This window comes from Chenopodium album, chromosome 13, assembly GCF_948465745.1.
Source record: "Chenopodium album chromosome 13, dcCheAlbu1.1, whole genome shotgun sequence".
NCBI lineage: Eukaryota > Viridiplantae > Streptophyta > Magnoliopsida > Caryophyllales > Amaranthaceae > Chenopodium > Chenopodium album.
This window is the reverse complement of record NC_137846.1, coordinates 12,177,009-12,320,206: the sequence shown is the minus strand read 5'-3', so window position 1 is coordinate 12,320,206 and position 143,198 is coordinate 12,177,009. Positions and strand designations below refer to the sequence as shown.

General features: G+C 34.3%; 9 protein-coding genes and 2 pseudogenes across 11 annotated transcripts; 6 read left to right on the top strand and 5 right to left on the bottom strand.

Moving 5' to 3' along the window:
- Nucleotides 1–30,990: 30,990 nt before the first annotated feature.
- LOC145576325 (argininosuccinate lyase, chloroplastic-like) lies at nt 30,991–35,364 on the top strand. Its single transcript, XM_081634096.1, has 7 exons — nt 30,991–31,447; nt 31,868–32,131; nt 32,542–32,658; nt 32,984–33,132; nt 34,092–34,383; nt 34,511–34,675; nt 34,890–35,364. The coding sequence occupies exons 1-7, from the start codon at nt 31,082–31,084 to the stop codon at nt 35,157–35,159; spliced, it is 1,623 nt and encodes a 540-aa protein (XP_081490222.1). The 5' UTR covers nt 30,991–31,081; the 3' UTR covers nt 35,160–35,364.
- Nucleotides 35,365–37,354: 1,990 nt separating this feature from the next.
- LOC145574602 (peptide-N(4)-(N-acetyl-beta-glucosaminyl)asparagine amidase-like) lies at nt 37,355–52,057 on the bottom strand. The gene is made up of 17 exons (XM_081632431.1): nt 51,923–52,057; nt 51,764–51,817; nt 51,486–51,674; nt 51,115–51,213; nt 50,914–51,003; nt 50,122–50,204; nt 48,183–48,296; nt 46,043–46,097; nt 45,862–45,948; nt 43,723–43,778; nt 43,088–43,147; nt 42,284–42,371; nt 41,422–42,174; nt 41,257–41,317; nt 40,886–40,988; nt 37,936–38,070; nt 37,355–37,832 (listed from the first exon to the last, which is right to left on the bottom strand). The coding sequence occupies exons 1-17, from the start codon at nt 51,998–52,000 to the stop codon at nt 37,748–37,750; spliced, it is 2,190 nt and encodes a 729-aa protein (XP_081488557.1). The 5' UTR covers nt 52,001–52,057; the 3' UTR covers nt 37,355–37,747.
- A 13,560-nt stretch (nt 52,058–65,617) lies between these two features.
- Nucleotides 65,618–68,210, bottom strand: LOC145575229 (protein FAR1-RELATED SEQUENCE 11 pseudogene; annotated as a pseudogene).
- A 2,297-nt stretch (nt 68,211–70,507) lies between these two features.
- Nucleotides 70,508–74,489, top strand: LOC145574599 (protein ECERIFERUM 2-like). The gene is made up of 2 exons (XM_081632428.1): nt 70,508–70,923; nt 73,511–74,489. Exons 1-2 carry the CDS (start codon nt 70,510–70,512, stop codon nt 74,480–74,482), a joined length of 1,386 nt encoding a protein of 461 aa, XP_081488554.1. The 5' UTR covers nt 70,508–70,509; the 3' UTR covers nt 74,483–74,489.
- On the bottom strand, nt 74,361–77,400 carry LOC145574601 (putative aldo-keto reductase 1). The gene is made up of 7 exons (XM_081632430.1): nt 76,900–77,400; nt 76,249–76,416; nt 75,746–75,949; nt 75,485–75,657; nt 75,276–75,372; nt 75,031–75,184; nt 74,361–74,914 (listed from the first exon to the last, which is right to left on the bottom strand). Exons 1-7 carry the CDS (start codon nt 76,960–76,962, stop codon nt 74,724–74,726), a joined length of 1,050 nt encoding a protein of 349 aa, XP_081488556.1. The 5' UTR covers nt 76,963–77,400; the 3' UTR covers nt 74,361–74,723.
- Nucleotides 77,401–77,607: 207 nt separating this feature from the next.
- Nucleotides 77,608–82,408, bottom strand: LOC145574600 (putative aldo-keto reductase 1). The gene is made up of 7 exons (XM_081632429.1): nt 82,293–82,408; nt 80,577–80,744; nt 79,762–79,974; nt 79,424–79,596; nt 79,002–79,098; nt 78,724–78,877; nt 77,608–78,011 (listed from the first exon to the last, which is right to left on the bottom strand). The coding sequence occupies exons 1-7, from the start codon at nt 82,350–82,352 to the stop codon at nt 77,821–77,823; spliced, it is 1,056 nt and encodes a 351-aa protein (XP_081488555.1). The 5' UTR covers nt 82,353–82,408; the 3' UTR covers nt 77,608–77,820.
- Nucleotides 82,409–83,170: 762 nt separating this feature from the next.
- Nucleotides 83,171–91,392, top strand: LOC145576324 (peptide-N(4)-(N-acetyl-beta-glucosaminyl)asparagine amidase-like). Of its 3 annotated transcripts, XM_081634094.1 has the most exons (6): nt 83,171–83,454; nt 83,727–83,825; nt 83,937–84,026; nt 84,736–84,818; nt 88,334–88,482; nt 88,573–88,953. In XM_081634094.1, the coding sequence occupies exons 1-5, from the start codon at nt 83,269–83,271 to the stop codon at nt 88,341–88,343; spliced, it is 468 nt and encodes a 155-aa protein (XP_081490220.1). In that variant the 5' UTR covers nt 83,171–83,268; the 3' UTR covers nt 88,344–88,482; nt 88,573–88,953. The 3 variants fall into 3 exon arrangements, with proteins under 3 accessions (XP_081490220.1, XP_081490221.1, XP_081490219.1); XM_081634095.1 differs by lacking the exons at nt 88,334–88,482; nt 88,573–88,953 and adding an exon at nt 91,220–91,392; XM_081634093.1 differs by lacking the exons at nt 88,334–88,482; nt 88,573–88,953 and having other exon boundaries at nt 84,736–84,935.
- LOC145576323 (putative aldo-keto reductase 1) lies at nt 89,134–92,871 on the bottom strand (annotated as a pseudogene).
- LOC145576322 (protein MAINTENANCE OF MERISTEMS-like) lies at nt 92,745–95,596 on the top strand. Its single transcript, XM_081634091.1, has 4 exons — nt 92,745–92,954; nt 93,495–94,835; nt 94,927–95,322; nt 95,414–95,596. The coding sequence occupies exons 1-4, from the start codon at nt 92,877–92,879 to the stop codon at nt 95,540–95,542; spliced, it is 1,944 nt and encodes a 647-aa protein (XP_081490217.1). The 5' UTR covers nt 92,745–92,876; the 3' UTR covers nt 95,543–95,596.
- Nucleotides 95,597–100,097: 4,501 nt separating this feature from the next.
- On the top strand, nt 100,098–112,724 carry LOC145576321 (surfeit locus protein 1-like). Its single transcript, XM_081634090.1, has 6 exons — nt 100,098–100,360; nt 100,559–100,659; nt 102,617–102,852; nt 108,957–109,131; nt 109,219–109,502; nt 112,130–112,724. The coding sequence occupies exons 1-6, from the start codon at nt 100,195–100,197 to the stop codon at nt 112,197–112,199; spliced, it is 1,032 nt and encodes a 343-aa protein (XP_081490216.1). The 5' UTR covers nt 100,098–100,194; the 3' UTR covers nt 112,200–112,724.
- A 2,174-nt stretch (nt 112,725–114,898) lies between these two features.
- LOC145576319 (protein WHAT'S THIS FACTOR 9, mitochondrial-like) lies at nt 114,899–117,867 on the top strand. Its single transcript, XM_081634089.1, has 2 exons — nt 114,899–115,025; nt 116,369–117,867. Exon 2 carries the CDS (start codon nt 116,439–116,441, stop codon nt 117,696–117,698), a length of 1,260 nt encoding a protein of 419 aa, XP_081490215.1. The 5' UTR covers nt 114,899–115,025; nt 116,369–116,438; the 3' UTR covers nt 117,699–117,867.
- Nucleotides 117,868–143,198: the final 25,331 nt, after the last annotated feature.

Genomic DNA, 143,198 nt, shown 5'->3' with positions numbered 1-143,198 from the left:
CTAAGGCTAAATCCAATAACTGTCCAAACGTCCTTCGGCTCCGCCTTGCTGTCCGAGAGCTCGGCCTGCAAAAGAGAGAAGGTTAACTGCCTGGGGGTGTGACCTAGGAAAGCCCCTCCGATGCTTAAGTCAGCGAATGTACTAACTAGAGAGAGAAAGTAGAGAGAGAGAACACTTTAGAGAGAGAAAGTAGAGAGAGAAGGTTAGAGAATTAGGAAAAAGTTACCATCATTAATGATAGGAGAGCTATTTATAGATGTACTTTCAGGTGGCAGAAGTTGTATTTAATTGGACAAATTAGGGGTAAATCTATACTTTGCAATGACTAATGATGGGCTGGATCATGGAGGGGTATTTTCGTAATTCTAAGTCAATGGGCTTAGGACAATGGACTTGGCCCAAACATTTAGCCCTACGCGTGATGTGGGAAAGAGATCGCATGAAGTTCGGATATCATGCATAATGAATATGAGAGAAGTTATTACGTAAGTCGGAGTAGATTTTGAGGCGTACCCGAGGGCTAAAACAAGCCCCAGGTGTACCTGAGGCTAAAAAGAGCCCCAAGCGACTTGCAAGGGTGAAATCCAGACCCAAGCAATGTATTATAAGTACTTTAATTGAGATGACTGAGCGGTTTTGAGAGTTTATCCGAGAGCTAAGCAGAATGATGAACGACGGCTTGCAGATAATTGAGAGCTTTTCTCCTATCAGAATATTTTCTTCAGGTTGAGCCCCATGTATTTTGCTGAAGGCATGAATTGTCTTGATTTTAGGCTAAGCTTGGGATTAAGAGTAAACTGATGATAGTTCACTGCTAATTAAGCTTAACCCTTCATTCGAGATAGGGTTTTGAGGAGTTTCAATCTCCTTAGCTTTAAACATATGAACCCCACTTCACTTCATTTGCTTCTCACTCTTTCACTTGCCTTAGAGAAATTCATAAAATTCTCTCCAATTTTCTCCCAAATTTCTTGAGAGTTTGACTGTTCAAGTCACATCGCTTGGGTTCATCCAAGTTCATCAAGATCTTCAAGAGGTATGCAAAAATTTCTAACTTTTGATTCGTTTTCATAGATCCGAAAGCATGATTTTGTGTTTATGTACTTGCAAATTCGAATTTTGGACGTGAATTTTTGCTTTGAATTTCGGCTAGGTAGGTTTTTGAATTTCAGGTTTTCCTGCTTAAATTTTGAATTTCCGGAGGTATGCAAAGCTGAAATTTAAGATGATTTTGTTATGCCTGACCGAAATTTTTGATTATGTTTAGCTGAAAATAGGCGTAGCTGAGGGACGATTTTGTTATTTGTTTGTTTGATTTTCAGGTAGAGGTAAGCAAAGTTGAAATTTTGGGGTGATTATGTTTGTGAGTGAGATTTAATGAGGGAGTACCAGTCGTGGGCTAGCTATGAGGCCGAGGGAGTCGAGTATTAGCCGAGGGATAGTGTGGGTAACCGAGGGGGTCAAGGCCTGCCGAGGGCCTGATACGACGAGCTGAGTGCTCGGCCGCAGTGAGTTTGGGCGCTCAGCTTGGGTCTTGCTGAGGGGCTGAGCGCTAGGAGTGACCCATGATTGAGAGTGCCGAGACGTTTACGCCAAGCGGAGGGTGAGATAGATGAGTAGTGCAAGGAAGCTGCTGAGAGGGTAGCCGGGCCGACAGCTCGGCTATGCCGAGTGAGAGGGCAAGCTGAGGGGGAGCTTTTGACCCGGGTGAGGGTGAGATGCCGAGAGCTTGCTCTTGGCTGAGGGGATATACGCGAGAGGATAGCGCGAGAAGGGTGAGTATGCCGAAGGGGTTGCTCGGCTGTCCGAGGGGGTAGGAGCGCGGGCCGAGGGCTTTCCTTGAGGCAAGCCGAGCTGAGGGAGGACCTTTAAGTGTTATATTTTTTGGGTTTTTCTTTTGAGTTTGGAATTTTGTGAGGTAAGGCAAGACGGAGAGAGTGTGAGGATGAGTCGGGCGCTTGGCCTTTGTTGGAGTGAGATAGAGGGATGCCGAAGACGTAGGCAGGCAGGCCGAGGGGTTATGCTAGCAGGCCGAGGGGGTAGTCAGGTAGGCCGAGGGGGTAGCCAGGCAAGCCGATGGGGTATGCTGGCAGGCCGAGGGGGTAGCCAGGTAAGTCAAAGGGGTATGCTGGCAGGCCTAGGGGGTATCCAGGCAAGCTGAGGGGGTATGCTGGCAGGCTGAGGGGGTATGCTGGCAGGCCGAGGGGGTAGCCAGGCAAGCCGAGGGGGTATGCTGGCAGGCCGAGGGGGTAGCCAAGCAAGCCGAGGGGGTAGCCAGGCAGGTCGAGGGGGTATGCTGGCAGGCCGAGGGGGTAGCCAGGCAGGCCGAGGGGGTATGCTGGCAGGCCGAGGGGGTAGCCAGGCAGGCCGAGGGGGTAGCCAGGCAAGCCGAGGGGGTATGCTGGCAAGCCGAGGGCCTGGCAGGCCTAGATGCTGAGGACCTTGATGTTGGCTAGGGCATGCCGAGAGCCTAATATAGACTAGCTAGGGGCTCGGCTTGCCCATGATTCTTGAATTGTTCATTTCATTTGAGTGAGTTGTAACATGATGAGAGCTCAGCTTCCATAAGAGTTTTCCTCTAATATTTTCCTCCGCTCGGCTTGACCATTGAATATTTTTCTAACACTTGGAACTTTCTAGTCTATGTTGCAGGAGTATCCTTCCCCAAGGTGACCTTGTCTTGCTTCAAGAGAACTCTTTTGGCCTTTCTGACCACTTGGTAAGTACTCTATACTTGGTTTTTTATGCTTTACGTATCACATCTTCAGGTTTAGTAATTGTTTGCTATTTTTCCTTGTATGCTTGATTGTTCCCCGGCTGTGCTTTTGATGATGTTAGGCTTAGAGGTACGCTTTTTGTGTCCTTGTATGTACATTAAGCATTCTTTGGGATAATCTTGAGTTGTGCTATGCATGTGTTATGAACGAGCAAGCGTCTCAAGATTATCTGGATTCTCTCCCCGGCCCTTCATCTTATGACTTGTCTAAGGAAATCTGGTCGGGGGGAACACTTGTAGCAAATGTGATTGGTAGTAGTGTTGATGCATCTATTCCTTTGGGTGTGCCTTTTCCTTGCGTGCCATCCCCACCCCCTGAGCATGATTTAGGCTTTGATTATTATTTGCCTTCTTCCCCTTGGGAAGTTTCTCTTGCACGTAAACCGACTGCTAGGGGTTGTTTGAACAGATTGCTTGTTGACGGTGTGGTGACTATGCCGAGTGAGGATGATACATCTACTTCTCTTGGGGCGCCAGTGCCTTTTAAACAACCTGTTAGGAGGATTAGCCCCTTTATGTGCCACCCCTCCCCCGCTTGGCTTAGATCTTTATCGGGGGGGGGGGACTAGACATTTGCAAACACAATACCATTTCAAGGAGCCTTTTCTCATTTCTTCTCCTGGGGGTGATAGTACTGTAGATAACCCTCCACCCGGGTGTATAGCTGTATATAAGGACTGCTTGGAAAATGGGTTGAGGTTTCCATTGCACCCCTTCATTGAGGAGCTGCTGATAGAGTATAACTTGAGTATTTCCCAGCTTGTTCCTAACTCTTGGTTGACAATAAATGCCTACATAGCCACTTGTAGTTTACTTGGCACACCTTGTACCATAACCGCCTTTAGGAATACCCATAGGCTTCAGGAGGTCCCGCGTAATGTAAATAGCCATGGGTGGTATGCTTTTCATGATAGGGAGTTCTACCTTACCATACACACAAAGCCCTCAAGTCAAAAAGGCTTCCGCCATACCTTTATTTTCATTTTCCATGCCGGGGGTTAGAGGATTCTCCGAGATCATAGCGGCTTGCCTAGGATCGGCTTGAACTATAATGTCCCTGCCATGAGCGTTGATGAAGCCGTGGGGGCTGTTTGGTTGCAATCCTTTAAGGAAAGAGGATCCAAGGAAAAGCATCCGACCACGTGGATTCTGAAAGATAGGCACTTCAAGAAAGAGCGGTTTTTGAGTGTCGTAGGCCTGAGCCACGCCTATGATAGGGGTAGGATTTGTTTTTGCATATGCAAGTTTCAGACTTTCGTGTTTCTCCTCGGACTTTGTTATTAACAAGTTTGTATGAATGTTTGCTTGCAGGTGTTGCCTACAACCAGTTGAAAGGTAAACTTCAGCGAAAGATGTCACAGGTGAACTTCCGAATTGGGAAGATCAAAGCCTCTTTGAGTAGAAGAGATATGAGAATTCCACCTCCTCCCCCGGTATGTCCATTTTCCTAGAATTGGTTCCTTTAAGCTATTGCTTTCCTTGCTAACTTTATTTAACTTGTGCTTTGTCTTTTCAGAACCCGAAGTCAATGAGGAAGACATCTGAGAAGGGTGAAGGATCCTCTCGTGCGACGACAATGGAGGTGGATGATCAAGGGTCTCAACATGCCTCTCCAGCATTCTCTCAGCATATCAAGCTTTTGGAGGCTGAAGGCTACGGGCAACAGGGAAAATGTCCTCGCCTTGAAGAAGAGAGCTATGATGAGGATGAGGAAGGTCGTGAGATCAGGGCCCCTTTTTTCCCTGAGCCTTTCTTCAGCTTGACTAAGGACGGGCGCAGGAAAATGTTAAAGAATATCATGTCCCGCTTTCCTTCGGCGAAGGATTTGGAGGCGGTGAGGACAGAGCCATCCAAGATCCTCTCCTCAGCTTTTGATGGTATCTTGAAGGTATATTTTCTTACGTATTGCAATAATTTTCTCTATCTCTAGGATCGTGTTAATCATCCGTTTTTTCCTTTTTGATGTAGGCCGGCGTGACCATGAGTGTGCTGGCCGAGGAATACCAAAGGGGCGCCGCAAAGAACATGGAAGGTCTTTAGACAGAGTTGCCAAATGCTCGGATCCAGATTCATGACCACAAGCTGGAGCTTAGCTCGGCCCAGGATGCACTGTAGAAGCAGGACCTTGCTGATGCCCAGGAGGCTGGGAAGACTAGTCTCCAAGCCCTTGAGACTAAGCTCAAGGAGGCCAAGGAGGGGAAGAAAAAGATCAAATCTAAGCTTAAGGAGAAGAAGACCGAACTGACAAAGGTGAAGAAAGAGCTGGTTGAGGCTAAAGAGAAGGCGGAGCAGACTCAAGAGAAGGTGATTCCTAAGTGGAAGACAAAGTCTCCAGCCTTTGCCGAGCTACAATCTGAGCTTGGATATTAGGCCTTCGAGGCAGGGATTGCCGACGCCCAGACCCACATGGAGACGGCCTTCGCTTCCTTTGGACTACAGGATTATTATCCCAAGGTGTGGGATAAGGTTAGGGATCTTATCCGTGCGACTGAGGAGGAGGAGCGGAAGAAGCTCTTGGCTGAGCAGAACCAGCAGGGCGAGACTGATGGGTAGCTTCTCCGACCCGGCCTTTTGTATTGGATTCTGTTGATGTTTTCTGGGTTGTATTAGACTTATGATATTTTGTCTTTGGCTTGATGAACTTTTAACTTGGCTTGTGATGTACTAACACCGCATATTATCTCTTGACTCGACTTTCTTGATGTAATGGAATTCGCATGTTTTCTTTTCAACTTTCCTTTGTTGAACTCTTGCTCTTCATTTGATTTGTCATGAATCATTTACCCCTAGGGGCCAAAAATCCCCTAGCATTTGACGAGTAACCTTAACATACTATTCTTGCTAGGTTGGGCTATACGAGCCTTATGTTATTTTTTCATGAGGACGGGGGTTGCATGAACACCTAGGGGCTAAACGAGCCCTTAGTTATAAATATTAGATTGACAATGTAAACAAGCTAGGGGCTAAAACGAGCCCCAAGTTGAGAGTTGCATGAGAGCTGGGCTATTCCAACTCTTTATTGATAATGTAAATAAGCCAGGGGCTAAAACGAGCCCCAAGTTGCAAGTGGTATGAGAGCTGGGCTTTTCCAACTCTTTTAGAGTAGGCTGAGGGCTAAACGAGCCCTAAGTTATGAAAGATTTTCGGGCCAGGACTCTATCTAAATTTTTTGAGCATAGACTAGCATCTTGCCCCAAACATTGGAACAAACTCGTTATTGTTAACTCAGCGAACTGAAACGCCGTATACCGGGCATGCGGTGCCATTAAACGATTGTCGGCTATGCTAATAAGCGATATAAAAGTTCAAAAAATAAATTTCAAGTAAGAAAATGACAAAGGGCAAAATATAAAGGGCGAACATCCCAGCTGAGGGGTTTTTTATTATATTAACATTAAAGAAGAAAACATTACAATGATGCACTATATTATAAAATTGATTTACTCGCATCGGCTCTTATTGCCCCTAGGGCATCATTGTAAGGGAATGTTTAGACATAAAACCTTCGTAGGTTATCTACATTCCATGGCCGGGGGAGATCCTTGCCATTAGGAGCTTATAAGCGAAAGGTACCCGGGCGAATCACCTCTTTAATCTTATAAGGCCCCTCCCAATTTGGGCTTAGCTTTCCCAATGCCGGAGGCTTGCCAGCAGCCTCACACTTTCGGAGTACCCAATCACCCTCAACTAGGGGTTTTGCCTTGACTCTCTTGTTGTAGTAGCGAGTTATCCTTTGCTTGTATGCTATGGAGCGAAGCAAGACATCTCCTCTTATCTCTGGGAGTAAGTCTAAGGCCAAGGGCTTCAATTGATCATTCTGGGCGAAGTCATAGAAGGTGACCCTAGGAGATGGGATTCCGACTTCTACGGGGAGCACAACATCGCTCCCATACACTAACGCAAAAGGGGTTTGCTATAATATCTCGTATTTTTATACGTATTTTATTTAAAATAAGTATTTTGAGAAGTATTTAAATAAATTGAAATGTTTTATTTATAGTATTTTAATTATTTATTTTAATAAGTTTGGAAATATTTTATAAAAGAAAAGTTTATTTAATTAATTATTTTATTTAAGTTGGGATTTAATTTAAGAAAGTTTTATTTTAGTAAGGTTTTATTAGGGAATGGATTAGGAAAGATTAAAAAGGAAAGTTTAGGGAGAAGGGCTTCTAGAGAAGGGGTATAAATATTTTACACTTGAGGCAAATCAAACTTTGCCCAGAGTGGAGAAAACCCAAGGTAAACTTCTCTCCCTTTCTCTTTATTTTTCTTTTTCTTTTTCTTTCTTTTTCCCCTTCCCCTTTTCGGCTTCCCCCCTCACCGCCGGCCACCACCACCACCGGTGGGCCACCGACGCCTGCCACCAGCAGCACCAGCCGGAAGCTGGCGACAGCCGGCAATGGTGCCCAGCCAGCCACCTCTTTTCGAACAAAAAAAAAATAAAAAAAATTAATTAAGTCTTTGTATAAAAAAAATTAAAACTTTGTTTTAAAAACTAGTTTAATCCGAGATCTAATTATTAATTATGAGTTTTGTGATTTGATTTCTGATGTTTGATTACGAGTATTATGTTAATTAATTTTCAGATTTTATTTTTAATTGAAAAGCCCCAATTTTTGAAACCCTAGGTTCTTGGATTATGAATTATTAAAAGATTATGATATATAATGGTTTAAACCTTTGATTAAAGTGTTTTAAGGCTAAATTACAGCAAGTTTCCATTAAAATATAATGCTGGAATTTTTGGTAGTGCATTAAAAATCAAGTTTCTTTAAGGAATTTCAATTACCCATTAATTGGGATTAAAGTATGATGTTTTAAATATAATTTCAGCTTATTTTAATTAAATTATGAGGGGTTTTATAATAGTATATATTTATGGAAATTTGTGTAGAGAGGATTTTAATACTCTTCTATGATTTTAAACTGTAGGAGACTTTGAAGTGAGTGATTTCTATTAATTGTGGCGATATTAAGATCGTATTCAAGGTACGTTCGCGTACTTAGCATAATTTTATTGGTGTAGAAGCATGCTAAATGTGTTTAATTGATTACAAGTAGTATCATGCTAGATTTGGAATGGAAATTATGATTTGGATGTTATTGGTGATTGAATTATGAAGCATGATTTATTTGTGTTGGATTAATGGATGGAAAATTATAGTTTGGAATATTGTTTATGAACCACATATTTATTTATGGCATGATAGAGAGCATGTTTAATTAAACTAAATGTTTAATTTGGTTTAGAATATTAAAAGAGAATTTTATAATGGTTCATATATTTTTTATTGATGCTTTAAGTATGGGAAAGGAGCTATGTAAGTGTCTATGTATACGAGGAATAAGTTATATGTTGGTGCCTTAGTGCACTTAAGGTGTTTTTAACACCGAGGGATAGGATTTGTAGCGCTTTATGCGTTTAAGGTGTCATTGGCACCGAGGTAGAATTAAAAAGGGTTCAACATTAAATATTATGTGGTAACTAATTATTCAAGAATTGAATTGGTTTGTTTGATTGTTTGAATAATTATTGTTGATTAAATGATTATGGTTTGAGAGTCATCACCAAGTTTAATAATATGTAAATAACGTAAAGTGAAAGAGATTACGCACCAAAACTCTTGGAACGTATATACCTTGAGTATGAACATATGGGGGGGAGTTATGTGACTTTATATTTGATCATAACTTCTATTGGAGTACAGGACGCTGTACATTCCTTTTATTATTATTATGTGCAGGAATTCCGCCACTTACGAGTGGTTATTGATGCTGGCACGGTTAGCTCTCGTGTCAGTAACCTCAATTTATTTGGGGGAGGTTAGTGGGAAACCCGTTTGATGCGTAGTCAACGCTAATTAAATTATGTAGTTGTCTAGTGAGAAGTTTTGTTGAATGTTGTATGCTTAAAAAAACAGGTGCCACAAGGTAAGTTGTGTGTTGATAGGTAATTGCATGATAGTGTGTTAATTACGCTTATGTACTCAGCTTTGCGATTGTGTGTTTTGTGTGTTTGTTGGCCTTGTCTTTATCTTGGCCCTATGATGACCCATTTTTAATGGAGAGTAGTGGAAACAAGTAGAGAGAAGCTTTTCAGGTGATGAAGCATATTCATGAATGGGCATGAGTGAAGAGCGAATCATGCTAGTTTCTAAGTATATGATGTGGTTAATGCTTTAATTATTTATGATAATATTATTATGCATGACTAACGCAAAATTTTTAAAGTTGGTTTGGTTTTAATAAGGGCCTATGATGGTTCCAAGTTGTAGGTCAATTTTATTTTACTTCGTTTAACTTTGGTTTGACTTACTTTCGTTGATTGACTTTTCAAGTTGACTTGTTTTAAATGGTTTTGAAATTAGTCTTCTGCTGTGTGTCTTTGATAGTTGCCTTAGCCGTTTTCACGGTGGCGGTAATGTCTTAGATATTCCTATTTAAAGTTTTAAGCAGGGCAAAACAGGTATTTTAAAAAGGAAGGAATTTCTAGGTTGTTACATTTGCCCCGTAGCTTCTTTGGTGGTAGTACGAATCGACCACAAAATCCCAGGCAAGTCATCCACCCAAGATCCTTTCGTACCCTCCAGCATTGTCTTCAGCCCCTTCAGTATTGTTTTGTTCGCTGCCTCGGCTTGCCCGTTTGTTTGAGGTCGACATACAGCGGAAAACCTTGTCTGAATCCCAAAACGCCCACAGTATTCTCTGGTTAGCCCGCTATTGAATTGACGACCGTTGTCTGAAATCAGGATGCGGGGTACCCCGAAGCGGGTGATGATATTTCTCCAGATGAATTTCTGGACTTGTTTGTCGGTGATTGTTGCTACTAGCGCGGCCTCAACCCACTTAGTGAAATAATAAACCGCCACTATCAGAAATTTCCTTTGCCCCGAGGCCATGAGGAATGGCCCCAGGATATCCATGCCCCATCGATCAAAGGATAAGACCAATTGAATACTTGTGAGGGAAGTAGCTAGGATATGAGGAACATCTGCAAACATCTGACACACCTTTCACATTTCTTGACAATTTTCATGGCATCATGCCTCGGGGTTGGCCAATAGAATCCGGCCCTTAGCGGTTTTCCTACTATAGTCCTTCCGCCCTGATGGCTACCACAAGCCCCTTCATGGATTTCTCTAAGTACATGATTTCCCTCCTCCGGGGTGATGCACTTAAGCAACGGGTGAGTGAAAGATTTCTTGTAAAGGATCCCCTCATGCAGTGTGAACCACCCAGCCTGCTTCTTGATTGTCTGATAACCAGGGGTATCCTCTGGCAATTTTCCCTTTAAGCATAGAATGATTTGATCCATCCAAGTATCCCTTCTATCAATTTCCATGATGGCGGGTCTTTGGGTACTTGGTTTCTCTAGGAGTTCCCACATGATGTTTCGAGGGGTTATCCTCTCGGCTGAGCTTGCTAAGCGGGCAAGAGCATCAGCTTGCTAATTTTCTGAGCAGGGAATGTTCTTAATCTCAAAGTTGTCAAATGCTTTTGTCAAACTTTCAGCCTTCTCAAAATAAGCTTTCATGTTTTCTTTCTTTATTTCAAATTCTTTCGTCATTTGCCCTACAATGAGTTGTGAGTCTGAGCATACTTGAACTGACTTAATCTTCATGAATTGGCACAAGTTTAGCCCTAAGATGAGAGCTTCACACTCAGCCTCATTGTTTGAAGCATGGAAGGCAAACTTAACAGCGTACTCAAATTTCTCTCCCTTCGGGGAGGTGATAACTAGCCCAGCCCCACTTCCAGCCTTACTAGACGACCCATCCACATAAAGAGCCCAAGGGGCGGAGGTGTCTATTGGGGTAGGCCTGTGGGCGCACTCAGCTATGAAGTCAGCTAGGGCTTGGGCTTTGATTGCCTTGCGGGGTTCAAACTCAATTCCGAAATCAGCCAATTAATCTGACCAATCTGTCATCCGAGAAGAGTGATTTTTGCTCTCTAGCACCTTCGTGATTGGCTAGCTGGTGAGAACTTTGATTGGGTGTGCTTGAAAGTATGGCTTTAACTTCCTGCTAGCCATTACTAAAGCGCACACCACTTTTTCGATGAGAGTGTACCGTGTCTTAGCCCCCCTTGAGGCATGGCTTACAAAGTAGACAGGTACTTGGCCTTCTTCTCTTTCAGCAACAAGAACCGCACTTAGGGCATAATCTGATAATATGGCCAAGTATACAAACAATGTTTCCCCGGGGAGGGGGCTAACGACTTTTGGGGTGTTCATCAGATGTTCCTTTAGTTGTTGGAAGGCTTTCTCAGCCTCTTCATCCCACAAGAACTTGGGGCTCTTGAGGGTTTTGAAAAAGGATAAACTCTTATCAGCTGATCGGGATAGAAATCGCCCTAGCGCAGCTAGGCAAACTTGCAATTCTTTCACATTCCGGGGGGATTCCATGTCAAGAATGGCCTGAATTTTGTCCGGGTTGGCATTAATGCCGCGCTGATCAACCATAAAGCCGAGGCATTTTCCCCCTTGTACCCCGAAGACACATTTGCTAGGATTGAGCTTCATCTTATATTTTCTAAGGGTGGTGAATGTTTCCCTTACGTCTGCTATGTGGTCTGAGCTCTCTTTGCTTTTAACGATCATGTCATTAACATAGGCTTCAATATTTCGCTCTAGCTGCCCTTCAAAGATTTTATTCATCAGGCGCTGGTATGTAGCCCCTGCATTCTTCAAGCTGAATGGCATCACATTATAATAGTATACCCATTGGCTGGTGATGAAGGCTAAGTGGGCTTGATCTTTTTCTGACATGGGTATCTGATGATACCCTGCGTTGGCATCCATGAAGCTTAGAAGGGCGTGACCAACGGTCGAATCCACCAACCTATCAATCTTAGGCAAAGGATGATCATCCTTCGAGCAGGCCTTGTGCAAGTTTGTAAAGTCCACACACATACGCCAAGAGCCATTTGGCTTTCTAACAAGCACAACATTGGATAACCACTCTGTATATTGGCATTCTCGAATGAAACCTGCTTGGAGAAGCTTTTTGACTTCAGCAACTATTGCTTTGTTTCTCTCCGGCCCAGCATGTCGGAGTTTCTACTTGATGGGCTTGTAGCCCTCTTGGATATTCAGCTCGTGTGTAATAACCTCGGGGTCTATGCCCGACATTTCATCTGCTGTAAAAGCGAAGATGTCCTTGAATTCTCTAACTACTTGAATGGTTTTTTCCTTGAGCTTCTTTCCCGTCCTCACAGTCCAAGCGGGGTCCTCCCCCAAAGGTATGCTTTCGTCCTCCTCAATAGGCCTAGGCCTACCGTATTGCTTGGGATTCTCAGTCATGTAGATGTTCACTATGGGAAGCTGGGGTTCGTCAACATCCATTGTCTTTCGCTTGGCCCCCTTATCTTCCTGATTGACCGAGGCTTCGGGTTGTTTCAAGCTATCTACATAGAATTTTCTTCCCTCAAACTGATCTCCATATATCTTCCCTACGGAGCCATCATCAGTCTCGAATTAAAGGAGTAAGTGATAGGTTGAGATTGCGGATTTGACCCTGTTGAGCAACGGCCGACCAAGGATCATGTTGTATGGTAAAGGGGTGTCCATGGCTAAGAATGTGAATACCAAGCTCCTCCCCTTCTTCTTCTCCCCCAGGCGGATGGGTAGCTTGATCGTTCCCAAGGGGTAAACATGCAACCCTCCAAAGCCGACTAATGGCTTGTATAGGGGTATGAGGTCTCCTCTGCCAAAACGCATCTGTTCAAGGCACTTCCAAGTAATTATGTCAGCTAAACTCCCACTATCCACTAAGATCTTCTTGACATTGGCATTGGCCACCTTCATGTGGATCACTAGAGGATCACCATGGGGCTTTTGAATTTTCTTTGAATCATCATCACCGAATACCATGAGGGGGTCCTTCGGGGTGGATGAGGGAGTGCCAATATCATAGATAGGTTCTTCGAGCGACCGCAAATGACCTTTGTGTGCCCTGTTAGACAAACCCCCCGAGGCATATCCCCCGGCATGACATTGATGCTCATGTTGGTGTCAGCTGAGCTATGAGCTTCTTGCACCACTCTGGAAGCCTTACTTCTTTGTTTATCCTTCGAGGGGGACTTGAGGTATCGGTTAAGCTTGCCTTCATCTGCTAGCTTATCAAGGGCCCTTTTGAGTTCCCGGCAATTCCGGGTGGTGTGACCACACTCCCGATGGTATTCACACCAGAATTTCTTGTTCCTTTGTTTTATCGGCATGTTCATTGGATTCGGCTTGGGGAGGATAGCCTTGTTCTTTATGTCCAAATAGATCTCACGCCTATCAGCATTGTACTTGAGTTCTTCGTCATCACTCTTAGCCTTCCTCGGCCTTCTGTTCTTGTTCTCATGATAGTTGTCTTCGTGCTTTCTTTTCCCCTTGTTGTTAGCCACGGGTGCCTTGCACACCTCACTTTCTTCAATGATTCTTTCAGCTCTTTCCATGGCTTCGGAGAAGGTAGAGACCTTGTCATGCACAAGCTCAAACTTTAGCTTGTTAGACTTGAGCCTGAAGAGAAGGGCTGTGAAAGCAACGTTATCTTGGAGGTCGGGGATAAGCTGAGATTCAGTGTTGAACCTCTTGATATAGTCTTTAAGACTTTCATTCTCTCTTTGCTTCACTGTCATCAAGTGAACACTAGTGTTTGTTTGCCTACTCCTAGCGATGAAATGCTTTTTGAATTGGCTGGCTAGCATGTCAAATGTGCTGATGCTTCTTGGGGTGAGGTTGTTGAACCATGTCTGGGCTATGCCTTTGAGAGTGTTAGGGAAGAATCTACACCAAGAGGCTTCATACCCGGTTTGGACTCCCATCTGTGCTTTATAAGCGTTCAGGGATTTTGACCTTAGGAGGAATGGGTGTGTTCATTATCTCCTGGCTGAAGGGGGTGATGTTCCTGACAATCCCAAGCCTCCTCGGCCTGGGGGAGGAAGGACGCTTGGGACATTTGCTTGCTGAGAGAGCGGGCTGAGAGGTCCTTCCCCTTGGTCTTGAAGTAGCTGAGTTAACCAAGTTATCCCGGTATCTTGTTGATCCACGCCGAGAGAGAACTCTGGTTCGACCTCTCTGGGGGGGGAATAATTTTCTTCTTTTGAGGTCTCCTGCCTAGAGTTGATTATCTGACGAGCATCTAGAGTTCCTTCTCTTAGCCTTCAGTCATTGATTATCTCTCTAGCATCTCTTGGTCGGCTTGGCTACTCTGACTCCCGCTGGGGGTTGGGAGATTGATGTGGTTGAAAGCAAAGGGACTCCGAGCGCTGAGGTCGGGAAGAAGCTTGATGGGGCTGAGACAAGCGAAGTTGAAGATTAAGATGTGGAGCGTTCCCCAACCTACCTTGCCCTCCGCCTTGATTGACAAGTGCCCTTAGGCTTTCCTCAAGGTTCTTGTTGATTTGGGCTGCTAGCTGATCCAAATCCCGGCGCGTGACTACCTCAGGGCTATTCACCTTGCCTACGGGGTCACTTCTAGCCTGGGGGGTTATTTCTTCGACTTCATGGGGATGCCTAGCCGAGAGAATTAGAGCTTGCCTAACAGGATCTTGATATGTGCTGCGGGGACGCTTAGTGTTCACCATGACTTTTTGTTAGTTATCCCCACAGACGGCGCCACCTGTTTTTAGAAACAAAATACTCCTCGGGGTTAAGGTAATAATATCAAGATGTCCTAAGGCTAAGTCCAATAACTGTCCAAACGTCCTTCGGCTCCGCCTTGCTGTCCAAGAGCTCGGCCTGCAAAAGAGAGAAGGTTAACTGCCTCGGGAGTGTGACCCGGGAAAGCCCCTCCAATGCTTAAGTCAGCGAATGTACTTTCTAGAGAGAGAAAGTAGAGAGAGAGCACTTTAGAGAGAGAAGGTTAGAGAATTAGGAAAAAGTTACCATCATTAATGATTGGAGAGCTATTTATAGATGTACTTTCAAGTGGCAGAAGTTGTACTTAATTGGATAGATTAGGGGTAAATCTGTACTTTGCAATGACTAATGATGGGCTGGATCATGAAGGGGTATTTTTGTAATTCCAGGTCAATGGGCTTAGGACAATGGACTTGGCCCAAACAATCACTTTTCTCATATAAAACAATTCAATTTTAAATAACTCATTAATTCTTCATCTTTCAAATATTTGTAACAAGTATTTGTTTTGCAAAATTAATTGGGCCAATTGACCCTATTAATTAAACATAGATCCGTCCCTGCTTCGTAAAAAGAAAGGAGATTAAATATGGAGAGTGTTCTTGCTCGTAAATGGAAACTTATTTTCTATTTCGCCTTCACGTCTATTTAAGTTATTAAATTAAGTTATTTGCGAACTTATTTTTTATCTCAGTGCTCTATCCATTGCTACAAAGAAGCAGTTTCCAATATGTATTTCTTATTCAGAAAACCATCCTCAAAATATAGTGAAGGTAGTCATTTTGAAAATACTGAGAATTCATTTTTGTTCACTTCCACCAAGTGATATTTTGGTTCTTTTGCCCGGGGAGTAAGAGATTCAATAAATATGTTTTTGTCTTGCTAAGCTTAAATTGTCGTTACATGTTTTATTTGGTGCTCAAGATAAGATTGATTTTTTTTTTTATCTTTATGAAACTGCCGTTGGAAATCATTATTAAAATTGTGAGGGGTGAGAAAGAGATTCAAGGAGTATGCCTCTCTTTTACAAAGAATATTAAAGACTTGCTGAAACTCCCATTCTATGTATTTTTTGTTTCTCAAATCTAATATAATATATATAAATAAAGTAGGCATTTTTGGAGAGAATTCGGCTCGCCACATAAGAAAAGGTATTGGTTGTGTTTGGTAAACAGCTTATTTGAGCAAAATTAGCTTATTTGACCAATATTAGCTTATTGACTATTAAATAAGCTAATTCAAGATGTTTGGTGGGAAGGTTATTTGAAGAACTTATTCCACTAAGTAAGCTCTTTTTGAAAAAGCTCCTTTTAGGAGTTTTTTCAATTAGCTTATTCATTAATTATTGTGAAATGACACTTATACCCTCATTTAATTTAAAATCCTACCTAAACTACCTACCCCACAATTAGCTTATTGGTCATTTCACATACTCAATCACCTTTAATCTATCAGCTATTTACCAAACACTTTTATAAAATCAGTTAATAAAATAAGTTAGTCAAATCAATTAATACAATCAGCTAGTCAAAATCAGCTTCAGCTTTCAACTTTAAGCTATTCACCAAACACGACCATTATTTTGACCAATTAAAAATTAGATTTGTATTTTATTTTAGAATTAAAAAATTCACTCGCCACCTAAGAAAAAGTGACGAATGATAAGAAAAATTATATTGCCACGTAAGAAAAAGTAACGAATTATATTTGATATCTAAAATTTCAATTCCACGTAGATTAAAAACCACAAATAAAATTATTTAAAAAAAAAAATTAAATATAAGTGCACTAAATTATAAGATAAAATTTGATAATAGCGTTTATGATATGATTAAATTAGAATCAAAATTAAAATTTAATTAAATTAAAAAATAATACAATTAAAAATTATGATACCTATTATTATAAATAGACGCATTATACAAGACCAGCAAAATTTCGTATCAATACAAATCCACATCAAGTAAATTTTGTGTCAGTTATTTTGTGTCAGTTTAGATTATAAGTTCGAATATGGTCCTATTGAACGAGGAGGTATATTTTTATAAATTGTATACATAAATTAATTTTTTCCATAAACATGTTTAGTTTTATTTTTTTTATTAAATTTGTTATGAACAAAAACAAAATTGGTGATTTTTTTTTTTTGAGAACCGGTTAGTGCATTTTATTAGATTATAGAAAGAGTGTCAAGAAGTACATACGAAGAAACCTTGCTAGGTGCGTGGTTCTTCCAACATTGTTCACACTCGAACGACACTAACCTAGCTAAGTGGTGAGCTACAAAATTGGTGATTTAGGTGGCTTAATCTAGTTATTAAATTAACTTAATTTCTTACTTTTAATTACGGGGCAAATTAAAGCCAAATGTGTTCAACACTTTCGTGCAAAATTAATTGAAGGAAAAATTTACTCCGTTAGTTACTTTTCAATCGTTCCAAATAAGAAGTAATATCACGATTCACGATGTTAATGACAACAAAATAATGATTCAGTTTTCTAGAACACTGTTGTTCTAGCGATTAGGATAAAGTTGGTGATTCTGCTGAAATAAAAGATAAAAGGTATGTATGTTTTTTTAAAAAAATTATAATACTTCTTATATATATTTATGTGTATCTAATAATTTTTGTTAAATGTGTTTGTGTATTTTTTTTTAATAATGTTCTTATTAAAATATTTATCAGAAAAAACATAGTCCCTTCAGATTGGAACAATTTTGTGACTGATGAGATACCAATCATACCATGTTTATGATTTATGTATTAATTATAAATGCAATTTTCACATAAGTAAAACTAATGAACAATAAAAACTATCCTTTTCTAGCAAGCAAATTAATCAAAATATTATATGGTTTAATATTTAAGTACTAGGATGTAAATTATTTTTAAAAAATATAAAAACTTATCTTTTTAAAAACTGAAAATTATCTTTAGATATTAGCATCTAATTTATTTTTTAAAAAAAATTATCTTTTGATATTAATGGTTTTATCTAAATATATCAATGAATGACATGATATTTTCATAAAAAAAAATTAAAATTTATAATGCAAGAAAAACTTTACCCTATTAAACATTTATGTGAAATTTATGTCAACAAATTTAAATAAAAAAAAAATTGTTAAAGATTAAGAACTCACGAGAAATATTCAAAACAAAATATAAAAAAACCTTGCATCGCACAAGTCTTAGGGTGATTTAAGAGTGAGAAGATTCAGTTTTACCAGCAGTGAGGGTTCAGCTGATGTTAAGTACGTTATTGATAATGGATTGGTTGAATTAATAGTGCACAAACCTGCTTTACATTTGGATACCATCCAAGTGTATCCCGTGAGCCAACTTATTGCAAATCAACGCGCACAATGTGCTAGCAGAATTGGTGTGGGTACTTGTCATAGATTGTACACTACGTTATTTTTTTAAACCTTTTTTTTTAATATTTTTGGAAAAAAATATTACCAAAGCCAATTTGATCAATTCAGAGGGTCGACTTTATGATGATTGAATAGGGTTAATGGACTTAGGCCCGGTTTAGTTCACCTTACAAAAGTAATATTCAGTAAAATTAATAAAATTAATTTCAGTTCAGTAAAAATAAGTTAAGTTCAGTAAAAATAATTGCAGTTAAGTAAAAATCAGTAAAGTTAAAGAAGAAATATAAATAAAAAAATAATAAAAATTGAAAGGAATGATGTCCTTCGAACAAGTGTATTATTCTGATAGCGGGTTCAGAATTATTAGAAAGCTAATATATTCAGTAAGGTCAAGTGATCGGAATGCCTGGGTGGAGGCCGCTTCCGATCAGTAATATTAATATAATTAATATTACAGCTTAATCTTGACTGAACCCTTCGGGTCACACCCAAGCAAATATATGCGAACCAACTCGACGAATTAATTCGGAAGAAATTAATTCGTCGCCTGAGTGTTAAATATTTAGACGTCGGTAATTCGAGCTTAGAGCGTCGAACACGATCGTCGGAAGTCGAGTCTAAAATGATAAAAGACGAGACGCGCAAAATAATAATAAATCGACCATATTCCCGAAAATACCCCTAGCATCGGTATGCCCCGAGCATCCGAATGCTTGGGGGCAAGACGAGCTAGCACACCGTGCTAGCAGCCCCGGCCAGCCGCGGCTAGGCACAGCAGCAGCCGCGCCGTGCCACGGCAGCAGCCGCAGCCGCACCAAACCGCAGCAGCAGCTGGTGCGGGCTGGGCTCGGGCCAGGTGCGGGCTGGTGCGGTCCGGGCTCGGGCTTGGCTCGGGCCATGAATAAAGGGGAAGCTTGGAATATGGGAGTAAGTGGGAGAGGACATGTGGCACAAGGAGAGTATCGAGTGGGGAGCAAGTATGGTCCCCTACTCTCCATGTGGTCCTCACCAACCCATCTCACATGGTAATGCCACTTATAGATTTATTATTAGTTTGCAATTTTAATTTAATTTAGCTTTAAATTAATTTGTGTAATTTCATGATCCCACATTGATGGGATAGAAATTCTCACTCATACTTTCCTCTATAAATACCAACTTTGGGTTTTGGAGTAAAGTGCTTGAGTGGGAGTTAAAAAGAGCATTCCATAATTTTTGGGAAAACTCTTAAACTCACATAACACTCGGGTTTAGGTCGGACCTTGCTAACCCCAAGGTAGTAGACCTTAAAGTTGTGTTCGCCTATTTGTGGGTGGATACCGTCGGAGGCACGATGCTTGACGTGCTAGTAGCTTTCAAGTAAGAGCCCCGGGTTTTGGGCGAAGCTCGCTTCGAGGGTAAGATTCGTTATCTTTTCTTTGTGAATATTTATTTATGCTTTGTGATTTTAATTATTGCGAGTGGTTCCTTGGGAAGGGTTGTTTCCGCGGTGAGTCGGACTCACCAAACCCCAACAGCGGTATCGGAGCCCCGCTCGTTTATTTTTATAATCATGTTTTTCAAGGTTTATTTTTGGCTTAATTTTCTGGTTTATGTTGCTAATTAGATTAGTAGCTCGGTTTTATTTATTTAATCCCGTTTTTAATGTCGAATTTGGCCCAGAACCCAGATTTTCGCCCAAGACTAGTGAATTTTGGGTGGAAAACGTGTTCTGGAAATGGTTTTACCCCATTGGGACTGTGATTTTAGCCAAATTCTGACCAGAAATGCCTTTTTCGAGGGGTTTTTCGTTTTTGACGAAAATTTTTAAGTCTTTTCTAACCTTGAAATCAATGGCATAAATTGTTGATTATATGGTTGATTATTTGCATAATTTTCTGCACTTTTATGTCCCCTTAAAGCACACTTACTTGGTAGTATTTGATGCTTAAAGGTTGATTTATTTTCACATAATTGCAAACTAATTGCTTTTTAGTGTGAAAATTTTATTTTTGAGGCTTCCTAAGTGTTAAAGATTCAATCTTTATTTATGATAAGTGATTGAAACTTTAAAAACCACTAAATTCCATGTTATTTTGAGTTGAACTTTGTTGTTTTAATCATTTTGAGTTGATTAGAAACATAAAGTTTTGATTTTTGTGATAGAAATTTGGTTATCTTCATGTTGGAAGATATAATTTTCAAGGATTCACAAATTTTAGATGTTGGAATTTTCATTTGAACATTAAAGTTCATATTTTTCCAACTTCCCTTTACTTTGTCAAATTCTCAAGTTTAATTTAAATTGATTAAATTGAAAGTGAGAAATTGCCTCAATTTTATTTTGCACCAAGCTAAACCAATTTAATTAAAGATGGTTCTTGGAATTATTTTGGTTATTGCACTTTGAAAATTTTATTAAGTTAGACTTGTTTAAAATTTTATTTTGCTCACCAAATTAGTTCTAAAATTAATTTAGAATTCATTATTTTTGTCTCGCGGAAAAAGGGATCAAATCCCAAGGTAGTGGCACGCAAAACGAGGCAATGCACCACCATGGCGAGCCGGGCTGCACAGCAGCCCGCATGTGGCTGCCACGGTGGTTGCGCCGCCTTGATGGTGGGCCACACGCGCGGCAGCAGCCACGCACAGCAGCAGCTCACGCGCGGCAGCAGCAGCCACGCGCGGCTGTGCTGTGGCAGCGGCTCGCGGCCGTGTGCCGTGGGTCGTGTGTTTGTGGTCTTGGCATGTGCGTATGCTTGGTGCGGTGAGGTGACTAGCCGTAGTAGGCTTGAAGTTAATTATTTTGCCGTTTATTTATTTTAATTAATTTTGTTAATCTTAATTAAAATTTTGGGAGGCTAGGCCTTGGGTTTATTGAGCGGCATTGGCAAAATTTCATTTTGACAAATTTGGGTGCTACCGACTTAATTAATTGGATTAATTAAGGAAATGCGGAATATAGTGGGAGCTTCAATTATTAATGACGTAATTTATATAATCGGTTAAACAACTATGACTAGTTTTAATTAGGCGTGTTAATCGGATTAACCACCTAGATTAGTTACTAGTGCGCGCGTTGTTTGAATGCATTTTACTTGTTAATTTTGTAAATTGCATGGGCCATTCACAAATAGTGAATGGATGAATGGAATATATATATATATATATTCTCTCTCTCTCACAGGTTTTATGAAATGGCAACTAGTGGGACCCGACTAGGATAGAAAATACGGACTACGTGCCGTTATGTATTTTTGTAAATCTAAATACGGTCTACGCACCGTTAAGTATTTTTGTACTTTAATATTTAGATTATTCCTAGTTATAGACACTAGTTTTTTGCATAGTTTGGTTAAGTCTTGAAAACGGCGTATCTTGGAAGACAAAGCCTTGAAATGCAAATGAAGACCTTTTGAAGATATGAAGATTTCAAGGGGTCATGCTAGTTGCCAATATGCATCTATTATTTCGCTTTATATTTTATGGTTATATATATGTGTGTGAAATATTCGTTAGATGCATGTTTAGGTTTTCTTGATGTTGCGATGATTAGTTAAGTTCACTTAAATCAACCAACATAGAAATCCTAGGTCCCTAATAATATTGAGTCAAACTTGCCTTTCCAAAACAACACTTACTAACCGGACGATGGTGATGGTAGGCTACGCCAAAGCGAGGTGCCATCACTCCTCTAAGGGGCATAAGGCACACCGGGTGTGCACGTTGGTTTTGGTTTAACTCATCGGTATGAGTGAGGAGTCCTCACATACCGTGGCAAAAGAGATACATCGTCAAAGATGCATTAGATGCGACGATTGTCTAACCAAGAGTGGCTTAGAGCCATTAGCAAGGCAATGCTTACCTAGAAGATTGAGTGTTTAAGACAAGCCAAAGCATGCTTAACCACTCTTTGTTTCTTTGGATCTTGGAATCGCCTTATTTTCGCCAAATAGGGACAATTTTTATGCGTAAATAAGACGTTTAATAAGATTGAAGTTTGCATGAATGCTATTAAATTTCAAACTTATTATGTTCTTGATAAATGGTTATACTTTGCACTTATATTCATAGTACTCTAAATCAAATAATATTGTTTCCATGATTGGTAAAGGAAATCCTTGAGAATAGTTCTCAAAGACAGGAAAAGCATTTCTAAAATACAATTCTCATAAATGACTTTTATAACTAAGTCCGAAAGGACGGTTGGACATCATGTATTCAAAATACTAGGTAGTTTTGATAAAACATGAGGTATTGAGTTGAAAACTCAAGATTGTCAATGTTTGACAACCAACGTATCTTTTCGCATCACAATTGAGTAGGACTCATTGTTGTAGTAATTCGAGTAAGAATTAATGGAAAAGATGGAACTTTGTTTTACGGCGCACTAGGTACTTGATTATGCCTAACAAAGTATAAGAAGTCAAAGAAATGATTCTTAAAGTAAGATTATGAGATATTGTATGATAAGAAATATAGGAAAGAAGGAACGAAGAAAAGGAATTAGGTTTCATTTCAACTCATGAGTTCATGTTATTGTAGTTTACTTAGCAATTCGTTATCTTCACAAGTATCGGATACTGCTTGAGTGTTCCACTATGATAGTGACCTCAAACTATTGAAGTTAAGCTAAGTTATCGACTTACAAGCTTAGAATGAAGCAAGAAGAGCTACATCAGTTGTAAGGTCGTATGTTTTGTTTAAAGACCTTTTAAGCCAAAGGGTGGAACAAGTAATGGTTATTATGTTCCATAATCAGCAATTGATCCGTTTACACACGGAAAGACTCACATTCAAAGTAATGAGCAATAGTTGCGAGATTTATTTGAATGGGATGGTTATCCAAGCGTTGAGTTAAGAATGCTTGATTATAAACAAACATTTCCCTAACATGATAAACTCACTAAGTTCAAGTCATGGGTTTGATTTGCGTTCCAAACATCTTTAGAAATGTCACATCGACAAGAACGTACTCAAGACTCTATTAGATAGGCTCTTGATAGTTGCTCGAATTAGAATCGTTCTAAGACAAAAAGGTCTTACTTGTTGAAACCGACAAAACAGAGAGCTATTGTTCTTGGTATAGACAATTGACTCCGAAGGCTAAAGAGGATTCAATTACTTCAACGTTTCACAAAGAATTTGAAAGGATATGGCTATATTCATCAAATGTGAACAAACTTGACTTGAGTAGCTCAAGAGTTCAGTGAAGTACAGAATCGACTTGGCAAGATATCAAAACGTCTAGATTAGATCGAGCGATGTTTGCTTGAGCCAAGCGTGACTATCTCAAAGTTATGAATGGAAATTTTCATAAATAACTCCACAAAGAACATGGTGTGTCTTCACGGAGACCTCGGCGTCATTTGAAAATGACTCGAACGATGATGGTTCACAACCCTTCCTATAAAGTTCTTAAAGATTTGAAAAAATGACTAATGTTACACTAAACAAAATGTCGAAGCTAAGAAAGGACGCCATATTTAGTTATGGATAGAAATAACTTCTAAAAGTCTTTTCAAGTATATGTCTAAGGCTCTTAGTCTCAGTGGGAGTTCACTAGCTCAGTGGGAGCAAAGTGGCTCAGTGGGAGCTAGGTGACTCAGTGGGAGCTGAATGGCTCAATAAAGACTAAGATAGCTCAAGTAGGAGCTAACTGTTTGTTTCACAACGAACTTTTACCCAAAGACAATATACATGTCTCTTTGTAAGCATTCAAGTGAGACTACGGGTATTACCTCCACATCCTAATTGAGAACAAAAATTGTTTGTTGCTCTAAGTAGTGTCTTTGTGGAAAGTAACACGTTTCCAAAACGACAAGTGGGAGGAAAATGAACTCGATGACCATCGAGCTTAGCAACAAACTAGAACTGAGAATCTCGGAAGACCTTAAAGGACTTCGTGATAATGCTTGATCAAGAATACTCAAAAGGACTTTACAAGTGCCTTAAAAGAGAATTCATTACTCACAAAACATTAAAGATGTTGGAGTAAGATCAACATAATAAAAGGGCTTTGAAAGCGCCTTAAAACTCAGTGTTTGATGCAATTGCCCCGTATAGGTATAGAATTCACCAAAGGCTTGGATTGAATCCTATAAATTTTCTATTAAGTTAGAAACAAACCTAAGACTTACAAGCATACTATTTACTATTAGATAGTAAAGGAATAGTGTCTTGTAAGATAGCTACGACAAATCCAATTTCCGAATAATGGTTAAAAGCCATGAAAATCCGAAATAGACTCCATGTTTGAAAATCATGTTTGAAACTTGATTAATCTGCATGAAAGATGAAAGACCCATCGATTGCAAATAAGTTTTCAAGGAGAAAACTAACAGATGTGGAAATGTATATGCATACATAGCTAGATTGGTTGTAAAGGATATAATTAATTTCAAGGAGTTGATTTTAATAAAATCCCATTCACCAATCGGAATGCTCAAGTCTTTTCGTGATTGATCTAGCAAAATTGCGCATATGAAATATGGCAAAATAGATACCAAAACCGCCTTCCCAAAATGGAATTTTGGAAGTGACTACGGAATAGTCTAAGGGTTTTGAAAATCTAAATAATGCTAAGATTTGAAAGCAAGCACATGGAATCCGTCATGGGATTAAAGAAAGCATTGCATGAAGAAATTGGAACGTGTTTTCTCATAAAGTTAATAAGAGGATTGACTTATGGAGAAACATAGAAATTCAGATGAACAAGAAGTTTAGTGGGAGCAAAAGTAATGGTCCAACAAGATGTTTACGAACTCTATTGTGAAACAACTATCAAATGCTAAATGCTTAGACTTGAAAGTATTTTCGACAATGGACCGAGCTAAAGACAATACTTAGCACATGTTGGGAATTAAGTTCTATGGTATAGACTTAATTAAATGAGTAAAGGAAATTACCATGTTAAACATGAAGGACTTTGAAAGGCTTTCGACCCATATGTATGAAGCTAAGTAAATGTTTGAACTAAGTATAAGCTAGGCTAAGTACTAAATCGAACAAGAAAGACTCTAGTAAGAGACTTTCAATCATATCATATAGCGAACAATTTGGCAAGACTCAGTGTAACTGTATGAGCTAAATGTCACATGGATGGAATAAAATTGAGAATAATTCTAGAATTAAATCCATCATGTAAAGCTATGATATGGAATCGTCAAATGACTTACATGCTTAGAGCATGTGAAGTACGTATATAATACCAATCGACATTAATCTAAGTATTAGATCATTAGATTATAGTCAAGAACATCCAAAGAACTTAGATAAGTAGTTGGATGAGTTCTTGACGCATGGAAACAAATATAATTTGAGTTTTGATGTTGCAAGCACAAACCTTAACAAGGATTAGATCCTTAGCAAGGAAGCCATTTATAAGCACGAGGCAAGAAGCGTTGTGGCTTGAGAATGGTAACATGGATGTGCATCCATATATGATGTGCGGGAATCTAAGGAAAATTTCCATGATCACAAGTGATTGGGGTATCCCAAATCGTTGTGAGTCGCTTGGAGTAAAACCCAAGAAAGGCATCATCAGGGAGTCTACTAAAATATATGTTGAGAATATTGTTGCCTTAAAGGCAATAATAAGATAGATGTTAAATAGAAAGGTTCGTTGTTGAACATTAATGATTGTAGGTTGTCAAGTAGAAGGTCTCAAATCATGAAAATGAGTGGGAGCCATTGCTTGGACAATAAATCCTGAATCACATGTAATCCATTAACACTCTCAAAATTTTATCATCTTATTATGGAAATGGTGGATAATGAAGATGCTAAGGTTTGCAAAGTAATTATAACTAAACCTATGCAATAAGTGAACGACAACATTCATAATTGCATGAAAGAAATCAAGCATATCAAATATGAGTGTGATTTCTATGAATGTTTTATGAAGAGTACTACTCTTAAAACATTTGGGAAAAACCATTTATCATAAGATGAAACATTGTGAAGTTTCATAGTGGAATAAAACATTTCTAAATATTCCACAAAACTATTTAGTTGTGGTTTAGAATTAAATAATGAGTCCATTCGATTTTCATAAATATTCAAAATAGGGTATCAAGTCAATGGCTTGGATAAAGAAACACCTATTAAGTGAACGTTAAATATTTTAATCAAAAATTATCCCTAATCAAGGTCGTATTTTGTGGACGAATAATGACCATCAGAGATTAGTGTGTAGTATGATTTGTAGCACCGTTTCTTGTGCTATGAGGATACAAATCATTTGCATAGGTATTGGTTTAGAACCATACTGGACAGACCTATGAGGATACTTTAAGAGATTAAAAATCGTCATAAGTATTTTCTCATTATTACTGTCGGAACTCTTTTCCTTTGACCATGAGTAGTGGGAGATCTCTTGTTTGAGTACTGGTCCGCTTTGGTATCCGCCAAACGTCTGCCGTAATTGGGGATTATAAAGACGGATATCGGGCGGGTGAGTCCTCTTAGTAAGAGAAGCTACATTACAAGACTGGAAATGTTCCCCTACTAACAATAGGGAACATGTCTTGTTGCTAACAAGGCCTCTCGAAGAGCGAGACTGTGAAAAATGCATGGCCGTGCTCAGATGGATTTTAGAAATCATCTGCTTATTGACAGTCAAACTCGGATTTCGAGAAACACTTCTGGACGTAACAGAGATGACTAGTAATCTTACTCTGTAGTTCATGAAGAGACATGAAGAGACATAGGATAAGAGCTATACACTAAATGCACACTTGTCCGGAAGGACAAGTGGGAGATTGAAAGGAATGATGTCCTTCGAACAAGTGTATTATTCTGATAGCGGGTTCAGAATTATTAGAAAGCTAATATATTCAGTAAGGTCAAGTGATCGGAATGCCTGGGTGGAGGCCGCTTCCGATTAGTAATATTAATATAATTAATATTACAGCTTAATCTTGACTGAACCCTTCGGGTCACACCCAAGCAAATATATGCGAACCAACTCGACGAATTAATTCGGAAGAAATTAATTCGTCGCCTGAGTGTTAAATATTTAGACGTCGGTAATTCGAGCTTAGAGCGTCGAAATTGATCGTCGGAAGTCGAGTCTAAAATGATAAAAGACGAGACGCGCAAAATAATAATAAATCGACCATATTCCCGAAAATACCCCTAGCATCGGTATGCCCCGAGCATCCGAATTCTAGGGGGCAAGACGAGCTAGCACACCGTGCTAGCAGCCCCGGCCAGCCGCGGCTAGGCACAGCAGCAGCCGCAGCATCAGTCGCACAGCAGCAGCTGGTGCGGGCTGGGCTCGGGTCAGGTGTGGGCTGGGCTCGGGCCAGGTGCGGGCTGGTGCGGGTCGGGCTCGGTCCGGGCTCGGGCTTGGCTCGTGGCTTGGCTCGGGCCATAGGGCCATGAATAAAGGGGAAGCTTGGAATATGGGAGTAAGTGGGAGAGGACATGTGGCACAAGGAGAGTATTGAGTGGGGAGCAAGTATGGTCCCCTACTCTCCATGTGGTCCTCACCAACCCATCTCACATGGTAATGCCACTTGTAGATTTATTATTAGTTTGCAATTTTAATTTAATTTAGCTTTAAATTAATTTGTGGAATTTCATGATCCTACATTGATGGGATAGAAATTCCCACTCATACTTTCCTCTATAAATACCAACTTTGGGTTTTGGAGTAAAGTGCTTGAGTGGGAGTTAAAAAGAGCATTCCATAATTTTTGGGAAAACTCTTAAACTCACATAACACTCGGGTTTAGGTCGGACCTTGCTAACCCCAAGGTAGTAGACCTTAAAGTTGTGTTCGCCCATTTGTGGGTGGATACCGTCGGAGGCACGGTGCTTGACGTGCTAGTAGCTTTCAAGTAAGAGCCCCGGGTTTTGGGCGAAGCTCGCTTCGAGGGTAAGATTCGTTATCTTTTCTTTGTGAATATTTATTTATGCTTTGTGATTTTAATTATTGCGAGTGGTTCCTTGGGAGGGGTTGTTTCCGCGGTGAGTCGGACTCACCAAACCCCAACAGAAATAATTTCACCTCAGCTAAAATAATTTGAGTTCAGTAAAATTAATTTCAGCTCAGCAAAAATAATTTCAGTTCAATAAAAATAGGAAAAATTGTCCGGAATAATCCTACCTTTGGGGCGTCCTTTGAAAATAATCCCACATTTGGGTTATTTTTAAATAATCCGATCTTTATACTCAATTTGGTGATTTTAGTCTTTTAAGGGGAAGGGGCACTGAGAGAGGGAGGGGGAGCTGCCGGCACGGTGGAGGAGATTTTGGCCACAGTGAGGGTAGAGGAGGGCTCCGGAAGGGGTTGTGGTTTTGTGGGTGGTGGACTGGTGGTGGGTAGGGTGATTTGTGGGTGGGGTTGGTTTGAGGGTTTTTTTTTTTTTTTTTTTTTTTTTTTTTTTTTTTTTTTTTTGTGCAAATAATATTGGGTGAACAGTTGGGACCATTTTGTGCAAATAATATTCAAATTTCGAACTATTTAAAGATAATCCGATTATTTTGAGCAAACGGTTAAAAGTTGTGATTATTTTTACCAATTTTATTTTACTATTTAAAAAAAAATCTAATATCATATAACTAATATATAAAGCTAAATTTTTAGTCAGGTCACAAGGCAAGGACACTTGGCATTCCAACTTTTTGCCAAGTGTCGCGCCACGTTGGATAGATTTAAATAGATTTCATAAAATAATAAAAAAAAAAGTTAGTTTAGAATTCTATTTGGATAGAATTTTAGGATAAAATTGTTAGTTTAGGGTTTTATTTTTGATAAAATACCAATATTTCAGATGTACAAATTGAATTATAATTTTATTCAAAAAAAATTAGGAAATTTTCACTTTTGCTACCACTAAAACACATCTAAGTCACTTTTGCTACCCATCTAAATTTTATTTTTATTTTGCTACCACTAAAAATGACATTGTTTTAATTTCACTACCAGTAGACGGAATCTGTTAATTTTGCCGTTTGAGGGCCCCACAAAGTTAAGTTACCTTCCTTATCTTCCTCTCTCTCCTCGAATCTAATCCTCTTCCAACCTTCTCTCTCCATTGAATACTATCAACCCCCAACTTTAACTCCATTAAAGGCTGGGTTAATTTTTTTTTACCACGAATCTTTCTCTTTCCTCTGTCACCATCTCTAATTCTCTTTATCTCAACTTTTCTGCAATTTGAAGCTTAAACTTGTGTGCGTGGAAGGTTTTTACTGGGATAACGAAGCAAGGGAAGACAATCAGATGCGAGGAAGCGTCATCTCCATTGTTGGAAGCTGTTGATTCGCCTGACAACGATGTATTGGAAGGTGCGAAACTTTAACTATTTATAGTGGTCCAACAATGGTGGTAGTTTCGCAATCTGTTTCGAGGGAGAGCCCCTAATGAATGACATTATAGCTTGCAATTCACCCAAATTTGACATTAATTACATTCTTAAACAGATTATATACCAACCCACAACATCAATTTTAAAAATACAAATCACAACTTAAAAACCCTAATTAAAGATAAGATAAACCCTAATTCAATCGCATAAAATAATTATTATGCTAAATTACAAATGCTAATCTTAGAATCGTGTCGGAATCAAATTACTTTGTGAAATTCTACAACGAATTTCGTTTTCAATTGCAGGAATTCGATTTCAGTGGGTTAATCTTTGAGAAAGAATTGAAAGTTTGAGCAATTGGGTATAAAACCATTATTTATATAATGGGAACTGATAAAAGAGTCGTTGAAGTAGGCCCCCAAACGGCAACAGTAACAGACGTTGGCTACAGGTAGTGAAATTAAAACAATGTCATTTTTAGTGGTAGCAAAATAAAAATATAATTTAGATGGGTAGCAAAAGTGACACCGATGTGTTTTGGTGGTAGCAAAAGTGAGAATTTCCAAAAAATTATTAGATTATATTATAATTCTAAAAAAATTATCATATAAATTTATTTTTTATATCATAATGTTTTTTTTAGCGAAGGAAGTAGTTTAAAGCATAAAGCATCCATTAATTTATAATATATAATAATCGGTTAAAATAATATACTTCACAATCTAATAGAATTTTATTAATATGTAAACCTGTTAATTAGGGTCGGGTCATGAGTCATTTCGGATTGGGTCATTTCAGGTTACAAGTCAAGAAGTGTTCAACCCTTGCCCAAAGTTTTGGGTTAGGGTCAACCCAACGTGCTTTGAACATTTATTTTATTTGATTTATTTTTTGCTAATTTTTTTTTAATGTATTAAATTAAGTAGATTACATTTTCACCAACATTATTATTATTCATTACATGCCTACTAGATAACAAATCGTCATAAAAGCACATTAATTTCTAACTAATTTTGTATCAATGATATATTTTAAAATTTGACATATAGATTAAAAATTTATCTTAAAATTCAATAAACAAGCAGGGCATCGCACGGACACAAAACTAGTATATATATAAAGGGGAGTTTTTTCCCGAGTTTTTAGAGAGCCGCTTAGGATTTAATTTTTTCAGAGCGCCATGTAAAATAATAAATTTTAGTGATAGCCAATTAAATACGAGATTATTAAGTTCTTTTAGAATTAAATAATTTAAATGACACGTAAGCAAAATTGGCGAATGAGATTTCCCAGTTTAAATTAATTAAATATAAAAATATTATCTTTTGATATTAGGAATTTTATCTAAATATGTAACAAATTTTAGCACATATATATAGTAGGAGGGCTTTTCCCCTTCTGTGCAGCCTGATTTTACTCTGGAAATGAGGGTGCCCTCGTATGTTATCGCTAAAGCGAAGCTTTTGGATTGAAATTTTTCATCGAATATGGAATCCCCCCATGGGTGAGAAGGTTGAGTTACAGACTTCGTTGGCTTTTCGCAAGAAAGTATCTCGAAAGTTCCGAAATCTATGGTTGATGTCTCACTCGAACTCTATCCCTTACTTTCTTCGTCTGAGCGGCCCTTCTAGAACGCAATACGAAAAGGAATAAATAAAATATTATTTTTTGATATTAGAAATTTTATCTAAATATATAACAAATATATATATATATATATATATATATATATATATATATATATATATATATATATATATATATATATATATATATATATATATATATATATATATATATATATATATACTACGTATATAAAATTATTTTAAAAAATTCAAACTTCATCTAGTAATAATAATAAAAAATTAACAACGAAACTCTATTCATCAACACATCGTTCAATCGTTGCTATAATCGCCGCCTACACCACTGAGTAAGCAGAACCCCAGTATCCCACTTAATAACGCATCAAATTCTCTCTTCAACTATCAATGGCTGCTGCTTCTTCTTCCTCACTTCTTCACCAAACTTCAATCTTCTCTTCAATACCCACTAACTCAAACGCCTCCCAATCTCACCAAACTCACACTCCAAACCCATTTCTTCAAATTCCCAGAAAACCCAATTCCCAAAAATCCCTCCCTTTTCTTCGTTGCACTTCTTCTGGAACTACAATGAGTTCCTCTGAAAATGACCTAAAAAACCCAGAAAAAGAGGTCAAATTGTGGGGTGGTAGATTCGAAGAGAGTGTCACTGAAGCTGTTGAGAAGTTTACTGAGTCAATTTCCTTCGATAAAGCTCTTTACAAGCATGATATTATGGGTAGTCGTGCTCATGCTACCATGCTTGCTCATCAGGTCTTTACATTCATTTCTTATTTAGGGTTTATTAATTTTTGTGTTGTATTTGTTTAGTTATTATTATGAGATTTTGGCATGTGAATTAGCTTTTTATTTGAATAACGAGTTCAATATATTGCGGGTAGTCGACTATTATGTGATTTGTAGTGATTATGCTTTAAAATACAATACACCCGTTGTATACAAGACCTGAAACTTTTATATTGTGTTTGGAACTTATGTTCTATTTATCGATGATTCACCAAAGTGATATTGGAATGCCCATATTGCAATATCCGGAGTATGTTATCATAATGTTGATGATTTTGCTTAGTTATTTGAGGTTAAGAGTTATTGCTGTAAGTTTTTTGATTTGATTTGTTATTGTTATTACAGTAAATGAGAATCTGATTGCTGGAGTTATTGATGTATTTATAGGGGTTAATTAGTGTTGAAGATAGAGATAGTATACTCCAAGGGCTCGATGAGATAAAGAGGCGTATAGAGGCAGGTGAATTTGTATGGAGGAGTGATAGGGAAGATGTTCACATGAACATTGAAGCGGCACTTACTGATCTTATTGGGGAGCCTGCGAAGAAGCTTCACACTGCACGAAGCCGGAATGATCAAGTTTCAACTGACTTTCGTTTGTGGTGTCGAGATGCTATTGATGAGATCCTCAAGAAGATTAAAAAACTTCAGGTTATGGCCTTTCCCTCTAATTGAATTGCCTGAGAAGTATCATATAACTTCAAATAAACAGCTGCACTTGTATTTTCATTGCAGCTTACCAGGTTCTGTTTGATGGATGTGTTAGCCGAGCTTAGCATGCATTGTTTTTATTACTTTTAGATTTTCCTTGCAGAATTTTAAAAATTCTCTGACATTGAGGGTCAGAAACTTGACACATCGCCCTGCCTTTTGTGTTTAAGCATTTTATAGATCAACTTCCTCTTCTACATTTATAAAACTATTTTGTCACCTAGTTCTTGTTCCATTGCTGCTTGCCTATCCGCACAAAGTCTTTTTATTATTGTGATGCATATAATGCTTTACATAGAAATCCTCACTAATTTTCGCTGAACTAAAATTTCTTATGATATAACCTGCAGGTTTCACTTGTTACCTTGGCCTTTAAGAATGAAGGCTTGATTGTTCCTGGCTACACACACTTGCAGAGGGCACAACCTGTGTTATTGGAACATCTTCTTTTAACATATGTTGAACAGGTACATTGACTTTTAAATTTTATGCTTCTGTTCAGAATTCATGGTTGCTAAAATCTCTGATGTTCATTCTTAATGTTATTTCCTAAGAATTTTAGAGACAAGACATTACGTAGAATTCATGGATGCTCTCTGATGTTCTTTCTTAATGTTATGTAGATTTTGTGCAGTTCCTTTCATTTAGTTACTGTATTTCTGTATCATACTAAGTTACTTCCTTCTTCTGTCTGGTAACTGCAACATCAATGGAGTTAATTCATTTTTTGCTTGTGTTTTCTTGTTCTGAACAAAATAAATCTTTTAATTTTGCCTTGGTCTTTATCTGTAGCTTGAACGTGATGCTGGTCGACTGACAGATTGCAGAACTAGGTTGAATTTCTGTCCTCTGGGTGCATGTGCATTGGCTGGCACCGGCTTACCAATTGATAGGTTTATGACTTCTGATGCTTTAGGATTCACTGCTCCCTTGAGAAACAGGTAATTTTCAGTATTTGATAGCAAGTATTCATGAATTGTCAGAGTTGCTCAGCATTCTATTTGCTAAACATGAAATCTGCTGTCTAGTCTTAACTCCTGAGGGGTCACTGAGTCAGCATTGTTTTATCCCTCTGTTCCGATTTGCCATGTAACTATATCTAGTGAAGCAGATGATGACTTGAGTGACTGTTAATTCGTTATTATTATCAATATGAAAATTTGCCAATTACAAACTGTAAAAGTATCCACTTTGCTGGTTACAACCATTTAAGTTGATTTTGCAAATTACAACCAAAAAAGTCACCTTACATATTAAACTACAACCAAAATCCAATTTTCGACTACTTTTATCGCAACATGATGTCATTTAGTCATTATATCATCAATTTATTCCAAACTAGTATAGGCTGGGGGTCATTTTTTACATCACCTGATGTTTAATGAGGTTACATTCCAATGAAAGTGGCCATAAATTAGATTTTGGTTTTAGTTCAAAATATTAGGTGACTTTTTGGTTGTAATTTGCAAAAATAAACTTAAATGGTTGTAAGCTTGTAACCCGAAAATGTATACTTTAATGAGTTGTAATTGACAAATTTCCTTATCAATATAGTTTAATGAACAAACTTTGACTGTTAAAAGGTTTCATTGTTAGTGTAATTTATACTTCAATAGTTCAATTACAGTATGTTTCTTTTGTTTTGCAATTGATTGTGTGCTAGATTATCCTTGCATGCTTTTGGTTTTAAGAACTTTTTTCTTTTATAAATAATTCACTGTGGGGCTGTTATATACAATGCTTTTTGGCACTGTTTAGCTGCCTGTATACTCCAAGCAGGTTGAGCATTTCTTGTATTCTTCTTCTGTGGATATGAATAGGGACTCCATAGACTGTCCTCTAAACCAATTTGGTATGTGCGTTTCTGTAATGGCTACTTTCATTTTCTTATGTGAAACAGCATTGATGCAGTTTCAGATAGAGACTTTGTGTTGGAGTTCCTTTCAGCTAATTCTATCACAGCCATCCATCTCTCCCGGCTTGGTGAAGAGTGGGTGTTATGGGCTTCTGAGGAGTTTGGATTTTTGACTCCTAATGATTCAGTTTCTACTGGAAGTAGTATAATGCCTCAGAAGAAAAACCCAGATCCTATGGAACTTGTTCGTGGGAAATCTGCACGAGTTGTAGGTGACCTGGTAACTCTTCTTGTACTATGCAAGGGACTTCCCCATGCTTATAACCGTGATCTACAGGTACAAGCTGATTATCCTCAATTATCATTCTGAAAGACTATTTCTGGAGACTGTTTGTCTGGTTTTCCTTTGTTTCTTTCCCATTTGGCTCTTCTGACCTGACGGTTCTCATTTGTCATCTAAACAGGAAGATAAGGAGCCTGTCTTTGACAGTGTGAAAACTATCGTAGGAATGTTGGAAGTAAGTTCTGAGTTTGCACAAAATGTTACCTTTAACAGAAACAAAATTCAGAAATCTCTGCCTGCTGGCCATCTTGATGCCACAACACTTGCAGATTATCTTGTAAAGAAGGTGAGAGTGTTCAATTCTTTTAAGAATGATTTCTTTTTGGTTAATTTTCTTTCATTTCATTATTCTGCTCAAGTGTGTGGGCCTATTTTAACCCATATTATTTAAATTAGCTTGTGTAAAATATCTTTGCTGTTTAAATTGCTGGCCATATTTTCTGCAATTGTTTCCTTGCCCTCACATTTTCTGATCCTTCTCATTCTACATAATCCAATAGGGAGTACCCTTCAGAACTGGTCATGATATTGTGGGAAGATCTGTCGCATTGTGTGTCTCTAAGGGCTGCCAGCTTCAAGACCTAACCCTTGACGAGCTTAAGAGTATTAGTCCTGCATTTAGTGAGGACGTGTATGACTATCTCGGCGTGGAGAATTCTGTCAAGAAATTCTGTTCATATGGTTCAACAGGTTCAGAATGTGTTTCAAGTCAGCTTGATTTTTGGGCAGCACAACTTGAGATAGACAGGAGTGCATACAACAAGCATTGATTGCTCTGACCTAACATTGTTCAGAAATTTAAATATTCTCTCTCTCTTTTTTTTTTTTTTTTTTTTAAAAAAAATTTCTGGGATGCTCAATTGCCCTTTCAAATTTTCAAAAATGCATCTTTTTTATTTTAAAACTAGAATGTACAAGATATTTGCAAAGTAAAATAATGATGAAAGCTATTAAGTTGAGAATTTATTTTTAAAAGATTTCAGTTTTATTTCAAGGGAGAGTCGAATAGAATTTGAGGATTAGGGTTGAAAGAGTTGTGTTGAAAAGTTGGAAAAATTGTCTAAAAAAAAAAAGGTAAGAAAATTAATAATAAAGCAATTTTTCGAACTTCATTATTACTGTATGACGAGTTGATATATTAGTGCTCCATTTATCCCATAATATAATGTTTATTTCAACCAAAAAAAAAAAAAAAGGAGTTTATTTCCATTTTCATGTTGAAATAAACCAAAATGTGAGAGTTTAATGTCAAAAAAAGTTTTACTTAAAGGTCAGGGAAAAAGATGTTTTTCAGGAACTATTATAAATATAAGAGCTATGTAATTGAATAAAACTTCTAAAGAAAATTAATTTAACAAAAGAATCATAAGCTACGGAATACTGTAAATCCCATTATACCAATATACCGTCTTTTTTTTTGGGGAAAATTTGTTAATTAATACCTTAAAAAGAGAGGCTTTGTCAATTGCTACCCCTAAAAAAAAAGTTTCTAATTACTACCTCTAATTCACCTAAATTGCACCGATTACTACCCAAGTGCACTTTCCGGTGATTTAACTCACCTTATGACGTCATAACCCCTATTTAACCACACTTAACCCTAACTCTAGTATAATTAACCTAACCAACACAAATTAACTAACAAAGTTTACCCCAACTACTCATCTGATATAAATCAAATGAGCAGAGTACCCAATTCAACCCCTTAAACGGCTCCTTCACCATTATCAACCCAAATCCTCTCATCCTATCCACTGTAAATTACCAAATCTTTCATCCTCCTGTCACATCGCACACTTCAGCTCGCAAAAGGAAGGCTTTTGAAAAGGTAATCGATTAATTTGCTTCAATGTTGTGTTATAATGGTCTGATTTTTAGGGTTCATTGTAAATTTTGGGTTTTTTTTTTCATAATTGAACACTTGAGCAAAATTAAACCTTCAATCCTAGCATTTGATTTTGGTTGCAGATGAGTTTGCAAATTGCTCGAGCAAATAGAAGGCTTTGTAGGTGCGGATTACCTACTTCATTAATGACCTCTTGGACAAAAGAGAATCCAGGAAGACGATTTATTGCCTGCCAAGATTTTGATGCAGAAACAAATAGTAGGGGCTGCAATCATTTTTACTGGCATGATGAAGAAATGACTCAATGGGAAAGGGACATCATACTAAGGCTTTTGGAAGAAAGGCAGGAGCTGAGAGCAAAGAATGAGATTATGAAGAAGCATTTGGCATCACTTAATCAGGAATCTAGGAAATTTAAGACTAAGTATGTGATGTTGTTTACAAGCAAATTACTTTGTTAGTTAGGGCAAATTGTGAGCTTGCAATGGGATTAGTGCGCACACGAACTACAATTCTGGGTTTTAGATGGGTTTTGCTAAGGAAGAAGAAGAAGCGTTTAGATGAGAGAGAGAGATGGGAAGGAATTAACCTTCTTTTTTTTTTTTTTTTTTTTTGATTTTTAATTTTGGCAGAGTTAAGGGATTGGTAATAAATAGGGGATAATTAGTTGGGGGTAATTTTTTAGATTTGGGTTGGTTAGGTTAATTATACTAGAGTTAGGGTTAAGTGTGGTTAAATAGGGGTTATGACGTCATAAGGTGAGTTAAATCACCGGAAAGTGCACTTGGGTAGTAATCGGTGCAATTTAGGTGAATTAGGGGTAGTAATTAGAAACTTTTTTTTTTTAGGGGTGGTAATTGACAAAGCCTCTTTTTTTGAGGTAGTAGTTAACAAATTTTCCTTTTTTTGGTGAAAAAGTACATACCAATATGCCATTAGCAAAATCTTGAAAAAAAAAAAATACTTTGAAACAAGATCTATTTACAATGTACTCCATAAGTCCATATATATAAGCTTATAATTCACTTCATACTTCGTACTCCAAATTAAATAAGAAAAATTAAGTCTAAAGTACGACTGTTAAACGAATGTTTCAACTCTTTCAAGTAGGGACAATAATTAACTTCGAACACAATGTGAATATTTCTTAAAAGAGCCAAGATCAAATAACAACATTTACAAATCTGTGCAATACGAGGCACCTAGGCAATGCAAGGGCATAATAATTAGTTGTTATATAAGGATTACATCTTTACAACATTGCGAGGGATAACTGAATACGCTATTTTTATTCAGCCTATAACTTCTCAAACCTGATAGATTTTGAAATAAAAATAATAAATACAACCCTCGTATTTGAATAAATAGATGTCAGTCAAAATCAAAGCAGCATAATAGTTGCCACAGACTAAACTGGCACCTGTAATCAGTAGTAACAATATTACATTTCTTCCTTCTGGAGTCATTTATACATAATCCCTTTCTGTCTCCCCTTTCCTCCTGCATTGGATGTTAGCAGTTTCCTGCATACAAGTCAATACTACCAATCTGTAGCCTTGAGGTCGACTTAACATCTCGGACTGACAGAAAGGTGAACCTGCAAAACTCAGCATTTAATAGATACTCAGGTACTTTTCTGCCAAGGGAAGGAGGGGAAAGGGGAAGCGGGGGGGGGGGGGGGGGGGGGGGGAGGGGAATACCTTATGGCGTTTGATTGTGTATGCCGCGATCCAACCCTGTACAGTTTGCGCTGGAAACGACTATCAAATTTCTGAGAAGTTTGTTTGTCCAAAACATACCAACTGGATCCTCCATCACTGCTTCCTTCAACAATCCTGAAAAACATTTGCAGAAGATTGGGACATAAATATTTACAGATACACAAAGCCTATGTTGCACAAAACTGGATTTAGACGTCGAGTCTGACAGAATCGGATCCTTTGACACTCCGGATTTTATGGCATTTCATATAAGGCCACTATATATTTGGGCGTCATATCGTGTTGAAGTGTCGGAGAAGACGCACAGCAGAGTGTCAGAGTAACATAGCCATAATATCTAATAACAGAAGCTAGGATCAAAGGGAACAGGCATTAGAATCCAACCTTCATTTCCATGAACTTTCCTTATCAATGCTTTTCAATAGGCTCAGAAAGAATTACAGTGTACTTCAAGTTTTTCACTTTTGGGAAAGTGGTTTTAATATAAAGCACTTTAGAGAGTGATGATTAATGATAACCAAAGGTAATACCCACAAATGTTGCATTGCTATAATAATCTATACTAATGTTGTGTTAAACAAATGTTGCATCTCAAATCCATTGAAGTCCATAAGATTGCGTCGGACCAGTTTTTATGTATGCGCGCACAACCACCCTGATGGACCCATGATTTACTCTGTTTACCAGTAGACAAGTGCTTGTGCTGTTATGTGCACTCAAGTGCCAACTTATAGGCAAAATTGTGTGCATGATGACCATAACAACTAATATCAGAGTTGAGTTCAAATCTAAGCATCAAGAGATCTGTGTAGCATCCGAGTGACAGCTAAACCAGATGACAATCATCCAAACAAACTTGCGTGGCTATCAGGAAAGTCCAAAGAAGGAAACCAACTTGAAGAGAAAGTGATTGGGCTATCAAAACAAAACAGCTTGAACGACTGCGATCGGCGACTTAAGCAGTGCATGCGCGCAAAGAACTTAACTATGTGCAAGGGTTAGTTGATGAAATACCTGATAAATGCACCACCCTAATGCGTGACAACAAATCTAAAGGATGTTGGCAAAAGGAGAATTAAACCAGCTAAATCTCAAAATCTCAGTGGCACAAGAGAGTTTATAGAAGCCGACATCTTTAACTTTAACATGAAGTACTTTTTGGACAATGTAGTAGTTCATAGTTCAACATAAGGGCTCCCTTTTATGTGAAAGGATACTCTATTTGCATGCTTGAGATTGGAGGCATGCTAAAAAAAAAAATTAGATTGATTGTTCAAAAGTATGGGCTCAATGTAAAAATGGTCACGGAAAAAAGTAGACAGCTTATAGCAGCAATGAAGGAATATTCTTTCAAAGAGATATCAAGGGAACAATAATAAATAGTTCAAACACAAGCACCACAAGAAACACAGAAAATGACTCCAAGTGAGTTCAAACAATGAAGAAAATAGGTACCAAAGCGAGGGAGAAGACTTGTGAAAGAGTGGGGTTTTGTCTCCTTCCAGCAAAAGAGGCCCCTCTCCCCAGAAGACCTTCATGTACATACTATGTCACAGGCCATAATAGCGATTTGCGTGTTGCCAGAAGGAAATAATCAACTATGGCCAAAAGAAGTCCACTGTGTCTATGAATTCTGTAAGATGACAACAAATAATCAAAGTTCAAGGTGCAGTTTACTTGTTCTCATAAGAAAAGAGATGCCAAACTAATCACTCAGCTATTCAATGGAGAAAGGGCTCAGTTTACTTGTTCTCATAAGAAAAGATGAATGAGCTGATGTTCCTTACAGTCATATTGGTGAGTGAGAATAAAGCACTTGGTAACTTGTTCAGCTACTAAATATACTCCAATCAATAAGGGCTATCAACCATAAAATTAAACTTTAAAATAGAGCTAACCTACATGCCCTTATAAGATGGCTGTTTCAGAACTTGTTGGAGGAAACAATTGGATGAATTATTGAAGGCTGAAATTATTCACCCCTCTGAAGCTCCTATGGTACACTCATGATATCCAAGGGAAAAAATACCCTATTGTGCAATAATAATTACTGAAACAAGGTACAGCACAAAACCCATTTCCATTTCCTTTGATGGCATTGACTAATTGGGGGACGCAGTGTACTTCACCAACTTAAAATTGAGATAATCAATACCTCTCAGAGGAACGAGCTGAAAACAGCTTGTGTCACAAATTGTGGAGCACTTGAATGACTTGTCTTGTTGTTCATCCTAATGAATGCATCTTCCATGTGATGAACCAAGTCTTCTATAGATACCGGCATACCACAACAAGTTTTTAATTGTTTACTTTAGTCCATCTTGAACACAGGGAAGATAATTGAGAAATTTAGGGAACACCTTCAGTCCTTGAAGTGAAAGAACTGTGTCTTCACTAATAGGTAATTTAAATTACTTAAGCCATCTCGTGAGAGGAGGCCGATAAGGATGAATACGTAAAACACACAAACTATACATAATAGGCAAGGGCCAAAGAACATTTTAGAGCTAAGGTCATTTCTAATGTTAGCTAACTACTATTGGTTGTTCATAAAATGTAAGAAGGGACTCACTTGGAGGAGGAGATAAGAGAAACCCCTCAATGAGTTCCATGAAGTTTGATCCCTAGACCTTAGGGATATGAGTTAAGGAGCAATGCCACTACTCCACCACCTCAACCTTAATGGTTCATATGGAGATATTCTAGAGAGATCACTGAATACACTAGCTTAGCTCTTTTGTTCTTTCATTCTAAAGATCAAGTTATTTTTTCTCTGTTCCATAGTTGTTACTTGTTCAAAAGCTGGTATTTAATTTACATAGTAATATTTCGCGTATATTATTGTAAACTATATGCACCACTTTTTTTTTTTTTTTTTTTTTTTTGGGGGGGGGGGGGGGTGTGTAGCAGTGTTATGTACTGATCATACCAATCCATTGGATCTCTCTCTGGAGCATCATTAGCAGACATCAGCTCATACGCCACAACCTCACACATCTGCTCCTCTTTCAGTTTGTATGCAATCCAACCACCTGCAATACCAAAATTCAAAAGGTAATGTAAGGATAAATCACATATGACAATTTAATATTATGAGATTGCATAAAAAGAAACATTGGATGGCACAAAGCCCAAATCCCAAAAAGATTGGCTAACATGAATCGTCACAAGGAACTGCCCCCAAAAAACGGAACGAAGAAATAGCAGTGATAAAATGAAAGTAGACAAAATTAAAAAAGAATAAACTTCAGTGACTGTAGCCCATCAAAAAAGGGGGGGGGGGGGGGGGGGGGGGAATACCTCTTGCTCCATTTGGTTCTTCCCATTTTGATGACTGTAACCCATCAAAAGCTGATGTAGCCTGAAAATACAGTTTATATATATCGATGAAAAATCTTAAGAGATATGAACCTCTACCACACATATGTAGAGCAGAAAACACAAAGAATCCATCAGTTGACTTACAATTCCAAAAGGAAGCTCTTCTCCACTTGCAAGGACTGAACCTGAATGTATTCTATTCAATTTCAGAAGCGGCAAAGAGAGAGAATCTTTTGAAATGCTGGGACATTTAGCAAGGCTCACAATCATTTCATCCAGAGCATCTAGTGCAACCGGCAAAGCTAAGGAGGTCTTTATAGGATGGCCAACCATATGCACAAGCACCTCATTTTTAGTGTCGAACTCAAACTTCAGATAGAGGGTGTTCATTAGCTTACCAAAAGCAGGCAATAAATGATGCAAAGAAGGTTGTAGACCATGTGAAGTTTTAATTATCTTTCTAGATCTAAAAGGACACTTCTGACAATCTGTCAAGATCCTTCTTAGGGTCTTTAGGGCATCAACCCCACTGGAGACTGAAAGAGAGCTATCTGCAAACTGGGAAATGACAACTCCCAGTGAATTATAAATATCAGAAACATGCTCATCGACACACAAACGAACAGGACAGGTTGTGCAACTCAAGCCATCCTTGCCAGATTCATATTCTGATCTTGAGATGCGCCATTGCTTGTCCCCACTTAGTCTCCCAGGTAGTGAAACAGCAGCATCACCCTTTGAATGAAGATCTCTTTCAATAGCTTCTTTCTCAATTTTGTAACGTTCTTCAAGCAAAGATATCTCTTCTGGTTTTAAACCCTTTCGGCATTGTTTTGTTAGTTTTTCCAGATCTTTGCATAAATTTTGCTCTGTTGTAATATTCCGGCGGGTTAGAACCTGAAAGATATAGAAGGGGGATGGCAGTATAAGTTATGACAGAACAATACAAGATCCAAGAACCATAATCAGTGTTGGCACCCAATATAATATTTTTACTTCAAATTACCTCATGCCACTTTCTTGTGTAACGTTTTGTGACATCATATACCCCATCTTTTGCAATAGCAATCACATAGTTTAATTTTTTATTCCACCTATGCAATATAGGTGCTAAATTACATTAGTTATTGAACAAAGAAAGCATTATAATTCAAATTTAGGTTCATGTGAGAACCAAGGCTATGGTGAGAAGAAGGTAAGAACCATTGAACCACATAGGGCACATGTCATATACTCGTAGAAGTATAAGGTACATTAGACATTATTTGATTTTTCATACTCTCTCCGTTTTTTTTTACAAGCTAGAGTTGAGATTTTCCACTATTCATATATCATCATAGACTTAATTTTTTTTACCAATATATAATACATAAATATGATCATATGTTGTTGGATTTTTCATAATGTCTACTTTTAAAAATTAATTTTTTCATAATTTTTTACTAATCTCTCATTAAAAATATTGATAGTCAAAGTTGTGTCTCGGCAAATGTGCAAATTTGACTCTAGCTTATTAAAAAAAAAAAAAAAAAAAGAGTGAGTATGAGATAAACTACTTTACGAGTGAAAAAAATTAATTATAAAATATATGTGAATAATGTGATGTACCTTATAGCTCTATGATACGTATTATATAGAGGCAAGACATGCACCTTACAATTTTTTTTAAAAAAATTCAGTTTTAAAACTTTGGATATGTACCTTATAAGAGATGTACCTTACAACTCTATGACATGTACCCCATGTGGTTCTCACAGTTCAAATATTAATCTATATACACACACAGACATGAGGAGGAAAATGGGAGTACCCTTTTTCATACAACAATGGGTTGTCATAAATTCCTTCACAAGGATCAAGATGCATCCACCTGAGTATAAGAAGATACAAGTCCACCCAAGTGATCAGTCTTCGAAAAGCTATGGAAAAGCACAAAGGAAATAGGGAAAAAAACAGAAGGGAGGTTTCATACAATTTATTCATGAATAATTTAACCAAATGCCTACAGATTATCATGTCCAGGAATACCACCTTCGTAAATTTAGAACAGTATGTACTTTTGATGGATGGTAATTATGCAGTCGAAGTATCAAACTGTTGCCTTAATCGTTTTTAATTTTTTTGTCAAGACTAAGAAAAAGTTCAGCGACAAACAATGCCGTTTGAGGAATCTAGCTCCCTTTTAACATAAATAAGGATGAAGCATTAGATTTTAAAAATGACATGAGACAAACTTAAAGGGGATGTCCATAGAGGTACTGATATTATTGTTTGAAATTTACAAAATAAAAAAATAAAATGCTGAGGGCAGTAGTCATGATTATAAAAAGCCAGAGGCAACAGCATAAAAAAATTTCCAAACTGCATCTTTGGTTTCCCCAAAATGGACCACAAACATCAAAAATGCATATCTGTACATAAAAGTAGGACAAATAGTTATCTTACCTCCCTAAATGATGTGAAAAACACTCTGTCCATACATGATCCGTGAAATCCAAAACCTGCAATAGCAAAAATTTAAGCTGACAATTCTCTCCAAAAAAACACCTAAAAGACAAAAATTCCATCTCCAAGACAATTTCTTTAAACTGCAAGTCTTTAGACACAGAGCTACTAAATGCTGCAAATCAATTAGCCGGTCTAAATGATTACCGGCAAGGTAATATTCAATATGTGAAGCACAAGTTGTAGTGATTGAAAGAGAAGGATGAAAGTACATATGAAACACAACTGCCACTCCACCAAGAATGATAATAGTTTGTAATGTCTTGCTACTTTTTTCCCCCTATTTTTTTATCTGTGTTCCGAGGCCTGAGGGTTAGCTGAAGTAACCTTACGCACTAGTTGAGTCGTTGACATAGAAAAACCATCCTATGATCAATGCTAAGGTTGCAAGTCTAAAAGTGATAGGTCTTGAGTTGGATAGTGGAGATACAAATTAAGACAAAACAAAGTGATAGTGATTAAGGGCAATACATATACACAGCCCTATACCTGTTATTTGGAAGGTCTGTTTTGTTAATTTCTACAGCTGGTATACTGTTCAAGCTCTGTGGGCGTGTCCATCCCACTATCCCAGAGAGGCCAGTGCGTCCATGCAGAATGCCCAGCACTTTTTTGAAGGCTGTTTGTCATGATTGTGATTTCTTTTCTATGGTATTTTAGAACTCTAGTCTCTCCTTTCCATAAATGTTTACTGTTAATGAAAAAACAATGAAATCATAGATAATGTAATATTCTAGAATTAATAACAGTCAACTTACTGAAGGTAAGGATTAATATTCTTCCATTGCCTTATGGGAGATTAGAAACATTACAAGGGAGCTTTGCTAAGTCTTTGTCAGAGAAGGGTTATGCAAAATGCCCAATCTAGGGTGATTGTGAGGTGTGTAATTACTAATATTTGTCAAATAGATTAGTATACATGGTGTGATTTTCACCTACTTAATATGTTCAGGCTTTCTACGTATTGTTAGTGTTTGCAATTGTCTTGTAATTTTTTTACTTAAGATCTCTTTCATTTTTTTTTTTTTTTTAAATTTGTTTGTAACATTCAAGACATAATAGTAAAAACATCTTCGAAACACTAGACACCATTCACTCAATTAGGCAAGCACCACATTGTCTTGTGATGATATACAGAATATTGAGGTTAATAACTATGTCTTAACAACCAAATATATATCAAGACTGGCATTCAAACTAAGAATTGAATGACAGTTGACAGTTTGACACCAATAAGTTACTCTCTGATTGCTTGGTTGGCTGTGCACAACAGGCTAAGAACTAGGCAGATACTTCTGAGATGTGTTGTTTGTGAGGATGCTAGCTACCTTTATGTCATGAACAGGCTGAGTCTGAAACACACCAGTTTTTCAGATGTCCTTAGTAGCAGTTGCCTGAAGTTGTTGCAATGGCTGGGGAAGAATGCAGATCAGCATTTTGATCTGAACATTGTTTGGAGGAAGTGAGGCAGGATGTTTAGAGATGCTAGGCAAAGGGAAAAGGGGTTTGCAGCGTTTGAAGCTCTCACTTATCATATTTGGCATGCTAGAAATCATGCATGATGGCAGAAAGCTTTTATTAGACCAGAAGCTTTGGTCTTGAGGGTTAAACAGAAGATTTATTGGAGAATTCAGCAACTTGTTGATGACAAATGGTGTACTAGATCTTGTGATTGGCTGTATAGTGTAAAGAATTTTGTGTAGTTTGTTGTGTGTTTGGTTGATGCTGTTTGTTTGTACATAGGGGGGTCTTTATACATGTACATTTCTCGCATGATTGATATATATCTTACTTACCCAAAAAAAAAAAAGTGGGTAAAAATTGGTTTTGTTTGCATTATGCTTCATCATAATAATTGAATCTGGCACACTGAGCTAGGAGCCACAACTCTATAGTTATGACTTATGAGAAGCTTGCAACATAACTTTAATTGTAGCAAATGATACACAGAAAAATGAAAGAGAAGAAAAGGCAAAAACATATCAATATATGTTAGCTTTGGGAAGGTAATAATTGCAAGAACCTTGATAATCAGCAAGGCAAAATGAAAGAGGAAAGACAGTTGATAAAGACACTCACAAGATGTGACTCATAGCCAAATGCTCTGCAATACAGAGTAAAGCAGTTAGCCCACTCCCCACAACGCCCTTTTTTAGTTTCTAGGATCTGCATGGACAAACGATACAAATAGAACAAACAGAAGCTAAGCACAAGCAAATAAGAGCATAAGAGCACATAAATAAGAAGTAAAAAAAAGTACCTTTATTGGGTCATTATAGCGTGGGAAACGAGTAATCCTCGAGCAGAAGCTGCAGCTGTAGGTTGACAGCAAAAGTCCGTGAGTATTTAGAGCACCAAATAAGAAACTATTAAAATATAATCACTAGAATAAAAAAAAAAATTACAATTTATTATAAAATTAATTCTTATGCCACATAATACATAAATATACTTTTTGGGAGAGCCATATAAGCAATTATCAAAATCTAGCAAATGAAGTCGGAGATTTGAATGAAAATTCTAGCACCACACGAGTAGAAGTAAATGGTTTGCTTTTGGATAAAAAAATTCAAATCCAACTATCCAACCATAACTCAATAATTTTTTAATAATTCAATAAGCCAATAACAAGACAATTTTTTCGAGATTGATAATTACTCATACAACAATCAAAATCTTAATCCCAAAAATCAGGTCGGGTACAAGGACCATGCAAAATGGCCAACCATGATCCTGTCCTAGTCTCCTTCCATGCTCCTGCAAATCCAACTTCATGTCCTTTTGAACTCCTTTCATCCAAGTCATCTTTGGTCATCCTTTGCTTCTTTTAAGATCTCGACAATCCCAAACTCCCAACCCTCTACATTATTTACCAGTGTGTCTTTTCAATCTCCATCTAACATGCCCAAACCAACACAATCGGTTCTCCCTTATTGCATCAACTCCAATCTTCCTTCTAATATCTTCATTTTTAATTTCTAATTTTTCCCTTTAAGGTGTTCTCACACATCCATCTCAACACACGCATCATTGCTACCCCCATCTTCCCAAAATGATCCTTCAACTTAGACCCATATAACAACGTTGGTCTAATAGCCATCCAATATAATTTTCCTTTTAAGTTCAAAGGTATGCTCTAGTCATACAATACCCCAGTGCTCTCCATTAGACGATTAAAGCCAACTTAACTTCATCTTGTGGGTAACATCTTGGTCAATTCTTCTGCAAATTGAATTGACCCAAGGTAATTATACACTCGCTAATCAAAACCTCTTTATCGTCCAACATTACTATATCCCCACTTGAATTCCTGGGAGTGTTAAAACTAGATTCCATGTACTCGCACCAGCTTGGTCTAAATCCCTCGAGATATTAAAATTTGCATCCCCCTAACTCCACTCTCATCCACCAATACAATATGGATATTATATCATGATCTATTAGTTTGGCATCATACATTCATACCCCCAAACATATCATTCTACCCAATGCTAAGTTACAGAATTCAAATTGTCCAAATTGCTAATATTCAAGCACATCATATCCTTAGCAGATCCTAATAAATATTTCTATATCCTATAAAAGTTCTAATCCCAAAAACTACTTATCTATTACTTATATGTTATATGTTCTTCAACATCTTATCAGATCCTAATTATATTCCATATGATTGAACAAAAACTACCTCCATCAACAAAGGTGGTCGAAGGAAGATATTTCCATAGACAAATTAATGCATACGATATGAGGATCTTACTAATCTTACATTTAACCATATCTTGCCCACAATGACAAACATTTCAGTTGGAGATGTCCCAAAAAAACTTCATACTTTCCTTTTTTTTTTTTCTCTCTCTCTCTTCCTATTCTGTTGATCCTTTTAATTTTCTTTTCAAAAATAAATTCCTACTCTTTTTCTTTTTATTTTTTTATTTTTTTTATTTTTTTATTTTTTTTTCTCTTCCCACTTCCAAATTTTTTATTTTACATTAGACAAATATCTTTTTAATTTTAATTTTAAAAAAAATTACCGTACCAATCTCATGTGTGATTTTTTTTTTGGGAATGCCAGAATTAACATCATCATCTAAGATATTGACATTTGAAACTTATATATGGACTAACATAACATCAAATCAGGGCTTCACTTTGCCTATCTAGAATTCGGCATAAAGATGGATTTCAGTTTTAAGTTTGATAAAAGTAAAAGTAGTGACTAACGAGTGTAAAGCAACATTAATATAATAAATGGAAAGATTCATAAGGCTTACGCAACGAGGATCAGCAATATAATATCAAAAGGATTAAAACACACATATGGCAGTATAGCTATGGGACAAAAGAATCCATCAAAACACCAGAATTGGAAAACAGCTATAGATATAAATTTTCTTTCATACCGATATAGCTCAACTCGTGAACCTCCATATTTCATTTCTGCAGGCGACGGTACACCCATGCCCTGGCCTATAGTTTGATTCCCACAGCTATCACAAGGAGGAGCATTAACCCAACTGCAGAAGGCAATAAGCCTTTTAAAACACACATGGTTGAAAATAACAATATGAATTTGGACATGCCGTTAGAGTGAATGAGCACACATTGGTTAGTACAAGAATCAATTATATGAGTCATCCCTTAGAATCCTAGATTCTTTCAGAAACAAAGTGCCACCAATTAGTAACATGGTCAATTTGCCATAGTCTCAATATGAACATAGAAATTTAATTGTGTCATTTAAGTGTATTGCACTCCATAAGCTATGGCTAATGAATTAATATACTTCAATAAGAAACATCGCAAAGGAGTTGTCTTCATAAAATTAACCATTCATCATATTAATTTCCATGCCTTGTGGGAAAGAATAATCCCAACATACTAAGAATCATGTTTAGCATATATCTAACTAATGTCAAGAGAGGAAAAAAAATGCCCTGATACCCAAGTAATCAATTGTTAATCACTAGTTATAGTCATAATTCCTTTCGTCCCCTTTGTTTACTCATTGAGCTTTTGTTACATTTTAAGTTTTTGGTTGGGTGAAGTTGATAAGAAACAAAATAAGTAGGATCAAATATAGTGTATTTAAGAGAAAAGTTGTAGTCCCTCTAATTCATTTATCGTATTGGGCAAACTCAAAGAGAAAATTTATAAAGGAAATTAGGGCAAATAAAAGAGGACAATGGGACTAATAACTTAGTAATGTTAGTATTCCCTTTGTTTCAGAGAGATCATTCTCCTTTCCATTTAGTGATATTATAAGTTGATAGTCAAAGAGAAATTATTCTTTATGCTTTAGACATCCCTTATATGATTTAAGATTTTGATACCAATTAGAATATACAAACTATGGAAAAACCAATGGCTCCATTTATAAATCTAGGGATTTCAATTTAAATCTTATATCTGGAAGATATTGATAATGTTAATTGGAATTTTAAATTTAGTCCAAAATAGGAGTTTGACCCTTATCCCATTTCGGGTGGAGACAACAGAGTATACGGTCTATCATATCATTAAGACCTAGTATACTAGCAAGATTGCAGGAGTGATGTGATAGCCAAGTCCAAGCATCACAGTTTGACAAAAGATAATTGATTTAATATTTACAATAGTAAGTTACAACAATAAAGCGAATTAATTCATAGTAGCCTTGAATTTCAGTAATGTTCAAAAATTAACCACCAAGATTTTGTATGATCAAAGGTAACCTAAGTGAAGGTTTGTTTTAAACTACTATAACAGTAATGTTTGAATTTTTTTTTTTTGGTCTCATGGCCTGGTTGGTCTGATTTTAGCAAGAATAAGATGCAGAAAACAAAGCTTAAGCCAAAGCTTAAGTGGAAAACAGCTAACATTGTTACATTACGTAACCTTGAAAGGTTATATAATTAGTTTGAAAGTTTGAATTTAAAACAAGAGTCTAAACATTAAAGCTTAAGGGGAACAGAACTAACATTGTTACATTACGTAACCTTGAAAGATTATATAATTTCAAATTTAGAACAAGAGCCTTAACAATACCATGAGTATTCTCAAACCAGAATACTTTTTTTTTTTCCGATAAGGGATAGACCTCAGGCTTACCATAAATAGGTTCCCAATAGTAATACCTATTTCCTTTGTAATTCTGGTTAGCTCCCCTAGATGTTAAACATTAACTTTATCCCTAAGTAGAAGAAACTCAACAATAGGAGAGCCTTTGAGTGTGAGGACTTCACTCATGTAACATGTCAAATAAGCATCAAACCAAATCAAAATAACTAAGATTTTAAGAAAGTCTCTCAGCTAGAATGGTCTAATGAAGAGAATATGAAATAAAATATATAGCTAGAATACCTGAATGATTGTTTGAACCAAATCAACAACTCCAGCAAGAAAGCATGATCCCGTTCATCTTTTGTTGGTTCAAAGTTCCCCTCCTAGAAAGCAAAGAGATAACCTTAAAATTTTTGAATATGTTCACAGAAAGTTTATAGCTCAAAAGTATACAGTTAAAGCATCTAAAGTACTTTAGCCCACAATACACAACTAGAGGTGCATTAAAAGTCATAGCAAGGAAAGCAAAACAGTGATTAATGGACAGGATGACTTCTAATCCTGTTTTGTAATCCTATGGACAGCGATAGCTAGAAATCCAGCCACTTCCATCTCATGTGATGCAATCATCCTTGCTGGTATAGTGTTATTCAATGTAAAGTAAGGAGATTTAGAGTATAAACCTATTAGACATGTATAAAATGCAGATATGTGACACTCAAGGATGAAATATAGCCATGCTTAATTTATGACTTTACAAATAGATATTCAGCCCCTGCCCTTACATGAAAAATAGCTACTCTTATACTAGACCTAGAGGTACAACCGTACAGCATAGATAAGAGAATTTTGATAAGGAAAAAAAAAAAAAAAGAAAAGTGCTTGCTGGTGAAAACTAAATGACCTTAACAAGATATTTACATAGGAATTAGTATAATAAGTAATTAAACTACCGAATCAAGAGTTAAACTTTTTACAAGCAAAAATTGATTTGCCCACATATGAAGTGATGACTGAACACAATGTAAACATCAAATTCATCATCAAGAATCTAGCAACATTACATTGAATGAAAATGATTAGTAACCCAACCTTTTTCGCTATGGCCACCAATGCTTTCTCCTCCAACTCGTCAACGGGTACTGTCTTACGAGCAGCTTCCTGGCGAGTTGGGTCCTCATACTACAATGTTACAAAAAAAAAAAAAAGAGGGTTAGCAATAGCAAGTAACACTCTTGATTAACCAAAGAATCTAGACTGAATAAAAAAATTAAAATGACAATTCGTAATCACCATAAAAACTTTATCAATATAACCCCGGAGTTGTTCTTCTATTTGTCCATTGTCTTCAGGAGCAACATACTGTTGAAAAAGCAGTGCTTCCTCCTCAGCCTTAAAAATTGCAACATTATCAGTAATATGAAATTTTCAACAGAAAACCACGGTACACCATCATTAATAATATAGAGAAATCTTGGATTTTACGAGGCGAAAACATATGTTTTAATACAGTCAATCATCATAATTTTCTTGATAATGTTTGCAATTAGAAATAACTAGAACAATTTTCCTCAAATTCGACAGCTCAGTAGATCAATGCTAGAATTTTAATTCAATCATTTCGAAAAGAAAGGCGAAATCAAAGTAAAACAAAAGGCAATTACCTGAAGCAATCGAGCAAATTCTTCATCAGACTTGAGCAATTCTTCATTAACATGAGAATCACCAGTTGCCGACGATTCAGCTACAACATCTTCTTCAATTGAAATCAAACGAAGCTTTTCTTCAATTGAATTTAGGTCAGAATCATCAGAAATGATTTTAATATCATGATAATCATCATCACAAACGATCTGTAACATTAAAGCGAAAAAATGAAAAAATTGATCAACAAAATATTCCAATTTCAAAGTGAATCAAACAAAATTAGAGATTAATTCACCTTTTGTTCATCTGGAGGAATTGAAGTGAGAGAAAATAGTTGAAATTTGAACACCTGCAAATTGAAAAATCAAAAGATTGTTGATTCAAACACAACATTGTACAGCAGAAAATGTAATTGGAGAGAAAGGTTGAAGAAAGAGATTGGTAGAGAGAGTACTTCGAGGCCATCATCGGTGTCGTAATCGATGTCGAAGGTTGAGTTTTCATGGCGGACGAGAAGCTTCCGAGCTACCATTTCCGATCCCTTGCTTTTTGTTTTGGTAATACGAGTACTAGTTCTTTTCCTCCGACGAAGTTTGAAACTTTGAAGAAAGCCGTATACTTCTTCGATAAGTTTTTAAAAAGAACTGACTTTAATCACTGGGTAACCCTTTTCGCAGGTCATCGCTTGAGAGTAGAGGGGGGAGGTAAGGGAATACCCCTACTAAGCCTTTTGTAGTTGATGGGCCTCGAACTCGTGACCTCAAAATTAAAGGTGAGTTCCCGACCAACTCCACCAAGCTTTGCGTGGTTGACTTGACTTAACTAGTTGAACGTGTCCCCTTATAAAATGTATGATACCTCACTTCACTCTCACTTTCATATTCACTCTCCACATTTCTTACCACAAAGCACCGCCACCACCAATAACCATCAACGACAACAAGCAACCACCACGCCATGAAAAAAATACTAGCTTAAATGTTTTACATTACTCTTTACAACTAACTTACTAACCCCAACTAGCCGCAAAAACTATGGATGACTACAAGGGAGGGACCATCGACGCCACTAGACATATCACCAGAGCATACGAAGTCGGTGATGGAAAATGTAAATTTAAAAAATACTCCCTTCTTTCATAATAGTTGCAACACTTTGACTGACACATATGCCAATGCACAACTTTGACCATAAATATTTATAATTAAATATTATAAAGAAATATAAGGCCCTGTTTAGTTCGCCTTATATTTGCTTATCTGAACTTATCTGATTTGGTCTGGTCTGATCTGGTCTGGTCTGATCTGATCTAGTCTGATCTGATCTGATCTGAATGTCAGATTTGACCAAACTTTGACCTTATATATACGACAATCTATACGGAAAAAATATATCAAATTGGGTCTTGTAAGATTCGTAATTATGTGTATTTTATTAATATGTGATTTTCAGAATTTTTTTCATTACGAAATTAAAGATATTTAGCGATAAAAAAATTACACATAAAATGATGATCTGATCTGAACTTATTTTTTCTGAAATAAGTAAAAATAAGGTGAATTAAACAAGGCCTTAGTGGACGTTTGGTTCATGGAATATAGGTATGAGGTATGGGTTTAAAATGACTAAAACTCATACCATATCTTTGGTTGTCAAAGTATGAATTTTAAACCCATACATCAAACTCATGAGGTATGGGGTTTAGAAACTTTGGGGGGAGGTGGGTTTGGCTCATTCCATTCCTTTAGGTACCAAACACATGATAAAAGGTTTATTTTCTTTTTTTGAAAAAAGAATGAATCATAAATAAAAAGTCATACAAAATATACAAAGAGAATTGTTAGTTGAGACGAACACTACAAGAGGGGGGTGAATTTTAGGTGAGTTCCTATTACTACTTTTTGCGGAAATTAATTAAACTGTAAAGGAACTTGCAAATGCACACAGATTTTACGAGGAAACCTTCCAGGACTCAACTGGAAGTAAAACCTCGACCCTTCCTAAGGGATTTCCAAAACCAAGTTACTCCACTATAATAGGGCAATACCAAATTACAACCTATTACAAACAGACCTTTACTCACAAGTTCCACAATGAACTTGCTACACAGTAGGACTCTATCCTACCCAATCTAAGTCCCAAACTTAGATTCACTTGTACTCCCAAAGTACACTTACAACCTCACACTAGAAGCTAGCTCTCTGAATGAAAAATATAAATTACAAACTCATCCAAGAACCCAACCAGTACAAAATATAAAACACCTAGAATATGTTAGGCAAGCAATGCACGAAACCCGAAACTAATATGACAAGATTATAAGCTTGGCAAACTTACACAAACTAAGCTCTGAGATTTCTTCACGCATAAACTCACACCAAACTCATGAAATGAGATCTCTACTATTTATACAAGATTTACTTGTATAGCAAGTAGGGTTTTTTTTTTCAAAAGATAAATAAGTTAATTTAACTAAATCTCAAAACACGATTTTATGTAAATCATTTAGAATAAAATAAGATAAAGAAAGTTTTAACAAAAAGAATAATTTCTTTTTGTTAAACTGATTTTAAGAAATAAAATCAATTTAGAAAATCTTTACTTAAAATCTATCTTTTATCTTTTCTGTTTTAATTAGATTTACCAAGCAACTTGTCACGCTTCTAATAGGTTTCGTGCAAACCCTACTTAACATATTTAACAACCAATCTAGAAAATAAGATCTTAACTAAATAAGTTGTTGTGCCGATCTATTCTGCACTCGCGAATTGCTTGGGCTTCACGCAGACCAGGACCAAGTTCCTGCTGTCTTCAAGTTCCTGTTAGGGAACGTTCCTGTTAAGGAACTTAAATAGTTCTTGTTAGAGAACTAAGTTCCTGTTAGGGAACTCTTCTTTTATCTTGATTGACCTTCTTAAAGACTTCTTCTTCACGTTCTTCAAAGTCAAAGTTACTCTTCCACCACCAAGTTCTACTTCACCTATCCTTAGTCAAACACTAGAAGAAATCTTTAGTTAAGTTTGCTTGAGTTTAAGTCTATCATCATCAAAACTTTAAGCTTCAACAATTTCCCCCTTTTTGATGATGACAAACTTAAGCAAACTCTTCAGAAGATCAATTAAAACAAAAGGTTCGTATTTTTTCATTTTTGATTTTATCAACAAAAACACAACAGAAACAAAAGCAAAAATAATAAAGACTTAAAAAAAAAAGAACACAAAATTAAACTAAGTAAGAAACTACTAAAGAAACTATTAAAAGCATCAAATCAAAAATCAGAGAGAGAGGTTTCTGATATATTGAGAAATCTTTGATACTTTCGCAACTGGAACCCAGAACGACTGAGCCTCAAAGTTTGCTTCTTCTTTTCCCCCTTTTGGCATCATCAAAAAGTCATGTTTTTCAAGTTAAATAGCATCTAGCCATAGCCCCACAAGCAATTCATCGAGTGTGGGAAACTGAAGGCAGCGCCGCTAACTTCCCTTAAGTTAGTTCCACTTGCCTGCATGAGCTTTCATAACATACAAATACACACATGTATAGGCAAAGTTCCAAAAGCATGCATTAAAAACCAAAAAATTAACATCCTGCTAAACAACTTTAAAAATTTACAAACCAAAATAAATTGTTCAAAAATCAAAACAGAAACTAAAATTTTTCATGACTAAAACAGCAGAAAGAAAAATTAGGCTAGGCTAGGATAGGCTAGAGGTAGGCTGGCTGGGTTCAAACTTGTCAACTCATGAGAAACTCCAGTATCTTCTTGTTGTCTTCCTTCTGTTGCTCAATACTGGCTTCCAGTTTATCTTCCAGATCTTGAATAGTCTTCTGGAACTCGACCTTCTGTTCCCTGAGATTCTTTTCCAGTCCCTGGACTCTTCTTCTAGCTTTTGAATTGTGCCCATAGCCTCTTTAAGCTGTTTCTCTATAACCTCAGCCCTGTCAGTCAACTCAGAGACTTGCCCTTCAAGCATATTTTCTTCAGCATCCAGTTCCAACGACTCCTCCAGGCTTGTCTTGGGAAGTGTACTACTAGACAACCTTCTGCTTTTCCTCACCTGTTCTCTAGAAGCAAGTGCCTCTTTCCTCTTCCCACCAGCAGGTGCCCTTTTTTCTTTCTTTTCTTCAACCCTCTAGATCTTTCCTCCTACAACTTCTAGGCTAAGACCCAGCAGGGTTTCCTCATTTATCACATTCTCTGGCTTCTCCTCCAGAGCTCCATAATTTCCTTTCAACACTACTCCAAGAAATTCAAACACAGTGGACAAGATAGCTCCATAGCCCACTTTGTTCTTTCTAGGAACACAGTGAGCCAAATGTTGATACATGAGTGATGGAAAGTTGATGTTGATCTTTCTACTCAAACAAAATATAACAGCCATGTCCATTAAGCAAGCTTCACCTTTCTTTTGAGTTCTAGGCAAGATGGTTTTCTTTACCAAATTAAACAGCAATTTGTTTAGAGGTGTCAGATCATTGTGACTCATTGTGTCTTTCCCTCTCTTTCTCCCAGAGACTTAACAATATCAGCGCCCAAATAGTTTCCAATCTTCACTGTTGATTTTCCCTTAATGTATGTTTCATAACCCTCTGTTGGCACTTTTAGAATTTTTCCTAGGGTTTCTACATCAAACTCAATTTTTATTTCATTCACTTCACTAGAAATCACTCCTTGTTTCACCTCGAAATTTTGACAAAATTCAGTCATAGCTACAGGATACATGCAATTGTTCGAAGCCCTAAAAAGCAAGAACTCCTATTCCTCGAACTTGATTAAATCCAGAAATTCCAGAAACTTAGCCTTCATACACCAAGTTAAATCAATTCTATGACCTACAACATACCTTCCTGCTAGAGCCTCAAGCTCTGATTGGTCAGTTGTGACGTCTTCTTCAATCGGATCATCTTCTCCTCCAAACTCTGTAATTTCGGCCACGAAATCCTCGACCTCCTTGATGTGATCTTCCACAGTCTTCTCTTTGTTCTTCTTTTCTTTCCATTCTCTCAATTTTTCAAAGATATCTGTGATTTCCACTTCTTTGTCATCCAATTTCTTCTCTTTAGGGTTTCTGGTGAAGGTGGAGGAGGTAGGAGCGGTCTCTTGTTGGGTTTTATCAATTTCTTTGTATGACACCATGGTTAGATGAGAAGCAATTTCAGGCTCAAACCTTGGTTCGTTTTGGGAATTTTCTGAGGAACTAAGCGAAGTGATGATGACCATTGTCTTAGATGATGGTGGTTTTAAGCTTTGATGATTTTTACTGAAGAGGGTTAATTTGATTTGACAGTGGAGTGCGAAGGTGGGTAAAAGATGCTTTTTATAATTAATGAAGCGGTGTGATGGAATTTAAGGAGTTTACTGTTCAGTCATTTAATTGAACAAGTTCAATTAATTTTTACAAATCAATTTAGGCAGGATGAATTTTCCAAAAATCTTTTCTTTCCAAATTCACTTAATTTTCAAAAGGGAATTTAATTTCTAAAAATATACGTTTTGGAACACGTTTTCTACACACATGCAACGTACATTACTAATTACTCAAGTAATTAAGCGTTTAATGAACTAACCTTCAGTAATCAACAACGGTGACACTTCAGCTATGTTTAGCACACCAAGATTGTGCTAAATGCTCTTTTTGCTCTATTTACATTATTTCTGACTTTGCCATATCTTGGAACTTCAGAAACAATCAGATCAGCTTGATCATCCCAAGTTCCAGTCTCAATTTCTCAAATCTTTCTCTGTTTAAGGGCTTGGTTAGAATATCTGCAATTTGATTTTCAGTTTGACAAAACTCTAACTTAATATTCCCTTGTTTCACATTATCTTTTAAAAAGTGATGCCTAATGTGGATATGTTTTACCTTTGAGTGTTGAACTGGATCCTTTGAAATACAAATAGCACTTGTATTATCACAGTAAATAGGAACACATTCAAATATAATACAAAATCTCTAACCTGTTGCTTTATCCATAGGATTTGTGAACAACATGTTGTTGCTGCCACATATTCAGCTTCAGCTGTAGATAATGCAACTGTGTTTTGCTTCTTGGAACCCCAAGAAACTAAACAGGGTCCTAAAAACTGTACCATACCTGAAGTATTTTTTCTGTTAACCAAATCACCTGCATAGTTAGCATCAGTAAAACCATTTAAATCAAAAGAATCACTTCTAGGGTAGAATAGACTCAAGTCATCAGTTCCTTTCAAGTGTCGAAGGATTCTCTTTACTGCTATCAAGTGGGATTCCTTTGGATTGGCTTGGAACCTGGCACAGAGACCTACACTAAAAGATATTTCAGGTCTACTAGCTGTTAAGTAAAGTAGAGAGCCAATCATACCTCAATACATAGTTTGATCTATGCAAGTTCCAGTTGGATCTTCATCCAACCTAATTCTAATACCCATAGGAGTCTTATTGGTTTTTGCATTGTCCATCTTGTATTTCTTGATCAGTTCCTTGATATATTTTTGTTGATGGATCATGATTCCTTCTTCAGTTTGTTTGATTTGCAAACCGAGGAAGAAGTTAATTCACCCATCATACTCATTTCGAATTCTCCACTCATTAGGTCAGCAAAATACTTGCACAAAGATTCGTTAGTTGCACCAAACAAAATATCATCAACATAAATCTGTACAACTAAGATATCAGTTCCATTTGATTTTAAAAACAAAGTTTTGTCAATTTTACCACGTTTAAAACCATTTTTCAAAAGGAACTTAGATAATCTTTCATACCATGCTCTAGGAGCTTGCTTCAACCCATAAAGAGCTTTGTCAAGCTTGTAGACATGGTTTGGGAACTCTGGATTCTCAAATCCAGGAGGATGTTCCACATAGACTTCCTCATCAAGAAATCCATTTAAAAACACACATTTAACATCCATCTGGTACAGCCTAAATCCCATATAAAAAGCAAAAGCAATAAGTAAGCGTATAGCCTCTAACCTGGCTACAGGAGCAAATGTTTCTTCATAGTTGATTCCCTCATGTTGATTGAAACCTTGTACAACAAGTCTAGCCTTGTTCCTGACAATAATACCATGTTCATCTAGCTTGTTCCTAAACACCCATTTTAAACCAATTGTCTTCTTCTTGTTAGGTCTAGGTTCCAGATGCCAAACTTTATTTCTTTCAAACTCATTAAGTTCAGCTTGCATAGCATTAATCCAGTCAGCGTCAGTTAAAGCTTCAACATAGTTTTTAGGTTCCATAGAGGAAAGGAACGCATAGAATGCACAGAAGTTCCTAAGCTAAGATCTAGTCTAAGTTCCTTTTGTGATATCGCTCACGATTGCATCCACTGGATGTGACTTCTGATGTTTCCAAGGCTTTGGTGTGAAGTCCTTGATTGGATACAGTCTTTCTTCATTGTTATTGACTGGTTCTTCAGTAGGAACTCCAACTTGATTCTCAGTTTGCACTTCTTCAGGAACTTCCTCATTTACTATATTCTGTTATGAGTTTTGTGGAGTTCCTGTTGCATTCTCCAATGTAGGTGCTTCATTTGCTTTTGTATTTGCTTCTCCTACATTTTCAACTTACTACTTCTACAATGATGTTGATTCCTCATCTGGATCCTGCTTGCGAACAAGTCCAATTTCAAAATCATCATCACAATCCTGTACATCAATCAATTGTTCAGTTTCATCAAATATAACATGTACAGATTCCTCAACACACATTGTTCTCTTATTATATGCTCTATAGGCTTTACTATTTGAGGCATATCCTAAGAAAACTACCTCATCACTACGTTCATCAAACTTTCCCAAGTTCCTTTTACCATTATTATGAACAAAGCATTTACAACCAAAAGATCTAAAGTAAGAAATGTTAGGTTTTCTCCCTTTAATGAGTTCATAGGGAGTTTTGTTGGTGATGGCTCTAACAAATACTCTATTGAGGATGTAACATGTTGTGTTCACTACTTCTGCCCAGAAGTTCCTAGGCAGTCTACTTGAAATCAGCATAGTTCTAGCCATGTCTTCAAGGCTTCTATTCTTGCGTTCCACAACACCATTCTGTTGTGGAGTTCTTGGTGCAGAGAAGTTATGATCCATTCCATGTTCTGTGCAGAATTCATCAAACTTGGAATTTTCAAATTTTATTCCATGGTCTGATCTAAGATGTATCAATTGATTACCTGTTCTTCTCTGTTCTTTCTTCACAAAAGCAACAAACTCATCAAACGTTTCATCTTTACTAACAAGAAAGAATACCCAAGTATACCTTGAATAATCATCAACAATTACTATAACATATCTCTTACCACTTCTACTCTAGATTCTCATTGGACCACAGAGATCCATATGAATAAGTTCCAAAGGTCTTTTGGTACTTACCATCTTTTTAGATTTAAAGGAAACTCGAGTCTGTTTTCCTCTAACACAAGCATCACACACTTTATCATATAGGAACTTAATGCAAGGAAGTCCTTCCACCAATTCCTTTGATCTAAGTTTATCAAGTAAGGTAAAACTTGCATGTCCAAATCTTTTATGCCATAATAGAGGATCATCCTCAATAACACTAAGACATGTCAAACTGCTGTTAGGAACCTCGTTGAGATCCACAACATATGTGTTCCCTTTACGAGTTCCTTATAGGATTATGTTCCCAATGTCATTGTGGATGATTTTACACTTATTGGAAGTAAAGCTAACAGAGTTACCTTTATCACAAAATTGTGAGATACTTAACAGATTGTGTTTGAGACCCTCTACCAAAAATACATTATCAATAGCATGGGAACTTAACCTTCCTACTTTGCCAATAGCAACAATATCTCCTTTCATGTTATCACCAAAGGTCACAGTCCCACCATAATAGGCATCCAGTGAGAGAAATCTAGATTTGTCCCAAGTCATGTGCTTAGAACAACCACTGTCGAGGTACCAAGTGTTGTTCCCCCTCACTGAAACCTGCATGAAGAATCACATGTTAGTGTCAGGAACCCAGGTTTCCTTGGGTTCCTGTGTAACATGAGTGGGGTTATCTTTCTTAACCCAAATCTGTTCTACATGTTTTTCATTCTTCTCTGTGTTTTTTTCTTTCTTAGGACACTTAACCTGCTTGTGTCCTGTGTGTCCACAAAAATAGCAAACAATACTACTTGGTAGATCTACATACTTCTTTTCCTTTAGGAACTTCTTTTTAAAACCTAGTCCCTCTGTTCTCTTGGTCTGAGCTTTAGCGATCCAATCTGGAACTTTATATTCTATGGATTGCTTACCTTTCCTAGCTTTCTCAAGTTCCCCCTCAAGTCTTGCCTTATCCGTTTTTAGATCTTCCAAATCAGATTTTAATTTTTCAAAACTCGGATAATGCATAAGTGGAGGAACTTCAGAGTTAGGAGTATCAACACTAAGTTTTAACAAAGATAATTCCACATTCAAAAGTATGTTATCATGTTTCAGTTTTTCTATAGTTTCTTTTAGGAAAACATTGTCATCAAAGAGACGGAAAAACCTGTATTGAATGTCAAACTTCATATTATCTACCCATTCACTGTTTTCCTTGTAAGTTAACAAAGCCTTATCACTTTGTTGTTTTGCTTTATGTAAATCTTTTAGTTCTTCTTGAATGTCCAAAATAGCACATATTAGTTTCTCTTTAGAAAAATGTCTTAATTCATTTTGAGAAAACCATACCTCAGCCTCGAGTTCCTTCAGTTTGGCCTTTTCATCAGTTTTGGCCATTAAACATAGATGCGCAGTTTCTTCTGAAGGTTGGTCTTCTTCTTCTTCTGAGTCTGTGTCTCCCCAGGCAGCAATCATAGCCTTCTTTACATTGTCCTTAGTAAAGTGTGGCTTATAGACTCTGGAATCCTTGGAGTGATCCTTTCCTTTAGTTTTTCCTTTATCACCTTCCTTGATTGGAAAGTCCTTGATAAAATGATCTTTTGAGCCACACTTGAAACAGGTAGTGTCTCTGAAACTTGTAGCCTTCTTGTTCCTATCAAACTTCCGGTTGTTCATCATTCTCTTGAATCTTCTTACTAGCATTGCTATCTCATCTTCATCAACTTCTGAGTCATCTGAGTCTTGTGCCTTAAGTGCGAGACTCTTGTTTTTGGAACTTTCATTATTGGAACTTAGGTGAAGTTCATGAGTCATCAGGGAACCTGCTAGTTGTTCCATATTGAACTTAGTGAAGTCCTTAGCTTCCTGCATTGCAGTAACCTTGGATCTCCAGCGTTCATCATGTGGTAGACTCCTCAAGATCTTTCTTGCCTGTTCATCTATAGGAATATGCCCTGCCAAGGGAACTCAGTTTATTAATTATATCATTAAATCTTGTAAACATTTCTTCTATGGTTTCCTTAGACTGCATTTCAAATCTTTCATACCTAGACATCAATAAATCAATTTAGAACGTTTTACCTCATTAGTTCCTTCATGAGTTACCTCTAGCAAATCCCAAATTTTTTTAGTTGTCTTACACCCCCATAATTCGATTATGTTCATGGGGTCTAAGACCGCAGTGCAAATATTTAGTAGCTAGAGCATTCAACTCAAGTTTCTGATAATCTTCTTTATCATAATCAGAAATAAGTTTAGGAACTACCTCGTTTTTGTCATTGGTTGCGGTTACCTCAAAATCACCAGATTCAATCACACACCATACCTGGTAATTTTCAGCCTTGATGAAAATCTCCATCCTATTTTTCCAGTAGGCATAAAACTTACCATTAAACATAGGTGGACGTTGGTAGAATACCCTTCTTCAAGTTTCTCCTTGTAATTCATCTCTCCTCAGGAACTTACTCAGCAAAGTTATCTGCTTGCACGTGAGAACCATGCTCTGATACCAATTGTTAGTTGAGACGAACACTACAAAAGTGGGAGGGTGAATTGTAGGTGAGTTCCTATTACTACTTTTTGCGGAAATTAATTAAACTGTAAAGGAACTTGCAAATGCACACAGATTTTACGAGAAAACCTTTCAAGGCCCAACTGGAAGTAAAACCTCGACCCTTCCTAAGGGATTTCCAAAACCAAGTTACTCAACTATAATAGGGCAATACCAAATTACAACCTATTACAAACAAACCTTTACTCACAAGTTCCACAATGAACTTGCTATACAGTAGGACCCTATCCTACCCAATCTAAGTCCCAAACTTAAATTCACTCGTACTCCCAAAGAACACTTATAGCCTCACACTAGAAGCTAGCTCTCTGTATGCAAAATATAAATTACACACTCACCCAAGAACCCAACCAATACAAAATATAAAACACCTAGAATATGTTAGGCAAGCAATGCACGAAACCCGAAACTAATATGACAAGATTATAAGCTTGGCAAACTTACGCAAATTAAGCTCTGGGATTTCTTCACGCATAAACTCACACCAAACTCATGAAATAAGATCTCTACTATTTATACAAGATTTACTTGTATAGCAAGTAGGGTTTTTTTTTCAAAAGATAAATAAGTTAATTAACTAAATCTTAAAACACGGTTTTATGTAAATCATTTAGAATAAAATAAGATAAAGAAAGTTTTAACAAAAAGAATAATTTCTTTTTGTTAAACTGATTTTAAGAAATAAAATCAATTTAGAAAATCTTTACTTAAAATCTATCTTTTATCTTTTCCGTTTTAATTAGATTTACCAAGCAACTTGTCACGCTTCTAATAGGTTTCGTGCAAACCCTACTTAACATATTTAACAACCAATCTAGAAAATAAGATCTTAACTAAATAAGTTATTGTGCCGATCTATTCGATCTGCACTCGCGAATTGCTTGGGCTTCACGCAGACCAGAACCAAGTTCCTACTGTCTTCAAGTTCCTGTTAGGGAACGTTCCTGTTAAGGAACTTAAATAGTTCTTGTTAGAGAACTAAGTTCCTGTTAGGGAACTCTTCTTTTATCTTGATTGACCTTCTTAAAGACTTCTTCTTCACGTTCTTCAAAGTTAAAGTTACTCTTCCACCACCAAGTTCTACTTCACCTGTCCTTAGTCAAACACTAGAAGAAATCTTTAGTTAAGTTTGCTTGAGTTTAAGTCTATCATCATCAAAACTTTAAGCTTCAACAAGATTTAAATCTAATAAATACGAAGTACATGACAATTGAATCAAATAAACGCATTCTCTCATAACGATCGTTGTTGCAAATCGTACATTTTTCATACCCTCTTTTATATTGTTGTGATTTATAATCTTTTTGACGATTGGGTCTATCGATCTATTGTAGTCATGAAGAAAATTTTCATTTGATTGATTTGATTGTTATCGAAGCTAAGGATTAACCTCTTTTTTGATCCCACACAAATCTTTATCGCGGAAATATAAAATGTTAATTAATTTAATGAAAATATACATAAGACTATCCAAAAATATTTTACATGGCAAGATATGTTCTTTTAAAAAAAATTAGTAAAAATATAGTCAAAATAAGCTTAAAAATAGTGCAAAAGTCAAACCATTGCGATTATTACAAAATGGATGGAGTATTAGGGGAAAAACCAAGAATTTTCATATCCATTGGTAGGCGTTTAATTTCCCCCTAGTAAAATTAAGATTTCTAGGCAATTCCTTTTATTTAATAAAATTTGAGTGAAAATATTCTAGAATGAATTTGTATTGAGAAACTTTGATATTTTGCCTCAAATTTTATTGGAACCACTTGTCACTTGACGTAAAATTTGCGCAAATTAGTACATACACCCGGTTACATGTAGTTCTACATACAACCATGGTATTTTGGGTATTTTTCTTATTAAATTTTACATATAAATACTATAATAGCTTTAAACCTGTTAGTTAGTTGTTTTGCTTTCAATTACTACCGTTAGAGAAAATTGATGTATCTTAACTAGAGATACATTGAACCATCTCAAAGGGACACGAAGGTCTTTTTGTGTGGTAATGGTGGGGTTAATATTGTAATTTTGTCTTAGAATCCTCTTTTTTCAAGCAAAATCAGAAAGGTTTCAATGAAAAACTAAAGAACATTAATGGAGAATTTAAAAAGCTTCAATGGGAAAATCACATGGCAAAACTCTTCAATGAAGAAGGATACAACCTTTCCCTTTAGAGGTTAACCATACCCTTCTTTTCCCCCTTTTTGTTAGGGTTTTAGTTTGAATTGGCGGCGAAGCCGCTGAAATATATTGGTAAAAATACTGGGTTCACAAGCTACTATGGAGATGGAAGAAAGCATGAAGAAGATGGAAAAAATGGAGGAGGGAGAAAATGAACAGGAAGAAGAAGAAGAAAAGGACAAAAAAGAGAAGTACAAAAAAAAATTAAAATATTCATTCTTTTCTTATTATTTACAAAAATGCCATTTTGAGATACAAAAAACGTATCTCTATTTGAAATTTTGAAGTACTGTGGCTCCTTCCTACCATTGTCCCATCATTGAAATGAAATCTACTAAATAGTCAAAGATTTGGTTTCTTTATATTTCATGTTTTTACCCACAATTTAAGCACTAAAACGATTAAGATAGCGTAATTAAAAAAGAAGCACAAAACAATTAAGAAAGCACAATTAATAACGTAAAAGCTTAATGAACAAAAAAAAAACACAATGATTCATATAGAATTATAGACATTGAATCACAAAATAAGAGAATGATTAGATGCAAACAAACATAAAGATTATTGAAAACCTAAATTTGCTTGAACTAGAATGCAATTAAATTCATTTTCAAAAAAAAAAAAAAATGCAATTATCATGTTACACCACAATAATATTTTCGATCCCGCTAACGGGCGCCCCGGGGCGTTAGTTAAGGTATAAATATTTATATATAATTTATCAATTTATTAATTATTACTCATTTAATGTGATTATATGTCCATAAAACAATGTAGCAGAATCAATTTTCAATAGATTAACATTTAATGCTACTTTTCATTTAAGATATTCTATTCTCCATGATCTTATATATTTCCCATGAGTAAGACAACTATACAAGAGTAGTATTATAGTTAAGAGTTTACATTTTTTTTTTTTTTTGTGAAGAAACGCTTCATATCTACTGTAAAATGTAGTTATTTTTTCCATTATATTGATTCTTACTCCAAAAAAAAAATATGATTAGAAGTAATAATAGAAATTAGAATACCTTAAAAAGTGCATAAAAAAGAAAATCAACAACAAAACCTTAATATAGTTCTCATCTAATATTTGACTAAAAAAACAGGATTCAAATCTTCGCTACACGCAGCAACTTTGTTCTTTTTTCTTGGTGCATCATCTGTAATATTTGCATTCTCTTTATCCATCCAACAATTGTTTGCATAATGTCCTGGTTTCCTACACTTAGAACAGTGTCTTGTTTGTTTTGCCAACTCTTTTCCACCCACTTGCCGTTTATTTTTTGGTCGTCCTTTGGGCTTCGACTTTGGAGGACATGAAATATCATCATCAATTACTAACTCATTTGATTGTATAATTTGCTCATCTGGAACATGATCAATTGAAATGGTACTTCCATCAAGGCGCCAACGGTTAGGAAAGTAAGTAGATGGAACTTCATGATAGTCCTTTTGAAGAAATACTCGCAGTATGTGCCTACAAATTATCCCTAAGAACTCATACTGCTTGCAAGAGCACATTGCAATGTTCCCATCCCAAAACACTTTAAGACATCGACTTTTTTCGTTTGCATAATATCTAACCGAGAAATCATACCCACTACTACAAATGATAGAATATTGGCTTGACCTGCCACATTCCTCCTTAAACTTCTCATAAGCAAATGGAGTGAGCACTTCAGAAGCTTGTTTTTCCAAAGGTGACTTGATTTTTAAAACATTTATCTTGCTAAATGCCAACATATTATCATGTGATTGTCGTTGGATATTCTCACGAACCGCAACATCAACCTTAAATTTAAAAAAGTTAATTATTTATACTACATCAAATAATATACTTAAAGAACATATTTTTTTTTCCAAAAAAAAAAAAAAAAAAAAAAGGTTACTAACCTGTTTAGCAAGATCTTTTAAAGTTGAAGTAGACGAAACAAATCTCTTGAAGAAACCATTAATATACTCAGATCTTCCTGTAGTTCTCATTCCTCCAAAATAATAGCTTCGAAGGTATGCTGGAGCCCAAAATTCTTTGATTTGGTATAAACCCTTAACATGTTTATTGTCAAGCAATTTGTATTTGTTAACAACAATGGGCCATTGATTCTCAAAATCTTCAACGGACTCTAGCTTATAAAGCGTATAAAAATCCTTACACCAGTCTTGATACTTATCACGCAAAATAAATGTGAACCAACCACTAAATTTTGAAGTGATATGCCATATACAAAAACAATGTTTAGTGTGTGGCAATTCTTGAGCAATTGCTTGGGTCATCCATGGATCTTGGTCTGTTATGATGGTTTTTGGTGGTTTCTTCATTGTAGCCACAAAAGTCTATAAGGAATAAAATCAGTTATTAAAATTAATCCTATATAAATTGTCATGAGTATATATGATAAGAACATATTTTAAATGATGATATCTACTACTCCACTAAACTGACGCCAATGCTATTAGAATATCACATTATCACAACAATATCACATTATCACAATAATATCTCATAAATGGTCTAGTAATAAATGATAAAATTTTATCTTAATAAATATGATAATTGCTAACATGTAATGCAAGCTGTATACCTATATGATAATTGCTAACATGTAATACAATATGATAATTTTATCGAAGGTATGCTACGTTTGTTGTTATATTGTTAATGACTAGCCAAATGTAAATACTGTTTGCCAATATTCGATTGATAAGGTAGCACATCAGCACATGTCTATCAACAAACTAAAAATAAGATAGCACAAGATTAAATAATATTTACCTTCATTAACCATTTAAAAGTATCTGTAGTCTCATTCCGTAGCAGTGCACATCCAAATAATATTGTCTTCCCATGATTATTAACACCGACAAATATCCCCAACGGCATGTCATATACATTTACTTTATAAGTAGTGTCGAAGACCACAACATCCCCATATTTATCATACCACTCATTTGATTGAGTCGGACACCAAAATAAGTGCTCCAATTTCCTCTCATGATCAACCTTAACAACATATTGGAAGTTGAAATTTTCTTCTTTACAAGATTTGAAATATTGCAGTAGATTGACTACATCATCTCCACAAATTGATCTTCTCACTTTAGTAAAAAGATTACGGATATCTTTTTCAAGAAAAGGTAACTCTCCGTGTTCTAGATTTTTTTCAAGCTCGAGAACACGAATAATTTGTCTCACTGTAAGACCGGCCTCCTTTAAGATAAGAATATGCTTCTCATCTTCTTGACTTATCATTCTATTTGCCGGAAGGAACCGTACTTGTGATTGAGATAAAAGAGGATGATTATGCTCTTTTGTAAATGTAGTTACATGCCATTCTTCATCAAATATTTCATTGCATCTCCTCAATTTAATACGCAAATGAGCATTGCAATTACATCTAGTGGATACTCTCTTTCTTTGCTCTTTGTTTGGGTCAATTTCCTTTAGTGGTTGACTTCGACTACGATGACAATAGAAATCACGCCGGATGATTTTACCATCTTGTTTTTTCGTTCGATCTTTTCGAATGCTAAAACCATGGAGGCGTGCATAATTTTGGTAGAATACCCATGCTTCTTCTTCACTAAGAAAAGTTTGACCCACAAATGGCTCAAGCCATAAGTTCGATTGATCATGATTTTCTTCTTCATATGATGGAGGTTCATTCAAATCAAACATTTTTTATTTTCTGTTTTTGTTTTTGACGATTTGTATTTGATGGAGGTTCATATGATACCCATGAAATATCAATTTTTCATGTTTCTGTTTTTGACGATTGGAAGAACAATGATATACATGTAAAATAATTGTTTTTTTATCTTCCATGAATTAAGGAGAGTTATGGCAGTAATTAATTTTGGTTTGTATTCACATTTCACATAGTACTCAGAGTATTTTTTTTTTGGGACAATAAGAAATATTTAATACAATAGTAATAAATGTGAGAAAGCTAATGCATCAAATATTGCTCTTATCTAGCGCCCCCGGGGCGCCAATTAGCTTCTGCCTAATATTTTTATAACTAAAAAAAGATCAACTAGAAACAATTTTTCAAAAAGTTACAAGTTACAACACAAAGATCAATTACTGAACAATGACATTCTGTGACATTTTGTTTCAAAAAACCAAAGACATTTAATTCAACCACAACTTGGTTAAATTATGGTTACCCAAGTAGATATATTGTTGTAGGGATCTTTGTGAGAGGAAGAATTTGAGAGAATGAATGCAGTGCTACTTCTGCTGCTTGCAATTACATTTAATTTTTCTTTTTCTTAATGTAGATATTTAACACTGAAGAAATAAGTTTTATCATATGCTAAAATTTAAAAATCATTGTGTTTTAGGTGGATTGCATGCAGCGAAAGATTCACCTCTTACACCTTTGAATTGATCAAATTATTGACATAGAAACAATTCACAAAAATAAATTAGGAACTTTTTTTTGAAAAATAAATTTATTTGGAAAATATCAAAACTCCTTAAATACATCTTTCATTTAATATGTAATACTAGGGGTGAGCAAAAATTCAGGATACCCTAATCTGGAATCGGAACCTGCTATCAAGTTCCGGTTTCGGGTAATATAATTTTGGACCAGGAACCTGTAGGGTTCTCTATAGGGTTCATGAACCGGAACCTATCATTTAAGCCCAAGTATAAAAGCCCTATATCAAAATTGTATAAAAACTGTCACTTACCTCTCTCCCTCCTCTTATTCATTTTTCATCTTACTCTTAATGGTTTAATTAATGGTATTATGTAATTTTAAATATTCTAGACAATCAAGTAACTATTAAGCTTAATTTGAATGACAGGGTACCCTGTTCCGAAACCAAAACCTGTATGTTCCGGTTCCCAATTTTTAGGAAATTGTTGCAGGTTTCGGTTCCCAATTTTTAGGAACCTGTTGAACAGGTTCCGTTTCCAGTTCTTATTTTTAGGGCAATAGGTTTCAGTTTCGGGTCCTGAGATTTTTACAGGGTACCCTGTTATAATCACCCCTATGTAATACAGAGTAGTACTTTATAGAGTAATTCCCATTGTACTGTCCATATCAGCATGTATGTTTAATTTTATTTGCTCATTGCTAATTGATGAGCGGTTTTTCCAAGGTAACTGACTGATTGATTTTTTTTTTTTGGTGACGGTAGATTGGAAAATTTATATTTTCATATATAAACATTTTATACGAAAATCACCCACCATTATTACTTATACTATGTACGAGTATCTATTTGGGCCGAGTAAAACATGAACGATCGATGACAGACGACCTAGAATTGGAAAATTTATACATAAAAAATGGGTGTGATTAAGGAATTGAATTTTCATATCTTAACATTTTATAAGGAAATCGCCCACCATTACTTTTACTACGTACGAGTATCTATTTGGGTAAAACATGAACGACGACAAACGACCTATTTTAGACCCAATTTGAACAACCAAGTATAGAGACTCCGATCCGTATGTCACCTTCTCACAGTCACAACACCAAGCTTCTCAATATTTACTCATGAACACTCTTTACTTCTTTAGTCTTTACAGTTAAGATTCTTAAGAACTAGGGATAAGTATGCATGACATACTGATGATACTAGTATGGAGTTATGTACTGTTGACCTGTTGTACATACAAACATCAATAAATAGTTGTTTCACCACTTTACACCACATTCATTAAAACGTTGCTCTAATTTTGCATCAAAATAATTTACACCACCATTATTTTTTTATAGTATGAATACACTGACTAAACTACTAAAGTACACAAAACCCATCCATAAAATTAAATGCAACCACAAAGTGTATTAAATTTCCCACTTCATAATTCCACTATTAACACAACCAATACCTTCCCTCTTTAACTCCCATCCTCCAATCACCATTTATAAATACCCCACCAAATAAAACATCAAAATCATCATATTTCTCACTAAAATTTATTCCTTGTTTGAAAAAAAATGGGAAAAATAATGAACTCAAAAGAAGTAGTGAAGGTGCAATCAGTGTTAACAGTGGTGTCAAGCACACCAGTAAACCCTCCTGGCAGAACCTGCACGCTATCACCACTAGACCGGGCAATGGAGCAACACACACTTCACGTAATATTTTATTTCAAATCCAGTTCAATCCAATTCAACCGGGTTAGACCGTTTTTGAATGAAGTTCTAACCATGTATCCGAATGTGGTTGGACGATTAGCTAAGGACGATGACGGTAGTTGGGTAGTGAAGTGTACTGATGCTGGATTGCGGGTGCACCGTGTTACGGTTGGGGTTAGTGTTGATGATTGGCTTAGATCCGCCTCTGCTGATGATGAGATGAAACTTATTGTTGATCAGGAGGTTCCTGATGATACTCAGTATTGGGCTCCTTTTTGTATGCAGGTTATTTATTCTCTCTTTTTCCTTTTACTACTACGTAGAATTTATCGTGTAAAACTGCTAATCCACGAGATATATTCTTCTGATGAAAAACAATAAAAATAAAATAATTAGTGGAGTTCTGGAATATGTAGTTAAAAATAAAAATTAAAATAGCTGGTAGAAACTGATGGTTTAGAACTTGGAGAATTGTGGTTCAAAGTTGAAAAAAAATATATACTTCCTTCGATCCATTTATTTTTAGTTGATATGTTTCTTTAATCACGTTTGTCAATATACAAATTCAGTCATTAATATATTTAATTATCGATTTTAAAAAATTATAAAAAGTTGATATTTTGAAAATATACATCGTGACTAATCTAACAAGATCCTACATAACTATATTTTCATTATTACTTATAAATTACAAAACACGGTCAAAGGGAAGTGTGTGAATAGTGCTAATGTAAAAACGTGTCAACTAACAAAATGGAGATAGTATACAATAATTTTTTATAATTGTTTTTTATTATCAATTCTTGTTTAGACTTTAGAGTTAATTTATTACTACTGTACTTTGTTTCAATTCAATAATGTAGTAGACTAGTTGTGCACTTTTTAGATGTGTATAGAAAATAGTACTTTGCAACTAAAATTAACCACATTATTAATGTTAGGGTCTGTTCTCTTTAGCTTAATTTCATTTCACTTCATTTTAGTTCAACTTTTAATTTTCTTCAATTCTCTTATAAACAATTCATTTCACTTCTATTCAGTTCAATTCAGCTCCACTCAGTTCAATTCAGCTCCACTCAGTTCAATTCAGTAAATTAGAACAGACCCTTAATCTATTATTTGTTCTTCTTGCTTTAATCTTTTATTTTAAATAAAAAACATTTAGAAATAAGATTTTGAAATCATTTTGTTTCAAAAAAAGTTATTTACATATGGAGTATTTTTTTTTTCTTTGTGGTGGAAACTTTGAAATCTTCTTGTGTCAAAATAATTAAACATTGAAATGTATGATTTTTTTAACAAATGACTATCAAATCAATGTAACTTAAGATTCTTTCAAAAAAAAAAAAAAAAAAAAAAAAAAAAAAAGAAATGCAACTTAAGGTTCTTAAGACCTTAGGCTTAGGGGTGTATTTTATCCCTTAGGTAAATGATACCCCTTGATTTATGACATATTATATTGACAATTTGACATGTGCTCGTAATATGTAAGGGTACAATAAGTTAGAAAGTTTGCATTTTTTTTTTAATACTGTAGAAAATATAGTTAAAAAGTGTTTTTTTTTTTCTTAAAATTTTTTTTTTAAAGCTAAGTAAACATATGAAAACTAGTGAAATGTTTTAAGGAAAATTTGTCAATTACAAACAGTTAAAGTTTATATTTAGTAAATTGCAGCCATTTAAAAAAAATAAAAATTAAATTACAGCCCAAAAATACTACGGAGTACTAATAACTTGTTAATTGCCACTCAATCTCATTTTTTTTTTAAATTTACGTGCAGAAAAATATTCCATCAACATTATAGATATCTAGTTTCAACATAGTACTTCATATCAATCAAGATAGCTAGTTAATATTTATAGATGATTAGCATATTAGATACATATTGCATAAGCATTATCTACAAATTTAGTATAGTAATAAACAAATTTATCAAATACTACCCCCATTTCATATTTTTTTGCAACCTTGAAATATTTTTTATCTTACAAATAATACCCTAAAGTTGCAAAAAATATGAAACGAAACTAGTAATATTTTCGTAAATAAATCAACCACTTATTCATTACAGAGTATATTTTATGTTTAACGTGCGTATACAAGTCTTACAGCTATAAGTCTATGACACTCCTTTCACTTTCATCATAATAAATTGTCACTCTTTTGATAGTAAATTTCCTTCGTCACGAAATCTATTTCGTACTTATTTTTTTTAGTTGAGGAGTTCAAGTTGTTGCTATATTTAGGAAAGCATGAGTAAGTAGGTTAGTGAAAATGGTGATGATTAATCAGGTATGTGGGGCTAAATAAAAGGAAAAGAGGATATTGTTGGAATTGAAATAGAACAAGGTTTGACATAATTACACATTTACACTCAATTAACATTAATTAATAATTATATACTTTTTGGAGAATAACATTAATTATATGCATTAACATGAAATTATAACGAAGAAAATTGATATGGACCTGGTTATTAAAGAAGTCGAGTAGTGGAGCCCATAAACTGGAGTTTATTTTTTATGGATGCAATATAGTCAATTGAAAGGTATGAATACCGGAGAAACCATTAAATACATTGTCTAAAATATTATTACTTTGTACTTTATTTGACCTTAAACATAATGTTCAATCTTGACAATATTTACAATTTAAGAGAATATTTAAAATTAGTTTCCTAATCGTTTAAAAAAATTAAATGTAACAACGTCGTGGAACGGAGGGAGTACTATATACTACTTATACTAGTACACACTACACAACAATGGTTCTAACATGTTCACAATTTCCATTGTTGGTATTGACTATCATTTTACATTAAGGTGCATCTAACGAAATTCAAATGAATCTGGGCATGCGCTATGGACGCAGGTAACTGATTTTGAAGGTGGTGGAACAGCCATTTCATTGAGCTGCCCTCATATGCTTGCTGATCCTATCAGTGTGACCCTACTAATCAAGTCATGGACCGAAGCCTGCCACAACGATGTCATTGTCCACCCTCCGTTCCTCAACACTCATGTTATCAATACCCCGCCCACCTTCATCACTCCGAGTACTACTACTACTTCACCCTCTTACTATGCTTCCAAGTCCAAAGCATTGAATCCGAATCCCAAATTAAAAATGGTCTCAGCAACCTTCAGCTTCTCTGAGTCAACAATCAAGCAATCTCTTGCTAAATTTGAGTCTACTGTCCCTGATGTGACCCCATTTGACCTGTTAACGGCCCTTTTTTGGACGCGTATTGCAGAACTCAAGGCTCAGACCCGTGATGACCTCCAACAGTCCATTTCAATCTGCATGGACATGAGGAAGAATTTGCGTGCCCCTTTGCCATACGGATACTTTGGTAATGCCTTGCACTTCTCTAAGTTGACAGTAAACACTGACAAAATGAGCAGTGGAGATCTAGGCCAGGTGGCAGGGCTCGTGCACCAACATGTGACCGGGTTCAAGGATGAGGAGTTTTGGTCAGCTGTGGATTGGCTGAAATCTAGGAAGGATAATCAGGGCAAGCTTCTCCCTCCATTTCAGATGTACGGTCCTGAGCTGACGTGTGTTAACATGGAGAGCATGATTGCTCCCATTAATATTCGGGTGAAAGAATCTCAGCCATTGATGTATGGAATGGAATTTGTTAAGGATCAAAAACCTGCACATGTGTCGTATCATATGGAGAACGTGCAAGGTGAAGGGTTGATTATGGTAATGCCTTCCCCTGATGAAGGGTTAGCAAGGAGAGTGACTGTTACACTTCCTGAGGAAGAACTGGAAAAGCTGTTGCAGGATAAAGTCATTCTAAGCCTAGAACCAACTATGATGCTTAGTGGCAAATGCTAAAATCATATGCTGACTTATTCTTAATCTTTAATCCTTATGTATGTATGAAGTACGAACTACCAAAACATTAACAAAATTCAAGAGGAGATTCAGTCAGTGGATTTCATTACTTCATTTAATATGTTTTTAGTCATGTTTAAGGAAATATGTTTCTAATTTGTCAAAAAAAAAAAAAAAAAAGGACTGCATGAATTGCATGATACATTCAGGTTCAACTTTTCGTCTGACCTTCTAGAAAAAATCAGTTTTGTGGGTGATCCAATGGAGGTGTATTTGCGAACTTCCATGTCTTTGCAATCATGCCTTCATATGTTCTGTCACCAGCAACCTCACAGAGTGGCACAGCATCAGACACTTCTTTGGATTCTTCTTCAGTGAGATTGATCTTCAAGGATCCAATGTTGGTATCCAAGTTCTTGATTTTGGTTGTTCCTATAAAAATGAAAAATACTCAAATGCTTAGAAGATAACCTACATTCATTAGAAACGGACTAAAAACTCAACTAAATTAAGTTATTTCTGAAGTTTGTTAAGAGCTAGATCGTTACCAGGAATGGGAACTACATCATTCCCTTGACGCATAATCCATGAAAGAGCTAGTTGAGCTGGTGTGCATCCATGTTTCTTGGAGATTTTCTCCAGCCTATCATATATCATCTTGTTTTTGTCCAAACTCTCTGAACGATGTCGAGGGTGATTGGCCTATCCAGAACAAGAGAACATAGTTTAGAATCATTAAAATCTACTGTCTGCCTCATAAATCATACATGGACATGCAACAAATTTATTTTACCAAGAAACTATTTTGAGGCAGAGCCTCCACAATTCCTTTTCCAGCGAAAAATCCTCGGCCAAGAGGGCTGTACACAACAATACCAATCCCAAGTTCTCTGCCAAAAACATTCACATATCCTAATTCAAAATTTAATCACATTATAGCATTGTTGATTCAATTCCCAACCAATAGCTAAAAGAACACAATATATAAGAGAAGAAGATTACCTGCAAAGGGGAACAATCTCTTCCTCAATGTCCCGAGTCCACAGAGACCACTCCATCTGCACAGCAGAGATAGGATGAACTGCATGGCCCCTTCTGATGGTGTCAGGACTTGCCTCTGACAATCCTATATACCGAATTTTCCCTTCTTCAACTAGCTTCTTAAGCTCCCCCATCTAATAATGATGTATAATAATCACAAACTTAAATTTACCATGGAATCTGAACATGTTAATCTGGTTTGTATGAGGTTTAAGACCTAACCGTTTCCTCTATGGGTACTGAAGTATCAACACGGTGCTGGTAATATAGATCAATGTAATCTACATTAAGGCGCAGCAAGCTAGCTTCGCAGCATGAACGTACATATTCCCGTGTTCCCTTCACTATCATTTGAGGAGGGCCTAGGCTCACAATGCCAAACTTGCTAGCTATCTGAACTTTTTCCCTGGGAATATATTTCAGTGCCTGAAATGATACATGATGTGTTACAACAAGGGAAAAAAAATAGTTCAGTTCTCGTAAAGAAACTGCAGTGTTCACAACAATGATGAACAAAATTTGTCAACCCCAGTACCCCACGATACCAAAAACACCCCCATGAATCATGATGAGCAGGATAAAGACATAAAGTTCACCATAGTATTAAACCAAGCGAAGTTCAATCACAGAAGGCACTGTTTCAAGCGGTTTTTGCTAGAAAATTGATTTGTTGATCACGCAAGTCTGCTGGATTATATAGATGAATATAAATCTTTATTCTTTACCTTTCCAACAATCACTTCATTCGTATATCCCCCATAAAAATCTGCTGTATCAAAGAAAGTGACTCCTTTGTGAAAAGCATCATAAATAATAGCAATCCCGGTCTCTTCAGCTGCAGGAATATCAAAGAGGCCAGTTAAGCCCTGGCATCCAAACCCCAACCTTGATACCTGCAAAAACAAGTTAAACTTGTTTAGACACATCAACATTAGCATCAATCACCATCAATCAGGAACTCTAAGGCCCTGTTCTGTTCACCTTATTTCCACTTATTTCAGGGTTAATAAATTCAGATAAGGGTTAATAAGTTAAGATAAGTTCAGATAAGTTAAGTTCAGAAAAAATAAGTTCAGATAAGGGTTAATCAGGGATGCCAAGTTTAATTTTCAGATAAGATCAGATAAGTTCAGATAAGTAAAAATCAGGTGAATAGAACACACCTTAAGATGCTAGAATCAGCAACAAAGTTTGAGGTTCTTTATTGTCTCGTCCAAAAACTTTATTTCTGTTAGTTTCTCTACAAAATCATTCTAAATGAGTTTATAAAAAAGTGTGCTATATTCTACTCCAGAAAAAGATCAAGATCTCATACCTAGAAGGATCAACACACAGATTATGCAACTTATGCTGATAAAAGTTTTTGGGTGGTTTACCTCAAGTCCTTGGCTTCCAAGTTTGACCCTTGGAACTTCAAGTTCCCGCTCTTCTCTTTCCATCACAACCTTGCACTTCTTTCTTCCTTTCCTCAACTTGACTAGAGAAGATCAGTTCTACTCCTACCTTACCGCGTTAGCCATTATAAACCAGAAAAAATTCTGACAATAATATTCTTATAGAAAAGCATTATTAAATATTAGTAGTTGATTCCACGAGTCTAATCGAATATAATTATAGACTAAGCACATTTATAGTCAACTAGAAAACACTTATGAATAAAGAAGAAATTAAAAAAATGCGTGCATTATGTGATAGATCTCAGAGCATGTGGAGACTCTTGAGATTAGGGCAGTTGCTTCCTATTATTATATAATGGATCAGGATAAAACTATAGGTCATAGAATATGATACTTCATCTTATAGGCTGGGATTATAATATGATTGCATTTGTCACCCAGAAAGCAATATTTCTGTATTTTATTCAACAATGGTCTATTTTAATCTGCAGCATGGATTTTTTTACTTTTTTAATTGCAGTTTACTGAAGATATATAAGCAACTAAGCAACACTTCAATCTGTTCCCTCTGTTTGTGCACACAATTTTATTGAAAATTTCTTTCACAAGTTTATTTAAATTCTCAAGTATTCTCACAGATAATAGCATAAAAGAGCCAGGCTGCTTCAAATGCAGAACATTTCCAAATCCTCACATAAATTATTTAAGTAGATCACGGGGAACAATAATTTATATCCAGCGTATTTCATGCTTAGATGCTTACATTATTTCTAGGATGGATTAAGAAAGAAATGTTGCATTGAGACTATCAACTAATAGATGGAGTAAATAACAGCTCAATGCCCTTGTAAAAGCCCCGATCATAGATGTTTCCAGTGAAGTGGTTGGCATCCACACTTATTAAGTTGTCCTGCTATCTTTCAAGGGTGTCTTTGCAAACCTCCATGTCATGGAGCTCATGCCTGCGTATGTCCTGTCACCTGCAATCTCAGTGATAGGTACAGCATCAGAAATTTCTTTCAGGTCTTTTTCAGTAAGCTTCACTTTCATGGCACCAAGATTGGCATCCAAGTTCTTGATTTTGGTTGTCCCTGCAGAAAAAATGAATTTCCACATTTCAGTGCTAATCAGTCAAAGACCTTGTTGAGACAACAACAGACTTTCAACTTTTCAAGTGCAATTTCAGAGAAGAAACTAGTCAATGTTCATTTAAGAGGCAAATCAATCATTTTCTTTATGTTCGGATAAAGTGAGAACACAATCTTTGTAAGAGTCAGGCCTTGTTTCCGTTAGCTTATAAGTTTATCGATTAAATGATAGTTTTGATCAGTAAAAATCAGCTTTAATCAATAAAACTAATTTTAATCAGCTACAATTTTGAACGGTAAAATTCCATCAGCAAATCTTGTCGAGAGAGAAGCTCCTCCTATGGTGTCCGTGGTGCACGACAAAGGAAATTAATAACGTGCACCTCTGGCTCCAATAGAAAAAAAAGAAGAAGAATAATGGTACATGCAGGTAATTGCATCGACCACTGCCTGTCTATCTGCAATACCGCCTCATCCAAGTGCAGGGGTGATATCACCTGAAGCTCAGCAAACCTCAATTACATTTCATGGAGCATTAGCTCCAGGTCTTTTCCCAGGCAATGGAACAGTGGCTTCATTTCACAAGATCTAAGTTGTTAATGATCACAATTCACAAACAAGGGATGATAACATTTTCATCACACCAATCCACAGGCCTGGTAGGTGAATAATTTTCACATAGCATCTAAAGATTAAAGTGAATAAAGTCACTCACCAGGTATAGGTACAACATCATCCCCTTGATGCAGAATCCATGACAACGCCAGCTGAACTGGAGTGCATCCGTGTTTCATTGACAGATTCTCTAGCCGAGAATATATCATCTTGTTTTTGTCCAAATTTTCCCCTTGAAACCGAGGATGTGAAGTCTAAAAAAAAGGAAACAATTACCACTTTAGTCTTCAAGAACCCTTGTTCAGGGCCAGGTGGAGGGAAAAGATGGAAGGGAAAGGAAGTGTGAAAATCCAAATGGGTCATGAGCTTTTGTCATACCAGAAGACTGTTCTCTGGTAATGTCTCTACAACAGCTTTGCCCCCAAAAAATCCACGACCGAGAGGGCTGTAAGGAACAATACCAATGCCCAGCTCTCTGTTTTAAGAAAATAGCAGGTAATTCTCATTAGTTATATACTTCGTACACAGTATCACATACATACAAGAAATCTTGACACCTTTCAAGCAATTATATGTTATATGTATGTATACATGTATCAATTCCCAAACAACCCAAGAAAATAGAAACAGAAGCTACAAATTTCAGCAGGTAATAACATGTAATTAAATTAGAGCTAACAGAGATAGCTGAAGAAAGAGTAACAACGCTGAAAGATTGTAAATTCATTAAGTACTAACAAACAAAGTTTAGTACTCTGAAATCTGTTGATTGTTATTAGCAACAGATCTGAATCACTTACCTACAGATAGGAACTATCTCTTCTTCGATGTCCCGTGTCCAAAGAGACCATTCCATTTGAACAGCAGTTACAGGATGAATTGCATGTGCTCTTCTTATTGTGTCTGCACTGGCCTCTGATAACCCAATGTATCTAATTTTTCCTTCTTCAACTAGTTTCTTGAGTTCGCCCATCTAGAATCACATTCAAATAACATGAATGGCAGTTATTCTGAAAATTATTCCACAAGGTCCACAATACTTTTGGATAAAAATGCTTCAGATATAAATCAGATTGACAACTTCTTCTTACAACTTACAGAGCCATATAAACAAAGGTAAACTGGATAGATTGCTTACCGTTTCCTCTATTGGTACTGAAGTGTCAATACGGTGTTGGTAATACAAATCAATATAGTCTACACCAAGACGATTCAAGCTAGCTTCACAGCATGAACGTACATATTCTGGAGTACCCTTCACTTCCATAACTCCAGGTCCAAGTCGCCCAATGCTTACAATGCCAAACTTCGTGGCTAACTGAACCTTATCTCTTGGCAACTGTTTGAGCGCCTGCACAGTGTACACATTTAGGTGCATTTCATACAAATCAGCAGTCAAGTTAGAACTGCAAGAACACAAAGGCAAACAAGCAACTCAAAACCTTGGATCATTACTCCCTCAATCCTTAAATGATAGGCCATAGTTTACTGGGTCACATTTTCACTATTTTCAGGAATTTTGAATCTAGTTCCATCATAGCAATGTAGTCTTTCTTTGGAATTCTTTGTTAAGGGTGCCATGTAAAAGTTTAATTATAACAAACTAGATTTAGATAGCGGCCAAGTAATTGGGATGGCCTAAATAAGATATGTGGCACTATTATCTTAAGGTTTGAGAAGCGAAAGCACAACAACCACTAATTGCACTAATTAACTGCTGTCTTAACTAGGGAATTATACCATTCCGCAGCTCTAGAAATACACTTTTCCTGTGACATAACTAAAGATGAATGTACTTTACGATGGTGCTAGTTCGTTTGGAAGAAGGATGGAATGATCGTTACACTACATTTTTGTCAGCTACTAATGCAACACATTCCTATCAGAGATATCTGAGAAAGAGTGCAGCATGAGAAAATCGACAAGCACGAATTTATGCAGAGCAATGCTTACCTTACCAACAAGGACTTCATTTGTAGAAGCTCCATATACATCTGCTGTATCAAAGAATGTTATTCCTTTATTAAATGCATCCTTAATTATAGAAATTCCATCAGTTTCAGAAACAGGAGCATTGTAGACTCCAGATAAGCCCATGCATCCAAACCCCAACTTTGAGACCTACAAAAAACAAAGTAAAAAATTTAAATTGAATAAATAGGTATATTAAGCAAAAGGTAAATATAATTTATTACGTCCTTATCAACCAAAGGCGAATATCTACTCAGTATGTACACTAGATGCATGAGCTTATTGAATTTACATATACGCAGGTATATTAGCAGGGTTCTGCCGTTTCATCTCTGAGCAAACAAGGACTTCAGGTCTAATCCACTAGTTTACAGAAGCTTAAATGAGTCTTAGTTATACATACTAGTTGATACGATTCCCTAGCACAGAAGTTCAAATCAGTCTTTACATAGAGGACAAGTAATAACCTATTAACAAAAATAATCCTAGATGATCTTTGTAATTGAAATTGACAGTATAAGTTGTTTTTCTTCTCATCACATTGCAACTTTGCCATGAAATCCTTTGTGTACTTGTTCAGTAGACCAACTGCTTTGGAGTTTAAACAAAAATAGTACTTCGTATGTCGTTGGCTCCTAGCCTCCTACCGATTAATACTTCAAACAGTTATGTTCTTGGCATATTGGTAAATGTTAGAGGACCAACTCAACCAAAAGCTTAAGCGGATGGTTGGCAGGAATATGTTTTATACTCTATCACTCCCTCTCACATGAAAGGCCATTTGGGCTTGAAATGTGGATACAACATAGACCCACCTATACCTGACGCGAATTAATTCCACTTTAAAGGAGGGGTGAATGAGATTCGAACTCGTGACCTTTATGTCACGTTGGCTCCGATACCATGTTAAATACGGGTTTGGGCAGTACCCGTCACGGGAGAGTGCAAGTCCACCACTTTACAAGACCAAAGAGGTTCTACTTCAAAACCATATGACAATGAGGGGAGTAGCCCCTTAGCTTTATATTGTTAACATGGTATCAGAGCCAGGCCCATGATCTCACGATTGGGGCCTTAATGGCTAAAAGTATACTGGGCCAAAAATTATGGACAGCTCACATGTGAGGGGGAGTGTTGAGCCCAGAAAGAACCCACGTGTGAGCATTCTCTTGTCCCACACTAAAACACTAAAGGGGGAGTGTAGTGGTAATGGAATCCCACATTCAAAAAATTCAAGAGTTACCACCACAATATGAGGTTAAGGGGCTACTCCCCTCATTGTCATATGGTTTTGAGGTGGAACCTCCTTGGTCTTGTAAAGTGGTGGACTTGCACTCTTCCATGACGGGTACGGCCCAAACCCGTATTTAACATGGTATCGGAGGTCACGGTTCAAATCTCATCCACCCACAGTTCATTTTATTAAGAATTGTACTCGTATTATTAAATAAATAAATAAAGCAACATAATTCAGATTTGCACTTCAATAACGGCTCTTGGACTCTAAAATTTCTATAACCAATTCATTTGATCACTCACTTTATCACTAATTAAATATTATTAAATTCATTTTAACCCCAAATCGTTTAATAAATTGCAACAAGGAATCATGATCATGTAAATCATATAATTAAATATTATTAAATTCAAAAAAGCAATTAGTAGAAATTGAAAAGAGAGAAAATGGATTTTCATTACCTCCAACCCTTGGGTACCCAGTTTCACTCTTTGCACTTCTACTTCCTGTTTTGCTGCCATTTTCCCTCTTTCTCTCTCCTCTTTCTCTTAGAAATTGATGATCTTGAATATTCTTTCCTGGACATTGATCAGTTGAGGGGATATTTCATATTTATTGTCAATGCAAAATACCCATTTTGCCCCAACTTACACAATTCTCCCTTCATTTTTAAGTACTTGCTTCATTTTTTCATGCAAGGAGTTTTATGAGAAATTGAAGAAAATATTGTGAAAAACAAAAGTAGTTGAGAGAATTAGGGAGTGAATATGAAATTAATAAAACACTCCGTATAATTTATGTTGGGTCCACTAGGTGAGAAAAATGAATTAAATATTGTAAAAGATTTTCAAATAAGGAAATGAAGCAAGTATTTAAAAACGACTGAAAAAAGAAAATGGAGCAAGTATTTAAAAACGGACGGAGTATAATTTAAGAGTTGTTTTTGAACTTTTCACCAAATTCCTCCAAATCTCCAATCCTGCAATTTTGTGCACTTCTTTTTTCCTTTTTTATTTTTGCCAATAACCTCGCAATAACTTCCTTCCTCCAAAAAAAAAAAAAAATAAAAAAAATAAAATAAAATATTTCTATAACTTTCACTTTACTATTTTTTCCTTTCTACCTATATACATCTCGTGCGTCAGTATAGTTTATGTGAACAAGTTGGTCAAATATTGAGGATTCTCTAGACGTGAAATCAAATCTCGTATTCCCTCCGTCTTTTATTTATATTCCTGTTTTTTATTTTGAGTGTTTTAAAATTACATTCTTACTTTTCTTTTTTAGTAAATAAATTTTTGCCAAATATTCCTAAATAGTTATGATGTGGCATTACTTTTATTATTTTTCTGTTTTGCAATTAATGGTACAGAAATCAGAATTTTGGCCCTCACCCTTTTAAACATTTTGAATTCACGTGCAACACTATACTGATTGATGATCGTTTGTGATGATGATTATCATGATATTAAAATCATATCTGATGATTCTGACCCAATTGAAGAAAAGCTTCGTTTGATTTCAATTGAAGAAGATGTTGTAGCTGAATCGTCGGCAACTGGTGATTCTCATGTTAATGAAGAATTGCTCAAGTCTGATGAAGAATTTGCTCGATTGCTTCAGGTAATTGCCTTTTGTTTTACTTTGTTTTGGCCTTTCTTTTCGAAATGATTGAATTAAAATTCTAGCATTGATCTACTGAGCTGTCGAATTTGAGGAAAATTGTTCTAGTTATTTCTAATTGCAAACATTATCAAGAAAATTATGATGATTGACTGTATTAAAACATATGTTTTCGCCTCGTAAAATCCAAGATTTCTCTATATTATTAATGATGGTGTACCGTGGTTTTCTGTTGAAAATTTCATATTACTGATAATGTTGCAATTTTTAAGGCTGAGGAGGAAGCACTGCTTTTTCAACAGTATGTTGCTCCTGAAGACAATGGACAAATAGAAGAACAACTCCGGGGTTATATTGATAAAGTTTTTATGGTGATTACGAATTGTCATTTTAATTTTTTTATTCAGTCTAGATTCTTTGGTTAATCAAGAGTGTTACTTGCTATTGCTAACCCTCTTTTTTTTTTTTTTGTAACATTGTAGTATGAGGACCCAACTCGCCAGGAAGCTGCTCGTAAGACAGTACCCGTTGACGAGTTGGAGGAGAAAGCATTGGTGGCCATAGCGAAAAAGGTTGGGTTACTAATCATTTTCATTCAATGTAATGTTGCTAGATTCTTGATGATGAATTTGATGTTTACATTGTGTTCAGTCATCACTTCATATGTGGGCAAATCAATTTTTGCTTGTAAAAAGTTTAACTCTTGATTCGGTAGTTTAATTACTTATTATACTAATTCCTATGTAAATATCTTGTTAAGGTCATTTAGTTTTCACCAGCAAGCACTTTTCTTTTTTTTTTTTTTTCCTTATCAAAATTCTCTTATCTATGCTGTACGGTTGTACCTCTAGGTCTAGTATAAGAGTAGCTATTTTTCATGTAAGGGCAGGGGCTGAATATCTATTTGTAAAGTCATAAATTAAGCATGGCTATATTTCATCCTTGAGTGTCACATATCTGCATTTTATACATGTCTAATAGGTTTATACTCTAAATCTCCTTACTTTACATTGAATAACACTATACCAGCAAGGATGATTGCATCACATGAGATGGAAGTGGCTGGATTTCTAGCTATCGCTGTCCATAGGATTACAAAACAGGATTAGAAGTCATCCTGTCCATTAATCACTGTTTTGCTTTCCTTGCTATGACTTTTAATGCACCTCTAGTTGTGTATTGTGGGCTAAAGTACTTTAGATGCTTTAACTGTATACTTTTGAGCTATAAACTTTCTGTGAACATATTCAAAAATTTTAAGGTTATCTCTTTGCTTTCTAGGAGGGGAACTTTGAACCAACAAAAGATGAACGGGATCATGCTTTCTTGCTGGAGTTGTTGATTTGGTTCAAACAATCATTCAGGTATTCTAGCTATATATTTTATTTCATATTCTCTTCATTAGACCATTCTAGCTGAGAGACTTTCTTAAAATCTTAGTTATTTTGATTTGGTTTGATGCTTATTTGACATGTTACATGAGTGAAGTCCTCACACTCAAAGGCTCTCCTATTGTTGAGTTTCTTCTACTTAGGGATAAAGTTAATGTTTAACATCTAGGGGAGCTAACCAGAATTACAAAGGAAATAGGTATTACTATTGGGAACCTATTTATGGTAAGCCTGAGGTCTATCCCTTATCGGAAAAAAAAAAAAGTATTCTGGTTTGAGAATACTCATGGTATTGTTAAGGCTCTTGTTCTAAATTTGAAATTATATAATCTTTCAAGGTTACGTAATGTAACAATGTTAGTTCTGTTCCCCTTAAGCTTTAATGTTTAGACTCTTGTTTTAAATTCAAACTTTCAAACTAATTATATAACCTTTCAAGGTTACGTAATGTAACAATGTTAGCTGTTTTCCACTTAAGCTTTGGCTTAAGCTTTGTTTTCTGCATCTTATTCTTGCTAAAATCAGACCAACCAGGCCATGAGACCAAAAAAAAAAAATTCAAACATTACTGTTATAGTAGTTTAAAACAAACCTTCACTTAGGTTACCTTTGATCATACAAAATCTTGGTGGTTAATTTTTGAACATTACTGAAATTCAAGGCTACTATGAATTAATTCGCTTTATTGTTGTAACTTACTATTGTAAATATTAAATCAATTATCTTTTGTCAAACTGTGATGCTTGGACTTGGCTATCACATCACTCCTGCAATCTTGCTAGTATACTAGGTCTTAATGATATGATAGACCGTATACTCTGTTGTCTCCACCCGAAATGGGATAAGGGTCAAACTCCTATTTTGGACTAAATTTAAAATTCCAATTAACATTATCAATATCTTCCAGATATAAGATTTAAATTGAAATCCCTAGATTTATAAATGGAGCCATTGGTTTTTCCATAGTTTGTATATTCTAATTGGTATCAAAATCTTAAATCATATAAGGGATGTCTAAAGCATAAAGAATAATTTCTCTTTGACTATCAACTTATAATATCACTAAATGGAAAGGAGAATGATCTCTCTGAAACAAAGGGAATACTAACATTACTAAGTTATTAGTCCCATTGTCCTCTTTTATTTGCCCTAATTTCCTTTATAAATTTTCTCTTTGAGTTTGCCCAATACGATAAATGAATTAGAGGGACTACAACTTTTCTCTTAAATACACTATATTTGATCCTACTTATTTTGTTTCTTATCAATTTCACCCAACCAAAAATTAAAATGTAACAAAAGCTCAATAAGTAAACAAAGGGGACGAAAGGAATTATGACTATAACTAGTGATTAACAATCGATTACTTGGGTATCTGGGCATTTTTTTTTCCTCTCTTGACATTAGTTAGATATATGCTAAACATGATTCTTAGTATGTGGGGATTATTCTTTCCCACAAGGCATGGAAATTAATATGATGAATGGTTAAATTCATGAAGACAACTCCTTTGCGATTGGTCCTTTTTTTTAAAGAGGATTGATGACATGTGCTTCATTTAATATCATTCTATCTTTGTTTTATTCAAAGGCAACAATAAATGTTTTGTAATTCCCACATTACTTTACAATCATGGGTTTTAAGGTTACTCAAAGTTCCTTAATTCCCGTGTAATTTTAGAAATACGAATGTAAATAAGGGACGGAGGGAGTATATACAACAAGTAATGTCTTTTGTAAATTTCGTTACACCCAATAAAATATATGTTTTAGCTTTTTTGTTTTATTTACAAAACTATGCACCACGGGTAATACTAAGTTATTTTTTTACTTAATTCAAAATCTTTCATAACTAAAATTTAATGAAAGCAATTGACACATAAGTATATGTTGCATTTTTGAATTCATACTAACATCGATTTTATAATAAATTATTATGTATAAAAATTTTATTTTTAAAATTATATTTATGGATTTTTATTTTCCAATTTTAGATTTTTATTAATATAAAAAAAAGTAAATTTATTGTTATTAATAGGGTTTTTTTTAGTGATTTCCATGGATATGGTTCAAAGAATTCAAAATTCCTCGATTACACTACTTTTTATCAAAATTCCCTACATACCGTCCACGTCATCTAATCTCTTAAAATGTTTTTTTTTCCCCCCAGTTAAGAGTAAAACCGCTAATTGAATTAGCAGTTTTACCTTGCATAAAACCGCTAATTCAATTAGCGGTTCTATGTTATATTAAAACCACACTTGTTTGTAAGGTGATTTTTTTACTCAGGGCTTGTTTGGCATTGTTTTTTGTTTTCAGTTTCCGGTTTTATTTAAAACAAAAAACCAAAAACAAGAAACAAGAAAAAGGTGTTTCCACTATTTTGTTGTCATTTTTCAAAATTATCATGATTTTAATAAGTTTGACTAATATTTTATTCATTATAACACATATTATATGATTTTAAAAAATAAAAAAAAAATCAAAAAACCCTAGTGATACCAAACAAACCCTCAATTAGCGTTTTTGTTCTAAAAAATAAATAAATAAAGTAGGATAGATGACGTGGACGGTATGTAAGGAAATTTTATAAAAAGTAGTGTAATTGTGGAATTTTGATTTCTTTGAACAATATTCATGGAAATCACTCGTATTTTATTTATTTATTTTTTTTGATGGGGTATTGTTTTTTTTGTTATTAGTAGTTAATGATATATTATGTTCTTAACTTATATGTTAAATCAAAAGATATTATTAGAATCATCCATGACAATAATAATTTAAGATATATAATCATTAGTATCAATTCTAATAAAAAGTCCTTGGCTTCCAAGTTTGACCCTTGGAACTTCAAGTTCCCGCTCTTCTCTTGCCATTACAACCTTGCACTTCTCTTCTTCCTTTCCTCGACTATTAGTAATACAATGGATCAGGATAAAACTATAGGTTATAGAATATGATACTTCATCTTATAGGCTGGGATTATGATATAGGATTGGAATTGTCACCCAGAAAGTGCAATATTTCTGTAATTTATTTAACAATGGCCTGTTATAATCTGCAGCACGGAAATTTTTTTTTGTTTTTTTTTTTTCTAATTGCAGTTCACTGAAGATATATAAGCAACTACTGAACTAAGAAACACTTCAATCTGTGCCTCTGTTTTTGCACACAATTTTATTGAAAGTTTAGCAAAGTTTGCAAGACATTTCTTGCACATGAACACAAAAAAAGATATATATATATATATATATATATATATATATATATATATATATATATATATATATATATATATATATATATAATAAAATAAAATAAAATAAATAAATAAATGCAGAAATTTTACTTAAATTCTTCAATACTCTCACGGATAATAGCATAAAAGAGCCAAGCTGCTTAAAATGCAGAACATATTTTCCAAATTCTGACATGAATTATTTAAGCAGAACATATTTTCCAAATTGTTAATTTTGGTTGTCCCTGCAGAGCATTTTAATTTCCACATTTCAGTGCTAAATCAGTAACAGACCTTGTTGAAACTACAAGAGCCTTTCAAGTGCAATTTTTGAGAAGAAACTAGTCATTGTTCATTTAAGAGGCAAACAAATCATTTTGAAGTGAGAAACACAATCTTTGTAAGAGCAAGACCTTGTTTTCGTTAGCTTATAACTTTATCGATAAAATGTTAGTTTTGATCAGTAAAATTCCATCAGCAAATCTTGTAGATCAGAGAGAAGCTCCTCCTACAGTGTCCGTGGTGCACAAGGGAAACTAATAACGTGCACCTCCGGCTCCAATAGAAAATAAGAAGAATAATGGTACATGCAGGTAATTGCATCAGCCATTGCCTGGCTATCAGCAGTACCGCCTCATCCAAGTGCAGGGGTGATATCACCTGAAGCTCAGCAAGCGCAAATACGTTTCATGGAGAGTTAGCACCAGGTCTTTTTCCAGGCAATGGAATAGTGTCTTCATTTCACAAGGTCTACAGTTGTTAATGATGGCAATTCTGTCAAGGACCGGTAACGATCAATGTAATTATGCTAAGTTTAACAGTTAATTAAGGGGAAAGCTAGGCTGATTAATATTAATTAAGGAAGATTACAAGGATAGGAATAGCTTTAGGCTATTAATCTCACAGTAACTTGAGGTTACTAATCTCATCACAAGAGTGTCACTCAACAATTTCTGGATACTTTACTTAACATATTACTACTCTACTTATACTAAGTTGCTAAGACAAGGGATACACTCTACATGTGATCCTTAACACTAAAATGGCAAAACCAGACTTGGACAAATAATAAGCTTGCTGCTAGCTTCCCCTAATTACTTCTTGATAATCTTTGTCATCTTGTTCTTTGTTGGTGTTGACTCCCTGAGACCTTGCTGACTTTTCCTCTTCGAATCCTGCACCATGACTTCTGACTTTTGGCTTGACAATTTTGGGTCTTCGGGTATACACTTGGATGGGTCGGGTTGTGGGCCGATCCATAACAAATTCACTAACAAGGGAAGAAAACATATTTATCACACCAATCCACAGGCTTGATAGGTGAATAATTTTCACATAGCATCTGAAGATTAGAGTGAATAAAGTCACTCACCAGATATAGGTACAACATCATCCCCTTGATGCAGAATCCATGACAGCGCCAGCTGAGCTGGAGTGCATCCGTATTTCTTTGAAAGATTAGCCAGCCGAGAATATATTACGTAGTATCTTGTTTTTGTCCAAATTTTCCCCTTGAAACCAAGGATGTGAAGTCTAGAAAAATGAAACAATAGCCACTTAAGTCCTTCAACAACCCTTGTTCATGGCCAGGTGGAGGGGAAAGATGGAAGGGAAAGGATGTGTGAAAATCCAAATTGGTCATCAGCTTTTGTCATACCAGAATATTGTTTTCTGGTAATGTCTCTACGACAGCTTTGCCCCCAAAAAATCCATGACCAAGAGGACTGTAAGGAACAATACCAATGCCCAGATCTCTGTTGAAAAAATATAGCAGGTTTACACTCGTTAGTTATATACTTCGTATACAGACTATAAATACAGTATCACATACATATATACAAGAAATCTTGACACCCTTCAAGCAATTATATATTATTATATGTTATACGAAGTATGTATGTATACATGTATCAATTGACCAACCCAAGATAATAGAAACAGAAGCTGCAAATTTTAGCAAGTAATAACATGTTATGAGATTTGAACTTCTAGAAAAAGCTAAGATGAAGAAAGAGTAACAGTGCGGAAAGATGCATGGTAACTTCAATAAGTACTAACAAAAAAAGCATCGTACACTGGAATCCGTGGATAATTATTAGCAGTAGACATGAATAACTAACCTACAGATGGGAACTATCTCTTCTTCGATGTCACGTGTCCAAAGAGACCACTCCATTTGAACAGCAGTGACAGGATGAATTGCATGTGCTCTTCTTATTGTGTCTACACTGGCCTCTGATAGTCCAATGTATCTAATTTTTCCTTCTTCAACTAGTTTCTTCAGTTCGCCCATCTAGAAGCACATTCAAATAACATGAATGGGAGTTATTGAGAAAATTATTCCACATGATTCACCATACTTTTAGACAAAAAATGCTTCAGACAAAAATCGGATTCTTTTTCCTAAAACTTACAGAGCCAATATAAACAAAGGTACACTGGATGGATGGCTTACTGTTTCCTCTATTGGTACTGAAGTGTCTATACGGTGTTGGTAATACAAATCAATATAGTCTACACCAAGACGATTCAAGCTAGTTTCACAGCATGAACGTACATATTCTGGAGTACCCTTCACTTCCATAAATCCAGATCCAAGTAGTCCAATGTTCACAATTCCAAACTTCGTGGCTAACTGTTACCTTTTCTCTTGGCAACTGTTTGAGCGCCTGCATAGTGTACACGTATAGGTACATTTCATACATGTCAGTAGTCGATTTAAAACTGCAAGAACACATAGAGGCAAACAAGCATCTCAAAACCTTGGATCATTACTCCCTCCATCCCTACATAATAGGCCACAGTTTTTTGGGGTCATTTTTCACTACTTTCAGGAATTTTGAATCTAGCTCCATCATAGAAATGTAGTCTTTCTTTGGAACTCTTAGTTAAGGGTACCATGCAGTAGTTTTATGTTTACAAACTAAAGTGGCCATGTAACTGGGACGGCCTGAATAAGATATGTGGCACTATTATCCAAGGACTGAGGGATGTAAGTCACATACAACAATCTCTAACTGCAGTAATTATCATGTTGTCTTTACTTGAAATAATTCCATTTCACAGTTGTAGACTTGTATTAATATACTTTTCCTATGACACATCTATTGATGAATGTACTTTACAAATGGTGCTAGTTCATAAGGAAGAAGGATGGAAATGATTGTTACACCACATTTTTGTCAGCTACTAATGCAACACATTCCTATCAGAGATGTCTGTGAAAGAGAAAGCAGCATGAAAAACTCAACAAGCACGATGTTATGCAGAGCAATGCATACCTTACCAACAAGGAATTCATCTGTAGAAGCTCCATACACATCTGCTGTATCAAAGAATGTTATTCCTTTATTAAATGCATCCTTAATTATAGAAATTCCATCGGTTTCAGAAACAGGAGCATTGTAGACTCCAGATAAGCCCATGCATCCAAACCCAACTTCGAGACCTACAAAATATGTTGTAAAAATTTAAATTGAATAGAAACCTTCTCGGCTCCTCATCCAGTTTAAGCAAAAGGTGTATAAATTTATGACTTTCTTATCAGCAAAAAGCGAATGAGTATGTACAATAGAAGCACTTGGTGACAGAATTTACGTATAGGCAGATATGTTACAGGTTTCTAAATCTATATTTCGTCTCTGACTCTGAGATAACAAGGACTTCAGATCTAATCTACCAGTGTATACAGAAGCTAAAATGAGTTGCTATACGATTCACTAGCACACAGTTCAAATCAGTCGTTATATGGAGAACAAGTAAATAATTTATCAACAATAACAGTCCTAGAATTTCTTCTTTGTACTTGAATTAAACAGTATGTCCTGTCTAAGTTGATTTTTCTCTGATCACATTGCAAGTTTGCCTAATATCCTTTGGGTGCTTATGCAATAGACCAAGGAGTTAAGACAAAAATAGACTTCGTATGTCGTTGGCTCCTAATTATGTTCTTGGCATATTACACTTCATATTATTAAGAAATATTGTGGGGATCATGTTAAGACAGAAAGAGTATTTATATATCATCATTTCAAAACATTTTTCGGATTTGCACTTCAATAACGGCAACTCAACACTATAAAGTCTATAACCAATTCATATGATCACTCACTCTATCATGACCCTTTGATTACATTTCTAACCTTATTTTTTTACCTCAAATCGTTAAAGGGTGGTTCAATTCAACACCCTTCAATTACATTTCTAATCTTTCTTACCCCAAATTGTTAAAGAGCGGTTCAATTCAACACCCTTCAACTACATTTCTAAACTTTCTTACCCCAAATCGTTAAAGGGTGGTTCAATTCAACACCCTTCAATTACATTTCTAAACATTTTTACTCCAAATCGTTAAATTCGACGAATTAGAACGAAAACCCATAAAAGAGACATCAAAAGAAATGACCAAAACCCAATCAACCATACAAGGAGTAACTCAAACACAAATAAATTGCAATCCCAAATCATGATCATGTAATTCATATAATAACTAAATATTACGGAGTATTAAATTCAAAAAAGACAATTAGTAGAAATTGAAAACAGAGAAAATGTGGTTTCCTTTTTTTAATTCATTACCTCCATACCTTGGGTACCCATTTTCACTCTTGCCACTTCTACTCCCTCTTTTGCTGCCATTTTCTCTCTTTCTCTCTCCTCTTCTCACTTACACAGTAAAACCCCAACTCAGAACTCACATTTTCACCCAACAAGCATACTTCACTACTTCTCTCTCTTCACTTTTCTCTTCACTATTTTTCTCTCTCTCCAACTTTCCGGCGGTTTCAAAGCAATATGGCAAGTCGGGGAAAGGAGCCGGCGAGGTTTGCGACGGCTCCGGCGACGGCTGGGATAACCCATGCAGCCCGGAATGTAAGTTTTTTTTTTTTTTTTTTTTTTTTTTTTTTTTTTGACAAGGGAATGTAAGTTTATTCTGCAAATAATTACAAAGATTAAATATTTGTGTTTAATTATCTGCGTAAATTAGAAAAAAGAAAAAAAAAAAATTGATAATTTGTTGTTTTCTTGTATTGTTGCTGGAATAATCCCCTTTTTTTTAATTTTTTGGGTGGTAAATAATTTAAAATACAAAATTAATTAATTAAGTTAAAGTCAAAATTGGGGTTTTTTTTTAAGGGGATTGAAGTCAAATTTTTGTTTATATGATTAATTATACTTGTGTGTAACAATGACATTTTGAGGGTGGTTTTTTTGTTTGCTTGTTTGCTTGTTTTTACCGTTTATTTATTTTTAATTTTGAGTTTGGATATGAAAAGAACAAATAAATTGTTGTTATTATTGATTATTACATGTTTGATTCGAAGTAAATAGTAATGTGGTGTTAGCTACTGTGAATGTTTGAATGGTAGAATATAATGATTATTGATTATATAAATACTACTTCGTGTGTAGTACGGTAAGAAAGGAATGGAGATATCTAACATGATATATGGCTCTGGTGCTTTGCAAACTCGAGTTGGATGTAATGATACTTATGTGTGGAGGGAGAGGGAGGCTGCACGGTTGAGCCATCCCATGAGCTATGCCAATAATGCCCATTTCGGCGAGGCTAATCGCTCTTTTGATCATGAGGATTGGGTTGATGAGGATGAGGATGAGGACGAGGATGAAGATGATTCTGAGTTCGAGGTTGGTGTTGATAAGGTTAAGGATGGTGTTTATAAGGTGCCTCCACTCCCAGGGACATCTTATACTGTACACGGAGGTCAGGGTAAAGGAGTGGCATTTGTCGAAAAAGAGACGAGTACTAGGAAGACTAGTGATCAGCCTAAACCGGTAGATGATGATTCTTGGATTGTTAAGGGAGACATGCCGGGTGGCCGATCTGATGGTTCTGTCATTCCTAGCTATGGAGGTCATGTTGCTAGGCAGATTTGGGAAGGAAAACCAAGGGGTGTGTTAAAATGCTACAACTTAACCAATGATTGTGAGGCTCTTGTTGGATGGAAAAAGACGTTGTTGCCTTTATTGAAGGCACGGATTGATGCAACTGGATTGGGTCACTTACCATCTTGCATGTTTAAACACATTGATATGCCGTTGATTTCTGCATTTGTGGAGCGGTGGCAGCCTGACACGAATTCTTTTCACTTGCCGTTTGGAGAAATGACGATTATGCTGCATGATGTATGGCAGATCCTCCGCATTCCAGTAGATGGTTGTTTGAATACTTCCCAAAGTAGCTCTAAGGATTTGATTCAGGATATGTCTGAGCTACTTGGAAGGACCCCAGACGAGCTTGTTGATCCTTCTACACCTCATTGGAGTGATGATGGTGTCTCCATCGAATCTATTCTAGCTTTGTGCCGTTATGGTACATCGGTTGATGATCTTGATACAAAGTTCACCAGTTGGATGTTTTTGATGCTTGGTGCTTCATTATTTGTTGATAAGAATGAGAGTAGGATTAGACCTTCTAGCATACTTGAGGTAAATTATGATTGTGATTTAGGAAAGATTCCTAAGTATGCGTGGGGTGCTGCAACTTTGGCATTTCTGTACCGGCAGCTAGGGGTTGCTAGTCGGGGTGCATGTGATGGCATTGCTGGTTGTCTGACGCTTCTACAAGCATGGATATATGAGTACTTCCCTTGTTTCCGACCTCACCAAAAACGACTAACTTGTGGCCCTAATGACCCTCGCTCTCTTATGTGGAGCACCAAGATGGAGGACAATAATGAGGCCCGACTGCGTTCGATTCGTACCCATCTAGATTATTTGACAGCCTTGGAGGTATATGTCTTACAAAAATTACAATATCTTCACATTTTCAAGCTAGTATCATTTATTATTTGTACTTATGCTGTCTACTTTCTACATGTAGGTGAATTGGCTGCCTTATGGTCCTAATCCTGCTTCCATTGTGCCAAGGACCTTATTCCTGGGGTGGCTTCGGTATCAGGATATCATTGAGCCGTATATGCCTGAACGGGTTTTACGCCAGTTAGGCTACAAGCAGGTGATTCCTTCTTCAATTTCTAGGCCAGAGAAGGCTTACAGGCCAGAGGACAGCAAGTTATATAATGTTGAGTTTCCCGTCATGGCCACTGAGTCAACTTGGCAAATCTTTCCTAGAGGATCCAAGCTAATTCTCTCCGAGTTTCAGCGTAATTTGAATCCTAGTGCCTGTTCTCCGGACTATGATGATTGGTTCTTTCATGTATCACATCGTTTTTTAGTTGATGAGGATTGTTCAATGGATCGCACAAACGCTGCATATGTAAGTATCATTTAGCTCTATAATTTAAATGCACCGGATTTGCAGGTTGCGTTTAACATTGACATTTACTTAAATTCTAATACATATGTAGTGGATGAGTCATATGCTTACACTCATACAACCTTGGATGGATGCTGGAGATATTATGCCAACCAAAGAGACCAGAGATGTTGCTGGCACGGTGGATGATCTCATTCGTCGATGGAACATAGCTAAATGAATTGTAATATTAATCATCTGTTTGATTTAATTACTATCGTTGTACTCCGTAACTAACGAGATTTTTAGTTGAAGGATAATTTGGACTTAAATCTTTATATTTGTCAAATTGTCATTCGTTTCATTTGTCTACTAGATTAACTCCTATAATAAAAGAATTTATAATAGTGTAAACTTCAAATACATATCAGTCAAAATATGTAAAATCTTTGTATTACGTACGATATTATTAACATAAACCAAACTATAAAAACTAAAATAATATAAACAAAAGAAAATTCATGTCTACTACAAAATTTTGCAAACTTTGTAATTAGATGGAGTAATCACATATATAAAAGGTTGATATTTATTTTCCTTAAAATTTTTAAAACAAAAAGTATTGAAAACTAAAAAGTTTAATGTAATGTATTAAACTACTTTGCAATCAATAGTTAGATTAAAAAAAAATAATAATAAAATAAAATGAAAAAAAATGAAAAAAAAAATTTAGGCAGGAAAAAAATGAATGAGAAGCTGACACGTGTACATTTGAAAAAAGTAATGATGTCAGCGGTTGTTACTTTATTAATATTTATAGATTGGTATTTTTAATTTTGTTTTTTAATTAGGATAAAATAAATAAATAGTTTTTTTTTTTTTTTTTTGAAACACAAATAAATAAATAGTTTACTAGTAGTATAAAAAGTTGATAATTTAAAACTACATGTTAAATTGAATTAAACAAGATTTTACATAAATATATCACAGAGTATGTCTTAGGGCCTGTTTTCTTCAGATTATTTTCAGTTCAGTTAAGCTCAGCTCCAATAAGTTCAGTTCAGTTTTTGTTTCCTTCTCTCATAAAATATTCAGTTCAGTTTAGTTCAGCTCCAATAGGTTCAATTCAGTCAATTAGAACAGACCCTATACTTATCAAAGTTCTTCATTCTGCAATTAGAATTTGTTAAATACACCCAGGTGTACCGTACACTCGGATAATCTGCTCATTAATTTTTGCTCAGTTAATAAATGAGCAAACTTTTTTTTGCTCATTTATAAAATGAGCAAACTTTAATGAGTAAATAACTTGGGTGTACAGAAGACTCTCTTCTTCAATTGGATATTTTTCTCAAAATTATTTACCCGTTCACTTCACCTTATTTTTGCTGAACTGAAATTATTTTTACCGAAACGAAATTATATTTGCTGAACTTAAATTATTTTTACTGAACTTAAATTAATTTTGCTAAACTAAAATTATTTTTGCTGAACTAAAATTATTTTTACAGATTTTCTATTATAATTCTTCTTTAAGAAAAATGAATTTTACTAAACTGAACTTATTTTTACTGAACTGAAATTATTTTTACTGAACTAAAAGAACTGAATTTAATTTTACTAAACTAAAATTATTTTTACTTAATATTATTTTTTTTAAGGTGAAGTGAACAGGGCCTAATTGAAAAATATTTGTAATGAATTAAACAAGATTTTACATTAATATTTTTATGTCCCCTCCAGATTATTTGCAGCATTTTTACTTGTGTAACATTTTAATTTGCAACACAATGGTATAATTATTTGTCAATTTTGCCAATTAAAGTGTTAGGTGTGTTAATCAAGACATGAGATCAAATCTCAAGAATATATTAATGTCTTTTGTGACTTATCACTATGCCCAAAAAATATTTTTCTCTAAATATTGTTGGGAAAAAATTCAATTCCCAAATTACAGTCTTTTTTGTATTATTCCCACCATACCGTGCACATTACCAGTTTATTGTACTTTATTTTTTTTACGGTTTAATTGAAAAATCGCCACTTGAAGTAGCGGTTTCTATAGTTAAAAACTAGGTTTTCCCCCCACTTGCTTGCGTGGGGTAAAGTGGGAATTTAAGAAGAATACGATTTTTATATATGGAATTGGAAGTTTTTCTAGCATTTATTGAAAGAGCTCTAAAGTAGTATAAATGATATTTCAACATTTTTTAAAAAACAACCAACAATTTATTCAACGCTTTCCTTAAATAATGTTGGGGAAAAATCCAATTCCGCCTAAATTACGATCTCTTTTGTATCATTCGGTTATTCTCCACTATATTGTCCACGTCACCGGTTTATCGTGCTTTTTTCGGTTTAATTGGAAAACCGCCAGTTGAAGTAATTGGGTTCTCAAGTAAACCGTTACTTGTAGTGCCGGTTTTCCAATTAAACTATCAATGATCATCAATCTATCAATCAATAAATATATACTAAAAGACACACCAGCAATGACACGTGTCATTTTCTAGTGTGTCCTAAGGCTCTTTTTTTTAATTATATTAAAGAAACAAATCTTATAAAATTCAATCCCTAATCTGTTCCAAAAAAAAAAAAAATATCCCTAATGTATGACATTATAATTAATTAGAATAAAAAAATTTTAACATGTCTTTCATGCAAATATTTATATAGCTATAACCAAAAGAAAAAAAAAAAATTCTTAACATAATTTTGATTATTTAACATATCTTTCGTAATCATTCATTTTAATAAAAATTTGCCAACCTATTAAAAAACATAAGGCATTTAAAGGTTGTGGACACTATTGTTTTCACTATAGGAAACCGCCACTTAGCGGTTTCTATATTTTATAACCACCACTACTTAAGTGGAGGTTTTCTGTTGTGAAAACTGCTACTTCAAGTGATGGTTTTTAAGTGAACTATTAAAAAAAGAAATTGGTTTTTTCCCACTTGTTTACGTGGTTAATAAAGTGGGAATTTAAGAAAAAAAAAACACTATACTTAGAGCACTCTCACTCATGGGCATTTTTTTGCCCATGAGTAGAATTTTATGAAAAAAAAAATGTAATTTTGGCTTCCTACTCATGAGCATTAAAGAAAATGCCCATGAGGAAATCCTCAAATGCCCATAGCAATGACAAAAATAATTTGCTACAGTAGCGTGGGCCATAAAACTAAATCAGCAAAAAAAAAAAAGGAAAAAAAGCTATATATATTAAAAAATAATGTGACGATTGTAATGTTTAGAGAGAGAAAATATGAGAGAGAGTGGTGTGAGTTTTTTTAAAAGCCCATGAGTGTATGAGAAATTGTAAAAAAAAAAAATATGCCCATGAAAAAAAGTGGAAAAGATGAGAAGAAAAAGTGGGTAAAAAGAGAATGACATTTTTTTATTTGCTCATGAATGAGAGTGGTCTTATGAAATTTGATATTTTGCCAGCATTATTTACCGAAATGGCTCTTATTTTTTTTAGCAATTACTAAATACAATACAAAATAACCTAATTGCAGAAATTAATTAATGATACGAAAGTAATAAAAAGACTAGAATACCCTTTTCCAAAATGAAAAAACTGATTCGTCATTTCACCAGACTTTTAATTTTTACATTTTTTTATTTTTTATTTTGCAATTCATTTTACTCGCCAATTTTTTTTCATTTTATTCCCCATTTCAGTCACCATATTTTTTTTTATTTTTTATTTTTTTGCAATTCATTTCATTTCACCATTTCCTTTAAAATTCTTCAATATGAGCCCTAGAGACGAAGAAGTCGTTCACAGCTCATAAACCATCCAGTCTTAGATTTTTTTTTCGTTTAATTTTTTTTGTTGAATTGTTGTAAATTTTCATTATAAGTACCCCCGACTATGTTTTTTTTGGGGGGGGGGTACTATTTACCCCCGGAAATCTTATCCAGGGGGTACTAAAAACCCCCGGAAATCTTATCCGGGGGTACTAGAGACCCTCGGAAATCTTATCCGGGGGTACTAGAGACCCCTGGAAATCTATCTTAGCCGGGGGGTACTGGAGACCCCGGAAATCATATACGGGGAGTGCTAGAGACCTTCGAAAATTTTAGCCGTATAAGATGGAAATTTTATTTTGTTTGATTGTTCATTTATTATAGCACATAATTTTCATACCTCAAAAAAATGTCGTAGTGCACTTCATTATTATTGTCTATGAATTTGTATAGTATTGATTATTGAATATTAAATAGGATTCAAGATTGAATACGTTAGAATATGATTGTAAATTAAACAGTAGGGATGATTATATAGTTAGGAGTGTACATGATTTAATTTTAATTATTTAACTATTCAAAAAAAAAAAAATTAATCATTTAAAAAAAGTGTAAAGGATTAAGGGTCTATTCACTTCAGATTAATTTCAGTTCAGCTCCAATTAGTTCAATTCAGTTCAGCTTCAATCAGTTCAGTTTGTTTCAGCTCTTAATTTCCTTCTCTCATAAAATATTCATTTCAGCTTTATTCAGTTCAGTTCAGCTTCAATTAACTCAGTTCAGTAAATGTGAAAGACCATAAGTTAAAATAAGGACAAAATTGAATTATAATTTTTTTTAAAAAATAATTTATTCTGCATTTAGGTAAATTTGTCCCTATATTTAGTACTTATTTTTATTTTTTATTTTTTTTATTTTTATTTTTATTTTTTTTTTACAAAATTGTCATTTGATATGTGAGCTTTGTAACTGTGTAAGCTGGGACTACAAGTCTACACGTACAAAAATGAAATTTTGATTTGCTAATAAAATTGAAACCCAAATTAAAACGAAAAACCCCCGAATTTTTTTTTCTAAAAACCCTTTTCTTCGTCTTGTTGTTCTTGCTAGTTCAAACAGTGAAATTGCAGTGAACATGAGATGGCTGCCTCCATTTCCAAAACATTGACCAGAAACATTCGATTTATTACCACTTCTTCTTCTGCCCCTTCATTACCTCGTTTCTTCTCCACTTCTACTGCATCTGCACCTGTTGTTTCCGCCATTGATGACCCCACCATTCCTCAACCTCAACCTCATCAGCAAGGTTGATTATTCTCTCTTTCTTTCCTTTCGCAATTGTTTCAATCAATCTATGAATGTAATTTGAATTGGGTTTTTGAATTTGATTTTTTTTCTTTGATTTGTGGATTATGATGATGATTTGTGTTGATTTTTCAAATTTGTATTCTTTTCTTTTGTTTTGTGAATAATTATGATAATGGTGATGATGATTATTGAGCAGGAAAGCAGCAAAGAGGAATATGGTCGAAGATGTTTCTCTTTCTTCCTGGGGCTATTACTTTTGGTCTTGGCAGTTGGCAGATTATCAGACGACAGGACAAGGTTCAAATTCCCTCCCTTCCCTTTTATTTATTACGCTTGATTTTGATCCCGGAATTAGCTATCGATATGTTATTTGGACTTTGGTACTTATGTCCGACTCGGGTATGTATCCAAGTGTTAGACTTGGCTACATTATGAAAATTGTAATGTTTTGCTGCAAAATGAAGTATCAAGTCTTTGAACCTATGTTGAGGTGTTGATGAAATGATGATTGATAAGTGATTGAATTGAAATGAAGAGTCAAGTAACATAGGCAGCCATTTGAAAAATCAAATTGATTTGCCCATTTGAAATTTTTTGTTTATTGTGAAGAAGTTGTTGGGTTTTATTGGTGTGGACAGTTTATGTTATGATATGGCATTTTCATGGAATGCCAAGATTTAAGCCTAGGAGTTCTATTTGAGGATTGATTGTTCGGGTTGAGGGAAGGATAATCCTGTGGCAGCTGGAATCTCCAATGTTCAGTAATGGATCCCCCAGTAAAGCATTTCAGGGTACTTGAGATAACTGTGTCCAATTGAGCTTTGTTGAGTTGATTTGAGCTAACTGAAATGACTTCTATATTTTTTTCATTATTTTTGAGATTTTGAGTGTCTAGTGAAGTTGACTAAATTTGTTTTTAGTGTAGTTGCATTTATATATGATGAATTTAGATTGCCCATATAGAGTTTATTATTAAGCTTGTTTTGGCCATTATTGTGTTGAGCTTACTGCTTGGTCTGATAAACTCCATTCAAGGTTTCATCAATCTGGAGCTTAAGAAATTGTTACTTGAAGTTGATGTCAGTTAAACCATCTGCCAAAATTTTGTAAGGTGCATTAGGTTATCTTACCTTTTTGAAGACTCCTTGGTTCAGGGTGTGACAAGGGAATTTTCGTAAAATTTCTACTATAGTGCCTTGTGTATATAGATGTCTATTGCCATTCTAGTTTGACTTTTGTTTGGATTATGTCTCCAAGAAATTCAAGCCTTGTATCTTAGAAAGGTTGGGAGGCAAAGGCCTTGTTTCTTTTCATACCATGCTGTAGAGTTTTATTTCAGCGTACATTTTGTCTTCTTATCCATGAAGAATTTCTTCTAAAAAAAAAATATGCAAGTTAGTATTAATGGGTAGGCAACTAGCTTTCTTATTCAAACTTTATTTGCATACGTGAGAGAAATTTACTATTTTTTCACGATTTCAGGTTTTGATTGAATCATCTTAAATATCCATTAAAAATACTAAGTTGTCCTGATGCCGATTGAGCTTCAATTTAAAAGTTTTGTTATTGGTTTAATTGAATCATCTGACCTATTTATAAGTTTTTGGAATCGGCAAAAGAGGAATGCTTGTTGAGAATTTTGACATCGATCTGTTATTGATATTCAATTTAGGTTCATTTTGGTCTTTGTGCTTCTTTGTTGGCTATTGTCTATCAGTAGAATAGGTGAAATTACTAATTTTTTTATTTTATTTTTTTTATTATCCTTATTATTGATCTTTTGTTAAACTTGGTTCATTGATGCTATTGGTTAAGTGAAGTTCTTCAGTTGAAGCTTTTGAAACCAAATTAGCTGAGTAGAAGGTTTTTTTTTATCTTTATTTTTTTTGAAACTCACTGGATGTGTATTTGGGTTTTCATCTTAAAATCTAGAATTAGTATTACTGCTAGGCAGAAGAGCCTGATATGAATATAAAAGACCATTTTCAGATGTTTGTGTGTTCGAAGTCATGCACAAGTCTACATTCTTATGCTCTCATAATGGTGTCATTTCGTCATCTAATTGTATGCGCTGTTGAGCAGCTTTTGATTTAATACTCTGGGTTTTGTGAAACTTTAACCAACTTGTTATTTTCCTCTGGTGGATGTTTGCATGTGTATTTAGTTATTTGAATATAAGTAGTATACTAGTATGTACCATCCATGTTTATTTTCTTAAACTATCTTGTTTGACTATTGATGTATGCTGATGTAGATCAAAACGTTGGATTACAGAAGAGAAAGGTTGGCAATGGAGCCAATTGAGTTTAATGACATAGCTTCTGGTGAGAAATCAGATACTTTGGAGTTTCGGAGGGTGGTCTGCAGAGGAGCTTTTGACGAGAAGAAGTCAATATATGTAGGCCCACGATCTAGAAGTATATCAGGAGTTACAGAAAATGGATACTATATTATTACACCACTTGTGCCTATTTCTGGCAATCTGGATAGGTGAGCCAATGATTGATATACATAATTGTGAATGTGTTCCTGTTCCATCATCCAGTTTTGATTGTTAGCTGCAAACAGATACAATGTCACTACTACAAAATTGGCCAAAGAGACTATATCAAAATGGCCAAAGAGACTACCTTAGGGGTGGTCTCTAGCTCAAAGGTCTCTTTGGCCTAAGACCACTCATTTAAGATAGGTGGTCTCAATTTTTGAAAATCTGAGACCATCTATTTCAAATAGGTGATCTCACTTTTTCAAAAACTGAGACCACCTATTTCAAATAAATGGTCTCTTTCTTCTTTTTTTTTTTTAAAAAAAATTATTTGTATTTTAATGTATTCCCCGTATATGATTTCAATAAAACAAAAATACAATTTATTAATATGAAAATTATACACATAGTTTATACAGAACCAATCCCAAAAACTCATTAATACAAAGTATTTGAGTACAATCAATATTCTATCAAAATTTACACAAAACTCATACTCCGTACTTAAAAAAAAAAAAAAAATCATTAACGCTATAACCAAGCCTTCTAATATCTTGTGCAGCAACCTCATGCCAACCAAATAATTCAACAAGCAAATTAATCTTCACTTTTTATCCTGAAAATTTTTCAAAGAGATTAAAAATTAGCACACAATTATTAAAAAAAAAATATATACCAACTTGAAACTAAAATCAAAATTGAACTCTCAAAATTGAACGCCTCATTGTATATGACCCAGATAAAATGCACTACACGGAAAGATGGAAGAAAATGCAACTTAAAGAGAAAAAATATACATCAAAAACAGGATAAGAAATTACCAAAAAAAAAAAATTCAACAGCAACAAAAGGACAAAACCACATTCAGAAATTCAAGCAGTAACAAAGATAAGTTGTCATCAAGCTCTTATCCTCTAATAGGAACTACAGTCCATTCAGCATATACAGACATACAGTAAGATTATCATGAAAGAAGTCAGGAACATCAGTGTAAAACTCCTAGTGAAATATTTCTGGATTTTGTCCAAGTATAACTGTACATCTGAAACCATATCACTCTGATAATTATGGTTTACTTTGGGACTTAATTTTTGCATACCAATTATAAATCTGGACTTAATTTTGCATACCACAGTTAACATAATTTCTGTCAACTTCATCCTAAATGTTTAACTTCAGTTTTATTTAGTTTAACTCGGCTAAATTCATTTCAAAAGAAAATATTCTCCAATTTGAACTTGCTAACAATTTTTTAATTCTGATTTGAACTTGGTAGCATCTTTTTAAATATCTCCCTAAAATCCATTTTTAGAAAGTAACAAAAGGGGTGGTGGCAGTCGCCCAAAACAGCTGAATAATTTCCCCCAATTCTTGAGACACAACTAACTAAATAATTACTAATTGCAGATAATTCAGTTGAAACAGAATGTAGAAAATTATATAGTATTACAATGCCACTTGACCAGCTACCTCTCCTCTACAAGGCTACAAAGATACGAACATAGAAAATAATATCCCTCGAATCCTCCAATTATCTAAAGTGCTCAGCCAATGCCTTGATCTCTTTGGATCTTACACAGTACTACCTCATCTACCTGATTGCAAGTCAACATAGATTATTACTGTTAATAGCTTCAGCCTTCCAAAATCATCCCAATAGTAAGCAGAAGATAGAATCAGGCAATGCTTCTGAAAACAATTATTTAGCAGGGTACTTTGAACCAAACGCCTACTAGATTAAAAAAAAAAAGTTGGAAACAACGTTCAAAAAAAAAAAATCTGAAGAAATTTCAGAATATTATAACATCAAACCTCCAATAGCCGTACAAACTTGAGATGTGCCTGGAAAGACCTCGATAGAAGAAATTAGCAAAGCACCACTTAGGAAAGTCAATAAGCACATGGCCTAACCAAAACTATTTGATACTGGTACAAGATGACCAATATAATTGATCAAAACTCTAGACTACACTCTTGATTAAAGAAGGCATACCAAGCTGAGTTGAAAGATCTAAAGTAATCGAAAGGTTGCTTCAAATATCTAAACAAATAATTGACTGCACATTAACATTAACGACAACTCTAGGATAATTTCGTTCCAGTTCATCAGCAAAGGCATACATCTTCCATAAAAACTTAATTCTTTCATCTTATCCTGTTATAAGTTGCTACAACCCTTTAACAGATTCAACTAAGTTAATAACCATCCCAGAATGAAATTGGCAAACCCATAATACACTGAACTCCTTTATCTACCTGAATGTAAGTCAATGGAAACATTTAATCTACATAGCCTACTAAAATCATCCCAATAGTATGTCGAAATTAAAAATGGGCAGATCTTTCAAAATCAATGCATTAGCAAGGTAATTTGAACCGAAAAGCCTGCTAGTACTGTAGTAATAGATAAAAAACTTAAAACATTGGCAATAAAAAATGCCAGACAAAAAAGAAAAGGGAAAGGATTTCAAAGTATATCACAAAATGCTTAACCCTCTTATGAGTCATACACATTTCAGAAGTGTTTGGAAAGACAAAAATATCAGAAATTAGCAAAGAACTTGTTAAGAAGGTCCACAGGCACACAGCCTAACCTTAATATTTGATAATAGTACAGAATGACCAGCATATGATCAAAATTATAAGACTGCACTATAAACTAAAGCAAGCCATTCTATGCTAACCTGAGTTGAAATGTCCGTAGTAACCAAAAGGATGGAGAAATTAACAAATAGAACGACGAATACTTCTAAATCTAAACAAATTGTCACTATGATTTAGCATCGATGATCATTCTTGTTCATCAGCAATGCATACATCTTCAAGCTACTTAGCAAAATATGCAGAAGCAGAAGATATATAAGTTGAGCAGAAAGGACAATATGGTGAAAGAACATGCAGAAAGAGGTGACGTAGTGGATGCTCAATGCCATAAAATCTTCACGTGATTGCATGAAATCTCCAGAAAATTAAAATAGAGAACTCAACAAACCAATAATTTTACAGCAAACAAATTGATCTATCAAACTACTATATATAACAACTCATGCGTCCCATCAAAAAAAAAAAAAAAAAAAAAAAAAAATCATATGTGAACCAAGAGAGAAGACAAGAAGCTAGATCAATGCACCCAAACTAGCAAAGGAATATTGCCTTGTTGTAGCTGATATTAAATAAATATTGAGTACATACCAGCAAGGATGACAGTGTAGATTTTCCACAGCCACTAGTTCCACACAACAAGATGGTCAAGGATTCCTTCCTCTCACGGATTTTGCAATCAACACATATCACTTTCAGCAATGTGATTCAAAGAAATGAAAAGGGTGAATCAATAAGACAGGTGATAATATAATGCAGACATGATGCAGCTTGCATCTCAAGAAGCAGAAACAAACAACACTTCAAAAAAGTAAAATAATCTTTTCCAACTTTGAATCCCTAAAGTTGGCTGCCTTGAAGTCTCCTTTTGGTGCTAAACACTCAGCAATAAACATAATTATATAGACATAGTTTGTGTATGACAATCATTTTCATGCTATCCCTAACTAAATCTCAAAATAGCTATACTATCTTTAAAAGAAAAACAATATTACATGGAACTATATGGATAGTATGGAAGAATTAGACAATACAATCAAAGACACCATCATTAGATGACAGTAACTTGATGCATAAATAAATCGTAATGATTAGTATTTTCACACCGTACACACATTGACCCATATGCCAATCAGGTGCACTGGTTTTGCACTTGTTTTCTACAGATTTCGATACTTCAAGATGCTGAACTGTCCTACCAGAACAAAAAAAGGAAACAATCTTTTCCAACTTACATAAAAACATACGTTATACAACTTTAATTAATAAGACTCAAGTGAAATTCAAGTGTTTTCCCCCCAAGGTGCCATGTGAGACACATGTTCAAGTATGGTGAGGGGGGTTTCCCTCTCAGTGTCTCTCCTAGTGATTCCATCCAACCAAAGAGAAGTTTATAAGCAGCCACAACAGATATATCAAACATAAAAGCAAGCATTGAAGACAAATCATAATAAGTATAAAAACTGCATTCAGCTACTGATTGACTCATGCATAAGAGACAGACCAATCTAGTAAATCAGAAACCATCACAAGTAGCTAAGCACTATGGAATAATAAAATTTGTGAGACTTGCTCAGTTTGCAAAATAAATTTCAGTATCTTGCTTGGTAACAAACTGTACTACCTCACCTCTCATCATTAGATTGCCTTGGCCTAATTTAATTTCGAAATAAGATGAGCAAGATCATAATCAAAACCCCAATATAACTTTGTTTATTAAAACCCTAAATTTTCGATTAAACCAGAAAACACATGCAATTGAACAAACAAACAAACATTAACAAAAAATTAAATTAAACTAAAATACCCTAAATTAAATCAAAACACTATAACTCAAACAAAATCTAAGATTTGAACTAGAAATTATGCAAAAGAACCCTAAATTTGGAATTTAAATGGGAAAGTTTAAAGAAGCTCATACCAAGAACACCAATCAAAACCCTAGAAATCAGACTGCACCGTCACCATCGCGACCACCGTCACTGTTGCAACCATCAGTTGATGAGGCGAGAGAAGAAAGAGAAAGAGTGGCTTGCGAGGGGGAATGAGGAAGCTTCAAGGGAGAAAGGCCTTGATTAACGAACAACTACCGACGACGCTTGCGAGGGAGGACGACCGACGACGCTTGATTAACGAAACCTGGCTTCAATGGAGAGAGAACGGATATACGCTTCGATGGAGAGAGAAGGGAGTTCGAGGGAGCTGAAAGGGGATGACGGCGTTGAGGGAGCACCACTGGAGTCGCGAGAGAGGAGTAATTGAATAGCAGGACCGACGACGGCGAGGGATACACACCGAAGGGAGGACGGAGCTTCAATGGAGTTCCCAACGGTTGAGGGTTTGGTTGAGGAGAGAGAGAGGAGAGGAGAGGAGAAAGAGAGGAGGAGAGACATATATGAGGGTTATTTATTTATTTGAAAGAAAAATTAATTTTTTTTTTTGAAAGAAGAATGAAAATTAATTAAAAAGAAGGAGAGACCACTTCTTTTAAATAGATGGTCTTCCTCGTTATTTATTTATTTAATTAAAAAAAGGAGAGACCACTTCTTCTAAATAAATGGTCTCTCTCTTTTATTTATTTTATTAATTAATAAAAAGAGAGACCACTTATCTTATATAAAGGGTCTCTCTCTTTATTTATTTGATTAAAAAAAAAGAGACCATTTATCTGAAATATTGGGTCTCTTGAAACAAATAGACCACATATTTAATTAAATGGTCTCTTGTTTGAGGTCTCTTTGGCCAATTTTGTAGTAGTGTGTGGTCTATCTTATTCCCTCTCTCAGTTGATGTCTTGTTTATCACCCTTCACCTTATTCTCACTCATAATTGATCATTTCTTCTGCATGCATTATTTAATTTGTCATAGATAGCTCATGAATAATAAATTCTTTGATGTTTGGTTGCATAATATTACTGCCCTATCTACTTCATAAACTTCTGTTTGATGCTGATCATTTAAAGAAATGCTCATTAAAATGCAATTTTGTGTCATCCTTTTGTTGAAGGAACCTGAATTGACTATGACATAACTTTGCAAAAATCTAATGTCTGGGATCCCTTCAATATCTTAGTGTTTTGGTCCTAAAGTTGGTTGTCTCTAAACTTTGTAATTATTTCAGCACAAATGCAGTTTAAATTTACCCACAAAACCATTTTTTCAATTAAAAAGTTACGGCTTATAGAGAGGGGGGGGGGGGGGGGGGGGTTCCTCTTGAAATACGGTTTTGCCCCTAAACCTTTATGTGTAGGAGGAGAAAGGGTGGAGGAATGCGGGGTTGACAGGGATCAGAGAAAACAGAGCCTTGATTAGTTTGGTCAGCTTGGGAATAAAATCACATCTAAGTCATTTGACAAATACTTTTAGGAAAACTAGCTATTGCAGTAGAATCTCTGGCCATTAAAATTTTTTGCTTGATTTCATCGATAAAAAAAAGTTATTTTGCTTGATTAAGCAACATGTTTTGGCCGTACAAAGTTTTCTTCTGGCTGATTATGTAAATTTCAGCGTTCAGTCCCCAGTTTTAGTGAATAGGGGATGGGTCCCACGCAGCTGGAGGGACAAGGCACTGGAATCTTCTCAAGGTCTTGAAGAGGATAAAGATGCACCCAACACTGCTTCATCATCTGGTGAAATTCGTTCATTTTGGAGATTTTGGTCTAAGAAGCCCCAAACAACTGAGGTTTTACTTTGCACTGTTATAGTTTATGTTACATTTAGTAAATGTGTTAAGAGGGGTGGTCACATTTATCCCATTCTTTAATTGCAGGAACCAGCTCCATCTGTCACCCCTGTGGAAGTAATTGGTGTGATTCGTGGGGGTGAAAAACCAAGCATTTTTGTTCCAGAAAATGATCCTGCCTCTGGTCAGTGGTTTTTTGTTGATGTTCCTGCTATTGCCAATGCGTCAGGCCTTCCTCAGAATACAGTCTATATTGAGGACATTAATGATAATGTTAGCGCAAGCAATCCATATCCTATTCCAAAGGATGCTAGTACCTTGATTCGCAGCTCAGTCATGCCGCAAGACCATCTAAATTACACATTGACATGGTACGTGTCTTGCTAGTTGAACACTCTATGTTATGCATGTACTTGTAGCTTTACTCAAAATTATTTGTATCCCTTCATGGCCATCTATAATTTGCTATGCTTTGTATGAAATATAATATTGTGTATTGAAATCATGACCAACGTTACACGGAACGTGGGATGTTTTGGAACATGGTACGAGAATGGGAACGCGGTATGTGGGGTCTAGAATTTCCGAAATGTTTGGTTATATTTGGGATTTTATTAATTGATTTTAAATTTTATAATTAGTAAATTTCACCATGATAATGTTCTTTTTTTTTTGTTCTGATAATCTGATTTCAGAGAAAGCAGCAAAAGAAGAAAACTAAAAGTTCGAAATTAAGTTTATAACAAAACTATATTTGACAGCAATCCAATATTTCAAGACTCCAAGTTTTAACCACTTACTCCAAATTACATAAAAAAAACTTCATCAAATTAAAAAAAAAAAAAAAGGCTTAAAAATAACAAAAGATAAACCATAACTAGCAAGTCAGTCAAATTCTTTCTCTTAGCAACTGCATTATCCCCAACAAGCACCCACCTTATGTCATCCATTCTCGATGTTAAATCCTCAATATACGAGTTCTCAGGATATCCCACATTCTATAATGTTATCATAGCCAATTATAAGTTATTCTGCCGAAAGGGTTTGGAGCACCTATTCTTACATCCACAATATTAAGAGGAATCGGCTGAATGCTCTCCGTGCCGACAAGTTAGTGTTTGTTCACTCTAACTTAAGACTTATATCACGCTTCACAAAAAGCTACATATCCGTCCCTTATAGTAGGTGAGATATTGACCCCAAGAGCTCTTATATTGAGGATTTAACATTGAGAATGGATGACATAAGGTGGGTGTTTGTTGGGGATAATGCAGCTGCTAAGAGGAAAAAAATGACTAAGTTGCTAGTTATGATTTATCTTTTGTTATTTGTATAAAAAAAAAAAAATAAATAAAAATAATAATAATAATAAATAAAAAACCTTGGAGTCTTGAAATATTGGATTACTGTCAAATTTAGTTTTGTTTTTAACATGACTTTGAACTTTTAGTTTCCTTTTTTTTTTTTTTTTTGCTACTTTCACGAAATAAGGTTATCATTAAAAAAAAAAAAAGAATATTATCATGGTGAAATTTACTAATGATAAAATTTAAAATCAACCAAAGAAATATCTCAAAAAATAACCAAACGTTCCGGGAACTCTAGACCTCACGTGCTGCATTCCCGTACCACGTTCCAAAATGTCACACGTTGCCCTAGATGATGTGCTGTGGGACTGTGGGGTTGGAGGAGAAGGATAATTTTGGGTCAGCATTATACAGAATTTTTTTTTTCAGTGATCATAATTTCTACTATCTGACTTGTTGTATGTCAATGCCCAAAAGTGAGCTAAATAGAAAAACAAGTTAGTTATAATTCTGAATAGCTTTACAATCTGGTAACCTAGTTTTCAATAATGCACAATGTTATTGTGATGCATCTTTTACAAGGATCTTAAGTACATCAGTTTTCTTGATTTGTGAAGTATGCTGAAGATACTTGGTGATAGTTGCTTACCAGATTTGAAATGTCCTTCACATTGGTTTAATTGGGATTTGTCAATTCCTTCAAAGTTGAGAGAAAACTGGATAGAGTGTGATTGTCTCATTGTGTGAAACTGAGCGTTATTTTTGGGATATGGGTTTATCACACTTTTTTCAGTCAAAGTGGAAGTTAAACTGGTTTTTTAAGACAACTCTCCTTGTTCAAAAGATCACTCAGACAATTAATTCATTTGCCTCCTAAAATTTGTAAAGCACAAATTAAGTTCCAGTCTTTAGAAATTCTTGGCGATCCCTTTGCAACCAAGTCATATTTATGTCTAGTGCTCTCATCATTACTGTGTATGACAGTGTCTTAAAGCAAAAGATGTCTACTTCATCCTGAAGTTCTTGCCAACATAGGAATTTATGCTTTTATTCATGGAGAACTTTACACATTTGATTTGGAATTCCATTACTCTCTTTGGAAAGAAATTATAAACACTCAAGTTTGGTATCGGATAAGAAAAAAACAATTTTATCGAGTAGGGAGGTGCCAATTTGATAAGCAGGCAGCATGTTTAGTCCATTGCTGCTGAAGGTGTTAATTGCTAGAATTTTTTTTTTTTTTTTTTTTTTTGAGGAGGGTGGGGGGCGGGGGGGTTGGTTTGGACGCTGACACTTTGTTTGGATTAAAGGAGATAGAGAGATGGGATATCTTTCATTTGGATAATAAATGAGGAAGGGAATCGTGGAGAGAAATGGAGGGAAAATTTGTAAGAAATTGATCTCTCTAACAAAGGAGAAATTTGGAAGAAAACCTCATCATTCTTTCCTCCCTCCCCATCTTTTCCTTCTCCTTTCTTTATCCAAACACACATGCAGTATGTTGTCTCTGGCTTGTGTTCATGATTAGGAAACCAAACATCCATGATATAGGTCAGAAATGATGCAGTGAGATGTAGATTGACAGAAAATATATCTAACCTGGATGTAATTAAACTCAATTTTACTACCCCGAAACATGCTAATGCTCTATATTTAGTCTAATTACTAACATTTATATTCATGACAAGCAGGTATTCTCTATCAGCTGCTGTGACATACATGGCTTACAAGAGATTAAAGCCAAGAAAAATCCGGAGATAGTATTTAATTTATAAAAGTCCTAGGAATTCCCTGTTTATTTCTTGACTGTGCTAGAGAATACTGAAGATCAGGTGCTGTCTACCAATTACTGACATCTTTTGTCATCATGTCAGAGGACATGTTTCGCTGTTATAAGATATTCTGGTATATACAAGCAGCAGATGATGATATTGATTTTGCAAACAAAACTTTGAGAATTTGAAACCTTGCTAGAAATTTTGGAATTTAAACATTGGAACAGATTAGTTCCTTTTTCAAATCACAGATTCACAACACACTGATGTACAAGCTGCTATACAAGTCCAGGGCATCAGGCATTGATCTTTTAAGATTCCGTAAGTGCTCAAGACCAATATTAGAGGGTGATGTTACAATAATGATTTGAGTTGACTGAATATCAACATATCATTGCCAGACATCCAATAAAGAAAACTCTTTGCTTCAGTCACAATGCAGCTTGTATTTTGACTTAATACATTGTAATTTTTGTATTATTTGCTCTATATATTTTTGGTTATTTTTGACAAATCCTCATCTCACATGCTTCATTACATTAAATGAACTTGCAAACATTAAATATGGAGTAATAAGAGGTTAAAGAGTGCAAATTTTGTAGAAGTCAATAATTCACAAACAATACCAACGATGTTTGAAGTCTAGGGTTCGAATCATGCCAAGTGATGATGCTTGTGGGTAGAGATTTTTACCCTTCCCTTACTCCCAAGTAGGGATGGCAATGGGTCAGGTCCACTAAGACCTAGACCCAGACCCGAAATTTTAGTGGTGGATCCAGATCCGATCTAGACCCACTGGGTCTAAAAAAATCAGACCCAGACCCAGATCTGTTAGGTCTAGCGGGTCTCAGGTCTAAGACGGGTTCAAAACGGGTCCAAATATAATTTTTTTATAATTTTTCATAATCTTTTATATATATTATAAATTTATAACTATACTAGTACTTGATATAATAAAAGATGCATTATAAAAAATTGTTCATATTTTTTATACACAAATGATTTGTTCATTGAAAAGTAAAGACAATGCATGAAAAAAAAAAACTTAAGAACTAAGATTCTTGGCAGCTTGTTGTTTTGCTGACGTACTTTCTCTAAAATCTATCTTCTCAACCTCTAATTATGTACTATATTACTAATCTAATATATCTAATTAAGTGGTTTATTTTAATAATAGTATGTCTAATGTACATTTTTTATTTATAAAAAAAATAAAATAAAATCCGGGTCCATGGGCCGGATCTGAGTCCAAAAAGTGTAGACCTAGACCCGACCCGACCCATTAAACTTAGACCCAAACCCATTGGGTGTAAAATTTAAGGACCCAGGCCCTAAAATATGGGTCGGTTCCAACCGGATCTAAGACCCATTGCCATCCCTACTCCCAAGTGTTTGGTCTTTATATGCAGGACTAATTTACCATTAGATTAAAATAAAAATAAAAAATAACACACATTTTTACATTCTAGCGGAGTAACAAAAGTATATTTATTTCTAATGTGGTTTTTTTAATTTAAGAACATCAAAACGTCTTAGTCCTATTGACGGAGTTGATTACTTGAAGATTTTTTTTTTCAATATTCTATTCGTTATTGATAGGTAGAGCTGTCAAAAACTGACCTGATCCGAAAACTCGATTTGAACCGGTAATGATTTGAACCTTATTTGTACCCGAACAATGGGGTGAAACTAGTGATCTGTAACCCGACCTGAATCGATCTGATGTTAACCGACAACCGATTTGATCCAATTCTTTATGACCTAAACCCGAACCTGCACCCGATCTGATAGTAACCGTCAACCGATTTAATCCGACCCGACAACAATCCGAACCCGAATTAGTACCCGACCCAATTAGAACCTGAAAATGATTATAATCCAACACAACATGTTATTGACCCGAGTCATGAAAGATTTAATAAAATTTTACACACCTTTCATTCAACTGGTACAGTTCTGTAAACCCTCAATCCTTAATAAAATATTAGTACAATTTGTTCAGCTTATATACCTTTTGTTCTCTATTACTTCGCATATAGGCTTAATAAAATCTTGATAATGTTTGATCAAATTATAAAAGGCGTAATTATATAAGTTCAGATTCACCACATCGATATTTATTCGAATTGAATTTGAACCAAAACTAAGAATGATCTAACGACTTTAAGATTATCCGACCAAATAATTATCTAACCCAACCCTAACCCGAACCTGAATGTACCATCTATTAACCCGCCCAAACCCGACTCAACACAACTCGAACCTGAAATTGAACCCGATCTGAATTTGACTAGAATCGAACCCAACCTATACCCGAAAAGGTAAACGCCGGAATAATCTAAACCGAAATTGATCCGACCTAAACCTGAACTTGATTTGAGGCTAGATTGACCCGACATAACCTGATCCTAATTCAACCCGAAACCTAATTTGACTCGACCCGAACCCGACTTAAATACCCAAATTGACAGCTCTATTGATAACCATGATCCCTTCCATTTTGATTAGGATTTTTAATAAGAACTCGTATTAGATATCAAATTTAGTGTCCATAGTTCATATATATCCCACATAAGATTCTATAAACCTATATTAAAAAAATAAAAAAGGTTATATTCATCGGATTTCTTATTTAAAAAAAAAAAAAAAAAAAAAAAAAAAAAAAAAAAAAAAACAGTAAATAAATAATTGTTGAGTAGTTCCTGAAACCCTTTTCCCATTTCCACAAAATATCAAACACCACTCAGCCTTCGGTTGCCACCACCGGAGCATATTCAAACTTCTCCAGGAAACAAACTCAGTCATTTGCTAGGTATATATTCGTTGTCTTACACTCTTTCATTTCTTAATTCTTTTGAATTTAAATTCAATTTCTTTTAGTATTATACTGTATAATTGTTATTGGATGATAATTTTATAATTAGTGAAATCTATAATATTTCATTCTACCACTAATAACAACTTCTTCAACCTTCCAATCCCAGATTTTTCCTATGTCAAAAAAATAAATAAAAAAATTGATAAAATTTTGGATTTCTTGAGAGTTTCAGATTTTGTTAACCTGTGATAGTGTGAAAGGTTTTACAATCTACAGTTATAATTTCAATTTCTCATTTCTGATGATTGGGTGAAAAGGGAAGTTAATTTCAAAGACATAACTAGGCTTAGTTATTTAGAATTTTGAAGTTTTTTCTTTATGAAAAATTGAAGATTGTAGAAATTAGAGAAGTCCGGTGCATCACTTGGTAAAACTAGTTACAATATTAAAAAGGGTTTATATATTAGTCTTATAGTAGTTTAATGAAGAAGTTTGGTTCCTTGTTAGGATCGTGAATCTAATTATATCAATGTTAATTCGACTTAAGACTCTAACAAACATTGGTATGGCAATTGGGTACTTCATTTCGGACCAAAATAATGCAATATCTTTAAAGTGGCACACTGGACTGTTTTACAATTGAGGGCGTACCTTGTGGGCTGTTGTGGCCTAGTCTGACATGACACTTTAATTGAGTCTGAGAATGATATCGTGAAATCTAACTTGTTTGATCCTTTCAAAGTTATGAGTGTGAAGTGTTCCTTCTTCATGTAATGGCTTGAATGGCCTTATTGTCTTTAAAGAATCTTGGTGTTTTTATCTGTTAAATTGCTGAATTATTTTTATTTTTCAAGGCGAACTCCTCCCAATACTACTTTTAAAATTTTATCACACTCCCAAAAAGAAATGTGTCATGTAAATTGGAATTGGGGAGGGGGAGATAATAGAGAAGACGAGGGAGGAGAATATGGGGTGGGGGTGGCTATGAGGGAGGAGAGAGAAAATGGGATGGCATAGTATTAAGACAGGAGAGAAAAGGGGTTAATTTAGAGAGAGGAGAGAGAGTGGGTCGCTATGGCCGGGGATGAGTGGATTCAGGGTAAATCTGACTTTTTACCACAAAAACACATTTTAAAAAGGAAACGAGTCAACCAAAAAGAAACTTCCCAAAAAAGAATATGTGTCAACTAATTTAGAACGGAGGAAGTAACTTTTATTTGATGTATAGTGAGACTTGGGACTTTGGGTTGCTTTCATGCTCTCTGTAAATAGTTCATAATAAGTACTTAGTAGAAGGTCCTCTTTGCTAAGACTCTTCTGTTTTTCTCTCTCTTCAGGGATCTGCATTTTGTCAATTTTTGACAATAGGCAATATCTTTGTCTAATTCCTAGCCCTAGTTGACATTCATGCTCTCCATATGTCGGTCCACAACAAAAACTTCAAAGAAACTTCTCTGCCATGCTAAGAAAATTGCCCTTTTCTCTCTCAACAAGGATCCACTATCATTTTGTTGCATCCGAAAGTTGAGTTATGTGAATGTGTATATGAAATGGAAAAAGAATTGCAGCTATGACTCAATTGAAACAATTTACAGAAGCCCAGAATTGAAACCATTGATATCTCTTAAAAATTGCATTGCCCAAGCTCCTAGTGGCTGCATTCCAATCTCAGATGTATCTAAAAGGGGCTTAGTATTGGATGTGCCCGTCAAAGTTGCGAAGTTTTTGAGGCGGTATCCTTCTGTGTTTGAAGAGTTCGTGGGGCCTCAATACAATTTGCCATGGTTTAGATTGACCCCAAAAGCAATGGAGATTGACGTGGAAGAGAAGGCGATTTATGAGGATTATAAATCGGATTTGCAACTTAGGCTGAAGAAGTTGATACTAATGACTAAAGAGAAGAGGTTGCCGTTGAGGATAATTCAAGGAGTTCAGTGGTATCTAGGTCTGCCTGATAATTTTCTGAAAAATCCTGATATAAATCTTGATAGTTCTTTTAGGTTTGTGGAAATGGAAAATGGGGATAGAGGATTAGCCGTAGAGAGTGGAGAAAAGCTGATGTCCATTTTGCAGAAAAATGCTGTACAGAGAGGGCTGAGCAATGGGGGATGGATGGAACCAATACCATTCCCGCTTTTTCCCTCTAGGGGTTTGAGATTGAAGAGAAAGATTTCGGCTTGGTTGGATGAGTTTCAGAAGCTTCCTTATGTGTCTCCATATGAGGACTTTTCACATTTGAGTCCAGATAGTGATATAGCAGAAAAAAGAGTTGTGGGTGTTTTGCATGAATTACTCTGCCTCTTTGTAGAAAATGCTGCTCAAAGGAAAAAACTTCTGTGTCTTAAAAAGTTTTTGAACTTGCCGCAAAAGTTTCACAAGGCATTTGAGCGACACCCACATATGTTTTACCTTTCCATGAAGGCCCATACCTGCACAGCAATCCTGAAAGAGGCTTATGAAGATGAGGCTGCTATAGAGAGGCATCCCTTGTTTACAGTGAGAAAGAAATACATAGAGCTGATGAATGATTCTGATAGGATCCTAAAACAACGGAAGTCAAATACTCACTTTGCTTATGGAGAAGTTGCTGATTCAGAGTCTGCCTCAGATTTAAATTCAGAATGCAATGTTGAAGATTGTATAGTAGTGGAGAAGAGCTCCTTTTAAGTACACATGTTATCAACAACTTGCAGCTAGATAGAGGTCTGTATATCTTTCAAATATTGGCTGATGTTACAAAATATTGGAATTGTTTAAAAATATTAAAATGTTGTATAAAGTCATACAGAGATTAAGAATGAAATCTATCCCTGAGCCCATTCTGCTTTTCACTACATTCTCCTGTCCCAAGTAAGAGCTTCATGATACTTTCATATGTGGCTTATGTTATGTTCCTTTTCTACCTCTTGTTCCTTGCTTTTGATGAATTAAACCATGGAGGTTTCTGACTGTCAAGCTTTTATTCACTGTGATCATCTGCACCCACCTCAAGTACTTATTCCCATCTTTAACAATGAACAAATAAAATTATTTGTGTTACTATTGAAATAAAATAATATAAAAAAAATTATGGAATGATGAATAGTGGCATGAACAAATGTGAATGGTTTGGAAAACCAAACCATTTGTGAAAATTATTTGTCTGACAAAACTTACTTTTATTGATTATTTTAATGATAAATATTGTATTTTAATTTTTAGGAAAAGATAAATTAAAGGTGGGGTAGGTGAATAGTAACATGAACAATATTGTTTTTTGGTTCATTGTTAAGAGGAGATTGTTGGAAATTATATGTTTGATTTATGTATATGAGAGAGAGTATTTTTTTTGTGAATAGTAACATGAACAATTTTTTTTTTGTTCATGAATAAGGATGCTTTATTTTATCCCTTATTTGTGCAGTTATTTGTAATTTTTATTCTTATTCATGTTTGAACTGTTACCTTCCTTTTTTTTTTTTTTTTTTTTTTTTTTGACAATAAAAGAAAATTTTAATTGCAAGGTAAAATTTTACAAACAAATCCAATACAAGAAAGATGATAAAAAAACACCTATACAATTCATCTTCCTACCTTCTAGAAAAGGTGAAAGAAAGAAAATATTCATATGCCAGTATCTTTAAGAGACTTCAGAAACCAAAGCAGTTTACTTGACTAACAGAAATTCATTCATTCAATCAATTCATCAGTAGACCTGGAGAGAAAATTGCCTTAACACTGCTTCACTGGACATACATTTGCCATAAAATTTAATTATTCCTCACATGAATTGCTTTGTTCTGGCTAACACTGACCGAGGGGTTGAGAACCGCTGATGCTTCAGTATGTTCATCACCGCTGGCTACTAGCTTGTGCAACTTTGTCCTCCACACCAGACCCTTTTTATAGAAATTGTACAGGGGCCAAACTGGCCTTATTTGAGCGGCTCTGATATTTATAAGCAGCTAAGTACTTGTGCACCAAGTGCTTGTGCCTACTCCTCAATTTTCTTTCTGGAAAAGGAAGAAAGTGCTTGACAACATTTTATGTAGGTGCTTGTAAACTGCTCACAAACTTCAAGGAATTAAATCTCTGTGCTAATTTGGAAAATATACTGCTCTTGTTTCAGGTTTGAGTTTTGATTTGTATGTTCTGCTCCTTTTGAGTTCAACTGCTAGATGAAGTTGTAATGTTTACCCAGATTACTGACACTATGTTTCTAAATTGCAAGTGGTTTTTCTAGGTTTCGGGAGGATTATAGGAGTGTCCTTGGGAAGTTGTTTGACGAGACTTGTTCCTACTGAAAGGCACTTTTGATCAGTGATGCTGGTGTGAAATAGTTTTGATGATTGTTGGGTGTGCGTTAGATGGAATTTCAGGTCAATGCTGGTGATTGATCTGGTAACATAAAGGTCAGTGTACATGAAGCTAAGTGTCGTACTTATGGAAATCATCAAATTTCTGTGTTGTGCAATCTTGGTACTTCGATTATCTGCATATGATCTATGTTCTGACTTTTATGCAGTCTAGAATTTTGTGCTGCCTTTTCCTGTATACAAATACCATTTTAGTTTGAATTCCTCTACCATAGCTATCTTGCATAATGTTGCTTGTGTTGTCCGTCAACAGCTCCTGATCATTATCTTGTATAGTGATGGTTTGAGGGAATAGGCAGTCAAGTTCAGAGTATGTGGAATGAACACCGGCCTGAAAGCTGCATTCAGCATCAGGACTATATTGATAAAGCAGAAGCTGAATTTTCAGCAACGAATAACTTGCTGACGCTGACCAAAGACCTGTGCCATTATAGTGAGACCGTATTGGGATGACCTTACCGAAACCTAAGTAATTTGGCCATTAACGTCCCTTATTCTTGAAGAGGGGAAGTTTCATGGTTTGCTTGTTGCTTTGATTCAAACTGACGAACCGGTTACTAGTCTTTGTAGTGGGAGCATATACAATTATACATGCACTTAGGCCTCAGCTTTATTCTATATTGAACTTCGGATTTATGCTGTATATTGGGATTATATAGGGCCATTTTGGGATTGTTGTAATATTACAGAGGAGATTATAGAAACATAAACACTCGATATTGGTCATGAGTTTTTCGAGATAGGGAGGCGGACTAGGCGGTGTTGTATGTAATTAGTGTTTTATCTCACTTGAATGACTTGATCAATGTTTAGGATTGAGAAATTCAATCCATTCCTCTAATTCTTAGAAGAATGGGCTTGAACCAGAGTAACGGAAGTCTATGTTCTCGAATTTTAATCCTAGGCCTTGTTTGGTTGGCTAAAAATTTTGTGGGAAGTCATAATTCTTATGAATTTCATTTTCACTCTCTTGTTTGGTTGACACAAAAAAGTGAAAATGGGGGCAATCAAAATTCATGGGAATTTTGACTTCCCACAAAACATGGAAATTCACTTACCTTACCCCCCTTGGTAAGTTGAAATTCTCATGGAAATTTACTTCCTCCATTTTTAACCAAACAAATTTGTTGAATCTCCGTGATTTTAATAATGGAATTTATTTCCCACAAATTGAAATTTCATAGGAATTTACACTTCCCTAATGAACCAAACGACCCCCTACTAGTATCCAACCAATAATACCTAGTACTAAACTAAAGATTGATGTAAAGCTTTTCTATGTTCAAGTAATACGAGGATATCATTCAGCTTTACGAGGATATGCACGAGAATTCATTATCTATAAAATTTAGACCTATTTGTTATCAAATTTTAACGATGAAAATCTAAAGTAATTCAATAAACTAAATTCAATTAAAGGGATCACTTTAATTGTATTGCAAATCATGATATCTACTCCAATGTACTCATTACCTACGGAGTAGTTTTTTGTGTATGTTAAGACATTTGCCTTGCATTACGACACATGCTTGTCATAAGTTTTTTTTTTAATTAATTAATTAAATTTTATTTATTTATTTATTTATTATTATTGCAAGTAAGTTATTTTTTTTTTCAAATGAGTGTAAGGCACTCCCAATCTAACTTTATAAAAATAAATCCACATTATAAATAAACTTATTATAAATCATAATCTTAAAATCAACCCCTCTCAATTTTTTTTTTTTTTTACTTTACGGTTTTTTTATTCAGTATTTACGGGCCAAACAGTTGAATAGTTGGAAGTAGAGGGGAGAGTAAGGGAATCCCTACCGCCAAGTATGTTCACGTAGTAGGATTTGAACCCTAAACCTCTAAAATCTAAGGTGAGAATCTTGCCAAATGAGTCAATACTTTGTTAGTGACCCCGCACAATATGAAGGGATAATTTGGATGGGATTAGATGTGTTTGGTGTACGTCGTACATTTTTCTTGTAAAATACTCTTTGCTTTGTATTTCATAAGCCATGCAAGAAAATAAATAAATAAATAAATAGATAATAGAAAAACTTATACTGTAAGTAAAAGGTTTTGCCTTAGATAAATTGTCTAGGTTCGTGTGCTTTAGAGGCTTAGAGCAAAATTTTGTCCGCATTGAGCTTCGAGTTGACAATGAGCTTTTGTGATTTTGATTTATTATATTTTAAAAAATTAAATAAAAATCAGTCAAGTGCAACTTGGGTTGGGTGATTTGCGTCTAATTGTAAAATGCAAAGCGTCAAATTCGAATGCTAAAAATGAACACTTACATGTGGGCAGTATATATGTTTTCCTATTACAACAATTGCTATTTGCATATCATGCTAGTTAGTGGTTAGTATCTTACTTTTTTTTTTTTTCTTTTTTTTTTTTCTTTTTAAACTAATAACAATTCTAGAAACAAATAATGATAAAGTTTTTTTTTTAATCAAATGTTATAATAATAATAATAATAATAATAATAATAATAATAATAATAATAATAATAATAATAATAATAATAATAATAATAATAATAATAATAATAATAATAATAATAATTGTTGATCAAAGAATATAAAGTTTAATGCATGATCTTGGGTAGTGACTTTCCTTCTAGGAAGGATCTTTGTATGAATAGTATCCCATGTTTAGAGTCTCAAAATAAAAATCCGTAAAAGTATGGTGATTTTTTTTTTTTTTTTAAATTAAAATTTTGTTATTGTTGGGACTCTCCATTTATTTCTATTAACTTGTTGGAAAATATTGTAACTTTAAGGGGTATTAAGCAAATTTGTGTTATGACCTGTTGTTATGTATTTAAAGTAGTTAACATAATACTTCAATTCAGCAAATTTGTTATGCATTTAAAGTAGTTAACATAATACTTCGTATTTTGTAAAGAAGTAATGCATTCTTTGTATCAAATATCAATGAAAATATAAGGAGACTCTAAGATAGCCTAAATAGCAATACGTATGTGTTGAGAGCAAGTGAATATAGTAGAATGTAAACAATACAATTAGGTGTTATATATTTAATTTAATGTTGTCTAGGAGTTCTTTTTGGATACTGTATTATTTGTAGCAAAAGATACCTTGTGAATACCTTAAAAATATAAGGATATGCTTTTTTAGTTTAAAATAAAAAAATCAGTGAAACTTTTTTAAACTGGAAGCTCACCATATATTACACCCATAAACATACAAATACATTCATATTCTATCACTTAGCGTGCTTTATGAAATCATGGTGAAACTTCCCTCCACCTTCTAAAAAGAGTTGAAAACGACCAATTGAACATAATAATATGAGAAACAATTGTTTTTATGGCTTAATTTAAAGGAACTTCATCTTGCAAGGAAATTAATTTTTGTAAATTAAAGTGAATCACATTATTTATTTATTTTTTTATATTTTTTTTGAAAAGAGTCACATTAATTTAGAATTGATTCAAATAGAACTTTAAATGAAACATAGTGAATGCATTTTACAAGAAAGCTACCTCTAAAAGGCTAAAAGCCTATAAATGTAGATAACTTTATTATATGCTTAAAAAAAATTATCACACAAACATAAGCAAATTAAAGTTCACAAATCACAATCCCTTAAAAAAGAAATAATAAAGTTCATACATAATGGGATCAAACCAAACAAAAAAGCCAACCAATAGATGAAAGGTTGATCAAAAAACCAAAATTAAATTGAGAAAAAAATATTTTTAAATGGAGGTCAATATCAAAGTAACAACTCTCAAGGAAATAGAAGTATATAAATGCAAATATCAATATAAATGTATAAGTAAATTTAACATCATTTTCTTAATGCCAAAGTTAGAAGTAACACCTTTACAGGCTAATGTTGCAAATGTTACCTAATCCGTGGTAATGTCTTCAATCCTTTAGTTGCTTTCTAAGCATAAATGAATTTACAAATTGGTACCAATAGGCCTGCAAAACTACATGACACGTGTCATTTTGCTAATGGACCTATTACCTTCACCCCATAAAAACAAAACTTAAAGACATGTTGCTATCACTAAACACTATAAATACTCTTCTTCTGTTTTAATTAATTAAATTAATTACAATTGGTTGTCCCACTCGATTACGACATTTTGAGCACTTTACTTTGCGTTTGAAGTATCTAGTGAGTATATGATGTATGTCATTTATGTACAAGGCTATATGGTATATTGGAATGAGCTAAGAGATGAAATTTGACAAAAGATACTTTGTATGACACATAGAATATGTGAATCAAATTTAAAGAGTCAATGAGTGTTTTGTAGTAGTACTGGTTGGACTTTGGACCATAGTGTTTAAATTTAGTACCAACTTTAATTTAAGTCGTAATATTACTTATGTATACATGTAATTGTCTAATAAGTATTATGTAATTTGTAAGGGTATGTTTTCTTTACCTGAATTAAAAACTCATTTAACCTAATTACAATTTATTACCTCGGTTGCAAGAAAGTAAACTTACGAGTGTGATGAGTTCATTGTCCATGATCGAACTTATTGGAAATGCATGATTGGAATCATCTGAATTATTGGACTTATAAACTTATTATTTAGTGAAGATCATAGCAGAACACACCTCTAATCTACTTTGCTCTTTACTTTGTGTTTGATGCATCTAGTGCGTAAATGATGTATGTCACATTTATGTACAATGCTACATTTAGAATGAGCTAAGGGATGAACTTTGAGAAATGATGTGATATGTAGAGATGTAATTTATTCAAATTTGAAGAATCAATAAGTGTTTAGTATGTAGTCCAGTAATTGGATTAAAGAGTTTAGTACCAATTTTATATCTTTTTGTTTTTTTGACAAAAGTTTATATCTTATTATTACCTAAGTATACAAATGATTATCAAAACAACTAAGTTATAAAAGGTGCATTATCTTAATTTGTAATGTTGTAATCTATTTGAAACGACCTAATTGAGCTTATATACCCATGATTAAATCTTATTGGAGCTATTAGAACCAATTAATTATTAAACAGTAAGCTTATTGGATCGAACAAGATTAAAACTTACTGGAACGAACATGATTAAAACTTATATAAACTCATTAAAACTTAATTAATACGGAGTATTTTTATTTTAAGAAAGAGAACACGTCTTTAATCAACTTTACACTTCACTTCAGTACATGCGTTATCACATGTACGTACAAGACACATGTAGACAGTAATATAAACACTTCGTGTACCTCACATGTCGGAAATAACACATAGATTCATATAAAAGCATACATACAAGCCTGAACTACCAGGGCATAAACTCTTATCGGCAACCTAGGTCATCACATATGGTAGGAGCAACACAATTATTATAATGAACAATTAATGAGTTAGACGAGTAACAAGCAAAAGAACACAACCATAACCCAATTTCATGCCATTATACATATATATCTTGTTTCTTGTTTACATTTCTTATTTCAGCAATAGATGGAATCACTTTAATTGAAAGGAGTATAAATATAGTGACCACCTAACTAATAATAATAATAATTAGGGCAGTGGTATGATTTTGATAGGTTGAGATGCTGTTTTCTGCTTTTGGGTTCTTTTTATGTGAACCTTATATGCAAAACCTAGGTAGCTACTTCTAGCTAATCCATGCAAAACATAAATAAATTAATAAATATAGTATATTAATTAAAATAAAAATTAATTAAAATATTTCTCTTTATTTACATATCTTATTTTGATCACAACTTTGTACAATTATATGCGATAGAAACTTTTAAATTCATCTTAATGTATATATTCAGCATATACATCAACTTATAGATCGATAAACATACAAGTCAAAGTGATGCATGTATTTTGTAACAGGACGAGTAAATAAAAATCTTTTTTTTTTTATTGGTGGTGAAAATGGTCCCCATTATGACCTGCACTATTTTGGGATCAAGGTTGATGCTAACTATACAGAGAAATCACAGCTGCATTAGAGAAAGAGTAGTAAAAAGAGATGAAATTAAAAACAAAAAAAGCTAAGAAAATAAGACTAGTTAATACTTAATAGTTATTGTTATTGTTATACTAGTGAGTGAGTTGAGTGAGTGTGTGCATGTGGTGGCCTGATGGAAGTGAGCGTGATAATATTGAATTTAATTTCTTTCTCTCCTAACTTTGGGACCACTCTCGTCTACTCTTCCTATGTCTATGTCTATGTCTATGTCTATGTTTGTGTCTTTGTTCTTGCTTTGCTTTACTCTTTTTCTAAACTCCTTTGCTTTCAACTCCTCAATTAATGCTTTAATTTATTATTCTTCCCAATGTCTTCATACTTAGGTCACGGGACTTTCTGGTAAATTTCATTGCTCCCTTACTGGATGTGTGTATCGGTTCTTTGCGTTGCGTGCGTATGGTACACCTGGATCGACTTGTTGTATAGGTAATAAATATAAACGGCTAAACGTAGAAACTAGAAACTTTATTTTTAAGTTTATCTCTGTTTTTTTTTTTTAATTTTTTTTTTTGAAAACAAGTTTATCTTTGTTTTGATGTAGAATATAAAACCAATGTAGGGATTCCTCCAAAAAAAAAAAAAAAAAAAAAAAAAAAAAAAAAAAAATTATGTAAAGGCTTTAAACATAAATTTAGGTTTTTGGTTGAGTCGGTCCAACAATATATGACATCTAGTGTCAGCTAGCTTAAGGAGATAAGATAGAATATAGAATTAATTACGAGGCTTTTACCATAAGTTAAGGCATAGAGTGAATGCATGCATATCTGCCTATGAGGCTGACCTTCTCATCTTCCACTCCCCCTCTTATTTATTTATTTATTTATTTTTTAACATGTTTACATGGTTTTCAATATATACCAACTATCTGATTTTGAGATCTGTATCTGTAAATATAGAGTAATTATTGTTAAAAGAGTTTAAAGTGTAATTTTCAACTATATTTCAAAACCAAATCTAACAAGAGATGTATTCTAATACGGACTAAGTATTTTTGGGCTTTCATGCAAGCTAGACTGCTAGCCAACAACAATTTGTGGGTGGTAAATTCTTAATCACTAATTAGACTAATTTCTTCACAAACCAATCAATAACATAATACTAAAATAGACACCGGAAGTGACACGTACCACATCATGGTGCTGTTTTTTCCCTCCAAAAATCCCCTTCCCTTTTTAACTTTTTTTTTTTTTTGGGTTAATATTTGATTCTATAAAAATATCAAATCTTTTATTTTCCTTCAAAAAAAAAAAATAATAATAATTTCATTCCAAATCTTTTATATTATCTTTATGACAGATATATATTCCTTTTTATTTGGTATTCATAATTATTCTATATAAACCTAAATAATTATTTCAACTTCTTTCAAAAAAAAAAATTCTTTCAACTCCTTTTTAACCATCTTTTAAATGGAGTATTATTAGATTTTGCCAAAAAAATTATAATAAATTGATTTTTTTTTTTTTTTTTGAAGGGAAATAAATTGATTCATATAATAGATGTTAAAGAAATTACTTTAAACATCACTTAAATTTTTTTTTTTTTATTTTATTTCAATTTCAATTCAATATAACAATACATTCAAGTTAATTACAATTTTGTTATGAAATTTTACTACTACACGTAGATCTATATTGTCACAAATTGATTTATAGAGTATAGTATAGCTATAAAATAAATGTTGTGTTAAACAAATGATTTTTTAGATCTAAAGGTGATATATTATTTTTAATTTTTGTGTATGTTACTATGTTTGTACTTTTACTAATAATTTTAGTGGGGATTTTAGTTTATTGTTCGATTGATTTTTAATGTTTATTAAAAATGCATTTATGAATAAGTATTCACTAATATGGCCACTAGACCTGATCAAGCTCCGCCTGAAAAATTCTCGAGTTCGGGCAGACTAAAAAAATCCATTTTTTAGATAATTTGTTGCTTTGCCTATTAATATAGATTATGACATTATAATTTCTATATATTTGATTTGTATGTTTTATCAAATTTTATTTGTTGGATATAATTAATTTTCTTAAAAAAATTTGACTTATCGTGCATGGCACGGGCCTTAATCTAGTATTTGATAAATAGTGGAAGTTTTGTTCAAAATTGAATATCAACAAAATGGAAAGTTGCTAGACATATTAATGACAAAATAAATTTATTGATATACGAAGTATTATAAAGTAAAAGAAATACCATTTAGATTATACAGTTTTCTTTGTGTTTTAGCCAAAGCTATACGAGCAAGATATTCACCATGGTTTGATCACAATTATGTTAATACATAATAATCGTAGAGCATGTTCACATTTACTTAATTTCAGTTCAGTTCAGTTCAGTTCAATTCAGCTCTAATCAGTTCAGTTCAGTTCAGTTCAACTCCTAATTTCCCTCTCTCATAAAATATTCATTTCAACTCAGTTCAGTTCAGTTCAGCTCCAATCAGTTCAGTTCACCTTAGTTCAGTAAATGTGAACAGGCCCGTAGTCACTAGCTTTTATAAACCATAATTATCAAAGCATGCATTTCATCTTACTTTGGGTTAATAAAACATCCCACGAACAATTATTATTATTATTATTATTATTATTATTATTTTTCCTTACCTAAACCCAAAACCTTGGGCTAAGGTTGAACATTTCTTAACTCGTAATCTGAAATGACTTTGTCCGAAATGACTTCTGACTCGACCCGATTGACAGGTCTACACACAGTAATAAAATTATATTAGATTGTGAAATATATTATATTTTAATTGATTAGAATATATCATAAATGGATGTGGTACGTTTAGAACTACTTCTTTTGCTCCAAAAAAAATTATAATATAAAAAATAAATTTATATGATAATTATTAAGAGTTATAATCTAATTACTTTTTGAATAAAATTATAATTCAATTTGTACATATGAAATATTATACTTAATCGAAAATAAAACTCTAAACTAACAATTTTATCCTAAAATAAATAATTGATATTTACTTATTTACTTCTCAAAATATCATCATATTATACCAAAGATAACATGATTTGATAATATTGTTGATATCAAGATGTATCATATCACACTAGGTATCAATATTATCAAATCATGTTATATTTGATATAATAAGATATCATATTATCTTTTTATCCTTCAAATCTTGTTATCTTTGGTACAATAAGATATTATGTTATCTTTCAAATTTACAATCTTTATAACATTACATAAAAAAGACGAGTGATAAGAATCGATCTTGGGATTTCCTGAAAGTGGGAAGAAAGCTCTAAGCATCTTAGCTATTCTTCACTCTCTCAAATTATGACAACTGCTAGGTTGAAAATTTGTCAGTACAATTCAAGTGTAACATTTCAGTTTTATTTGTTTGTTAGAAATTTTGAATAAAATTTAATGACTTGATCCCTTTTAATGACCAAAAAACGACTACGTTATATAATACACTTAGGGACTGTTCTCTTCAGCTTAATTTCAATTCGGTTCAATTCAATTCAGCTCCAATTAGTTCAGTTTAGCTCACTTCAATAAATCAGAACAGGTCCTTACACCTTAAAATTCATACATAAAAACGTTTAATTTTAGTTTAATTTGTGTGAACTTGGTTCTTGTGTTAGTCAAGATCAAGATTGAAAAAGAAGTCTCAATTGACCTTGTTTTCATTCTTTTTTCCAAAAAGAATATCGATTCAATTGCATATGTCCTTAATAATGCGACTACTCATAGCCCTTGCATTGTAGCCCACATTTGTTGTTTGGTTTGGTTTACAAACATTATGAAACATTATCTTAGGTGATAAAATGTCTTTAAAAAATTGAATGGGTAAAATTAATTATAATTAAGTGAGATTGAAAAGTATCATCAATACCTTAACTCTAATTATTGTTAAAAATATCACATTCCAAACAACAAAAATTGAAAATATACTTCTTAGGGCCTGTTCACATTTATTGAACTGAACTGATTGGAGCTGAACTGAACTAAACTGAACTGAACTAAACTGAACTGAGCTGAAATGAACATTTTATGAGAGAAGGACATTAGGAGCTGGACTAAACTGAACTGAGCTGAACTGAACTAAAATTAAGTAAATGTGAACAGACCCTTATTCGACCTTTAACTTTTTCATTAATTTAAATTATTATAAATTACGCCTTAAAAAGAAAAATAGTTCCAAAAAGATAATTATAAATTTATAATCACCTAAACTATATATAAAAAAGAAACTAACAAGTCTAACCGTCTATTATATTTGTCCTTTTTTTTTTTTTTTTTTTTTTTTTTCTCTCATTTGAATAGAGAAAACGCCTATTGTAGTTGTCTTTGCACAAAAAAAGACTTAATTTATGCCAAATACAAGTAGAAAAAGACAAATAAAAATATATATAACCCCTGGAAAATAAATTAAAATAAGAAAATTACGACCTATACCCCTGAACCCTCCATATCTTTTCTACAGTTCCCTCCTATATATATACACTCTATTTTCCTCTCATTTTCCGTATTCCTCACTTCTTCTATCTTTCTCATCATTTTAGTTGTTGAACAATACCAACAACAACAAAACTTCGAGAGAAAAACACATAAAACACACAAAAAAAAGAAAAAAAAAAAAGTTGTTCGTTTTTCCGTCTTCGTGCCTTAGTAGCAGTTGAAGCTGCCAGCATGATCTGAACTTTCTCTCACTCTTTTCCCCTCTTTCTCTCCCTCTTTTTTTTTCCCTCCTCTATTCTCCTTGTTTTTTTTTTTTCTTCTATTCCGTTCTCGTTGTCCGAGAAAGATTAGATCATGTGGTAGCTTCACCTGTTGACGAGAGCACGCTCGAAAAAAGGAAAATATTTCAACCCATCAAAGGTATCAACATATGTTTTGGTGATACATATATATTTCATCTCAAGGTATGTGTTATGTCTATTATTTCTTAATCATATGCTATATATCTGTGTGCTATGTTATATGTGAAGAACTTTTCCTAAAAAAAAAATGTCATATATCAAGAATTAATCTAAAATGATTTGAGGGTGAGAAATTATATGCTGTTTTTGCTAGGGTTTTGTGGAGAATTCTTATTTTCATTTTTTTTGGATCGTTGAATTTTAATTTATCTTTTTTAATTTCATAATTGATTTGATTATACTTAAAAAAAGGTTTTTAAGATCCCTCCTCGAGTCTTGGGGAAATAAGCTTTTTATATATCCCTTCCATGCACTGTTCCATATAGATTCTTTTAAATTAATTTAATTAATGGACTAATTTTATGTTAAGTTAATTGCACCTACTAATTACTAGGAGATAAAACTTCTTTGATTTGATTTATGCGTCTTATCGTGTTTTGTTTGTTAGTAGATCTATCTAATTAAGTCAAATCATGATTTTCTCCTAACTAATAGACTATTTAATTAAACAATTAATTTATTTTATTTGTTTCTAACCACTTCTACTTTCTTGTTAACTTGTTCGTACATAAAAACAGATTTTATTTAATGGGTTTAGAATGAAATTAATTTTAAAAAATTAAGACTAAAAATATTACATTGGTTCTTACTTTATAAAATGGGAATTAATGATGAGGTTGTGCACCGAAAGAGGGGTAGATTGAAAAAGAAAGCAAAATGAAAGTACAATGTATATATACATGTTTTCATTTAAAGCATTTTTATAATTTGAGTTAATCATCATCATACATGAAAAAGTTTATAGATCCAAGGTCAAGTGATAATTTTTCTTCTAATGTTCTTTTTATACTATTAGTAGAATAGTATTACAAGGCGGCTCATAATTTTTGTAGAAAAAAAATGTGGAAGTTAAGGAAATGAATTTGTAACAAGTTGCATATATTCCACCCTTATACATTCTTAAGGGCATGTTCTTTTCAGATTATTTTCACTTCATTTTAATTTTTAATTTTCTTCTCTCATAAAATATTCAGTTTAGTCAATCAAAACAGGCCAATTTTAAGGTCGATTAGTGTTCTTTTAGCAATCGGATAAAGCTTGACTAGATTATTTGCATCTTTATTCGATTTTTCTAGTGGTAAGACTAGTTAAAGTATTACATTAGGTCTTAAGTTCGAATCTCCTTTCCGTTGTTCTGGTATGAACCGGTCTCCGACATTAAAAGTTATTGTAGGTAGTCTTATCTCAAAGATGTTCAACACATGTAGCCAACTATTTTGGAACAACTAGATTCTTAGCTTACACAATGTTTCTACACATTACACACTCTTTAATTTTTTTGAAGTAACGAATTGAAAAAAAGTTGCAATAGCCATTGAATGCCTAAAATCTGAGTAGTCTTATCTGAAAAAATGTACAACACATATAGCCAACTATTCACAACCATTTAATTTATTTCGATAGCAATGGCTTTTATTTGCAACATTATCTTTTGAGCACATTTTGGATTATTTTCATCATGAATTTTGTTTTGAGCACATTTTGGATTATTTTCAGCATGAATTTTGTTACAACAAATTTGACGGTTTAATTTTTTGTGTGACTCTAAAACATTCAATGTTATTACTTGTTGTCTCTCTCTCCAGTTGTTATTTGTTTGATGTAACATGTGGTTATTCAACATGACATAATAACGTGTTCTAGGTGTATTAAATGACATTAAAGTACTATAATGAGGAGATTAGTTTGAATTAGCATTTTGGGTTTTACATATCAAGTATTGAACGCTTAATTACTTTTCATATTTTGTTCTTTCCTAGTAATGACAACCAAGTAGCATAGATTAATTTGGGTTTAAACTATACCTATTACGAGTAGCATTAAACTATAACGATTACAGAGTACATATTTAAAAGCATAAACCACTACTGTCACACATCTATTCCGTTGTTTATTTCTTTTTTCTATTTGCTTAATATTTCTTACGAGTACATATTAATGATGACCTTGTTAATTTCTCTTTCGCCGTATTTTCCATAAGAACAATACATTATGAAATACACTTTGTTTTTCTCAGTTTTACAATTAAGAGTGTGTTGCACCGGTCAACAAACTTGTTAGAATAGTGTCATTTACTTACTTATTTGCTTGAAACTACTTCGCATTGTATTTTAGTTCCCATTTCTCATTTGTAAGCTACTCTATATGCAATACATTATACATCTTTAAGATTCGATATCTTGAAGACTTATTAGGTTGTGGAAGATGTATTAGATGTAAATAAAATTTGTCTCATTTAGTAATGAAATAACTCATTTGGTTTTCATGACATTTATTGATATGTATCCTTTCAAAAAAGACTACAAAAGCTACTTGTTTGAAAAAGTTTCCTACCTTCGAACTATCAATTAAGTTTATTTATACCCTAAATTGTTTGTAAAATATTTTTGCACCCTCAAAAGAAAAGCTAGTTCCTTGTATTATGTACAAGTTGTTATAATGTTCTTGATTAATTGTGTATTTTTTTAAAAAAAAATTATCAATTTTGTAAATTTAAATTATATCTTTAGTAAAACAAAAACAAGAGCTTCTAGTCTTCTAGATATTGAAAGTCTATTCCATGCTAATAACTCTAAAAGCTTGAAGAACCCAGGCCACTTAAACCGTAAAAAAACTAAAGGGCACAATGCAACTCAATTTTGTAGTTTAACCTTATAAATCAATAATAGTTTCATGTTATATATTCTAAACCTAATCAACTCATAATTTATTATTATATCATGATATACCACATACTATGTATATTTTTTTTTTTTAATAATTGATCGATTTGTATGGCCGTTCATATAATAGAAATTATTAAAATCATGATACACTTACAACTAATTATGGGACATTGTTCACATTTAAGCACAAAATAACACAAAAGATCATAAGCTAGCTATAGTTAGCTAGTAATTGTAAAACTTGTAATCTCATGATCTTAATGATATGGTTGTTGGATGAGTTTATGTCATATTCATTACTCGTATTATTTTGTTGGGGAACCCTATTTAGCTACACAACACAAAAACTTTTATAAATTTGATAGGCAAACAAATTTTGCCAACTTGAGCCAACAACAATAAAAACAATACTCGTAATATTTATGTATAATTCGAAAAAAAAAAAAAAAAAATCCGGATTAAAATTTTGTCTTGACTATGTATCATTGAATAGGATCACATGCTCTTTGTTGGCAACATATTTATAAATAGTAAGGTGAAAATTATATAAATATGAAAGAAGGTAATATAATATTCTAAGGTACGTGTATATTTGTATGCCATTAATGGGAGTTTCCTATGATAAACAAAAAACTAGAACCCTTAGAAAAAGGTGGGGTTGTCCCCAACACCATGCTTATATTAGCTTTCTCGTCTTTTTCTAAGTATTTCAGGAAATTTATATATATTTTGTATGTATATATGATCTCAGTTTATATGTTACAAATAAAAATAAATAAATGAATAATATATATTTAAAAATGAAAAAAAAAAAGAAATAAAAAAGAACTGTGGGTTGTGACTTGTGAACATGCAGGTGACGTGCGCATGCAAATGATATGGTCCAGCTTATTATCATGGTCCCTGCCTGCTGCCTTAACTTGGCTAACTTATACTCCTACTTAGCTTTCTAACCATACATATATACCTATTGTTTCTTGGCTTCTTTCTTCTTTTCTTCTTTTCTTTTCTTTTTCTTTGGAGGTGGGGAAAAAAGAATAGAAGATTTGAGGGATGATAGGATGTGTCATATGTGCGTGTTTATTAGATCGATGTCGACTTATGATCGAGGGTGTTGTTGAGAATTTATTTAAGTTGTTTACGTTTTTAATGGCGTTTTAGGAATAGTATGTGAAATTTTTGAAGGTTTAATGATGTGTTGGGATAATATATAACAACCATTTATAGATGCATATCTTATAGCATTTACGTGCACTTCCTCAGAAAACTTCTTACGTTAATGTCACAACGGTATAATCTTGGCTAAACAAAAGATCTAAATAAAAAAAAACAAATAGAGGGGCACATTTGCTAACAATTTTTTGTTCAAATGGAGTAGCATGCTAGTGCCTAGTATAGTAAATCTTTAATGATGGAAAACACAACAAATTAGGGTGATTCACCTTAAATTCACTTATTTCAAGTTTAATAGTTTCAATTTTGTGAAAAATGAGTTCTAATAAGTGTGACAAACCAAGTTCAAAATACAACTAAAATAATTATAAAAAATTCTAGCTAAGTTCAAGTAAGATAAGTTTGATCAGATAAGTAAAAATCAAGTGAATAAAACATATCCTTGACTTATATCTTGAGAGAAGATGGACCTTATTATACTCGTGTGTATCATGAGAGAAACAAACAACAAACAAGTAGCTCAACTTTCTCAAACAGTTTTTGGATTATATTTTAAACATAGATCCAAAGTTTGTTATGTAACATCCGTAGCTAGCTATTGAAAGAGGTGAAGAAGCAAGCCACCGAAAGAAGTAAAGCTCTTCTGCAACATGCATGTCGAGCACATGCTTCATCCATCGGTGGCCGAAGATTAGGAAGCTGTTTAGCCTCTCATGCATTTGAAAGCAACCACAAACCGTTACCATATTGGGTCATGCATGATGTCCTATTCCATCATCATGTGCATCTTTTGCGCCCTATTGTTGCAAAACAGTTAACTTTTTTCCCATTTTTTGGATTTTGTTAGAGACTTCCTTTATACTATTGATTTTTATTTATCAATATTTATAGGATTGTAGTGAGACTCATCATTAAGTTAGGTAACTTACATGACTATAATTAAATTCAAGATACCTAGTTAATTAGTAAGATCCTAAAAGATTTCCTTCACAAATAATCCTAAACCTAGACATGAAAAGTACTTTGCGCATGTTCTCTATTAGTACATGCACCCCCGATCCTGCGGCGTGAAAAGGTTGGACGCTTAAATCTCAAATCCGAACAGTTATGAAATTATGTATAATAATAAATCATTGAACGTTGTTAAAAATAACTAAGCAACGACAGTGTCCTAAGATGATGAGAGACTGAGATGACGAGGGCCGAAGCATCAATAACCATGATCTATTAAAAGAAAATAGTTAATGCCCTTTTCTAATTTATTTTGAAGATTCAATAAGGGAAGATCATATGGAAACGGAGGGGATATTTCATTTTATTATATATGTAATATTTATGATTCGTGTCTAATTAAATAGTTAATGCTATTGTCCTCTTTTGTGAACATATTTTGATTGCTTGCTTTTCTGAAAAATATCTGTGGTTTTTAGGCCCCGTTCACTTCATCTTATTTTTGCTGAACTGAAATTATTTTTACTGAACTGAAATTATTTTTTGCTGAACTTACATTATTTTTACTGAACTGAAATTAATTTTACTGAATTGAAATTATTTTTGCTGAATTGAAATTATTTTTATTGAATCTATATTATATTTCTTCTTTACATTTACTGATTTTTAGTGAAATGAAATTATTTTTACTGAATAGAAATTATTTTTGCTGAACTGAACTTATATTTACTGAACTGAAATTATTTTTACTGAAATGAAATTATTTTTAAAGTGAAAGTGAACAGGGTCTTATTACTTGATTATATTAATTGCATAATTGGTTACTATCTAATTGACTTGACTTGTTTGACCAATTAATACTATTGTGTCAATAGTGTTAGTCGCCTACAAAGATATTTGGCAATAAAGATGTACTAACCAAAACTATCTTTTGAATAAAAATTCTTCTTAAGTTTATTTTTATTTTTTATTTTTATTATTGTCAAAAAAGTATTATTTAATTTCAAATGTAGTGCCAATAGTATTAGCACTTGGTTTGGACTTCCCGTTAGAGAGCATATTAAGGTTAATTAACCTATTGTAATCTATCAATAATTCTAAGACGATTACATAGGGGAATTACTAATTAATCATATAATTTCATCTTAAAAATAAAATATAATTTTCTAGTGAGCAATTCTTTTTCTAATGCAAGTAATTGTTTTCTTGAATATAATTCATTTTAAAATAATTGAAAATTTTAATTAAAAGAGAAGAGTGAGTCCAAATTGTCCAATTCATGTGGCTTAATACGCATGCTTGGTGTAATGATCTTACTATTCCTACATGCTCAACTAATTAAGTGGATGCCAGGGTTGAAACTGTACTAACAGTCACAATTTATGAATTGTACTTAAAAGGAACATTATGCCTATGCAAAGTCAAATAGACTTGTAGGCTTGTAGTATCATAATTATAGGGTTATTGCTCAACTTAAGGAGTATAATATTAATAACATGGTGAAAGGGTAACCTAGAGAAGGAATCATCACATTCCAATTCAATTTAACCTAATAGTATTAAACAATGAGAAGTATATTTCCACTTTCTATATTTTATAAAATATAGTACAAAATCTTTACCACAAATTTTCTTTAGTTCATGATCTATACCAATTATCATTATTTTAGCATATGATAATGACTAAAATTATGTAATTATTTTCATTGTTCATCCTATTCCCTCCATTTATCCTTTCAACTTTAGACTTTGAATTTTGTCATTTTATCTTGATTTATTCTTATCTAGATTTTTTTATTTTTATTTTTAAAAAAGTCAATTCTAGCAACACATCCTTCATTATTAGACAATAAATAATTTATTTTATACAACAATAAATTCAAATAATTTTAGATTAAACAACAAATTCATACAAGTATTAGTTAAGGAAAGGTTAGAGATACCCAATTCAAGTTCCATCAATATAAAAATAATTAGTTAAAGTTAAGGGCTTATTCTGATACGATTATTTTCAGTTCAGTTCAGCTCTAATAAGTTCAGTTCAGTTCAGTTCCTAATTCCTTCTCTTATAAAATATTCAGTTCAGTTCAGCTCTAATAAGTTCAATTCAGTTCAGTTCAGCTCAGTTCAGTACAGTTCAGCTCAGTTCAGTCAATTAGAACAAATCCTTTCAATTAAATCGAACAAGACAACCTCTTTATACTTTTAAAAATGGTACTCTAATTAAGTTAGGTGTCTATGACGTGTAATTCAATAATTAAGCTGTGTTCTCTTTACCTGAACTAAACTTATTAGATTTATTAAGCTTAATTTTCATGTTATATGTTTACTTGTTTGGACCTAATTAACCATATGATTAGACCTGCTTAGATTTGAAACTTATTTTTTAAAAGTAAAGTTCAATAAGAATTTCATTGTAATAGTTCTCCATCTCATGTGTGTTTTTGCTTAGAAAGATAGTTTTTTGTCACAAACTATGCACAAGTTCATTACTTTAACATGACCACAATTTATTACGAGTACTATTTTACCATATAAGTTGTCACCATCTTCATTATTGGTCCAATCCGTAATTTTCTTCTTTGTTTTTTTATATTTTAGAAAGTCCAACCCCTAATTTGAATATTACTACTTTTGACTATTATAAGTAACATTAGCTTTCTAACAAGATCCTACTTATTTGGTGTTTTCAAATCAAAATTCATAGTAAAAGGATCACTCTAATAGTCATAAACGTTGACTTTTGACTTACTATGATAAGCAAAACAACTAGCCAACTAGTAGGAATAATAAAATAACTTAAGTAGCCTTTGTAAGCTAGTTTAAGAAGTGTATTTAGTTAAGTTTGACCATAACATGTCGTTTAGGCATTAATTACCTTCATTATTTAAATTATGTGTACTAATGATCTTATAATCTTATTAATATATTAAAAAAAAAAAAATTATATTTATAAGATTATGTAGGCAACTATTGGGCAAATAATTTATGATGCAGAGGAAGGAGCAAGATTGCAGTTAGACTTTATAGGTTGTACATTTTAATTCATAGACTATAACTCAGAGCTTAGCTGTACTGCGGCGCTTTAATTGTGCCTGTAAATTTAATTAATTGGAACATGTAATTTATATATTCATTGTATGTTTGTGCTTTTATTTACATTGAGAGCTGATATATTAATTAGCTTTTGGAGCTTATATGGTGACAAAAATAATACAACTATGGAAGCAAATATACATCAATATCACTAGCTACTAGCTAGTGATGTTTTCTAATGAATATAGGCTGGTGTTGTGTGATTAATGAAGTTTCAGTAACTTTAGTCAAGTCTCTATGGTTATGTACGGATGTTGTTAGGCTTTTTACGAACATAGTTTATTAGACTCTGACTAAATTAGATTAGATATGAGTTAGACACCTAGACTCTCGATATTTGAGAAAACTCTCTCAACAATAGTTGTTGCGTTCCCAAGTCAACTTTCTTATGGGCTGATCTAAATACTTATTGGTCACTGTCTTACTATTATGTGTAATAATTCATATCTTATAACTAGGTCATTATTATTGGTCGAGACATCTTACTATATGTTCATATGCTCATGGTTAGTGCTTCCGAGTTACGAATCCAAAACCTTGTTAAGTTAGAACAATTCTCTTACGTTACCAGCTGATTTAAGTACTTGTTGATCAAATACCGTCTTATTATAAATAATAATTCGTATGTTACAATTAGGTCATTTGTCATGACATCTTACTTAAGTCTATATGCACATGGTTAGTGTATTTTAATTAGATCAAGCACCGCAAATTTTTGATCATCTAATTGACCGAACTTTGCTACTTATGATATGATATAATTCTGAAAGACATGATATTGGACTTATAGAAGAAGCCAATCGTGATTATTGAGTGACAATATTGCATGAAGTAAGCACTAAACAATTATATTAGCTAATAATATCGTAAGCAATTAAATAATTTGGTTAATATCGTAAGCAATTAAATAATTTGGTATTTCACCGACAACTGCATTAGGATCTACAGTTTAACTCTTAAAGACTTTTAATTATATAAACCGCGTATTTAAATTAAGGAATGATGATCATATGGAAGTTTTTTTTTTTTTTTTTGAGGAAATATATGGAAGAACATAATGTATACTTAGTACTTACGTATTACTGTAATTTTTATTTTATTTTTATTTTATTTTTATTTTTTTTAATGTACGGAGTATTTGATTAGGCTTGTTTTCTTTAGCTTAATTTCAATTCAGTTCCAATTAGTTCAGTTCCTAATTTCCTTCTCTCATAAACAATTCATTTCAGCTATTCAGTTCAGTTCAATTCAACGCCAATAAGTTTAATTAAGTTTAGTTCAATAAATTAAAACAGGTCCTAATATTCATTATTCCTACATGATCACCTATGGTTTCATCTTGTACTATGTTGCTCTCTCTCATATTTTTCGAAATATAATGTTTAAGTGCAAGGGAAAAGAAATTTGATATTGAAGAAGTAGCTAGTATTGTTGCCTTGTTAGTCTTTCTACGGTTCTACCTCAATAATGTGAGCATTTTAAAGTGAAATTTAGCGGTATAGTTAGGTTAAGCTTGGAAAACTACACGTACGATATTTTTATCAATTTTTTTCTACCCTCTCTATATAAGTTTTAAAATTTTGCAACTTTTTACAGCAATTATTTGAAAAATAACTACCATAGTATTTTAATAATAATAAATAATACTACCTCTATTTTAATTTAGTTGATACCTTTCTTTTATCACGCTTTCCAACGCATTTTTTCTACAACTAATGTCCAGTTTTTGACATTGTAAAATTATAAAAAGTGGATACTAATATGTCATACTTTTCTAAATTAATACCATTTTAGGCAATATTTTAAATGCTTATCCAACACCCCGAGGGCGTTCGTTAACAAGATCCTTAAAAAAATGGTAATTATCATTAATGAGGGCAAATAAGTATATAAACATTTTAGATGGTATAATTGTCCACACATAATTCATTAAAAAAAATCTTATGCATATTAATGAGGGTATATATGTAAATACACATTTGAAGGGTATAATTGACATCACACTATCATAAGAGCAATCTTGTACTTTTTATAAGGTAGGGATTATATTTGCATTGTAGATATTAGAAAACTAATTGTGCTCATATTATAATATAATATGAAAAAATAAACCGATCATATTGTATTTCATTAAAATAATATGGTAGTCATGTTTTAAATGACCACGGTAAAAAGTGAATTAATGATAATTTGGAGTTTATAGAAGAAAACTAATATTTGGTCATCATAAATTCTTATAAATAGTCAAACACACGTATGGCTAATCATCATAGGGGTACCTCATTAGTGTTACAGGGATTATTTCATCAGTGTTATAAGGGTTACTCGGTTAGTGTTTTAGGGGTTACTTTGTTCTTTTATAAGTAGTCATATGGTGCGACCAACCGCACACACAAAACACGTTGCTTTGTCATTCTATAATAGTGTTATGGTAGTCATCCTTAAAATGGCTACTACTCAATAATTATTGGCGGGTTTCTATGTATTTTTTATTGCTCAAACTTAATTAAAATTGATGTTTCTATTTTTTAAAAATCATACTGCCTCCATTTTCAAATAAATAAAACGTTTATTTTATTTATTTATTTTTTTTAAATAACTTCTCTCTATTTTTTTTATAATCTTCTCAATACTTTTTAATAATATTCTACTAACTAATGATCCCCACAAACCCCTAGTATATTCTCTCTCTCCTCAAACTTACCCCACTACCTATAATTTTAATCAACTAACCTTCCTAAAATCCATGAAAGTCAAACATTTCATTTTTTTAAGCACTGAAGGAGTAATTAATTATGAAAATAAAAAATATTTTCAACAATTAGCAAAAATTACAGCGCGTTTTTTGTGTGGATGGGGTTACTTAATCAGAGAATTCTCAGTCAGGGGTTACTTGGTCTGTGATGTAATACCCGAATATTTTATGATTTCATATTATATATTTTATAAAAAAAATAGTTTATTTTTATTTATTAAATAACTTTTCTAATCTCATATTTTTTTATTTTTGAGTTTGGAAAGTTTTAAAACCCTATTTTATTTAGATAGGACTCTTTGTTTATGAAACTATAAATATTTTTTATACCTTAATTTTTTTTCAACTTTGCCTCCATGTACTCCAGTTTTATCCTCTGTGGCTAATCCAATTTTCACAAAAATTCTTTCGTGAGCTTTCTTGATGTTTTGTGAAGCAAATCATCAATTGGATTTTCTAAAATCAAAGTCAACCCTACCTTTATTGTTTCCCCACCTTCTTCCAATGTGATGAAAATTGCATTCCATAAGCCACCTAAAGTTCGTACAGTGATATAAATCTTTCCGTGTATTTTGTGAAATCGGAGTACTCTTAATTGAGTCCGTGGGTTATTACTCTCGAAAGGTAATAGCACGTATCTACTTTGGAGTTGTTTGTATAATTGCTTTATATTATTATTAAATGATTTATTATTTATATCCTTGAGTTTATATGTATGATTAATGTATATAATTTCATGATTTGATCAGATTTCATTGTTTTGTTATTATTGTTGTATATGATTGATCGTATAAATATGTTAGGCTTTTTAGTGTCATTGCTTTAGGGAGTATTGTTGTTGAGGTTTTAGGGTTTTTAATTAAGAATATTCTTTTTGGGTTGAGGATTTATTAATTTTGGGTATTAGTTTGATTGCCCTAAGAGTTGAGGTATTTATTAATCGAATTGATATGTTATTTCGAAACCCATGCCATTAATGAGATACTATTTATTAGTTTGTGAATAATTATTTGATCGATGTATGAGATCAAAAGGTTGAAAATTATATTTTATTCTTAGTTTGAGGCTCGGCGTTATATACCTTAGGCCTTGGCATGTTGCTAAGAGGATGATAATCATGAGTTAAGAATGAGGTACAATCTTTATATTTTTCTATGGTCCCTACAGTGAGATTTGGCCCGTATGTGGTCTGGTTTAAGGTGTTTTTCTGGTTATTGAGAGTATTCAAATTTTTATACTTGTTGGTTTGTTATTCAAATTACCCATGTCCAAGGCTAGGTATAAAACAAAGAGCGTGACACACTTATGGGATAGATCCTTTAATTGATTAAAGGCTCGTATCGTTTGACAAAGGTTGTTCCAGAGTATAATGTGTAATGTAGTTTTAAACTACATTGTTTAATTAAGCTAGTAGTGTTAATTATTCTATTATTCTCCGTATTATGATATGTGATGATTACTCAGCTTTTTGCTGACGTGTGTGTATATTTGTTTGTAGTGTTACTTGTATTTGTAGCCATGTCTTTTTCTTATGGTGGCCCTGGGACGATTTATTTTGGAATTTGTCCTTAATTGTGAGCAGTTAAGGTTGTAACAGGTTAATCAAGAGATTGTAACTAACGGAGCTCAAGTGTTTCGATTAGCATTTTATAACGAGTTTGTAAAGTTGTATAAATAGCTCACCTAGTTTATTGAGTTGTAATTATCGGGATTTTGTAAGCCTTACCACTTGATAGGTTGTCAAGTGTGGCGGTAATACCTCCAATTTAGCTTAGGTGTATGCTTCCGCAATTTTTTCAAATATTGTTTACTTTTCCTTTAATTCTTATTTATTTTTAGTTAGTAAATTGATGGCGTTACAGGTTAGGGGTTATTTAGTCAGGGGTTACTTAGTCATGAGTTACTTGGTCGGAGGTAGCTTGGTAATGGGTTACTCGATCGGTTAGGGGTTATTTGGTTAGAGGTAATTTGGTTGGTCAGGGATTATTTGATATGTCATCCCCTAAATAAGTATCCTCGACCACACGGTGTGGCCAACCACATATGAAAATTTATTTAAAAATTAATAATCGAAATTAAAAAAATTAATTTCTAAAAAGAAAAATCATTTTTAAGTTATTTGATAAAAGAAATATCATTTTAAAGTTACGTCGCCGACAAAAAAAAAATAAATAAATAAATATCTGTCAATCAAAATTGAATATAAGGATTACAATCTGTCAATC

Coding starts and splice junctions, on each gene's coding strand:
- LOC145574599 (XM_081632428.1), top strand. CDS start 70,510: ATGAACTCAAAAGAAGTAGTGAAGGTGCAATCAGTGTTAACAGTGGTG. Junction 70,924..73,510: donor GGGCTCCTTTTTGTATGCAG/GTTATTTATTCT, acceptor CTATGGACGCAG/GTAACTGATTTTGAAGGTGG.
- LOC145576322 (XM_081634091.1), top strand. CDS start 92,877: ATGGCAAGTCGGGGAAAGGAGCCGGCGAGGTTTGCGACGGCTCCGGCG. Junction 94,836..94,926: donor ATTATTTGACAGCCTTGGAG/GTATATGTCTTA, acceptor TTCTACATGTAG/GTGAATTGGCTGCCTTATGG. Junction 95,323..95,413: donor ATCGCACAAACGCTGCATAT/GTAAGTATCATT, acceptor ATACATATGTAG/TGGATGAGTCATATGCTTAC.
- LOC145574602 (XM_081632431.1), bottom strand. CDS start 52,000: ATGGTAGCTCGGAAGCTTCTCGTCCGCCATGAAAACTCAACCTTCGAC. Junction 50,205..50,913: donor TGGTGGCCATAGCGAAAAAG/GTTGGGTTACTA, acceptor TTTGCTTTCTAG/GAGGGGAACTTTGAACCAAC. Junction 41,318..41,421: donor AAGAGCTTCCTTTTGGAATT/GTAAGTCAACTG, acceptor CTGTATTTTCAG/GCTACATCAGCTTTTGATGG.
- LOC145574600 (XM_081632429.1), bottom strand. CDS start 82,352: ATGGCAGCAAAACAGGAAGTAGAAGTGCAAAGAGTGAAACTGGGTACC. Junction 79,975..80,576: donor ATGAAGTCCTTGTTGGTAAG/GTAAGCATTGCT, acceptor TACACTGTGCAG/GCGCTCAAACAGTTGCCAAG. Junction 79,597..79,761: donor CAGTACCAATAGAGGAAACG/GTAAGCAATCTA, acceptor ATGTGATTCTAG/ATGGGCGAACTCAAGAAACT.
- LOC145576319 (XM_081634089.1), top strand. CDS start 116,439: ATGCTCTCCATATGTCGGTCCACAACAAAAACTTCAAAGAAACTTCTC.
- LOC145576325 (XM_081634096.1), top strand. CDS start 31,082: ATGGCTGCTGCTTCTTCTTCCTCACTTCTTCACCAAACTTCAATCTTC. Junction 31,448..31,867: donor CTACCATGCTTGCTCATCAG/GTCTTTACATTC, acceptor ATGTATTTATAG/GGGTTAATTAGTGTTGAAGA. Junction 33,133..34,091: donor ACTGCTCCCTTGAGAAACAG/GTAATTTTCAGT, acceptor TATGTGAAACAG/CATTGATGCAGTTTCAGATA.
- LOC145576321 (XM_081634090.1), top strand. CDS start 100,195: ATGGCTGCCTCCATTTCCAAAACATTGACCAGAAACATTCGATTTATT. Junction 102,853..108,956: donor ATTTCTGGCAATCTGGATAG/GTGAGCCAATGA, acceptor TGTAAATTTCAG/CGTTCAGTCCCCAGTTTTAG. Junction 109,132..109,218: donor AGAAGCCCCAAACAACTGAG/GTTTTACTTTGC, acceptor CTTTAATTGCAG/GAACCAGCTCCATCTGTCAC.
- LOC145576324 (XM_081634093.1), top strand. CDS start 83,269: ATGATCGTTTGTGATGATGATTATCATGATATTAAAATCATATCTGAT. Junction 83,455..83,726: donor AATTTGCTCGATTGCTTCAG/GTAATTGCCTTT, acceptor GCAATTTTTAAG/GCTGAGGAGGAAGCACTGCT. Junction 83,826..83,936: donor ATATTGATAAAGTTTTTATG/GTGATTACGAAT, acceptor GTAACATTGTAG/TATGAGGACCCAACTCGCCA.
- LOC145574601 (XM_081632430.1), bottom strand. CDS start 76,962: ATGGAAAGAGAAGAGCGGGAACTTGAAGTTCCAAGGGTCAAACTTGGA. Junction 75,950..76,248: donor ATGAAGTGATTGTTGGAAAG/GTAAAGAATAAA, acceptor GTATCATTTCAG/GCACTGAAATATATTCCCAG. Junction 74,915..75,030: donor TGATGTAGTTCCCATTCCTG/GTAACGATCTAG, acceptor TCATTTTTATAG/GAACAACCAAAATCAAGAAC.